The sequence below is a fragment of the Hyperoodon ampullatus genome (assembly GCF_949752795.1).
Source record: "Hyperoodon ampullatus genome assembly, chromosome: 10".
NCBI lineage: Eukaryota > Metazoa > Chordata > Mammalia > Artiodactyla > Ziphiidae > Hyperoodon > Hyperoodon ampullatus.
Genome location: NC_136923.1, coordinates 2,301,633 through 2,411,102, shown reverse-complemented (window position 1 = coordinate 2,411,102; position 109,470 = coordinate 2,301,633). Strand labels below are relative to the sequence as shown.

At 50.4% G+C, this 109,470-nt stretch overlaps 2 protein-coding genes across 3 annotated transcripts; both read right to left on the bottom strand.

Annotated features, from left to right (window-relative positions):
- Positions 1-8,142: 8,142 nt before the first annotated feature.
- Positions 8,143-9,368, bottom strand: H1-10 (H1.10 linker histone). Its single transcript, XM_079713772.1, has one exon. It carries the CDS (start codon positions 9,212-9,214, stop codon positions 8,573-8,575), a length of 642 nt encoding a protein of 213 aa, XP_079569898.1. The 5' UTR covers positions 9,215-9,368; the 3' UTR covers positions 8,143-8,572.
- Positions 9,369-31,717: 22,349 nt separating this feature from the next.
- Positions 31,718-101,353, bottom strand: RAB7A (RAB7A, member RAS oncogene family). 2 transcript variants are annotated; one of them, XM_079712356.1, is made up of 8 exons: positions 70,905-70,944; positions 49,281-49,434; positions 47,827-47,887; positions 44,960-45,086; positions 37,150-37,368; positions 35,588-35,716; positions 32,981-33,127; positions 31,718-32,044 (listed from the first exon to the last, which is right to left on the bottom strand). In XM_079712356.1, the coding sequence occupies exons 3-7, from the start codon at positions 47,877-47,879 to the stop codon at positions 33,032-33,034; spliced, it is 624 nt and encodes a 207-aa protein (XP_079568482.1). In that variant the 5' UTR covers positions 47,880-47,887; positions 49,281-49,434; positions 70,905-70,944; the 3' UTR covers positions 31,718-32,044; positions 32,981-33,031. The 2 variants fall into 2 exon arrangements, with proteins under 2 accessions (XP_079568482.1, XP_079568481.1); XM_079712355.1 differs by lacking the exons at positions 49,281-49,434; positions 70,905-70,944 and adding an exon at positions 101,202-101,353.
- Between the last annotated feature and the right edge of the window lie 8,117 nt (positions 101,354-109,470).

The following is a 109,470-nucleotide window of genomic DNA, read 5'->3' as shown; positions in this document are numbered from 1 at the left end:
CAGGGGACACGGGTTCGTGCCCCGGTCCGGGAAGATCCCACATGCCGCGGAGCGGCTGGGCCCGTGAGCCATGGCTGCTGAGCCCGCGCGTCCGGAGCCTGTGCTCCGCAGCAGGAGAGGCCGCAGCAGTGAGAGGCCCGCGTACCGCAAAAAAAAAAAAAAACACCAGCCAGAGTGCCTGCCAGACACGAGGGGTTGCAGAGGCCGAGACCCCTGCATGGGGAGCGCAGGATCTGGGTGCGAGCAGGGCACGGAGGGTGACACGGGTTTGGGGGGCCATCCGCCCCAGCCTGGTCAGCGCCCCCGCGGTTTGTTCTGCAGGCTCGTCCCAGGCACCAGTCACTCTGTAATGAGATGTTTGGGTGGTTGTGACCATACGCCTCCCCACCCAGATGACTGGGTCCGTGAAGGCACGGACCGCTTTCTGCCCACGTGAACAGGAGGCCTGCAAAGGCGCCTATAATGTAGCTGCGCACTAACTGCGCGCGCAGCCCTCCAGGCTTAACCGGATGCCACGCCTCGAGGGACGAGGAGCGGGCCGCCCACGGTCGGGGCGCCGAGGCCGAGGGGCCTTCACAGGGGTCCGGTGACAGCCTCCAGGAGGGCCGCGCCGGACGCGCCCCCTTTCGCCCCGCCCCCGCCGCCTCCGGGCGTCCGGGAGACGGAACCAGCTAAACGCGGCCCTGGCGCCGGGATGGATGTGGCGCCTCCGCGCACAGGCTGCCGCGCGCACGCCGCCGCCGGGCCTATGCAAATCAGGGATCGGAACCTCACCAATCAGAGCGGGGCCCCGGCGCTGTTCCTGCCAATGGGGGCGAGCGGCGCTGGCGGGCGGGATCCCCTCCCCAGACCCCGGGCCTCCAAATTCTTCTTCCGGGGGCGGTGGCAGCGGCGGTGGAGTGGCGGGTGGGGTTTGTAGACCAACCCTAGGCGGAGGGGCGCGTGGCGCTTTTCCGGGGCCTGCAGTTTTCTCGGAGCTCTTTGGCACGGGGTTGTAGTAAGAGATCTTAAAGATACAGATATCTTACTACCAGAATGTTGACTGTTAACGACTTTTGTCGTATTTGCTTCAAGTTTAATGAGCGACAAAAGTAAAATTCCCTTTGTTTCTCCTCGCTTTTCCCCACTCTTTTTCAGCGTTGTCAGTTTGGTGGGGTCTTTTACCAGGAAGAATAGAGTATCCTCAGGAGCCTGTGTCCTTTTCATTCAGGTTTTTATACTTTAACATAAATGTAATGTTAAAAGCACATTCTTGTATCAAAACATTGTTTTGTGATATTCAGGTTTACATAAATGGTATCATCTTGGGCATTTCTTTCGGCAGTTTTCTCCCCCTAGCTGACTTATCAGCTTTACTAGGTATTGCCAAGTTGCTCTCCAAATTTTCACTAGCTTCAGGGGCATGTGATTACCATTTTCCCACCTTTTGCCAATACTTACTCCTGCTTGTTAGAGCAGCATAGCATATTGTCCTGCCCTTCTTTTTTCTTTTTAATTTATTCATTTTTTATTTTATTTTTATTTTTGGCTGCGTTGGGTCTCCTTTCGTGGTGTGATCTAGTAGACCAGGACCCCAGCTGTTCTCAGGGCAGGAGGTACAGCTCTTGAATGAGGCTGTCTGGCCTCTCAGCTGGGCTCCCAGCTGGCAGGCCCTCCTCACCCCACCCTACCTGCACGATGACCAGGCTTGGCTCCAGGCCTTAGGGGACCCTTTCCTGCTCTGAAGTCTTCGAGCAGGCAGAGGGTCCCCTAGACTCTAGATTCTAGTAGACGGGTGTCTCCCCCGCTGCTGTCTGCGGTCCTTCTCGATCCATCTCTTCCTGCAAAGCTTGTGTACCTGAAGCACAGTCCTGCTTTGTATAGAAGCAAGCAGAACAGACGCAGGCAAGGGAGGGCCTTGGCCCACAGCGCACAGCTTGGCATAGGTAAGTTGAGGGCAAATCTGAGGGGCTCCTGGCCTGGGAACGGTGTCTCAGTTTGGAGAGTTTGGACGAGACCCTGCTTGCTGCCAGGAGAGCCCAGAGGGTAGGTCGGTGGTGGGAACCAGAGAGGGTAATGCGTGGATTCAGACTCTCTCCCTCTTCTCAACCAGAGTGAGGAGCGCTCCGTGATGGGAGGTGTGGAACCAACCTCATTCCTTGAGGAAAGGAGCTTTGGCTCGGGCTGTATGGAAGGGTCCCTAGTACATACAAAACTGACCAAGTCCTTGGCCCTCTCTGAGACTTGGTTTGCCCGTCTCTGAATCAGGAGAGTGGGTGCTCACAGTTGAACTGCCAGGATCCCACAGCCACAGGCGCTGCTTGTTGGAGACCGAGAACCTACCTCTTGTCATGGTGTCCCTCATGTGGTGATGGGTGAGGGTCCCCCTTGCGTCCCGGGGCTCCAGGGAAGAGAGGCATGCTGCAGGCTCCGCAGGCAACACTCCCAGTGGGCAGCGGAAGCTAAAGCACTGTTTGGAGGAGCTGGGGCTTCAGTGAAAGGGGTTGGATAATCACACTGAATAACACAAAAAGTTTTATAGGGCAGCCAGGCTGGGGCAGGGCCCCAGTGCCACAGCTTTTTGCCCCTGATGGAGGCAGCCAGAAGAAAGCCAGGAGCTGGGAGAGGCAAGAGGAGGTGAGTGAGAATAGGGAAGCACATATGTGAAGGGTGCACTGTGCAAGGCTCTGGGGTCGTCCCAGGAACAGCCCTGTGGGAGGAGGTGGTCACCCTGGTGCAGGCCCTCAGCAGGGGCAGCCTGGTCTCTGCTGTCACCACTGTGTGGCGTCCTTTGGCTCCGGCTCCATCAGGACACCACCATTCGAAGCTTCTTGTCTCGTGAAGCAGCCAGAACAGCCCACATAGAAGATCAAGCTGAGTGATCGCAAAGGTGGGGACCGAAGGCCACACTGAGTCACACGTGATTTTGCTTGGGCCATACAGTATTTATTTTTAGTTGTGGTAAAATACACAGGACGTAAGATTTACCATCTCAACCATTTTTAAGTGTACAGTTCAGTGGTATTAAATACAATATATTCACATTATTATGCAACCATCACCACCATCCATCCCCAGAACACTTTTCATCTTGCAAAACTGAAATTCTGATCCCATTAAACACTAACTCTCCATCCCCCGCCAGCCCCTGGCACCCACCGTCCTACTTTCTGTCTCTGTGAAGTTGACTCCTCTAGGGACCTCATATAAGTGGGATCATACAGTACTTGTCCCTTTGTGACTGGCTTATTTCACTGAGCACGCTGTCTTCCAGGTTCATCTGTGTTGTCTCAAGTGTCAGAACTTTCTTTTAAGACTGAATAATGTTCCATTGTGTGTAGAGACCACACTTTGTTCATCCATCATCCACTGATGGACACCTGGGTTGCTTCCACCTTTTGGCTGTTGTGAATAGCGTTGCTATGAACATGGGTGTGCGAATCTCTCTTTGAGTCACTGTTTTCAGTGCTTTTGGGTGTGTCCCCAGAAGTAAAATTGCTGGATCAATTCTACGTTTGACTGAGGAACCTCCATACCGTTTTCCAACAGCTGCAACATCTTACATTCCCACCAACAGGGCACAAAGTTCCAATTTCTCCACATCCTCACCAACACTTGTTATTATTATTTTTTTAATGGTAGCCATCCTAATGGTTGTGAGGTGGGGTATTTCTTTTTTTAAGCCCACATTTTAAAAGTGGGAGGTTTCACAAAAAAGTTTATAGTTTCCACATAAAATATTCTCAGGAGGGACTTCCCTGGTGGCGCAGTGGTTAAGAATCCGCCTGCCAATGCAGGGGACACGGGTTCAAGCCCTGGTCCAGGAAGATCCTACATGCCGCGGAGCAACTAAGCCCGTGTGCCACAACTACTGAGCCTGCGCTCTAGAGCCCTTGAGCCACAACTGCTGAGCCTGCACGCCACAACTACTGAAGCCTGCACACCTAGAGCCCGTGCTCTGCAACAAGAGAAGCCACCATAATGAGAAGCCCGCGCACGGCAGCAAGACCCAACGCAGCCAAAATAAATAAATAAATAAATAAAATTCTGAGGAGGTGGCTCTGATGACTGAGCCCCGTGTGGGACCACTGCCGACCGGGGCACCCTCGTGCCAGGCCTCCCTGGATGGCCCATGCCTCCATGCCTCGGGAGGGGAAATCAGAAACTTTCAGGAGGTGCTCCTAATAGGTCTGAGAAGGTGGGAAGCTCTGTCCACATTCTGCTGCCTTGCTGCCTGGAGACCATCAGCAGGACTGGGTGGTCACTGCCCCTCTTCAGGGGGGGTCTGTGTCCTCCAGTTGGGCAGGCTGTCCTGCCCGGCCTGGGGCCTGCACACCTCTGTGTCTGAGACCCTGGTGCAGTTCCCATGCACCCATTCTGTAGTGGGGAACCATGATGGCTTCGTACTGTTGTCAGTTTGGCTGCACTGCACTACCTTTCCCAGAGCGCCCTCGCTTCTAGGTTTCCTGGTAGGGTGGGCCACAGGCAGATTCTTGCCAGATTTGGAAGGAAGCAACCATTTCGGTTGGTGAGCTGCTGATTTACCTCCTTGTTGGGAAGTGGCACCTGGGCCTGCAATTACTCTACTTTCCCTGGACTCTCCAGTTTTTCTGACTACTGGGCCAGGTGTGGACATGTTGAGCTCTGGATGAAAGGTCTCAGCTTCTGCAGGATACCCTCATCGCCAAGGTCAGAGGCAACATGGACATGGGTTTCAGTCCTGTGCTCAGTCCCAGGCCCTGCCCTGGCAGAGGACAGCTTTAGCTGGGTTGGTCCCCAGCAGTTGAATGGGTGGAGACCCCATCCTTTGGGTCGCTCAGGCTGCTCGACCTGGAAAGGGGCCTTTGCAGTGTGTGCAGAGCTGTCCGGGGCCCAGGGAGAAGTAGGACCCAGGAGCGCAGAGCGTAGACCCGAGATCCTGAGGAGATTCAAGGGAGGCAGGGTCCCAGCCCTGTGAGAGGAAGGAGGTGGCTCCACAGGAGGAGAGGGCGCTACCCCAGGGGTGCGAGAGACCAAAACCTGAGACCCTGGCCAGGGGTAGTGTGTTCAGACCGCCCTGGTCAGCAGCTGAGTGAGTAAGAGAAATCTTTTTTGGCTCTGTTTATAGGTGAGGGCACTGAGGCTTGGAGAAAACAGTCTTGCCCCAGAGAAAAGACCATGGTGGACCCAGGCTCAGAACCGTGACCTCATCCTCTGCGGGCCCCCCACCCAAGTCCCCTCCATCAGTGGGTGTGGGCGTGGGCTGTTGCTGTGCCCTATCTTACAGACAAGAAAACCACCTAGTCCTTTGTCTCCTTTGCTGCACAATGGATACCTCCTCCAGGGCCTCACAGTGTCACGTGCCTTCAGTGTTCACCTGGAATTGAGGCCCCTTGAAGCCAAATCCAAGAGACACAGTAAGTAAATGGGCTCCCCCGCTCTGTGCAGGAGCTGAGTGTGGTGTCAGGGCAGAAAATACACCTTCAGCACCAGTCAGGTGAGTGTTGGAACACCTCCCTCGCTGGGCTGTCTTGAGGCTGAGGTCTCTACCCTTCCTTAGAGTGCCTGGCACACGCCGAGTGTTCATTCAACTTCAGGATGTGGGACCCGCCTACAGAGATGCAGCTCGACTGAAGGGTCTGAGTGAGCAAGATGGGAAGGTGGGGGACCTGTGGGTGGAGGACAGTGGGACCCTAGGAGAGTGGTTTTGAGGAAGAGCAATTTGAATAGATGACAAGGTCCAGGATGTGGGCATGGGAGGATAAAGTGAGTTAAAGGAATGAGAGACCAGATTGCAAGTGACGTAAACCCAATTTCAACTAGGTTATGTGAAAAGCATCAGCTCACAGAATAGCCAGGTCTATGTAGCTTCAGGCATGGCTGGATCCAGATGCTGCATTAATGTCCTTAGTTCTTGGCTCCACCTTTATGTCTTGGCTCTTTTTTCAGGTGGGTTTTCCCTATGTGTTGACAAAGATGGCCACTGGCAGCTCTGGCCCCAGTGTCCCTAACCTTAGTGATCCTGGGTGAGAGAGCACCTCTTTCTCACTAGTTCCAGGAAGTCTCAGGATTGACTCATTGAACTCACTGGGGTCAAGAACCAGTTTCTCCAATCATTGCGGCCAAGGAACAGACTAAACACTCAACAGCCAGGTCTTTGGTCGCGTGACCATCCCTGGGACTGGAAGAGTCAGACCCCCCAGAGCCATGTGGCCTGAGAGTAGGGGAGTGGTTTGTCCCCAGAAGAAAATTAAAGTGCTTTTTATTATCAGAAGAATGAGAGATGCTACCTGGAGAAGATAGGCCTTGGCGTGGACAACAAGCCAGAGGCTAAGTCTTCAAAGAATGGAGGGGGGCGGTGGTGACAAGAGAAGGGTGTGGGCTGCAGCATCAGAGCCAGAGGCTGCTGGGAGAGCCAGGTGGTGTGAGCAGTGAAGGGCGGATTTCAGTGGGAAACCTGGAAGGACAGTGTGGAATAAGGCCGACCTGAAGGGCACTTCGGGGCCTTGGAGCTCACGGGATGTCTTCAAAGGATAGAGAGTCAGCAGGGGTGGAGCTTTGGGCAGGGAGGACTCTGGGAAGGGCAGGTGGCTCAGTGTGAAGGGTTGGGCAGGAAGGAGCAGCGTCCACGTGCCCAGGTCCCTGCAGCCCTTCCCAACCCTCTCTGAACCTCAGGGCAACCTAGGAGAGGGTCAGAAACCCAAGCCCCAGGCCCCAGCCTCAGATGCTGACTTGGACAACTGGGGTGAGCCCAGGTGGCATCTGGGCTTGGGTTTCTGCTTTAGGGAAAGAGGGTGTGGGGTGGGAGGGCTCCCGTTTAGCTGGTCAGGAGCACCATCCCCCAGAACCCTGGGGAGGCTGCGGCCTCTCACTGCTGCTAGCTGCTGGTGGCCTATTGGTTGGCTCTGCAGGCAGCTTGGGACCGGCCAAGGCTAGCACGGTGGCGCTGCAGCAGGGCACTGGGCACACTGCCCCAAAATCAAAACTGCGAAGTAGATGAAGCTGTTACTGATCAGTAAGTGGCCAGGACATGGGCTGGCAAGGTGGGTGGAGTTCCCAGGAATTGAAAACAGCCTTTGCCCTAATGCCAGCCACATCAGGGCCCCATCTGGCTCCTAAGTGTCTCTCTCCGAGCTTCTGCCTTGAGGGCAATGATGTGGTACCCCTGTGACTTGTCTCCCTTCTCCCACACTGGAGGCTCGGGCAGGGCAGGCACCTGTGCTGGTTTGGCCCGCTGCTGTGTCCCCTGGGCCCAGGCCAGGGCAGGGCAATCACACACTGGCAGCTGGCCTTGCCGTTCCCTGCGGCAGGAAACAGTGGGGAGAGCCTGCAGCTGGGGGGAAAGAGACTTGAAGTGGGACTGGCTGGCCACTTGCCCAATCTGGGAAGGGTCTGCCCTGTTACCCAGCCTGTGTGCCGGAGGAGGGTAGTGGCTGCCAGGCCATGGTCAGGGTCACTTGCTGGCCAGGGCCTCTTCTCCAGCGGAGATCCCCTGAAGCTCTCTCACCTACTTGCTCAGCCTGGTCTGTGCACATGCACTGTCCTAGAATGTTGTCTGGCTTTCCACTGCTCCAGGGCTCTCCCTGCTTTGCAGGGTTGTCCCTTCATACGAGCATCTGTCAGAATAGGGCTCAAGTCTAGTGCCCAACTAGAGGCACAACTATTCCATATGATGGACACAAACTGTGTGGGAGGGTGCCCCAGGACTGAGGGTCATTCCTGCCAATTTGTCCATAACCCTCTGGGTCCCGTGTGCGCTCCAGATTAACTTACAAGCTCCGGGAGGGTCAGAGCCTTACTCAGACCCCACCTCAGTTAGTGGGGAGTGAACCAAAACCCGGCTCCACTGTCCCTGTCACAGTAACACGAAGCCTCACTGAATTCGGAGTCAGTAAGCTCTGTGAAGGCCCGGCGTACGGTGACCTTGTGAGACCTGAGGGTCTCTAACCCGCAGACCCCGCAAAGCCCCCGCTCCCCCACCCCCCCGGCGGTGGACCCAACTGCCCATCTACCAAGGTAAACTCCGCACCTCCTTCGGGGACCAACCGGCCCCCGCTCCTGCCGGGCTCCGGGCCTGCACCTCTAACGGATCCGGGGTGTTGGGGACCCGCCCCCCATCCAGCCCAAGCCCCGAGGCGGCGGCGCCCAACCCTCCTCCACTCGGAAGAAAACAAGAGCGGTTCAAAGGTTTAAACAATTTATTGTGTCCAATTTATTGTGCCCCAAAAAAGGCGACGAGAAAAAGGAGCGCCGCGCAGCCCCGCGCCCCGCGCGATTGCTCGGCGCGCGCCCGGAAACAGGGTGGGCGGGGGCGGGAAGGACGGAGCGGCCGTCGCGTCCTCGCGCGCAGGCGCGGCGCGGCCTTCGGGGCCCAGTAACCAAGGCGACACCCGTTGCCAAGGGCGAGAGCCAATAGGAGCATCGCCAGGGCCGTTTCAAAAATCTAAAGCAAACAAAAAAAAACGCTCCCACGCGGGGGATGGGCAGGCCGGCGCGGGCCCGGGTCCCCTGAAGTCGGAGCGCGCACGGCGGCCCGGGCCGGTGCCCGGGGCCGGTGCCCCGCGCAAAACCTACGTGCAGTCGGGGTGGGAAAGTGGGTGCCGGGGCGCCGCGTTCACTTGCGGCCCTTGGGCACTTTGGGCACGTTGGGCTTGGCCGCCTTCTTCACCTTTTTGCCGCCCGCGGCTGCCGCCTTCTTGGCCTTGCTGCCTTTGTCCTTCTTGGAGGCGGCACCCTTCTTGTGCGAGCGCTTCTCGGGCTGCGGGCCCTTGGCGGGCTTCTTGTCCGCGCGCCGCGCAGGGGCCGCGCTCGGGGCCGCCTTCTTGGCCTTGTGCGCAGCAGGCGCCGGGGCGGAGGCGGGCGCCGGGGCTCCGCGCCGCTCCACGCCGCCCTCCAGCTTCTTGCGGTTGAGCTTGAAGGAGCCGTTGGCGCCGGTGCCCTTCACCTGCAGCAGCGTATCGTTCTGCACCAGCGCCTTGATGGAGTACTTGAGGTAGGTGCGCCCGTTTTGCTGGTCGAACCATGCCACCTTCTTGGCCTCCGCGTAGATCTTGGCCAGCGACGAGCCGTTGCGCTCGCCCAGTCGGCGGATGGTCTCCACCACCAGCTGGCTGTATTTTCCTGGTTGGTTCTTCTTCTTGCTATTCTTCCTCTTTTTGGAAGGGGACAGCGAGGCCGAGCCGCCGGCCTTGGCCGCCTTCTTGGCCGCCCCCTCGGCGGTCGTCAGCGGTAGGGCCTCCTCCAGCTCCACAGACATGGTGGCGAGTGGATTGGTGGCGGGCGGGGCGCGGAAGCCCGGGGGCCGCGCCGGGAAGAGAAAGGCGAGGGGCCGCGGGGGCGCCGGGGGGCTGGGGGCGCGCGGCGGCTCCAGGCGGGAGCGGCCGCGGCCGTGCCTGGGGCCGGGCGGCAGGGCTGGGGTGGGGGCCGGGCCGGCCGGAGCGGGGGTCCCGAGCCGGGGCCGGCGCGGGGGCGGCCGGAGCGCAGGAGTCCGGCACGAGGTAGCCGGAGCGGGGACCGTCTCGGAGCGGATTTAGTGGGCCTCGCGAGCGTCGCCGCCTCCCCTAGAGCTCGCTGGGCGTGCGCGCTGGGTTCTGGCGAGGAGGGCGCCCCGCTCCGCTTTTATGGCTTTACGGCGGACCACGTTGAGAACAACAACAGCCTGGTCCGGGGCCAGCGCCAACTTGTGCTTCTTGGAGCCCCTTCCCCGGCCGCTGGCTTCCCAGACCGCGCCTCCCCGGCGCCGCCGCGCCCGCCGCCGTGCGCCCCGGACAGGGCCCGAGCCTGCGGCGCGGCAGAGAGGCGGCCCGCGCCCAGGGAGGGCTCGGCAGAGGGGAACGGAGGGGCGCACCCTAGGCTGCGGGAGCGCGAGAGGAGGGGGGCACCCCGTTTAGGGCTGAATAGCGCGGGCCCCCGGGGAGGCCCCGCGGCCCGGAGCTCGGCGGCAGTCAGCCAAGAGTGGTCCACAGGCCCCCAAGCCCAGACCGCGTCCGGGGGGGCCCGGGCCTGCCCGCTGGACGCGCTTTAATTTGTCCGAACTAACACAGGGCACGCCCTCACGCGGTCGGCTAGGGCAGTGTGGAGGGAGCCGGGACGGCTTCGAGGGGGGTCTCCGCCAGAGTGCAAGGGGAGAGCGGATGCTGGCGCCCTCCCCTGCGCGCCCGGGGTCTCCTTACGCCTCGGGGGCCTGGGCAGGACGCGGGAGGCGGCGGAGAAGAGCGCAGGTGCTTCTCTGGGGACATTTCCTAGCCGCCGTCCCCCCCGCCCCCGCCCCCGCCCCCGCCCCCGCCCCCGCCGCAGATGCTACAAGTGCCCCATTTTATGGTGGGTGAAGCAGCCTCCACCATTCCCCCCAAAGCCAAATGGCGGCTCCGGCGGGAGAGAGGGGAAGGCCGCGGACCCCGGACAGTTTCCCGGAGAGGATGGGGGAGGGGAGTTGCTCCTCGTTCCGGGCCACACCCCTCCCCCTCCCGTGTGGGGAGCGCAGTTGAGAGCGGGGGCTCCCTCTCCGGGTACCACGCGGAGGCTTGTGCAAATCTGGTGGCCCTGCCGCTGGGTCCAGTATTGGAGGTGCGGAGGAGGCGCTGGACAATCTTTCTCGAAGCCGAAGGAGCCCCCAGTTGGGGAGCTGAGGCCACGGGGAGACGCTCCGGGAGGAGGGCGGATCCCTTTGGGGTGAGTGATTTAGGCCCGGATCCTGCGGCCGTGGCCACGGCCACGGCAGGATAAACAGTTCCCTGAGGCGCCAGCATGGAGGAGAGGGGGTGGGACGGGGGGGTTGGACTGGAGCTCCAGGGGTGAGAAGAGCTGCAGGCCGTGAAAGCCAAAAAAGCGGGGTGCGTTTCGAGCCTTCTGACCGAGCAGGCCCCCTGAGCGGTCTGTGCTTCCCCCTGTCACAGCGCTTGTCCGGCCCCCATTTGCTTTCCGACAAGCTGGGGAATAAGCCCCAGGGGAGAAGGAAATTGAGGCTGGTGGGGTGTTTGCGGGGGTCAGCGGCTTGAGCCACAAAAGGGGGCAGAGAGTACATCCCGTAGGAGAGGGAAGATGGATCTCAGCCCGGGCTCCTGCAGAGGCCAAGCCCCTCTCCCAGGGAGGAGGGCCGCTTAGCGAGCCCAGCCCAGGTGACGAAAGACCATCCGAAGTTCCTAACGGGGGTGAGGTGGGGGGACACACGGGTCTGTGAGAGCTGAGCCCTGGGAGGAATGGGGAGCAGTGGCAAGGAGCTTGCAGATAATGCATGGCTTGAGCAAAGACCTCGGGTTCCGAAGACGCAGGGTGTGTGCAGGGTGAGAAGCAGCGAGGTGCAGACCCCGTGCCCCCGTGCCTGGGAGCAGAAGCCCCGGGAGTGAGCAGAGCGTGCGTGTGCTGGGGGTGGGCGTGGCGGCCCTCCCGGGAGGACCAGGGCGCATTGAGGTGGAGTGGGGGCAGGGGCGCCCACGAGAGAGCTGGCCCAGGGCACCCGGGTGACTGGCACGAGGGGCTCCAGCTTGGGTCTCTGAAAGGTCAGAGGGAGAGCAGAGGGTGGTAGCCCCGAAGGACCCCCGACTGAAACCTGCCCAGCCGTCGCTGGAAATGTGAATCTGGAGCTGGTTGCAGCAGCAGGCGGGGTGAGGGCTGTCTCCCCGGGTCATCAGAGGGGAAGGAAGGACGTGGGGTGGCCGGAGAGGGAGGCTGCCCACTGGAGACAGAGGAGGAGCGGTGAGAGAGGAAGGGAGGGCCCGGCGTGGCTGGTGTCCTGGAAGCCGAGGAGGAGAGAGTTTCCAGGAGGAAGGGCCGGTCTGTCCGGTGCAGCTCCCTCAGGAAGCTGCTTGACCCTCAGAGCCGGCTTCTGAGACCCTCTGCCTGGACCCTGCCTGTTTCGTCTGGTGTTTTACTAAGACCTAAATTAGTTCCAGGATTTAAAAATCAGGCGATTTCAGTAAAAATGCAGTCCAGATTTCAGACTTCCCTTTAAAAAATCTCAAGATTTGACCGGGGTGGGTTGGGGGGAGCGGGCATAGGGTGCAGGGCCTGAGTAACAGTTCAGTGAGGGGCGCTGGGAGGCCCTCTTGCCCTGGGGGAGGCCTGGCCGCACCGGGAGGAGAGAAGGAATCAAAGCAGGGAATGGACACACGCAGGCAGGGCAGTCCACAGGGAGGACACAGCAGACACGGCTCAAGAGTCCACACCGGCCCTGGTGGGCTCCTTGGCCTGCCCAGAGGGGGTTGCTGCCTGGGGCCCAGGGCTCAGGAAGACTAATTCTAGGCTTTGGGAGTGGGTAGGGAGGTCATTTCCTGCCAGTGACCTCATTATACAGGTGAGGACACTGAGGCCTGGGTGGCAGTGAGTAGCTTTATCCAGTTCTCCAGGACTCTAGGCCTTCGGGGATGCCTCTTGAACCGAACGCTCCTGGGTAGCCCCTGCCATCCTTCTAAGGACGTCACAGGTGGGGAAGGCCTCACGTGGCCAATGGAAAATGCCATAATACGGGAAAAGGAGCACTTGGAATTGGCCAGGGCCTGGCGGAGAGGGCCACCCCTTCCCCAGGGCCGGGGGTGCCTATTCTGGGCGGGTCCACTCTCCCTAGGCAGGCTTCTCCCGTCCTGGGGCTCCAAACACCATCCATACATTGGTGACGCCCATTTCTGTCTCTCTCCCGAGTAACAGACAGTCACGAACTGCCCGCCGCTTCCCCTGGGCTGTCTAAAAAATGTCTCTTCTGTGTCATCTCTGAAACAAAAACTCCCCATTTTCTCTTGCAATCCTGCTCCTCCCCAAACTCGCAGAAAGCAGGGGCCCCCCCTCATCTCTTCTCCCGTCTCCCCCAACCCGTAGGTGCCCGTGTGCACTCCTCCCCCAGCCGCCGCGCTTGCCACCCTCCCTCTCCAGGCTTTTTGTTCCTCCCACACACCAGGGGCTCCCACCTTGGGGCCTTCGCACCTGCTGTGTGCCAGCTCCTTTCACCCAGAACCCATTCGGTGCAGCCTCCAGGCCAGCCGGGCCAAGACGCTTCTCTGGGATTCCTGTCTCGTTACCCTGCTTTATTTTCTTCATAGCACTTATGATCATCTGACCCTGTTTGGCCTATTTCTGGGGGGGCTCCGAGAGTGTAGCTGGGTCTCCCTTGCTCCTTGCCGGCCCCCAGCCCCGGGCACACCCTGCTTGGCGACGCAGCAGCAGGAAGGTGGACTCTGGGAGTCAGGAACTCCCCTCCCCCAAACTCCCTGTGTGACCCACCTGCCTGGGCCCCGGGCGGGCTCAGTGTTGTCATCTGTATAAGGGGTACACGCACAAAAGGGCAGACAGAGGCACCTCCACCTCGCAGTGTTTCTGACAGCCTGGGCAGGGGCCCTGGGCGGGGAGGCCCAGAAGGCTGTGGGGTCGCCAGCCTGCTGTAGGAAAGGCCCAGTCGGCTCTGGCTGGGCTGCTGGGGTAACAGTTAAGAGGCCAAAGGGTCTGTCTCCCCAGAAGGTGTTTTAAACTGAGAGGTTGGCTCCAGCCTTAGCCTGGGCTGGACCCAGTTTGGGGTTTGAAATGTCAATAAGAGGCATTAAGTGCTTTTCAGTATTTATCGGGAGACAAAGGGGAATTCACCAGAAGAGACTGTGGGGAGGTTGCCTTTAAGATGCAAGTGTGTATTGTGAAGCCCTGAATGGGGACGTGGTGAAGGCCTCTGGCCCCTCACCCCCAGGGCCGGCGTTGGGGCGGGGGCGGGACCGCCAGGCGGGAGGCTGAGATCAAAGGAGCGGACAAGTAGATGCTGACGCTTAGAGGAGGTGGAACGGGGGACTGGGCTGCCACCGCGTCCTGTCGTGTCCCCGGGGCCCCGGCTGCCCACCACCTCTGCTTCCCCGCAGGGTCCCCTGCTGCAGACGCCCCCAAGGTGCTGCTGTCCTTAACGTGCGGGTTGTCAAGGAGGGACTTCGGTGCTACTCAGTGTGGAAGGAGCCAGACCTCGGCGGAACCCGCCACCGCCTCGCGCTGTGTGTCAGGGTCAGAGCGAGGGAAGCCCCCCACTCTGGGGGACTGAGGACCGTGGGTGCCGAGTAAGGACCCCAACCTAGAGACGGGCCTGCAGTGCTGATCAGAGGCTCAGCGTGCAGACTGGAGCCCGTACCCTGGGACGTGAACAGTGGCTCGGCTCCAGGAGGGGTCGTACCACCTCCCTCTTCCGCTTCTGCCCGAGCTGGGGACCTTCTCCAGGACTTTGACTTTTCTTTTCTTTCCTTTCTTTAAGTGCTGGGTAGTTTTCTCTTGGGGAAGTTATTTGTGGTATAAAACCCAACGGGAGTAGAAGGATGTGAAGTGAAAACAAAGCCCCCGCCCTTGGCCCCAGCTCGCGAGCTGTGCGCGCACAGGGCTGCGTGTCGCTGACTCTGGACACCGGGTCTGCGTCCAGGTGGCCTGTCCTGAACGGCTGCAGCGCCAGCCGTCTGGTCGTGTCCTCCTGCGGGGCAGGCGGGGCTGTTACTAAGGTGTTGCCGTGACTGTCCTTGTTCGCGAGCCCAGAACTAGCCGCCAGGTTCACTGTGACAAATCGAGTTCAGCCTTGGTGCCCCGCGACCGTGCAGCCCTCCGAGCGCCCCCTCCTCCCCGCACCCGCGTCCCCCATGAACGCCCGTCCCGGCTTCTGTGACTCCACCCAGCCTGGCCTGTGTGTGTCCCCACCTCCCGGCCCCATTTCAGGCACCGCCATCCCCCCGCCCCCGTGACCTGGCCGCCTCCTCTGGGCTTCCCGACCCCCCATCTCTTCCGGGCCGCGGCCACCAGCCTTTGGGGGCGTGAAGGGACGTGGCATCCCGCCCCCCTCACAGCCTGGCTCTGCCCTGCCCACCTTCCCCTGCCCTTCCTCCTTTCGGCCTCGGCCCACCCAGCCCAGCCTCCCCAGGGGCCTCCCCTGCGGGGGTCTCTGCCTGGCTGGGTCAGGCCTGCGGGGAGCAGTGGAATTGGGTGGCGTTTGGGCCCTTGTTTCAAGGACGGGGGAGCCGGCGACTCTCCTGGCCCAGGAGACGTGGGCTCCCGGCCCCCCTGTCTGCGAGGCAGGGGTCTCCTGGGACCCAGGCTGCCCGCTCCAGTGCCCCCGGGGAGGGAGCCGGCCCGGTGGGCGACGCCAGACTTGTCTTCCAGCCTTGGGCTGTGGTAGAGCTTGACACCTCTTCTCCAGAAGGCCCGGGGCTTGAGGCCCGAGGAGTCCGGGCGGGTTTGGAATGGAGAGACCATTTGGGGAGGGGCCCCGGCGACCAGGACAAAACCCGACAAAGAGAGAAACTATCTTCCAGCGTCGCCCTGCGGGGCAGAGGCGCCGACAAGGGAATCTTGGCTTTATCTCCTTTCTTACAAGCAGCCTCAGCTGTGGAGACGCTTCCGCGGGGGCCGGGGCGGGGGGACCCGCAAAGCCCTACAGGGGGCGAGAGCAGCCTGGGCCCAGGCGCCGGGCATCCACTCATCCCGTGCGGCCGGGGCTGCATTTCTGCCTGCGGTGGAAAACCGGGACCCAGGAGAGACTGGGTAAGGTCCCCGGTGACCCCTGGCCAGGAAGAGATGGCAGAGCGTTTGCTGTTTACCTCATTTCAAGGCGCCCCCCCGCCACTTTCTAGCACTTGGTCTTACACCACCTATTGCTTTCTCATGCCTGCCGCCCCCAGGAGAGCAGGGACCCGGTCAACCCGTGCTGCACGAGGCCTGGCACGTAGTAGGTCCTCAACAGATATTCGTTGAATGAATGAGATGGGAGTCAAACCCTGGCGGGCTTCCCGTCGCAGTGCGAACCTGCGCGGTTCCAGGGCCGAGCCGAGAGCCCGCGGGGCCTGCGAGGCTCACAGACGCTCATGTCAGTGTGACTGGCAATGCGGACATCCTCTCCTGGTCAAGAACAATTCACAGCTGCCCTGAGAGGCTGGGACTCTGCTTCCTAACTGCCGTTGTCCGGGGCGGCTGCCACCCACCAGCCCGGGCCCCCGACCTCCCCGCTCAGGACCCTCCAGGGCTCCCCGACCATCCTGCAGCACTCGGGGGGCCTGCTGACCTCTTCAGACTTTACGTCCTGGCGCCCCTGCCGTCCCCGCGGCCTCCCGCCCAGAGCCCACTTCCCACCCCTGGTTTGATTCCCATCGGCTCCTTCAGTCCTGTCATCCTGATTCCTTTTCTCAGAAGTTTTCTGTAGCTGAAGTATCTTTTATTTTAGCATCTGTCCCCCACCCCCAAGACCTTGTCTGTCTTGTGTAGCATTGAATGATGAGAATCTAGAAAGGAATCTAACTCCAAACTCAGGAGTTAGGTCCGTCAGGACTCAGAATTATATTTGTGAAAGGGGGAAACAAAAGCCACCAAACCAGCACCTAGTCTAGAGCTTGACATAAACGGCTCTCCAGAAATGAGTTCCCTTACTTTATTTCCCTCTAATCAGATCTTAATGCTTGAATGCTTTGGGACCGTCGATGGATCCAGTGGGAAGGACCCTCAGACCCTGTCTTGTCGTCCTGTCTGCCCTGTCCCCACCTTCCATGAAGAAGCTGAGGTCCAGAGAAGAGGCCGGGCTCACACGGTGCCGTGGGATTGCGCTCCCAGCCTGACTCCCAGTGCAGTGCTTTTGCCCTTTCTGACCCTTCACCTGTCCAGTCAGCCAGGGGCAGGGAGGGACGGCAAGGCCAAGGCTAGGTCCCAGGCTGAGGACAGGTGTTCGCCAAGCTCCAGCCTTGTCTGGGCGCAGAAGTCTTTCCATCCGGGCCGGGCCCCGGAGCCAGGGCACGGCGGAAAGGCAGCCGGAGGAGGCCCAAGCGCTCTTCAGACAGCTAAGCTCACTCTGGACCTGCCATTTAGGCACCATCTGCCCCAGAAGATTGAGAAAGCCTCGGAGTGGATCTCCCTGTTGCCAGATCTTCACAGAGGCCCAGGTTTTCTCAAAGCCCCCATTGGACCCCATCAGATCCCGCCCACCCCTCAGACACGCGGGAGGCTTCCCGTCACTCTTAAAACACAACACGCCTGATGCGGTTTGCCTTCCTGCCCTGCCCTGGACAGCCGGCCAGCCCACGCGGTGTCTTTGCGCTGCTGTCCTGTCCTCCGTGGACTCTCAGGCCCTGTTCCCTCTTGCCAGTCAGGTGAATAACATTTCAGGGCAGCCTTCCCTAAACACCCCGTCTGAAGTTGGGCCACGCCCCCGCCAATCTTTCACCATCACTTTGACAAGTTTTTCTTTAAAGCACTTACCACTACTAGAGCTTTTGCATTTATAGCCTAGTCTCTCCTCCCCACCTGGAGTCAGCTTGTCTGGTGTGTGGGTCACCGAATTCTCCGTACTTAGCATACAGTAGATGCTCAATAAACATTTGTTTGAATAAGTGACAGAGAAAGGGCCCTCACAGGGAGTACAGAGATTCGGCCCGTTTGTTCTGCCCAAGGTATTAAACTGCGCGTCTGGAGAGCCTGGGGGTTAGGGCCAAGATAGCAGCTTCCCCTGCCCTCCCCGAGCCCCTCGGCCTTCGACGAGTGAGCAGTTGGCTCCAGTGGAGGAACTAGCATTTCAGACGGGAGACAGGTTGGGGCCTTGGGGCAGCTTTCTGTGTGGGGAGCGGGGACAGTTCTTGGGAAGGACAGTCTTCACCCTTAGGGTGAGTAACGACCACGGCCGGGGTCAGTCGCTGTGGAGGGGACTGAACGGAAAGGGTCCCCGGGATGCACGGGAAGGATGCTTATCTCTGTGTCACGGGGAGCGGGGGCCGGCGCCCAGCCTCTGCGTCTTCGGCCGCCCGAGTCCCCTCCGGGCTTCAGGGGCGCACCGCGTGGTCTCACCCGCGTCCCCGGCCCTTCCGTGCCCGCCTCCCTCCCGCCCCGCCGGTGCGGCTAGACTGCCGGGCGGGTAACTGCGCTCGCTGGCGGCGGGCGTTGGGCGCGCGCCCCACCCCGTCTCCATGGAGACCACGCGCCCGCCTCCCAACAGCCCAACGGCTGCGCGGCTCCGGGGACCAGATGCGCGGATCCTAAAGCCCGGAGACGCATGTCAACACGCGGACCCCCAGACCCCCTTCTCGACAGGCCCAGGGAGGGGCGGGGGTGTGTGTGTCTCGTTTAACAAAGGGTCGATCCTGGGACAGGTTTGGGGAAAGGAATTGACCCAAAGCCTGGAGAGCTTGGACCCTTGGGTACTGTTGCTGGTCCAGGACCTGCACTGGAGCTTTCCTGCCACAGGTCCTCCTGAGGCCTTGCTAAGGTTTCCCTGGGGTGGCGCCGAGGCCAGACCCCAGGACTTCGTCCGCTGGGCACAGGTCCCTCTGGTCACTCCCCACGGGGCTGCACTGGAGGAGGCTCTGAGATGAGGTTCTGTGAAGGACGCTACAAGGCTCCCCCCGACGCCGCCGGGCAGCCACCAGGGAAGGTGTCCCGCTGTGGGGACGGCTTGCCCCCGTAGATCCCAGCCAGGCTATGGCAGAAGCTCTGCAAAGCTGACCTTGGTCTTTGACCTCTGCCTGGTAAGCTCAGAGAATAGCCCAGGCCACATCTACGCCCACCAAGGAGACCAACTGCTGGTTTCCTCCCAAGACCACCACCCTGCACAGATATATATGTATGTATGTATGTATATATATATATATATATATATTCGGGTAGGTAGGTAGGTAAGTAGGTATGTATGTATGTAGGTAGGTAGGTAGGTACGTGGGCCTCTCACTGTTGTGGTCTCTCCCCTTGCGGAGCACAGGCTCCGCACGCGTAGGCTCAGCGGCCATGGCTCACGGGCCCAGCCGCTCCACGGCATGTGGGATCTTCCCGGACCGGGGCACGAACCCGTGTGCCCTGCATCGGCAGGCGGACTCTCAACCACTGCGCCACCAGGGAAGCCCTGCACAGATTTTTAGATGTCCACAGCCCCAGTAGAGGACTGGCTAACCTGAAAGCTGACTTCTCCCGGGATATGGCCAAGTGACAGCTGGTGCACACCTGACCTGCCACTGCACTAATCACTAGAGCTGGCTTCCAGAGTGACCTTTTAACTTGTCCTCACTGGCCACTCCTGATGCTGCCTTCAAGGCCTGTACAGTCGGCACCTGCTGGCCTTTGTATGTCAGGAATCCACGCCACCAGCCCCTGTGGTGACACCGAACACTGGGGACCAGAGCTTCGCAGATTTGCCTGATGGTAAACCACCAGAGATCCATCCTCATATGGAACCACCACACTGCACAGCTCTGTGCCTTTCATGTCCACCTGTCTGGGATGCTTTTCTATTCAAATTTTGTCCCAGGAAACAAAAAAACAAAAGTCCAAACCAAAACAGAAGACAAAAGCATTAATTTTATCTGTCCCGGGGTTCACAGACTTACAGGCCTACCTGGCCAGGTAGAAAATATCAATGAATGAGATGGTTTGCAAGGGACTGGTGACCTGGGGGGCACGGTGGGCCCATAAGGGGGCAATGAGCCCAGCCCCCACTGCTATGCCAGGTAGAAGGCAGGCCCCGGGGTGCAGAATACTCTGAAGAGAAGTGGCAAAACGATATTTTTTAGTATATAATTTCTTGTTTTGTTCTTTAAACATTATTCAAAATTCAGATTAAAGGACTTCCCTGGTGGCACAGTGGTTAAGAATCCGCCTGCCAATGCAGGGGACACGGGTTCGAGCCCTGGCCCAGGAAGATCCCACATGCCGTGGAGCGGCTGGGCCCGTGAGCCATGGCCGCTGAGCCTGTGCGTCTGAAGCCTGTGCTCCGCAGCGGGAGAGGCCACAACAGTGAGAGGCCCACGTACTGCCAAAAAAAAAAAAAAAAAATTTAGATTAAAGAAAAAATTGTAAGAAGTAAAACAAGGCACGTCTGCAGCTCAGGGTTGGCCTGCCTGGCTTGCTAGCCTGGACTTCAGTGCAGATTCAGCCCTGTCTGCCCGTGATCTTATGAAAACTCCACTTAAGCCTGCTGTGTGCAGACCCCCTGGACACTCTTCTTTGCATGTGCCTGAGCCCCAGAGATCCCTCCGTGTTACTGGCCGGCTGGGGGCTCCTCGGGGGGGGGACCCTGCCTGGCCCAGCTCCCTCACCTGCTCCTCCCTGAGGAGCAAGGGCTGCCCGAAGATTCTTTACCAAACTGATCCTGCAACCAGTCTAGAAGGAGATGGAGAGGGAGGTGGAGGTCTCTGGGCCTCTCAGCACGAGGTGCCATGCCAGCCACAGGGTGCACTCTTCCTGCTTTGAGTTTGGCCCCAGACTTGTGAGCCGACTTTCTCAAAAGCCCCTCCCACCCCCTGAACCTAGAGGTCAGGGTGGAAAGAGCAGCACAACAGCTTGGCTTCCAAGGCGGCTTCTGGCAGCATCCGCCCAGTACTGAGATTCCCAAACTCAGCCCTGAAAATCTGCACCTCGTTCCTGGCCCCTTTCCGGATGGTTTATGTGCTAACCAGCAACATGCACTTGTGCATAAGCCAGCGCCCTGCTCTGGGGCCCCAGCGGTCAGCTCAGGAGCCCTGTTGCTCCGGGGAGCCCTGGGCTCCTCCAGGTCCAGGTGTGACTTCCCAGGGGGACGGTTCCTGCACACAGTGCGGGGCGCGTGACGGTAGTTCCTCGGGCTTCAGGCCTTGACTGAGAAGGGAAGGAGGTTTCTCTCTTCCCCTTTCCAGAAACGTACAAAACAGAAATAGAAACCAACTGCTCTGCCCTCTAATACTTGTCTGCTGCCAACCCGTCATCTTGCAGGACCACGGACACTGGAACACGATGACCACAGTGACGCCGGCTCCTCTCCTAGTTCCCTAAGGAGCCTTGGGCCACGGCCTCTGCTGACTGGTCACAATCCAGAAGAGTGGTTCTCAACCTGGCTGCACGCTCAGATCACCTGGTGAGCTTTAAAAACTACCAGCGCCTTCTCCCAGGACAGTGAAATCCAAAGTGCCAAAGGTGGAGCCCAGGCATGAGGATTTTTTCTTCCAGTTTTATTGGGATATAACTGACGGGCACTGGGATTTCCGGGGGGATGGGGTGGGTGTCTAGGGCATTACCAGAGAAAGAATGCCTGCTTTGGGGCAGTGGAAATGCTGCCCCGCTCCCAGTGGGAGGAGGTGAGCCCTGGGGCTCCCCGTGGTCCAGGGGCAGGCTTCCCAGCTTCCAGGATGCGGGGGGGGTGAGAGCCACTCCAGGGGTGGGGGGCAATCTGAGTCTGGGGCCTTTCTCGGGGGAGGGAGGGGTGCCTGAGGGGGTGTTCTTTGGCCCCCTCCGCTTCCACCTCCTTCAGGTAGTGAGGCTGGCAGGCCTTGCCCACTGACTCTTTTAGAGCTTGATGGCCAAAGAAATTAGCCCCACACCACTGCGCCCTCCCACACCTTGGAAGAAGGTTGTGTTCTCTACATACACCGGAGAGTGGCAGCAGAAGTCGAGCTGGCCGAGCTGTCCCGTGTGCGGTGTGGCTTTGCCCACGCACGGGCGTTCCTGTTGAAAGGGCACCCCGCGCAGGGACATCACAGAGGATGGAGGATGTTTGCGGGCAGAGGCAGCGGCACCTGGGGTTCTGTGAGGGTGAGCCCTCTTTTCAGGTTTCGTGAGCTGCAGACACTAACTGCCTTTGACTTCTTTAGCTCGGCAGTTTCCTTTTTTCCCTTTTTTTAAAAACAAAAATGAAATGCACGTAACAAACTTTTTACCATTTTAACCATTTTTAAGTATACAGTTCAGTGCCATGACATCTATTCACAATGTTGTGCAACCATCACCACTGTTTATTTCCAGAACGTTTCCATCATTCCTAACAGAAACTCTGTTACCAACTAAAGAGTAACTCTCCATTCCCCCACTGCCCACAACATCTATTCTATTTTCGGTTGATAGGATTTTTCCTATTCTAGCTCCTTCATCTAAGTGAAGTCATACAATATTTATTTTTCTATGTCAGGCTTATTTTACTTAGCAAAATGGCTTCAAGGTTCATCCATGTTGCAGCATTATTCAGAATTTGTTCCATTTTGTGGCTGAATAGTATTCCGTTATACATATATAAACCACATTTTGTTTACCCATTATCTGTTGATGGACACTTGGGTTGTTTCCACCTTATACCTATTGCAAATAATGCTCCTGTGAACTTGCTATACGACCATCTCTCTGAGTCCCAGCTTTCAATTCTTTTGGGTAAATACAACGGAGTGGAATTGCTGGCTCACATGGTAACTCTATGTTTAAATTTTTGAGGAATGACCAAACTATTTTCCACTCAGCCGCACCATTTTACATTACTTCCATGTGCACAAAGGTTCCAATTACTCCACATCCTTGGGAACACTTATTTTCTGTTTTTGGGGGGTTTGTTTCTTTGTTTTGTTTTGTTTTGGTTGCGTTGGGTCTTCGTTGCTGTGTGTGGGCTTTCTCTAGTTGTGGCGAGCGGAGGCTACTCTTCCTTGCGGTGCGCGGGCTTCTCATTGCGGTGGCTTCTCTTGTTGCAGAGCACGAGCTCTAGGCACGCGGGCTTCAGTAGTTGTGGCTCGCGGGCTCTAGAGCACAGGGTCAGTAGTTGTGGCGCACGGGCTTAGTTGCTCCAGGGCATGTGGGATCTTCCTGGACCAGGACTTGAACCCACGTCCCCTGCATTGGCCGGCCAATTCTTAACCACTGCACCACCAGGGAAGTCCCTTTTGTTTTGTTCTGAATAATAGCCGTACTACTGGGTGTAAAGTGGCTTTGATTTGCATTTCCCAAATGCCTAGTGACACTGAGCATCTTTTCATGTTCTTATTGGCCACCTGTGTATCTTCTTTGGACAGATATCCAAGTCTTTTGACCATTTTTAAATTGCACTGATTTTTGTTACTGATTGTAGAAGTTCTTTATATATTCGGATATTAACTTTTGCTGCACAAAAGTTCTTAATTTTGATGAAGTCCAACTTACCTATTTATTTCCTTTGTTTCCTGTGCTTTTGCGGTCATATCGAAGAAGTCATTGTCAAATCCAGTGTCATGAAACTTTCCCCTGTGTTGTCTTCTAAGGGTTTTATAGTTTTAGCTATGACAGTTAGACCTTCGATCCATTTCCAGTTAATTTTTGTATATGTGTTAAGGTAAGGGTCCAGCTTCATTCTTTTGTGTGGCTATCCAGTTTCCCCATTGAATGGTCTTGGCACCCTCGCTGAAAATTAATAGACCATATATATACTATTTCCAAGCGCTCTGTTCTATTCCATTGGTGTATATGTCTGTTCTTATGCCAGTGCCTCACTGTCTCGATTACAGTGGTTTTGTATTAAGTTTTAAATCAAGAAGTTATTTGTTATCTTAACAATTATTAAGCTTCCAATCCATGAACACAGTATCTTTCCACTTATTTAGGTCTTTTTTTTTTTTTTTTTTTTTTTTTTTGCGGTACACGGGCCTCTCACCGTTGTGGCCTCTCCCGTTACGGAGCACAGGCTCCGGACGCGCAGGCTCAGCGGCCATGGTTCACGGGCCCAGCCGCTCCGCAGCATGTGGGATCTTCCCGGACCGGGGCACGAACCCGTGTCCCCTGCATCGGCAGGCGGACTCTCAACCATTGCGTCACCAGGGAAGCCCTGTTTTATTATGTTTGATGCTATCGTAAATGGAATTATTTTCTTAATTTTTTTGGATTGTTTATTGTTAGCATATAGAAATGCAGCTGATTTTTGTGTGTTCATATTTGAATTTTGTGATGTTGCTGAAGTAGTTTATCATCTCTAATTATATTGTGGACTCTTCAGGGTTTTCTACATATAAGATTGTGCCATCTGTGAACAAAGATACTTTTACGTCTTCCTTTCCAATTTGGAGGCCTTTTATTTCTTTTTCTTCCCTGATTGTTCTGGATAGAACTGCCGGTGCTCTGTGGAATGTGGTGATGGAAGGGGGCACCCTTGTCTTGTTCCTGATCTTAGGGAAAAGGCTTTCAGTCTTTAACCGCCGAGTATGATGCTGACTGTGGGGTGTTCATATGTGGGTTTTATTGTGTTGAGGCAGGTTCCTCTATAGCTAGTTACCTGGTGTTTGTATCACAAAAAGGGGTTGAAGTTTTAAACACGGAGATATGACTGACACATACCATGCTAATCGTTTCAGGCGTACCGCTATTTGTATGTGCTGTGAAATGGTCACCACGGTAAGTGTAGTCAAATCCGTCACCATACATCGTTACAAAATTGTTTTTTCTTCTGATGAGCACTTTTAAGGTCTAGTCTTAGTGAAACTGCAGGGACCGCTTAGTTAAATCCACTTCACCTGTAACCTGCCCTGACTCATCAAGGCGGTTGTAGTCGTTGCTACAAAAAGATCTGCGTGGCCTCCGCGCAGCCTGACAGTGTCCGGAAGCCCAGAGTCAGCTGCACCCTGTTGGAGCTGAGCCGGTTGAAACCGGTTAGGACGGCCGGCCCTCCAACTGGGCCTGCGCCGCTGTCCCCGGGGCGGCCTTTTGAACCTGCAGAGGCCGGGGGCCTAGTTCCGCCTGCTCACACCTTCTTCCATCACTTTGCTCCACGGCCCCCACGCGCAGACCCCGCCCTGCTTCCTCCTTCCTTCTCCCGAGACCACCCGGGCCCCTTGCCTGCCGGCGCGTCCGTTCTCCTGCCTCCTCGCTCGGCTTGCCGACCTCGGCATCTCAGCTCGTGGCTTGCCGCGTTCCAGGTAAGACAGCTTGTTTCAGCAACTGTGAAATACGCACTCGAGTGTGATTAACCCTGGTCGCCACCCAGGACGTTACATTCCCAGGACCAACGTTGTCACCGGAAGCCTGGCCCTCTTGACCCATTTCATCCCCCCACCCCCTGCCAGCTCTGGCAACCTCCAGTCTGTTCTCTGTGTCCGTGGGTTTGGCTTATTTATTTATTTTTAGATTCCACATATCACGGAGATCATACAGTATTTGTCTTTCTCTGACTTTCTTCGCTTAGCCTGATGCCCTGAAGTCCATCCACGGTGTCGTAAATGTCGGGATTTCCTTCGTTTCTTATGGCTAAGAGTCCGTTGCGTCCGTGTACCACGTCTTCTTATCCGTTTATCTGTTGATGGACACTCAGGTTGTTTCCATGTCTTGACTGTTGTGAATAGTGCTGTGGTGAACGTGAGGGTGCAGCTGTCTTTCGAGTTGTGTTTTCACTTTCTTCATATAAATACTGAGCAGTGGAATCGCTGGATGGGTTGATAGTTCTATTTTTTTAATTTACTTGTTTGTTTTACCTTTTCACAAACCCCTGTGTCGAGGGCTGACTTTCAGTAGATCGGGGTTAGGGAGCCGCTCTGCTGCGTTTGAGGCCCGACCCAGAGGCAGCTCGTCTACAGACGGTTCAGCTCCAGGTTCCCCACAAACGTGCGGTGCATGATTCTGTTTTTAATTTCTTGAGGAACCTGCATACTCTCTTCCACTCCCACCAACAGTACACAAGGGCTCCCTTTTCTCCACATCATCACCAACACTTGTTTTTTCTTGTCTTTGATAAATAGCCATTCTGACAGGTGTGGGGTGTTATCTCATCGTGGTCTTGACTGCTTTCCCTGATGATTAGTGATGATGAACACCTTTTCATATACCCGTTGGCCATCCGTGTGTCTCCTCTGGAAAAATCTCTCTTCAGGTCCTTTGCCCGTTTTTCAATTGGATTGTTTGTTCTTTTGCTTTTGAGTTGTATGAGTTTTGTAATATATTTTGGATATTAAGCGCTTATCAGCTGTATGATTTGCAGATATTTTATCCCATTCAGCACGTAGTCTTTTCATTGTGTTCATGGCTTCCTTTGCAGAGACTTTCTAGTTGAATTTTTTCAAATGCCTTTTCTGCATCTGTTGAGATCATGTTTTTTGGTCTTCATCCTGTAAATGTCGTGTATCGATAGACTTTTGTATGTTGAATCATCCTTGAATTCTAGGAAGAAATTCCACTTGGACATAGTGTATAATCCTTTTAATATTCTTCAGCAGTTTCCTTTTTTACAGCGAGAATAGCCAGAGAGTCAGTGACCTGACAGGATTCTGATGATCCCCAGGGTAACCTGAGTTGATCTCAGAGTTGGAGGATCCTATCCCAGGGCCAGAAATGGGGGATGGCAGGCAGTTTCCCTGTCCTTCCACAACCCCTGAACAAGACAGCCCCCAGACAATCCTTTCCAGGCGTGGAGGGCTGACTGGAGAGACAGCCAGGGTCCTTTTTTTTTTTTTTTGATGTGAACCATTTTTTAAAAGTCTTTATTGAATCTGGTACAATACTGCTTCTGTTTTATGTTTTGGTTTTTGGGCTGTGTGGCATGTGGGATCTTAGCTCCCCCAGGAGGGATCGAACCCACACCCCCTGCATTGGAAGAGGAAGTCTTAACCACTGGACTGCCAGGGAAGGCCCCAGTGTGCTTCTCTGAACGGACAGCCATGCTGGCTTCTCCAAGTAGAAGGAACAGATACACATGCAGACCCCACTTCAGCCAATTGGCCTTTCCTCCCCTAAAGCAAGGGGTTTATTACAGCCCTTACCCTTCCTCCCCTCTGGCCTAAAGTAGGGACTCAAGGTTCCCCCGTGAGCTAGACTAGACCCTAAGTGGTGATGTACTTCCAGCACTGGCTCCTTTCCCTGGAGCTCCGGCAAAATGGCGAGTGCCCAGTGACAGGGGCGGCTGTAGCCCTGCAGCGCCAACTGAGGCAGGACTCCCGCCAGCGAGCTCGCTTCTCCCCAGACGTCAGGAAACTCGGGAGCCTGAGCCCGCCTGGCAGAGCAGCCCCGACAGCGCCTCGTTCCGCCACACGCCAGGGCTCCGGCAGCACCAGATGCCAGTCACACGCTTCTTGGCCAGCACGTGCAAGTGACACACACAGGGAGAAGGCAGGTGTGCAATGCGCTGGGTCCTCCGCAGCATGTGGGATCCTCCCAGACCAGGGCTCAAAGCCGCGTCCCCTGCATTGGCAGGCCACTTCTTAACCACTGCGCCACCAGGGGAGTCCCATCAGAGAATGTTTTGCCTACGATCTCTTCTAGGAGTTTTATGGTGTCATGTCTTATGTTTAAGTCTTTTAGCCATCTTGAGTTTATTTTTGTGTGTGGTGTGAGGGAGTGTTCTAACTTCATTGATTTACATGCAACTTTTTACATGCAACTGTCCAACTTTCCCAACACCACTTGCTGAAGAGACTGTCTTTTTTCCATTGTATATTTTTGCCTCCTTTGTCAGAGATTAATTGAGCATAGGTGTGTGGGTTTATTTCTGGCCTCTCTTTTCTGTTCCATTGATCCGTATGTCTGTTTTTGTACCAATACAACACTGTTTTTTTTGGGTTTTTTTGTTTTTTTTTGCGGTATGCGTGCCTCTCACTGTTGTGGCCTCTCCCGTTGCGGAGCACAGGCTCCGGACGCGCAGGCTCAGCGGCCATGGCTCACGGGCCCAGCCGCTCCGCAGCATGTGGGATCTTCCCAGACCGGGGCACGAACCCGTGTCCCCTGCATCGGCAGGCGGACTCTCAACCACTGCGCCACCAGGGAAGCCCTTTTGGTTCTATTTTAAAAGTGACTTGTTTTTTACATTCCCTTTCTGATATTTCATTATTAGTGTAAAGAAATGCAACCAACTTTTGTTTTGTTTTGGTTTTTTTGGCCTCACCTCATGGCATGCATAACTTCCCCAATCGGGGATGGAACCCATGCCCCCTGCAGTCGAAGGGTGGAGTCTTAACCACTGGACCACCAGGAAAGTCCCTGCAACTGATTTTTGAATGTTAATCTTGTATCTTGCTACTTTGCTGAATTCATTTACTAGATCTAGTAATTTTTGTGTGGAGTCTTCAGGGTTTTCTGTATATAGTATCATAGCATCTGTATATAATGACAGTTTTACCTCTTCCCTTCCAACTTGGATAACTTTTCTTTTCCTTGTCTGATTGCTGTGGCTAGGACTTCCAATACTATGTTGAATTGGAGTGGTGAGAGTGAGCATCCTTGTCTTGTTTCAGATTTTAGCGGGAAGCCTTTTAGGTTTTTACCATTATTATATTGGCTGCGGGTTTGTCATAAATGGCTTTTATTATGTTGAGATATGTTCCCTCTATTCTAATTTGGTAAGAGGTTTTATCATGAATGGATGCTGAATTTTGTCAAATGCTTTTTCTGCATCTATTGAGATGATCATTTGGTTTTTGACTTTTGTTAATGTGGTATATCACATTGATTTTGCAAATGTTGAACCATCCTTGTGAACTTGGGTTAAATCCCACTTGGATTCAAACTTGGGATCGTGGTGTATGATCTTTTTTTATGTGTTATTGGATTCGGTTTGCTAATATTTTGTTGAGAATTTTTGCATCTATATTCAAAGATACTGGCCTGTAATGTTCTTTTTTGGAGTGTTCTTTTTTATGGCTGAGTAGTATTCCAGTGTATTTATGTACCACATCTTCTTTATCTGTTTATCTGTCGATGGATATTTAGGTTGTTTCCATGTCTTGGCTATTGTAAACAGTGCTGGAGTGAACATACGGGTGCGTGTATCTTTTTGAATTAGTTTTCTCTGGACACACACCCATGAATGGGATTGCCAGCTCATATGGTAGTTCGATTTTCAGTTTTCTGAAGAACCTCCATACTGTTCTCCATAGTGGCTGTACCAACTTACATTCCCACGAACAGTGCAGGAGGGTCCCCTTTTCTCTGCACCCTCTCCAGCATTTGTTATCTGTACACTTTTTTTTTTTTTTAAAACAGCTTTTTAAATTTTTTAATTTTTTGCCCCCACACATGCAGGATCTTAGTTCCCCGACCAGGGATTGAACCCCCATTCCCCTTGCAGTTGAAGCATGGCGTCCTAACCAGTGGACCACCAGGGAATTCCCATGGACTTCTTAATGATGGCCATTCTGACTGGTATGAGGTGGTACCTCGTTTGTAGTTTTGACTTGCATTTCTCTAATAATTAGTGATATTGAGCATGTTTTCATGTGCTTGTAGGCCATCTGTATGTCTTCTTTGGAGAAATGTCTATTAAGGTCTTCTGCCCATTTTTCTACTGGGTTGTTTTTTTGTTGTTGAGTTGTACAGGGCCACTTTCAAATATGAGGTCAAGTTCTTGCTTATTTGAAATTCAAGGAGGGTTAAGGCCAGGTGATTTTCAGTGCACAGATTCAAGGTGAAGTTCAAGATCAAGCTGAAAAGAGGGAGGCACAGAACACTGGATCAAGGTCAGGTTCCAGGTTAATTTGAAAGCTTACCCAAGGGCAAGGGTGCTTCAAGGGGATTATGGTCAGGAACATCCCAGTATGAAGGACAAGGTTGGAGTTGAGAAGTTCAAGGTTAAAATCAGTTTCTCAATGTGAGACATTGGCAGCATGATCTGGATCGGGGTGAGGGTCAATTTCAAGGTCAACTTCAAGATGATCAAATTCAAGGACCAGTTCAGCACTGACTTTGGTTAACGTGCAGCATCAGGAGGGTCATTCCAAGGTTTTAACGTAAGGTGACACAGGGTCAGGTTCAGGAGAAGGTAAAAATTAGGGCAATTCACGAGGAACATATATCCATAGGGTGAGAGACTGGATCAGGGTCAGGCTCAAGGTCAGTTTCAAGGTAAACATCTGGTTTGAGGCGAAGTAGGAAGTCAACCTAAAATTAGGACATCATGTGGTCAGGTCATTTGGAAGGCAAAGAAGTGCCAACATCATTGTGAGGTCCAAGAAGATCTTTAGGGTCGTGACAAGGCAAGAGGTTCAACCTCAGAGTGTATCTGGCTGAGAATCAGGGTCTGGGTCAGGATTAATGAAACAAGATGAATATACTCAGCAATGTACTTTCACCTCAACAGCAAGCTCTTGCTGAGAGCTTGAGCCAGTTAGGATGAGTCTAATTAGTGGTAATGGGGAGAATCCGCATTAGTGTAAGCAAGCTTAGTCTCAGCCATTGCAGGTCAGCGTAAACCAGGATAGACCTACATTCAGCTCTAGGGCACGTTCATCTAACTAGTGCTACTCGAAAGCACTATGTGCAGACAAGCTCAGCCTCAGGCATTCTTCTCAGAGATAAAACCTTATTGCTAGTTGTGTTAACTAACATGAAGGGACGCAATGAGACACACCTTCATCTAAAGGCACCTTCTTGCTGAGACGCAGGAGAGATTAGGACCAATCTGAATAGAGGTTTTGATAAGAATTCCCATCAGTGCAACGACATCAGTCCCAGACTCCTTACAGCTTGTTGGAGTGAACTGAAGGCGATGCCCATTCACGGGCGACAGTGGGTCTGGATCAAGCTGAGGAGTACCACTGAGATGAATTTGTATCCACGCAGCGAATCATTCCCATTCTTCTCAGAAGTAACTTCCTCTTGTTAGAACTGAGATGAATGTAAACACAGCAGCACACATTCGTCTCAATTCACATTCTTACCGGGAGGCACAGCAAATTCAAAGGAACTTAACTGTGTTACTGAAAAGAATTTGCATTAGTACAAACACTCCAAATCCCACTCTCCTCAAAAGCAAATCTTACTGCTCGTTGGAGCAAACCTGTTTCTCTCAAAAGCACGTGCTGATGCTGACTCTTAGTAGGAATATGGGAAAAGATGCTGTATTAGTGCAGAGTTCGGTCTCAGTCTTACTTCTTACTGTGGAGAAACCTAGATAAGCGTAGCTGTACGTATAGAGTTTAGGTAAATAAGGTGAGATCAAGGTCAGCCAGACATTGGGCTGACGGGACATTACATGGACTAGTCTCAGGCTGGGGAGTAAGGTTGTCATGGGAGGTAGGGTTCAGTGTTAACTTCAAAGTTGGAGTATGACAGGGTCAGGAGGAGGGTCAGATTCAAGGTCATTTCAAGGGGGACCATGTTTAGGATGATTGTCAGTGACAAGACGAAGCTGAGAACAGAGTCAAGGTCAGTTGAAAGTCAAATTTTTAATCAGCTAGCTACGGTTCGGATCAGGGCCACGAGGTTATGTTCAAGCTCATTTGAGAATAAAGCAGGTCAGTGTAAGGATGATCATCAGTTTTAGGGCATGGTTGAGGTCAGAGGTCAAAGTCCATTTCCCCGTCCTGCTCAGGGTTAGGGCCAGAGGGACCCCGTCTGAGAACGGCAGCCTGGTCCACACAGCAAGGCCCAGCACTGGGCCGCCAGCTGGGAAGGACGCGGCCCCTCTAGAGGCCAAACAGCATAGCCACCAAGCCCAGCCCGGGTGCAGGGCCACGGCAGGCTGAGCTCCACCAGCCACGGCGGCACTGTGGCTGTGAGCGCCTGAGGACGCTGCTTTCACACGTGCAGTACGAGCCAGGAGCAGCGGGGAAAGACACCGACTGAGGGGCTTGAGACGTGGACCCAAGTAGAGTCCAAAGGCTAAGTCTGCAAAACCTACACTGTCCTGCTGCGGGAAACATGACTAGTTCATACGTTTGCTCTGAGCGGCATCTACTCAGTCCCGGCTGTTGCTTATCTATGTTGGAATATGGGGCCGGTGCTGCCACATCTTCCTGTCGTGTGAAAAATCAGAAATCCAGAACTATGTGATGGCCGACCATCACAGCATTAGCAACCACGCCAGTTAAAAAACAAGACAGCACCAAGGCCGAGTCACACTCACAGGCTGTGCGTGGTCCATGGGTCCCCAGCAGCTCGTGGTTGCTCCTCTAAAGGGACAATGCTCTCTCCATGCAGGGCACCCCCCCCCACTACTGTGATTAAAAATGCAAAACACAAAAGCCAGGGGCAGGTACTGCAGGGCTGGAGAGGAGAAGGCCTTCCTGCCTCAGAGGCCTGTGGGCCCAGAAAAAGCAGCGGCAGTGATTAGCTCACAGGGTCTCTCCTGAGCCCGAGTCTGGACGAGGGAGAAAAGACGGGGCGAAGACAGACGGTCTTTGTTCTTGTTACATTTTATTGGCATCACGTTCATCTCTTTACAGAAGAACTTGGCCCACACCCTAGAATGCAGGCCTCTGGAGAGAGGGAGGTGCTCTGAGAAGCAAGCTACAATGCAGGGCAGGTCCTGGGGCACAGCTGCCTGGCTCCACACCCAGGACACGGGGAAGGCGTGGTGCGCTGTACTGGGAAGAAGGAGGGAAGGTCTGCTCACCTAAGGATGCCACAGCCCCGAAAGGAGCACCTTCCAGAACAAAGGTAAAGTCACTAGGACAGGTCTGGTAGGATTTTCCTTTTCCTTTCCCTCTTGTACGTGGATGCTGATCTAATAGGAGAGTTTCAAAGTGTGGAGCAGAGGAAAAAAAAAAAAAATGAGAGTTTTATATTTCTGAAACAGCCGTTTCTCCATTGCACACACCATGGTATTATGCAAATCAACCTCTTGGAAAAATTTAGATACAGAAGGGAACTAGACAGTTTTCCCCCAGAGGGATGAAAAGCTTTTTGGCTCCTAAGTCTTTGATTAAAAGGCGTACATGATTCTCGTGTCTGCTGTACAGAATACTGCCTCCAGCTGGATTTCTGGAATCTGAGTGGCAGAACAACACTCTGTGATCCAGACAGGCTTCACCCTCCATCTCTACGCCTGCATCACGGGACTTAAACACGTAATCCAAGAATTTCTTACACTAATTTATACATTTTTAATTGGTTGCATATATTAACATGTACTATAAGATTCTTTTCTAAGAAGCATTACATAATAAATGGATACTGTAAAAAGATCTGATTAGTTAAAAGTAACAAGCATTAACAGATACATACAAAACTCAGCCTGATCAGACTGGGTGTGAGCCTGTAATGAAGCGCAGGGCACCAGCCTTCCCAAGTGGTAGCCTTCACGGGGGTGGGGTGGTGGTGGGGTAAAAAGACCACAAGACAGTTAAAAAAACCAGAACTAATTAGACACAGGTTGACTGTGAACAGTTCTCTCTCTCTCCAGTGGACAAAAAGAAGAAGCCTCCGAGGCCGACTCCAAACCGGAACGATTTCTACAGCCGGCCCATCCTGCTGCCATCTGAGGGCTGATGCAGGGACCCCGATGGAGCCGTCACAGGCCTGGGCTGTGGAGTCTGTCTGTGTCGGGGGGGGGGGGGGGTGTGTGCGCAGGGGAGACTGTGTTTGGGGGTTCTTTTGGCAGCTGGATGTGAGAGATGACTGTTTGTGTGGAGAGGAGAGGGGCTCGTGGTGGAAGGCCTACGTGTGTTCTCGGTTCGCGAAGGACTCTGTGCTCTGCGCTCTCTCTGCCACTTCAGCAGCTGCAGCTTTCTGCCGAGGCCTTGGCCCGGTCGTTCTTGTCCAGTTTGATGGGCTCAGGGAATTCATTGTACAGCTCCACCTCCGTCTCCTGGGCAGGGAGAGAGAGAGAGGCTGGTTAGTCCAGTCAGGGAGACTCCCGAGCTCAGCCCGGGCAGGCGGGGGGGCATGGGCACGGAGCAGGCCCAGCCCTGGCAGAAGGCGCTCGAAGCCAAGGGAGCGGAAGACGGGGCAAGGTGAGCGAGCAGGCAGGACAGGGCCCACACGCCCTCCGTGTGGCGTCAGCCTGGGGGCTCTGAGGCTTCTACCAACGCCTGACAAGAAGGCAGATGCTCCAGTGGCCTGGATTTGGCCGCTCTGAGCCAGCATTTCCACAGGGTTCCTGGGCACTCCTCCAGCCCCCTATCTGCTCTCATCTTTCTTTCTGGACTCAGGGTCTAGCTTCCTTTTCTTATCTCCAAATCTGCACACGCAGAGCCCAGCCGAGGACGGATCCCTCTGTCTGTGGGGATCACAGGATACAGACTGGGGTCAGTTCAGTGGGACTTGCGCTGATTAGCGTGTTTCCAGTGATCCAGCGAGGAGCAGCTTTCTACCTCCTGATGTAGAAAAGTAACTTGTCACTTAAACACTGAGCACCTGTGCAGCAGGAACTGTTCAAGGATTTGGGGAAGCAGGGAATCAGAAGTTCTCTAGGAAAAATCATTCCATTCACAAGTAACAACCTCTAGGATTGCTATAAAAGTAACAACCTCTAGGACTACATGTTTTTAAAAAAAGCTCTACTGAATACAGCGGTGTGTGTGTGCCATCTTGTTTAGTATATTCAACAGTTGCCAGCCGCCACCACGCCCTGATTCCAGGACACTTCTGTCATCCCCAAAAGAAAGTCTGCACCATCGGCAGCCACCCCGGACCCTATCTGATGCCCTCAGCCATTCACACACACTTAGCTACTTTCTGCCTTAACAGAGAGTCCTCACCGGAGATCGGATTTGCTGGCACCCTGAGTATGGACTTCTGGCTCCAGAACTGAGAGAAGATAAAAGTCTGTTGCTTTAGCCACCCAGTCTGTGGTATTAAGGCACCCAGAGAGACTCATACAACGGTTGTAATGCAATTCCAATCAGAATCTCAATAAGGTCTTATTTGGAAGGAGAGTGAGGAAAGAAAAAATCAATAAAATGAACCAAAAATAGCCAAGAAAAAAGATAAAAATAGTGAGGGGAGGCCTGCCTGGTCAGGGGCCAGATGCACAGGCAGCAAAATCAAGATGGTCCAGGCAAGGAGCAGGCAGACGGCCAGGACAGACCCCAACGTATGTGAATACTGGATACTCAACTAAGAAATTCTCTATGGAAAAAGCCCCTGCAGTAACAGGTGAAGTGAGGTTGACTTCAAAAGCGCCCTTGAGCCCTGTGGGGTCCCGCGAGAGGGCTGTGTATGGGCTCTGCCGCAGAGAGTGTCATCCAGGGCCGGCCTGCAGCGTGCTGGCGGGAACTGAAGGATTACCACTGTCCCTGGGAAAGCCAGGGGGCACTTGCCCGCAAAAGTACACACACCTTTCAATCTAACAATCTCACTCCCGAGATGCCAGCTCGTCACTGTAACGAGGCTCTAGGGACAGCAATATTCAGAGAGAAAAACTCCAACAGTGATGCCAGCCAACAGGGAACTGGTGAAAAACGACTCCTGTACAGCCTGCAGACCAGGTGCCCCAACTGCCGAGAAGCACACCTTCTGTAAACCCACTCCCAGGAGCTGCAGAACCACCCTGCCCTCTGCAGCTGCCACAGGCCCCTTGCCTCCGACCGCACCCCTCACCTGCCCACTACAGACGACTGACAATGCTGGGACCTGCCTCAACGCACCGGCCCCAACAGAGCTGCTGAGTCAAAAAGTCTTCAACTGGCACTTGCCAACAAGAAGCCACTATTATTTCAGGGGAACAGGTGAATAAACAAAGAAAAAATGTAGGAAAACTTTATCCAAGGAATATAATTCCTAGAGCTTTGGGTTAACCTTTCCGGGGATCATTTAGGAGAATTCCAAAAGTCAGTGTATCTCATTTAATCTTCACAAGTGCCCCGAAAGCCCACAGTCTCTTACAGCTCAGATATGATTTCAAAAAACAAACGGGGCTTCCCTGGTGGCGCAGTGGTTAAAAATCCACCTGCCAATGCAGCAGACACGGGTTCGAGCCCTGGTCTGGGAAGATCCCACATACTGCGGAGCAACTAAGCCCGTGCGCCACAACTACTGAGCCTGTGCTCTAGAGCCCGCACTCTGCAACAGAAGCTACTGCAGTGAGGGGCCCACGCACCATGGCAAAGAGTGGCCCCCACTCGCTGCAATTAGACAGGGCCTGAGTGCAGCAGCAAAGACCCAACACAGCCATACATACATAAATATATTTTTAAAAAACCCCAAAAACAAAAAAACTAGATCCAACGATGGGCAGCAGAGCTGGGTTTCAAATTCAAGTTTATCCCCTCCCCAAAGAGTCAGTGAGGAAAGAAGATTAAGGACAAGGCAGCCAGGCCACACCCACCTGCTTCAGCGCGTTCCGGGCAATCGTCTGGAAGGCCTGCTCCACGTTGATGGCCTCCTTGGCACTGGTCTCGAAGTAGGGAATGTTGTTTTTGCTGTAGCACCAGGCCTGTGCCCGCTTTGTGGCCACCTGGAAAAAGAGGCAGGGCATGTGTGTGCAGGGAACAGCGGGAATCCCACCCGGCAAGGACCGTCCCCCCTGCCGCCGCGGTCACCCCGCTGGCTACACACAGCAGAGCCAGGAGCCAAAGCACCCCGCCTGCCACCCACGGCTTCGGACCCTCTGCTGCACTAAGTAGAAGCAGCTTCTGAAGGGAGTAAGACGCCGTCCCAGGAAGGAGTAACCATCCCTCCTGGGACCACAGAGACCCTCAGGACAGGCCTGGCAGCTTCGTCTTAAGCTCCGCAGCCCCTTCTGTTACCACTCACGGCACCTCACCTGGCCGCACACCTAGGCACCAGAGCCCCGAGGCCCTCACCCTGCCTCCCATGTCCTGACCTCTCCCCACCCTAGCCCATTTTCAGGCATGATAAGGACTAAGTCACTTAGGAAAGGGAGAAAGAGACCCGTGGTCAGAAATACACCTAGCTACAATTAAGAGTCTACATTCCCCAGAGAAATGCTATTTGAAAGAAACCTAGAGCAATGTTGCTCAAAGCCCAAAGCATCTCCGGTACACACGGGGGTCAAGGGAGGCCCCTGAGGCGCTGAGAGAACCGTCACACTCGAATCCCCTCCTTCCCAGCGCAGAAAGGAACGAGGCTCAGAGGCAAAGGTAATAATGACCCAAAGTCACAGCTGCAGGGGCAGCGTGGGGATGTGAACTGGCCTCCTGGGCCCTGGGCCCCAAAGGCAGCTGGCCAGGAGTCAGTCTAGGCTCAGCACAGAACCCTCTAAATTCACACAGTACCCCAGAAGCAGGGGGCTCTCACAGGAGAGGAAAATGCTAGAAAGCTCCTCCTGGGCACCGCAGCCCCAGACGCACTGTCATCTGGCATCTGAGTGTCCTCGTCAGATGAACACAGCGTCAGACTCAGGAAGCATCCCCGATCTAAGAGTGCATGAGCCAGACTAAGTGCAAGTCTGCCTTTGCGTCCGAAAGACCAAAATGTCACACGGCCTCAAGACAAATCCCGTCACCTGGACCAGGAGGGCTGGCTGGTGCAGGTAGCCCCACACGATGGGCTTCCTGCTTTGTTGCTGTAATTCCCAAGGGAATACCAACCACTGCAGACTTTTCGCTGCCCGTCTCTCCACGGGGAAGCCAGGATGGTAGGTCTTTACAGGGAGCAAGGCCCCATTCCAAGGGCTGGGCAGGTGGCTAGTTAGTTGTCTCCCACACCCACCCCCGCATGGGGCGCACGCAGCCAGACATGGGGTGTAGATCCCTGCGGCATGGAGTTTTCTACCAGTCAAGTCTAAAAACGGCACGTGTCAGCCAAACCTTAGCTGCCCTTTCCGAGAAGGCCCTTCCTGTGCCTCAGCAGCCCTACCCCAAGCGAGGGCAGGCTCGCAGGTTCTCAAGCCCCACAGTGATGCTCCCCAGCGTCGCTGGCACTTACTTGTCTGTTTTCGAGGTCAATCTTGTTTCCCAGCACAACGAAGGGGAAGTTCTCAGGATCCCGGGGACTGGCCTGGATGAGGAACTCGTCTCTCCAGCTGTCGAGGGTTTTGAACGTGTTGGGGGCAGTCACGTCAAACACCAGGACGCAGCAGTCTGCGCCTCTGTAGAAGGCCACACCCAGAGACTGGAACCTCTCCTGTCCAGCCGTGTCCCAGATCTGCGAGAGACAAAACGGTCGTTCCTTGGGGCGGAGTGCCGGGGGTGGGGTGTGTGGAGGACGCCAGGGCCCCCCCCAGAGACAAGCACTTCAGGATTCATCAGGGAACAGAAGTCAGCACCCGAGTGTCCAGAGCGCCCTGACAGACAGCAGTGTGAGTGGACGTGTCCCATGACTGGCGGATGCTAGAGAAATGTTTATCTTGATCCAGGTGGTGGTCACATGGGTAGATGTTTATGTAAAATCTGCACTGTAAACCTAAGATTTATGTACCCTGGGAACTTTCTGGGGGTGATGGAAATCTAGGGAGGTGATTATTCATTGAATTGTACATTTATTTTTACTTTTGGCCGTGCCGTGCAGCTTGCGGGATCTCAGTTCCTCAACCAGAGACTGAACCCAGGCCACGGCAGTGTGAAAGCACCGAGTCCTAACCACTGCACCACCCAGGAACTCCCAAACTGTTCATTTAAATGTATGCATTTTACTGTATATAAAGTTGACCTAAAAAAACCTCAGTATGTTTTATTTATATTATACCTTAATTAAGAGACAAAGGAAACAAAGTACCAGAAAAGGGGGGGCGGGAAGGAGAGAGGGGGAGAGAAATAAAGGGACAAGCAACACGAGCACACACCATGGAGGACAGATCGAAGTCGCTTCTGATCAAGACCACCAGGCGCTCAGCTCAAAGAACGTCCCACCATTCACGCCACACCAGGTCCAAGAGCAAGGATGCATTTCCTCAACGCCCCAGATCCCAACAGGGCCCCCAGTCTGCCTGGAGAGGACTAGTGTTCTCCAGAATGGCCGCACACCCGCAGCGAGCCACGGTGCCGGGGTCCAAAGCGGTCTGCGGTTACTTCCAGCTGACCGGAGTCTTCACCTCTTGGCTCCACTGTCTTGTTTGCAGGAAACCACTTAGCTTCAGAGCAACATGAGAATCTGGACCATCCTCGCAACCCAAATAAATTTCAACCTTATATCCAAAGCACCAGCCAATGAGCCGAAGGCCTGCGACTTAGACCAACATGGAGTGTGGACTGAGCCACGACAGTTTCATCTCCAGAAGCAGCCTCTGCAGAAGGAGGGCTGAGCTCCTCCCCGAAGCTCCTCCCAGGCAGCCCACAGCACCCGGGGACACGCCAACTCTACCGTGGCCACAGACCACTTTCAGTTCAGGTCGGAAGAGCCTCACTGCACAGAAAGCGCACAGGATGCTTGCGCACAGTGAGTGAATACACACAAGGATAATCCAGCAGAACAGGGCAGTATCATGGGATTTGCATTTCTTTAATACTACCAAGCTCAGGATGTTCTAAACCCCAAAAAACCTCCCAGAATGTTCTCCAAAAGGAGCCCTGAAGCGTAACATGCAAATGCTGAAGGTTGCTTTTCCCACGGGGACGGGCTCACACAACATCACGGCAGACAGGAGCAAGGCCAGGACTTCAATACCGTCTGGAAATGCCTAAAGCTGGACACAGCAGCATCAGAACCCCTTAAAGAAGTTCCCATAAAGCAGTGCAACTACACAGGCTAAACTCTGGCTCACAGACGGGCCAAGGACAGTGCATGTGGAAGGGGGCTGTTGTGGTCGCCCGTCAGTGCGGGTCACAGAGTGCCCACCCAAGCCCAGAGGTTACCCTCCAAGGAGGGCAGCTCTGCAAGGCCCACGCAGCCCTCTCTTCCCAGGTATGGGGCCCTCCACAACCAGCACACGACGCCACAGGCGACCAGACTCCAGGTCACAGCTCTGGCCGCACGGGGCCCAAACCACGGCAGCCTACCCCCGCCCACCCCCTGGGAACCTCCGGCCCACGTGTGCTCCAGACACTCTGGGAAGAACCCTCCTGAAAAGGACACGTCCTAGTGGCCACGGGGGCTCAGCGTGCCTGCAGGCGTGGCGTCAGGAGGCTGTGGTAATGTCCACGCAGGGCCTAGCAGGGCTCACACCACGTGGAAGGAAGCAGCCACTGGAACCAGAAGAAGTGATGATAAGGCTGAAGAGCAGTGAAAGAAGCAAAGCCGAAGAGCCGGCTCTCAGCTCTCAGCGGGCTGGGAAGAGCCCCGCCCGCCCCACGTGAGCAGCGGAGCACACGTGCGGGCACACGGTCTCTGTGGACAGCGCGGCAGCAGCCGGACCCTGTGAGGGTCACCTCTGTGTTCGCCTGCTGTCCAACGTCCTACCCTGAATGCGTGTCCCTGAGTGGAGAAAAGAGCCTTTTCTCATAAAAGAAGACCAAGGTGGAGGGAGAATCAAGAACTCCGTCACAGCAGGTAAAAACTGACAACTACTTCTATAAGGAGAAACACAGGGGAAAAAAATATATATATAAGCTTGGACAACAACAACAAAATTCCCATTAGAGAAATAACACTGTCACTATGTAAATATCTGGATAAGTAAAGCAAAAGCCAAAAAATGCCCCGAAACTCTTGGCGTCCTCCCACCCAGAGGTCTTCACGAGCACACGTCTTTCTGTAGGTGCCCGCGTGGCAGGGTCACTCACGCAGCTGGAACCCCAGTGCACAGGCCACTCCTCTCCGCCCCACGAAACACGCAGCGCCCTCCCCGGCGAGAGCGCACATCCTTACCCTGCCCAACGGGCTCAGCAAACCACTTCGCTCGTTTTTAAAAAATATTGCTGCCTATTTTCCATAATTATAAGTAACTCAGTAATGAGCTTTAACACAGAGAGTCTTTCCTGTAGTTCAGATTGCTTCTTTAGGACAGGATCCCAAGAGCAGAATTACATAGGAACTTTATGACTCTTGGCGGAACCAAATGGGTATCTGGAACTCAGATACTGAGAAGGCAAAGTAAGGCATTGAAAAGAAAGGTTGGAAAATTGGGGGTTATTCTTAGCAAGTTTCCAAAATTAATTTAACACTTACAAAAGTACAGTCTTCTGGCTATGATCTTTCAAAATTTGTAATATTTTAACTGAAATACTTTATTTTCTACCTTCAAAATACACCCAATCTATCTCCCCACAACTCCAAGGTGACAACTATTAACACTGCCGTTTTGACATCAGTTCTTCAGGAAGAGAGTCAGCCCTTCCCCACAGCCTTCCTTCCATTCCCTCCCCACCCCCCAGAAGTAAGCGGCTCCTGAGACCTGTATCACAGAGACGGTGTATGTAACATAATTACATATGTTATGTACAAGATCCTCTGCATCTTTTTGCTGTTGTTTTCTCCAGATGTTAACAGCTGTACAGTATCCCGGTGCCGTGAAACAGCACCACTGACTCCCTGGATCCGCTACGTTATCCGTAGTTTTTCGTGACTGCACAGAGGCTGCAGTGAGCGTTCTTCCTCACTTCTCGTCGGGCCCACAGTTTCCAGATGCAGAGTGGCTGTTTGTCAGGGATGTGTGTGTGTGACGCTGGAGAGCCCACAGAAGTCTCCATTCGAAAGGCTGCACAGATATATTCCCACCGTCAGTTTGAGGATATTCTACTTCTAGCCAAAACTCGATTTTGTCAGCCTTTTAAATTTGCAATTCCCTGACGTCAGGCCACACACAGGACGTGGTTTCTTCTGAGAGTTGCCTGTCATCCACTAGGTCACTCTGCCGAATGGATACTATTAGGTATTATTAACAGTTTCTCCCAGTCTGTAGTTTGTTACTTAGAATCTTGTTATTCAGATGTTTACTGTGGTCTACTATCCATCTGTAACCTTTTATGATTTGTGCTTTCTCTATTTTAAACGCCTAAAGTTAAAAAAAACCAAAACTGTATTTCCATTTTACAGGTTTTCATTTTGTGCTTTTCCATTCAGGTCTTGAACACTCTGGCTACTCACCAAATGGAAAGCCACCGGCCCAGGCCTGTTTACAGTATGACTTGTCCTCTGACTTGTCCTTTCCCCATTCTGCAAAGCCACCTCTACCTACCCAGTGTCCAGCTAGGTGTGCCCTGTTTCTGTGCCCTCCGTCCCCTTGATCTGTGGATCTCTGTGACAATATCATACTGTTTAAATTACTATGGCTTCATAAGTTACCTTTAGGTCTGATGTTTAATACCGATTGATTTCTAGCTTCTTCCTGAACAATGTAAGAAAATTTAAAAACGCACAACGGTCACTCATCTTTCCCCACACATTAAATTACACAGTTCCAATCTCGGTTTCCTTGTACTAGTTTGAAGCTACATACTCTTATTATTAGGGTCATAATTCTAAAAACAGATGCATGCGTACAATTAAGTTTATCTCACTTTACCTTATCTCAGACCTTTCCACTTCTGCCTGAAGTGTGTCTCTTAGGATTTCTGCCCCTGAGCCTCAGGAGGCACTCGCTCTCCTTCTTGGAGGCGGGCATGTCCAGGGGCTCAGAACACCCTGCTGACAGCCCCCGGCTCCCACTCCACAGCCTGCCAGTCCCACTGGCAGCCTCACTGCTGCTCATCCAGGTCATTCTGTTTCCTCTGGCTGCCTTCAAGTTTGTCTTAAAAAAAAAGGAATTTTTTTCCTGTATGATTCTTCTAGACTTCTTTATTTCTCCTGACTCTGTGGATTTGGTGCCACATCAGTTCTGAAAAATCCTCAGCAAATACCTTTCACCTGTTTGCTCGTCTGAGACTAATTAAAATTAAGTCCGACCTACTCACTGAATCCTGTTTTTACCTCTTTTCCCCATTTCCCACCATTTTTCTTCCTTTCAGCCCTCTTGTGGTGTATCCTATCTGTTGCTAAAAACACTCTCTATATTTCCAAATTGTGGTTATTGCATTTCATTTTTAGAAGTTCTACTGACCTACACCACCTGCTTAGTTTCTTCTCCACAGATACACAAGATTGCCTGATTTCTTTAAATACAAAGACCACTCTAAACGGCCAGGGGGGTTTCCACTGGTTCTTGCCTTGTTGTCTTAATTGGAATTATCTTTTTTTGCAAGCTGCTAACGGCCGGTGAAAAATAGGTGAGGATTCCTCCCCGGAGATGATGGTTTTCATTTAATTCTAGTCTTTTAAACTGGCTGCAGGAGCACAAGGGCCAGCCTTTTGTTTCAACCTGAGGACCATGTTCTTTTTTTCCACCCTTTCCAGACTCTGCTTTGGTGCCCTGGGTTCTCCAGATGGGGTTGACTCCGGGAAACTCCAAGATCCGAGCTCAGGGTACCTGTGGGGCTCTATCAGAATGGCCCCTGAGCCAGGAGGGACTGGGCCTCGCTTCTCATCGGCCCACCTGGCTGTCAGAACCACAGCGTGGCTCTCCACCTGCTTCTCCTGCTACGGGACACGGGAAACCTTCAGGTGGCATTTGACCCCGGCACCCTGAATACATCCCATTTCCCTTCTGCTTTCTGTTGTAGCCGAGAACTTATCTAACTGCTGTTCCTTTATCTGGAACCTGTCTTCTCTCTCCAGCTGCTTTTAGGATTCTGATTTTTGGCACTCCGGTTTTGAGTTTACCCTTGAGGTAATTTGCTCAGCTTAATCTTGAAGTTTACTGTTTTCTTCAGCTATGTTTAATCTGAGGTTTAACTGTTCAGTTTATTTCAGTGACTATTTTTTCACTTCTTGAAGTTCTGCTAGGCTTCCCGTATCCTCATTTTTCATAGCGCCCCTTTTCATTTATGGTTCCCATTCCAAGAAATCTCCAGTCATTGTGAGCATTTTCTGCAGGACATTATTTCCCCTTGAGCTCATCCTCTGTCCCTGTAGGGTGGTCTCATCTTTGTTTTTGCCAGGAGTGACAGAGAGTTATGTCAGATCCTCCAGACTAAACTCTCTGTGCCTGGCAGAGCTGAAACTGAGAATCCACACACGGGCACAGTGGGACTGGGAGTCTCCAACCAGGAAGCAAGCAGCAAAGCCCCAGCCTGCACCCCACATGCCGGCTTTGCCACTTCTGTGGGCTGAGGTTTTGGGTCCTGTTTTCACATCTTTCCAAGGTCCTAGATGAGTGTGTGTCTATGTGTGCAGGGGGTTCTGAGTTCTGGGCCCACACCTTGTGCAGTTCACGCCTCTTGTCCTTGATGACAGAAATCAAGTCCCCACTATAAATTCACATATCACCATGGCAGGAGCCCCTGAGCTTATGATGGGCTTTCAGTCCTCTCTTCTTTCCTGTTATCTGGTCATTTCCTTTTCTCTCAAAAGCTTGGCTTATTCAAACTTTAGTTACACACACACACACTTACTATTAAAGTATAACTGACGTACAATATTATATTAGTTTCAGGTGTACGACACTGTGATTTTTATATATATATATATTTTTTTTTTTTCTTTTGCAGTGCGTGGGCCTCTCACTGTTGTGGCCTCTCCCAGAGCACAGGCTCCGGACGCGCAAGCTCAGCGGCCATGGCTCACGGGCCCAGCCGCTCCGCGGCATGTGGGATCCTCCCAGACCGGGGCATGAACCCGTGTCCCCTGCATCGGCAGGTGGACTCTCAACCACTGCGCCACCAGGGAAGCCCTGATTCTATATTTTTGTAAGTTACAAAAGGACCACCCCGATGTCTGGCTACCACCTGTCATCACACAAAGTTATTACAATACTGCCGACTATACATTACCTCCCCAGGACTTATGTATTGCGTGACTGGATGTTTGTGCCTCTTAATCCCCTTGACCTATTTTGCCCACCTCCAGCTGTACACTGAACACCTCTGTGTGTATGCTTGCGGTACGGGGGAGCCACATTAGCCTCATCCTGGAGGTTTGAGTTCCCCTGGGAGCATGTGACAGCTGTCACATGTAAAAACTATCTGCAACCCGTACCATCCAAACATTTCAGCGAGCCCGGTGCTCGCTAGGACCCCCGTGTCTTAGTCTCCCCAGGACATCATTTAGCAGAGAAAGTAAGGAACAACTGGTGTGGAAGCGGGAGCTTCCAAAGACAACATCTGGGCTGAAAGTTGGCGACTTCAGGATGGGTGCAGCTGTGACCAAAGGGCCGAGCAAGCAGAGACTCGTGCAGCTACAGCTTTGTAAGAGCAGCACATGATTCGGAAGGACTGGCAGGAGATGAAAAAGTGAAGAACAGTTTGCAGCCAGAATGTGAAGGCTTTTAAAGAGCCATGTGAAGAAATCTGTTTCTATCCTAACTGTTGAAAGGGAAGCCCTTGAAATCCGATTAAGCTGATAGGTGAAAAACCAGATTGGCTTAATAGAAACACAACTTTAAGGGCTACAGATAGGACAGGTTATAAGAAGCCAGAAAAACAGGAAAACTAATTTAACAGCTGCTGTAAGAACCTAGGAGAGACACAAAGACTTTCTTGGCCTAAAGAACTAGACGAGGGTACTAGGAAAGAGACAAGTTACACATTTTGGAGACATAAGACAGGAACCTGTGGGTTGCCAAATTTACAGCAAAAAAACAATGAAAACCAGGAAGTCCAGTTAAATTTGAACTCTGGAAAAAAACGAAAAATTTTTCGTGTGTCTCACACAGTATTTGGGACATACTTGATGTCTTGCATTTTATCTGGCAATCCTACCTATAAGCCAATTATCCATGAATATAATAGTGAGATCTAAGGAACAGGGAGGGGGAAATGCCCGGGTATGAAAAGGGGTATAGACGGAACGACCAGGCTTGGCTGGCAAAGGTGAGACATGCGCTTACCTGCATCGTAACCAGTCTGTCATCCACCATCACCTCCTTTGTCAGAAAGTCTGCTCCTATTGTGGCTTTGTACTGATTACTGAATTTCTTGTTCACATACTGGTTCATGAGTGATGTCTTACCGACTCTGAAATTGGAGAAAAACCACAAGTATAACTCAACTAGGAAGGCGCTGAAAACGGACTCTGACGCCTGCCGCTCGGAAGGAACCTGCCCATCCTGCAGGAGAACAAGGCCCTGCCCACCCCCAACAGAGGAGGACTTCCCAGTTCACTCGCCTGATGACATGCTTTCTCCTGGGACAACACAGGGTGCAGATGCGGCCAGACCCGGAAAGGCTGCTTCTAGGTTCTGGTATAGCTGGTGGAGCCTGGTATTATTTCTCTCCTTCCAGAAGCATGCCAACAAATACGCTCCTTCTAAAAGCAGCCCCAGCAATAAGATCGCTCCACTAGTCCAAAAATATCTCTGCCGCCTTGGGTGTGTCTCCATTTAGTGGTTGCTATTCAGTCCAAGCAAATAATAGCCAGAGGAAGCCACTGGCTCCGAGCAGACATTTACACCAGTTAACCAATCTGCTGCTTCAAAGTTTAAAATCTGAAGCAGAAAGAAGCACCAATATTCCACCAAACCAGAATCTACCTCAAAGTATGCTCCTCCAGAGGTATTTTCCAGTAAGAAAACTCAGCAAGAGACAGTGTGTGATTTTTTTTTTGGTGATGAGTTAGTTAGGACAGGCCGAAGACAACGCATCACGGCCAGTAGTACCTTCCTTTTCACAAAGGAACATTCATTTCACATGCAGAGGGGACCTGGAAATACAAACAGCCCAAGGCAGTGTTCTCCACCTGGTCCCGTGCACCAGAACTTCCAGGGGGAAAAGACAGGAAATCTGTAATCAAGCAAGTTTGGGTAACACAGGCTAAAAACAGTACTTTCAATCCTGACAGCATACCAGAGGCACCAGGAGAATGTACGTGAGTGGCAGGGGGGAGAGGGAGAGGAGGGGGAGGCGGGGAGAGATGAGTGCGCGTGTATTTAAGCACCGCCAACCAGGTCCCACCCAGTGGACTGGGCAAATGCTAATTGTTAAAAGGCCCCTTGGGTGATTAAAAAACCCAGCCACGGTAGAAAAATCACTGCCTTTTAAAAAGAACTTTGGAATAAGGACGTGCACCTGCATTTATTATCATATTGTTTTTAAAAATATGTAGCCTCCAGTCTAAGTTTTCATGGCTCACTTTAGATGCCAAGTCTGAAAAGCTCCCCCTGGAACCCCCTGAATCTTAACAGTGATGAAAGAACTAGTTAGTTACCCGGTTAGCGGCAGATCTAAGACCCGAACCCAGTTCTCCAGTCCCAGGCTCTACTGATGCAGGCACAGCAGGAGGAGGATGCAGGCATAGCCCACTTTAACGCGCTCTGTGCAAACTGCGCTTTTTACAGACTGAATGTCTGTGGCAGCCCTGTGTCGAGCGAGTCTATCGGTGCCACTTTTCCAATGGCATTTGCTCACTTCATGTCTGTGTCACATTTTGTTAGCTCTCGCAATAGTTCAAACTTCTTCATTGGTATATTTGTTACGACGATCAGTGATTTTGATGTTACTGCAAAAATATTACGACTCCCTGAAGGCTGAGACGATGGTTAGCATTTTCTAGCCATAAAAGCAGTTAAATTAAGGTGTGTACACTGTTTTCAGACATAAGCCTATTGTACCCTTACGAGACTACTGTATAGTGCAAACATAACTTTTATACGCCCTGGGAAACCAAAAAGTTCACGTGACTCCCCTTCACTGCGATACCCACTTCGTTGCAGCGGTCCAGAACCAAGCCCACGGTGTCTCTGGGGTCTGCGTGTGCTGCACAGTGCACCCCAAACCTCCATCTCGTGGACACGGCGCCAACGGCAACAAGCCTACATAAACAGCGCTCCCTAGTCTAACCAGCTTGGGAAAGGGATTCCATGATTTTTTTTTTTTTTAATATATTTTCTTTGTTTTTGGCTGTGTTGGGTCTTCGTTGCTGTGCGCGGGCCTTCTCCAGTTGCGGCGAGCAGAGGCTACTCTTCGTTGTGGTGCACGGGCTTCTCATTGCGGTGGCTTCTCTTGTTGTGGAGCACAGGCTCTAGGTACGTGGGCTTCAGTAGTTGTGGCTCACGGGCTCTAGAGCGCAGGATCAGTAGTTGTGACACACGGGCTTAGGTGCTCCACGGCATGTGGGATCCTCCCAGACTAGGGATCGAACCTGTGTCCCATACATTGGCAAGCGGATCCTCTTTTTTTTTTTTTTAATGAATTTGTTTGTTTGCTTGTTTATTTATTTATTTATGGCCACGTTGGGCCTTCATTGCTGCGCGCGGGCTTTCTCTAGTTGTGGCGAGCAGGGGCTACTCTTCCTCACGGTGCACAGGCTTCTCATTGCAGTGGCTTCTCTTGTTGCGGAGCACGGGCTCTAGGCATGCAGGCTTCAGCAGCTGTGGCTCGTGGGCTTAGTTGCTCCGCGGCATGTGGGATCTTCCCGGAGCCACGGGGAGGGCTCGAACCCGTGTCCCCTACATTGGCAGGCGGGCTCTTAACCACTGCGCCACCAGGGAAGTCAAATCCCCCATGAAACTATCATTAATTGACTTCAAAGAGCCACCCTTGTCCCTAAATCATGCCCCAAATTGGGGAACAAAGGACTACCTGACCAGGGGTCATTCAGATTTTTGCTGTGCTCCTAAGAGCACAGAAACATAGGGCCCTAATGCCATGGCTATTAGAGATGGAAGCAGCAAATGTCAGCACAGAGGGCATGAGCTCCAAGCGCGTGAAATGTAAACCCAGGCCAGCGTGCTGGCTCAGGTTTAGGAGGGGCACTTACCCAGAATCCCCCAGGATGATAACCTTCAGCAGCACTTTCTTCCTCGAGGTCATCCTTGAAGCTGGAAGAGAGGAGAACGCACGTTAGCAGGATGGGAGCACCAGGGGAACCACCTCCCCGGGCACTGGACATCTCGGCAGCCCCAAGAGCACTGAGCCTGGGCCCTCCTGCCGGCTGCTCCCCGCCGTCCAGGGCCTTCGACAGAACACAGCATCAGTACCGGAACTCTGGACCCAAGAGCTCGGCCACACAGCGTGCCAGGGCCATCCGCCCCTGGGAGGAGTCTGAAGGAAGGATTCTCCCACTTGGATGCGGGATCAGTGCTCCATTTACTCAACAGCTGGGTCCTGCTTCAGGCAGGTCCCTGCTCACACGTCACCCCTTGGAGGCGACCCCTCTACCTGAAGTAAAGCAGCCCACCCTGTCCCCGTCTGCTGTACCTGAAGTGAAGCGGCCCACCCTCTCCCCTTCTGCTGTCCATCCTTTACTCTGCCTTATTGTTTCTTCATAGTACTCACCACTACTGCTGACTCTTGAACATCTCAAGGGTTAGGGGCGCTGACCCTCCACTCAGCTGAAAATCGCTTAAAACTTAACAGTCGGCCCTCCGCATCCGCGGTGCCACATCTGCGGTCCTGCATCCACAGTATCAACCAAGCAGGGTCGCGTCATTCGTGCTGTTCAAGGGTCAACTGCACTTGATATTTTAATGTATTATATTCGTTTCTCTTCTCCCTTTCCTAATAATTTCTGTGAAAACAGTTTTATTCCCCACGGTTTTATTCTCCAGTACCAAGCAGAGCATTATCAAATATTGGGTTAGTGCACAAATTAATATTTGACTTCGCAGCTCTTGAGACCACCTTTCCCCAGAAAGCCTTTCAGGTAGCCTTCCACAGCCTCGACCAGACAATATGTCAGAGGCCTAATCTGCGCTCAACTCTCTGCCACCACGTGACCGCATGGTCAATTTACTTATCAAGACCGGCCTCCTGTCTTAATTGCCCCTCAGTCCTCAGGGCCTGACCCAGTCACTTTCAGAAGATGAACAACTTTCAAGAAAGCAGGAGTCCTAAATTCTGGACCCCAATGTCAGTGACTTAACTAAAAACTGCCAGAGCAGCACTACTCAGGCAGCTGATCCCCATGAGAGAGCTGCAACCTCCTCTAGAATCAGGAATTTATGATTGCATGTGAGCCTCAGAAATGGCACCTATGCCTTTTGAGAACCTCTAGCCTTGGCCATTATCCTCAGGAGACACTGAAATAGCCAGGGCAGGAGACTACCCCTAACAGTCACGGGGCAACAGCCGACTCCTACCTTCAGTGGAGCTGGGGGAAATTAAGTGTTTATACTTAAGCAAAGTAGGTAAGGATGTGGGTTAAATAAAGCCTGTTATTTTTCCATAGTTTGGGAAAACAAGACAGTCAGGACTGGTTCTGAAAAAAGCTACCTTTAGTTTCACCTTTATCCACCTGGCGTCCCGAAGGTGAGGATGACCGCACTGCCTACCTACGGTGGGGGTGACTTAAGCATGCAAATCCCGATCCCATGCTCCTCTGGCGTTGCCACTTTCCAGCTGTGTGACCCGGGGCAAGTCATTTAACCTGTTGGCATAGGGAAAATAGTTTTTATGTCCCATGGGTGATGTGAGGCCTGGATGAGAAAAATGCTCAGGACACTGACTAGGATATAATAAGTGGTTAGTAAATGTTGGTGCTATGATTTTAATGTGTGCCAAATACCGAGATGAATGAACAACAGAACAGAGTCCAGAAGGCAGTGAGAGAAGCGGTAAGTCACAGAGCCCAGGCAAGTAATTCAGCTACACGCCTCGGTCTCCAGATGCCTGGCCGTCAACTGTTCTCCTTCAGCTGGTGGTATCAAAAGGAATCTGAGAGAAAATATCAGAACCAGCTAGTGCGCCACAGGCCGGATTAGATGGCGAGCCCCACGCGCCTGAAAGCGGTGTCTTCCAGGCTTCAGCAGTGGGGTGGGAGCGGGAGTCAAAGCAGAGGCAGTCAGCAGGCACCACGACCCAGCCTGGGCAAGCTGTCTCAGAGCCCCGAGCCTCATGTCTGTGCGGTCTCTGCTGACACCAGCTTCTGTCTATGAAGTGCCCACCAGTGCCAGCTGGTGTGGCATAAGACAAGCCCGAGTTCTGCCTGTTTCCTTTACTCTTCCATCAGATCTAGGGTTGCTGTTGTTCTCTCTGCAGTTAGAGGTACACACCCCCAATCACCCATATCACCCACGAGATCCACAGCCCTACCTTCCTCCCTAGGGACCACCTTGACCAAAGTTTAAGAGTCTCACCCCAAGGTCTGGTACCAAATTTTGGGCTAGAGATCACATTATGACAGCTGGGACAAGTTTCAAATCCAAAGAGCAAATTAAGGAAAGGTATGAAAAGAGGGTGAGCTTTGCAAAGAAATTCTTAAAGAATGTTTAAGACACTGATTTTGAGAATGGGAAAAGGGATTTCCATGACCTGGTTTAGTAAGGCTCACGGTGCATCCAGTATTATTTCATAATATTAGAAGGAAATAAGAAACAAACTTCACCCATCCTGTTCCCACACGACAGACCTCACGTTTGTGTCCTCTCAGGTTTCTGCTCACAGCAGTGGCAGGTGGGCCCGTGCAGCCACCTTGACCCTCCTGGGCAGCAGAGCAGGACACCTGAGCGTCTTTCCTCACCTGCACACCCAGTCACAGAACCCCCAGAACCCAGCGGAGGGCGCAGCCGGTAAGTCCCGAGTCCCCATCAGAGCTCGCCCAGCCCCACACACAACCCGGTATTCTGTCTCTCCCATGTTACTATGTAGCCTTGTTTTCCAGTACTTGCTTCCATGACAGTCTCAGTGTCTAATATTTCTCTGAGTGAATTATGCATTTTAATAGCCATTCCTACCTTTTGTTTAATATATCAAAAATCTGGGAAAAACAACGCCATAAGAAACAGCTCTGAACTCCCATTTGTGGGGTCATTTTCCTGGGCCGCAGCAATGCCGCTGGGGAGGTCTCTTAGGCTCAAACTCACGCGACTATCGCAGGCCACGCCGGCCCTGAGGAACACGGATCGCTGGCTGACCTCGCAACGGCCCACGCCGCAGACAGCTCAGGCACAGGGAGGCGGCCTGGACTCACCACCCTGGCTCTGAGCCCTCATTCCTGGGGGGCTCCCCACGAGGGACACGTCCAGCGCGAGAGCCACTGTGCTCCAGAGGGGCCTGGGGCCCATCAGGTACTCACAGCCCCTCCCCATCTGTCACATGCAATCACCAACCAGGAGACATTTTATCACAAACCACACTGCCTTTAGTGGGGTTCCAGGGAAACAGCTAGAAAGTTAAACAAAGGGCAAATTCTCACTCACGGGAAAGGGTTTTGTCCACCTTAACCTATGGGTATTGTTTAGGAACGGGGGTAACTGAGTCAAAAGTATAAACATTTTCATAACTTTTGCTAATTCACTTTCCTGAAGGATTTTCCAAATTTACACTGCAACCACTGTTGCAGTGATTAACAGCATATAGCATCTAAATGAGAAAAATGACAATTTTACTGAGACAAAGAATACCTCCAATAGGAAGACTTCATATAAAGATATGAATTCTTCCCTATTTAAACAATTCCAAGGTTTTTCTGGAATCGGATTAAGTGATTATAACTTTACCCATAAAAATAAATGCACAAGAGCCCCTCCCACTCCTCTCAAAGAAAGAGTAATGACAGGGATTTGCCTGACAGTCTTGCAAAGTACGTTATGAAAATACAGTATGAACACCATGGGCCGGAATAAACAGAAGGGACTCCAGAAAGGAACAATTTCGGCATGTCCAGTGTCACAAAATTCAGCAGCAAAAGGACGAACGGTTCACCACGTGGTGAGAGCCAGAATTAATGTGCTTAAACCTCATCTCCCACAACAGATTCCCACAGGAGTAAAGGTGTAAATGTAAGGACGGCTATGTACGAAGCTGAAAGGAATACATACAAGATTAGCAGGTTTTTCCTGGGTGGTGGGATTCCGAATGATTTCGTTTTCTTTATATTCATGTGAAGAGTGCATTTCTTTTAAACTCAAAAAGCTACTTCCATTTTGGAGGAGTATGTTCACCTGTTGATTTTTCAGGTAAATTTTCTGCTTGCAAGAATATTCCTGTTCGCCATGAGGTGCACCTCAAGGCAGATTTTCCTCTTTGCTCGGTGCCTGTGAACAGTCGGGCTTTTGCAAACAGGACGCCGGCCCGGAGGAAACCCCCAGCTGGCTTCACCAGGACGCTGACGGCTTCAAACTGGCAGAAGCTAAGAGCTATGTTTTTGTACTTAATGTTCTCCAGGACCAAGAATGGGGCACTTGTTTCTAGAAAAGAGCTAAGAAAAAAACAAAACAAAACGAAACCTTGAACACAACCTTTGCCACAAGCAGCAGTGGCTTTAAAACCTTCACTGGCAGCTTCTGCTTTCTGTCACCCATTTCCATCACCACCTTCATGAATTTTCGGAGACTGAAATTACTTTTAAAAATCCTACCAAGTTAGAAATTTCTAAGTGGAAAACCATTCTTCAATGCACAGAGCACTTCCTTTTACACTTTTACAGGAGAAAGGGAAGCAGGCAGAGAGAAGGGAAGGAACTGTATGAGGTCCCTAACCCGTTGCCTGGAAATGAACATTTTAGATAGCATCCATTAATCCAGGAAGCTCTCTAAAAGTCATTCTAGAATAAGATATATTCAGAACACACTTCCTTTCTTCTGCTGTCAAACCAAACTTGATCAGCGTGCTCTGGGGTGCGTTCTTCTAGAACACTCACTATTCCACACGCTGAATCGATTCTTTCCCTCACGTATAGTGTTTCCCGTGGAATGAATCAAAAACCAGAACTTCCCCCCATCAGCTGGAGTTGCCGCTTTCCTCATTGCTGAAGCACAGCAGCCAGCTGGCCATAAAGGCAGACAAAATAAGGAAGCCCCAAGCAGGTAAAAACATCAGGAAAACACCGTTCCCAGCTCTGGGCTAGGCAGGGTCAGTGAGGACAGAAGGGGACTGACAGAGAGGGGTCAGCGGAGGGCGGTGAGGACACAGGGCTGGGGAGGGGAAGAGCAGGGCGCTGGGGGTCGGCGGGCCACCGCCAAGTCTGAGTTCCTGGAGGTAGATCGACTTGGCCTGGTGATCAGAAACACGCTGACTATGCTCAAGTGGAGGTGAGGCTCTATAGGGAGATGCAAGGCCAAGGAGGTGAGAGCAAAGTGTCTGCAAAGCCGTCAAGACAACGGTGTAAAACGCAGGGGATGAAACTGAACGAGGTGTCATCACGTCCAAGGTCACGCAGCAATCAAGTGGCAGAGCTGGAGTTAACAGGTGTGTAAGTCCAGACCCAACACCTGACGGCCCTGCCACTCAGCAGTACCAGCTTCCCCCTGGTTCGCCAGGAACCAGGCACTTAAAAAAGCTCCCTCTGGGGACTGAGGTGCACACATAAGGTTTGGAAAATCACTGACGTGAGGTCAAAAACTGGTGTTCTGGTTTACATGTGTGTCTGATACAAAACTAACGATGGCACGAAATATTTGAACAAGTGCTAAAGGTTCAACAAAGCTGGGACAGTTAAACCAATTGATTTTCTATAGTCCATTAACATTTTTACCTGGTCTGTGTTTCCAAGCTGCCTACCTTTAACAGCTACAGCCTAACCAGACACTTGACTTTTCTGCCCCCATTAAAGTACTGAATTGTACAACATTCAGAAAAGTACAAAAGAATGAAGCAAAGACAAAGGCCAAACACAGTTCCATCTCTTAGAAGCAAGCAATCACTATTAGCATCAGGGTATAAGTCTTTCCAGTTTTCCTTCAAACGGCTGAGATCATACTGTTCATAACTTCGCATCCCATTTTGTTCTATATTAAATATCTTCCCACATTATTAAGGCTGACAATACTTCAGCATATGGATAATCCCACTCCTTTGTTATTAAGTGGTTGCTTTTAGTTATAATGAGATGAACCCATGTATACAATCTGATCAGACTCACAAATGAGTTATTACTCAGCTAAATAGTGTAAGTATTTGAAAGGCCTTTGAAATACGCGGACAACTTAGTTTCCAGAATAACTTTATTTCCACCCATGCCAGCAATGAACTAGTATTTCAATGTCACCGCCCCCAGCTATCATTAGCACAAATCACTGCTAATCAGACAGACAGCTACAAACGAGGGTCAACGGGTCCTATTTGCACTCCTTACATTAGTAGAGTCAAACATTTCCACCACCTGTTTCTCAGTTGTCTGATGGTCTCTGCCTACTTTACCTACTAGAATGTGATTTACTGCACACACGGTCTAAATGTAACATCGCGAAGGAAGCAACACTGAGACACAGACTTCACCAGCTGTAGGCTTCTGAGCAGAATAAAAGTACCATCCTCAACTTTAACCAGCATCCCGCTGCCTTCCAAGAGTCTGCGCTCTGCTTCTGACCATTAGAGAAACCAGCAGTCTTCTTGCTCCCCAAAGTGATGGACTTCAAGGCTCGAGAGAGGGAGGCAAGCAATGTCTGCTGATCAACTTTTGAAGAAGGTTACGTGGAGAGACGGGGAAGGCATCTGAACTCACATAATATTACCGTGTTGGTCGTCAGGCTCAACAGTACTGTCTGTTGTAGGCAGACTCTTTTTTTTTAACTTTCCAAACTGAGGAAGCAGACTAGGACCTAAAGAGTGGAAGGGCACAGCCCATGAAACAGCAAGAAGCAAATTCCAGCTAGTGAACTGCACCCCAGGCCTCCGTGAGGTCGTCTACTTAATCCTCAGGACAAGCCCATAGGGTTGAATTCCCAGTTAACAGATGAGGAAACAGAAGCTCCTAAGTGATCACTGCATTTCTAAAAGTATTCAGACATAAGACTGGAGCCCAGGACTGATTACAAAGGCCTTCATCTCAGCCACTACACTGGGTTGATCACCAAGATCATAAAGGCATTTCATGCTTCAAATAACCTACAGTGTGAGACCATGTGCACAGCCAAAGACGGGGTGAGATGATAACTGAGGCTGAGTCACTGGTGGGAGGCAGGGAGGTTCATAACACTGGTCTCGTTACTTTTGTAACACCTGAGATTTCCTGTAGTAAATGCAATTCACACTTTTTTTTTTTTTTTCTTTTTGAGGTACGCAGGCCTCTCACTGTTGTGGCCTCTCCCGTTGCGGAGCACAGGCTCCGGACGCGCAGGCTCAGCGGCCATGGCTCACAGGCCCAGCCGCTCCGCGGCACGTGGGATCCTCCCAGACCGGGGCACAAACCCGTGTCCCCTGCATCGGCAGGCAGACTCTCAACCACTGCGCCACCAGGGAAGCCCGCAATTCACACTTTTAACACACAAGGAATATCTGGAAGAGAAATCAAGACTTTATACATTTGTTTTCATTAACAAAAATATCTGACGAACTTTTCTGGCAGATGTATCCCCGATTAAGGCTTGGTAATCATCTCTGGCCATCTGTGATAATCAGCCTCTGGTTGCGGCGCAAGCAGGAGTGTTAGTTTTGCCACCGCAGAAATCTGAGGTTAGAATTGTCTAGCAAGGGCTTCCCTGGTGGCGCAGTGGTTGAGGGTCCGCCTGCCGATGCAGGGGACACGGGTTCGTGCCCCGGTCCGGGAGGATCCCACATGCCGCGGAGCGGCTGGGCCCGTGAGCCATGGCCGCTGAGCCTGCGCGTCCGGAGCCTGTGCTCCGCAACGGGAGAGGCCACAACAGTGAGAGGCCCGCGTACCGGAAAAAAAAAAAAAAAAGAAATGTCTAGCAAAAAATTATGTTAGGGTTTTGATAAGAACAGGTAACTTTTTTTTTTTTAAGATTTATTATGTATTTATTTTATTTATTTTTGGCTGCACTGGGTCTTACTGGTGGCACACAGGATCTTTTGCTGTGGCATGTGGGCTCTTTGTTGTGGTGTGAGGACTTCTCTCTAGTTGTGTCATGTGGGTTTTCTCTTCTCTAGTTGTGGCGCGCAGGTTTTCTCTTTTCTCGTTGTGGTGCGCGGGTTTTCTCTTCTCTCGTTGTGGCGCACGGGTTTTCTCTTCTCTTGTTGTGGTGCGCAGGCTCTGTAGTTCGCAGCACGCGGGCTCTAGTTAGGCACAGGAGCTCAGTAGTTGTGGTGCACAGGCTTAGCTGCCCCGTGGCATGTGGGATCTTATTTCCCTGGCCAGGGATCAAACCTGCGTCCCCTGCATTCTAAGGCAGATTCTTTACCACTGGGCCACCAGGGAAGTCCCACAGGTAACTTCTTTTAATATCAGTTTGAGAAAGAAAAAGGTAACACAAATATGAATTTGGATTCCGATCCCAGAGGAGCTTAAGAAGAAAAGAGAAAAGTCAGAATGAGATCAGAATTTTCAGCCAATAATACCACCAAGACAACTTCCATTCCAGTGGCTAAAAGGCACTGTGCAAGGGTTTTAAAGTATCAGGAAACAGCCATAAAATGTTGTAAGGTGAATAAAAAACGTCTCTCACCAGCACCTCCCAGCCAGGAGGTGGAAGGGAGGAAGGAAGTCATGCTGGTTGCAGAAGGGAGGTCTGCTTGATGGGCCTGGGGAACACAGGTCACAAATCCATGCAGGAGGACTAGTTACCCAGAGGCCTGAGCTCAAACAGACCACTCTGATGTATGCAGTAAGCTCCCATCACCACCTGCTTCCCCTGCAAGCTCACTACTGACTGTCTCCAGGCTAATGAGCATTTTAACTGCTCATCTCACCTGGGGAAGCAGGAAGGTTGAGACAACTTAGTGTTGTTAAGGGTGGCCAGCGTGTCCTTGGGGATGAGAGTTGAAGCGTGGCCACTTTAACGACCCAAGGGTTAGCAAATCCAGGAAATATTCTACTACAAGAAAGAGGTAAAAGGACGGGGTGTGACAGACTGGCTTGGGTTAAAAATGAAAATGGCTTCCAAGTTCTAAGCCCAGGGGAGAGGCAAAAGAAAGCATCACTGAATAACATTTTAAAGGCTACAGAACTAAAACTGACGTCATAACTTCGAACAGCAGCAAAAACGTCCCACCAATAAAGGAAGATGGAAACTGGAGATGTTCTGAAACTCCACCATCAGGTGGTGCAGGGACCAAATGCAGGTGCAAGGAAGTGAAGGAGAGAAAAGTGTAGGAGGCCAAAAGCCACTTTTGTGGAATCATTCAGTCATTTCCAGGGCACTCAGGACAGTGCTGGTGTTCTAGGAATGGAGACATGATTAGACTGGAACACAGAACTTAGCAACTGGTCACGACGATCACTACCTCTGAAAGTACAACAGCCATTTAGGCAGTTAGGCGTCCTTTTTACTTGTGACTCGCCTTTGCCTTGTTTGCACCGTTCTCCTCTCCCCTAAGTCATCAGCCTGTCCTAGCACACCTTCTGGGCCCTTCCACTGTCCAGTTCCCAATTTCCCTTCATTCAACACAACTGTTTCAGAATAACCTTAAACCCTTAAATCTTGGTTATAAACCCCCAGGGCACCAGGTTTTGTCTGTGGTGAGCTGTTCCTCACTCCCTTAAGGTCAAATGCCACCTTCACTGAGAAGCTTCCTCTGATCTCCCCAGAGCCCAAGACAGACCCAAGCCTCCCTCCACTGTGTCCGCGACACTCTCCCGTGCTGCCAGGCGAGGATGGGGCTCTACAGGGCCCTCTGGGTGGAAGAGGTCAACCTTCAGGGCATGGCCCTCTGACCACGTGGAAGCCTGCGGGCAGTGCAGGACAGGACGACAGTCACCTGCAAGACCATCTTCACCTCTGCCGCCGTCCTCGAAAGGCTCTCTGCCCTGGACTGCGGTCCTCTAACCGAGCGCCGCTGCCATGCACGGGTGCCGTCTGTCCTGAGACACTGGGGTTATACAGCTTGAAATACGTGGTCTGCAGATAATGCATATCCTGTGTGCTCCAAGTAAGACTTCTACTGTAATGATATTAGCGAACAGGCTGCTGGTCTGAGGTTCCATTTAGAACCACCACCTCCACGCGGGAAACTCAGCCAGAAGATGTTACTAGAAGCCTTCAAAAGGACACTGTGAGGGCCCAAGGGGTAGGGAGAGACACTCTTTCATTACATAGCGCATTAAGGAGGTGACCAACTACTTTAAAACACCACCGTGATTGAGACATATTGAATTAATTTTAAGGGTAATTAACTTAGCTGGGAGAGTCAGGGAAGGATTCCTCCAGGAAGATCTGACTGAATCTGGATCGGAAGCAGGAAAAGCACGCCAAACTTTCCCTGGCAGGAAAACCAGCGCATGCAGCATGCAAAGGCCTTGTGGCAGGGAGAAACAAACACCTGGGGGTTGACGGCCAGATCACAGGGGCCCCAGCAGGCCACGGCGGGGCCCTGAAGCACTGAGCAGCCCCCCCTCTACGATTCTGACACAGCAGTGTTCACGCTGTGGAGCCATCAGCTTGCCTGCCGCGGGGTGGGGGCGGGCGGGCGGGCAGCGTTCAGCAGCGGGAGAGCCCACGGCGCATGTGAAGAGGCTGCGCAACCTCCGGGCAAGGGGGCTGCGCCAGAGCTGTGGGGAGACTGAGGGGAACGGAGGTGCTCCCGGGGCCAAGAAAAGAGGGTCAGCACCACGCGCTGAACTGGACTCAGAAGGCAGGACACGAGGGGCGCGCCGCGAAGCGCCCGGGTTCACACGCAACGCAACCCAAAGCATCCTCGGACAGGGAACCCTGAAAAAGAGCCAGGCGTTCTTTGGAAGGGAATTATGTTCGATTTAGACACATGCTAAGTTTGAAGTGACCCTGACATAAAGAAGAGAAGGTCTTTACTCAATTAAGCATATGGTTTGCTTGGTTAATGCTCAAAACGTCTTTAAGTGGCAAATATATAACTGAGTGGAGGACAGACATGGATCAAAATACAGATGTGATAAAGAATCTGAGTGACAGTTACCTTTCACTGTAGGAAAACCCCACTAAAAGCAGAGATGCTGCCAGTATCTCTGACCAACCTGGAATGGAATCTGCCCGAAGAGGGTGCCCACACCAGGGTCGTAAATGGCTGGGGGCAGTGCGCAGGACATGTGGCATTTCCTGCCTTGCTGAATCAGTCTGTACTCTGCAAAGTTCAAGAGGCACTGCTTTAACTGACTCAAGGATCTGGTAAGGAACAGGCATTCTGAGATTCACATTCACCTACTTCCATGTTATAGTTTACAGGGATTTCCAAGACTATGAAAACCATGAACTCATTTGAATTTCATCATATTCCCTTTTCCTCCAATACTAGAGGGCCTAGGGTCATCTTGCAATCAAATCTATTTTTAAAAGATACAGTTGTACATCTTACATCTTAAGTTTCACTGTTAACTGTGCTGGATTTATGACTTCAGTCTACACCCCTGTGCTAACACGGGGACATCAGCGCTCCCTGGACAGGAGTATGAAGAACAATGCTGGCGGGCCTTGCCTCCTAGAGGCTGCTGCCGGGTGGCAAGAAGACAAACGATACCCAGGGCAGGACAAACATGGACTTCAAGATGAGAGTGGTGTAGAAGAGAGAACCCAGCCGCCAGAAATACCGAACATCTTCCAAAGCAGGACTAAACAGCCGCACACACGATGCCTCAGAAGGAGCATTCAGTCTGTCCAAACTGTCAGGATGCTTTACTGTCTTCAACTCCTCGTAAGCTTCAGAGACAGTCCCAGGAGGCCCAGAGGAAACTGCTAGGGGACTGAGATGATAAAGAGCCGGACGGTGGAGCGTCAGGCCTGGGGCCAAGACGGGCGGGACACGGGAGTACAACGTCACCAAGGTGGGAGGCCTGAGCTGCACACGAAGCCCAAGCACAGCCACCTTGCTGCTCCAGGCAACCTTGCTCCAGGCAACCTTTCGAGGGAGCCGCCTCGTCTCCCATGGCAACACTGCTCCCAACAGGCCTCATCTCCCCGCCAAATGCTCCGTCTCAGGTGCGCCTGCCACTCCCCACGGGGCCCCGCACGTGAGGGCTTGGGGACAACTCGCACGGGGCCCCGCACGGGCCTGGAGAGCACAGCCTTCCCTGGTGGAGACACGGGTCCAGGGGCTGCCCCCGTGAGCGCCTTCTTCTAGGCTCGGCCCACACGGATGATGCTGAGCTTCCGAGCACAAGGCTAGCGCCCATTCACATGAAGACTTTAAGCCTCCTGCCCATCACTCAGCAGGAAAAGCCTGGCTGACCATTCTCACCGGGGCACATTCTCTGGATCCGCCACAGTATTAACTGTCATCTGTGCTCTCGCTTAAAAGATGGAGACATTACTTTCTTGTGTGCAGTGATCTGTGATCCTTTAGCAGTAAAGGTTTAAGGGAGTAGGCAAAAATCTAGACGGATTACACAAGACATAAAGAAATGCCTTGGCAGCTCCGTTTCCTCCCCAGGCCTGGATCATTTTCTTTTAAAAAAATATTTATTTATGGCTACGCCGGGTCTTAGTTGCAGAACGCTCAATCTTCGTTGTGGCATGCGGGATCTTTTTTTTTTTTTTAGTTGCAGCATGCGGACTCTTAGTTGTGGCATGTGGGTTTCTTAGATGCGGCATACGGGATCTACCTCCACGACCAGGGATCAAACCTGGGTCCCCTGCACTGGGAGCGCAGAGTCTTACCTCCTGGACCACCAGGGAAGTCCCAGGCCTGGATCATTTTTGCGGCGAGCCCCGCCTCTCACTAAGGTCTGCCTGGGCCAAGAGGGGACTTGGTGGCCGCTCGCGCACAGCGCTGCTCCGTTAGAGGCCTCCGCAGCCCTCGGTGCTGCTCCTCAGCTCTAGCCCGGGTAGATTATGTCCAACCATCAGGCAGGTAAAAGGAGGCACACAGCAAGCGTCCCCACCCCTCGGGCACCAGCCTCTGCCACAGGGAGAACTGTCCTGGCATTTGCAATGCTTTTCCATTCCGCTCGGGCTCAAATGGCAGCCTCTCCCTAGAACTCAAGATGTACACACACAGAAGAGTAAGGTAACTTGTCCAAGGCCACACAGCTAGTCATCCGGGAGCCAGGATTTTTTTTTTTTTTTTGTATTTATTTATCTATGTATCTGGCTGCGTCGGGTCTTAGTTGTGGCACACGGGATCTTCGTTGCAGCGTGCGGCATCTTTCGTTGTGGTGCGCAGGTTCTAGAGCGCAAGAGCTCAGCAGTTGCGGCGCATGGGCTTAGTTGCTCCGTGGCATGCGGGATCTCAGTTCCCCGACCAGGGATCAAACCCACGTCCCCTGCATTGGAAGGTGGACTCTTAACCACTGGACCACTAGGGAAGTCCCTGGAGCCAGGATTTGAAATGAGGCAGTCTGGCCCCATCGTTCTTCCAACAAGAATCACGGGCTTCTCCAACATTCAAATTTCCACTGTCTAAGTGCAAGGCACCAGGCCAGGTTCTATTTTACAGTTCTGCTCTGACTGTCCCATTCCAATTTGCTTAAGGAACTTGCGATCACAGCCCCACTGAATGATAACCAGAAGCAGGCGCTCCCAAACTCTCAGGGAGACAGATAAATGGTTACACTGAACACCAGGGAGAGAAGGATGCTTAGAAATGGACCAAGCAAGGCAGTTTAAAGGCTACCCCTCCACAGGGGAGGTGCAACAGCCATGGGAAGACTATGGGCTTTGGGTCACAACAATGGGATGAAATCCCATCTCGCACATCCAGCTGTGTGAACTTAAATGTGTTTTCATGTGAAAAATGAGCATCCCCTACAAATGAGATAGTGCAGAGAAAGCTCTATCTGGCTCATTAAATCTGCTCAGTAAGTGGCTATTATGACATGAGGGCTTTTCTCACAGTGAATAAAAACTTACATCTAGTCAATTAGTATTACTTCCCTTTCCAAATCTCACCACTACGGCCTCTCACACTACCTGTTTGACTTTTGCTATGTTCGCCTGTTAACCCACGTAACTGTGTCTGAGGTTCTAGTCACTCATCCAAGACAAATCGCACCTTCACTTACGTGCTTCCTAACACCACACTGTATACCAGCACTGAGGCCCTGCACCGTACATCAGCAAACACTGCAGTGGAGCCATGTCTGGCCTAAGACCTGTCACTGGAGGAAGATCCATGGCCAATGCCACGGAAGAAAGAGCCGAACTGAGCAGCGGGCACTGGGTCACCGGGTGCCGTACAGTTGGATCCCTAACTCTGCTCCTACTGCTGTGCGTTCACTGCACAGGCACTGGCGCCCGAGGGGGTGGCGCACTGCTCCCAAGACCCTGACCCACGTCGATCAGATGACCTCAGACTAAAACATCCCATGTCCTGCAGTCCCTCCTCCATGCTTCAGACTTAAACATGTCCAATCACGTATCCCCATTTTTTTCAGTAACAGTGGTCACTAACCATGACCTAAGGGTAAGCACACCTAGTTCAGTTCAAACACCTGCTGAGGGTCCAGTAAGGGTCAGTTACTGGGTTGGAGGCTGGGGTTTACCTACAGAAAACTACAAACACTTCTTATTTCAAAAGGAGGCCATCATAATTCTCTGTAAGCTGAACAAAGCATTCTGTTTTGTAGCTTTCAAGTGTTAAACTGAAAACTTCAGTGGCCAAATTCAGCTGGCTATTTCACAACTCCTTGCTGGACAAGGGGTTCTATGTGATTCTAAAAACAGTGAGGGGGCTTCCCTGGTGGCGCAGTGGTTAAGAATCCACCTGCCAACGCATGAGACATGGGTTCGAGCCCTGGTCCGGGAAGATCCCACATGCCGCAGAGCAACTGAGCCCGTGCGCCACAACTACTGAAGCCTGCATGCCTAGAGCCCGCAAGCCACAACTACGGAAGCCTGCGCCTAGAGCCCATGCTCCGCAACAAGAGAAGCCACTGCAATGAGAAGCCCGTGCACTGCAATGAAGAGCAGCCCCTGCTCGCCGCAACTAGAGAAAGCCCGCACGCAGCAACGGAGACCCAGTGCAGCCATAAATAAATAAACAGATTGATAGGGGAAAAAAAAACAGTGAGGTCAAGTGTAGAACAAAGCCAAATCACCTTAAACTCAGCCATAATCGGTTCTTAGAAGTCATTTTATCCTGAGCTTTTGTTAGCAGAGACACTTCTTCCGTGGCACCGACACCTCGCCCAGTTCCCGCCTGCACACTCAGTGACCATGAAGTACATCCTGTGCAGTGTTCCACTGTTGAAGGCTGCAGAGGGATTTAGAGACACTCGACACTCCATCACCAGTGCCAACATCTTTTCTCAACTCCTGTCCATGCAACGTGGCTTCCAGATCACTCAACTTCCCGGTTGCCCACCTCTGACTGAATCAGATTCAGTGTACTTCTTAAAATGCCTGCCTCTTTGTAAAAGTACCGTCCATTACTAACACACGGTGATGCCATAAGGATGTGGAGAATTTTACAAACCTCTAAAAACTCACTCAGCTGTGATGTTCTTAACTGCACTCACAGGTACCACCAGCCTCAGCAGTCATTCTAAGTGTTCAGGAAGTGCACTGCCGTTGGGCTAAGCTTCTTGATAATGCCAACCCTTGGTTAGTCCAGGCCACACATTCCCAGCGGGGGTGTTATTAACAATGGTTTGTGGCCCTCTAGAAGCCACAATATAAAAGCAGACAGACACAGTACATCCATGGTATTAAAACTTTACTGGGGTAGGGGAGACAATTAGGGGGAAAAATCTAAAAAGGCCTGTGGAGCAGAAGGGAGGTGTGATAATCAAACGTGGTTGAGAAAGTCCGGGCTAGGCCTGTGCTGTCCTACACAGCAGGCACTAGCCATTTAAATGAAATCAAATACAGCTCCTCAGCCACACCAGCCCCACTTTAAGTGCTCACAAGCCACAGAGCTAGCACCCACCGCACTGGCCAGCGCAGACAGAGAACATTTCCATCCTCACAGTAAGTTTTATGGTATGGTGCTGGTGTAACAACCCTGGAGGATTTCACTAGCATTAGTAGATAGTCCTCAGACATCTCAAATCTCGATTTACGGCCATTAATTACTGATTATCTAGCCCACCTTCTTTCACTCTTGAAAACACAGTAACGATACTCGCTCCTCAAGAGCCAACTTTAGAAAGTATTAGTTAACACGCGAGCTTTTCGTTAGAACACTACAGCTACAGCAAGATCTTGGCTGCATCACAACCACTTCTAAATATTTGGAGCCACCGGTCCTAGCAGCCTACGAGTGTCCAAACACTACCCGAGGTCCTTGGTAACCCACTGAGACCGAGGTTCAGTTAACTGCTTGAAAGCAAACCATACTGTGAACAGCACAGAAGCATCAAGGACCAGACACAGGTCACACTGGTCAACAGGAGCAGCTTGCCTGCGTAAGGTAAAATTACGAAAGTGTCAACCACATCTTGAAATCCTCCTCTGATTAGGTGTGAAAGTCTTCTCCTGACAGTGTAGAGAGTTTCATCAGAGCCTCTTAGCAGCTGGATGCGATTGTAGAAGGTGGTCACACGTATTTTGTTCTCAAGCACCCCTGGAAGAGCCATGGTGACTGAGGTGTCTCACACAGCTAGACTTACACTTCAAAACAGTTTCTTCCTGGCCACTTCCTAATCAAGAAGCCAAAATAAAAAAAAAAATTCCGTCAGGTAAGTGATAATCTGTCTCCACACTGGGCAATTTTTAAAGCTCCAAAACAAGTACAGCAAACAGTGCAGAATGTAATACTCCTGGTCAGGTTAGATGCCAACAAGTTAATGCCACCGCTCACGGGTCCATGTTCCAGAATCTCAGGCAAGGAAGCCCAGGTCACGTGATACAACATGCCACCAAGACAGAGGGAAAGAAGTCAGAGAGGCAGGCTGAGCTCTATCAGATTTAAAGCAAAGGTGTCCTTTACCCTCCTAGGAGAGGAAAGGTGGAAACCAACGGAAGACAGATCCAACCAGAGCCCACAGGAGGGCGAGGTGGAGAGCACCATTAAGCCAGCAGCCTTCCTCCCCAAGTCAACACAGCGGTGGCCAAAGGCCAGGCTACCAACGTGAAGGTTGCATTCGTGCTACCTCTCCTCCCCAGGGCTCCGGCTAGTCTCCAGTCAACAGACCCCAGACAGGACTCTCCCTGCAGGGCAGCCCACCACTGCTCACATGTAACTGAAGACCTAAGAAGGACTCTCAACGGCCGCTGGCTGTCCAGGGTATGCAAGAGCCCTTTAGTTCCAAAGATTGGTTTGTGTCTTCCGAACAGTGAACTTCAATTTCAACTTTTGCACCGTTGCACCACCAAAATCCCTCCACCTCTCCAAAGAATAAGGTCAAAGGAATACAAAACTGTGGCTACACGGCATTTACCTCTCCGACACTGAAGCGCACAGGTGGAGTTACCCCCACGGGAAATGCTAGTTAGAGCAGCAAACTCTTGCCCAAAGTATAAGGGTCTACAGGCTCGAAACCTTGGGTATTGCTTCCAAGTCAGATACTAGGAATACAGGAGTACCAGCAGTCCCATACCTTGTCACAAGGGCCATCATTCTCAGAACAGATACTTGAAGAAGAAACTGTTCCCAAGTACATCAGCTTTAAAATAAAGACCATATTTCATATCATGTCATCAAAGTACATTAAACCTAATATGTAACCACTGGGGCTTCAATTCACAAAGCCTCCCCAGCAAAAACACTTTTTTTTTTTTTGTGGTACGTGGGCCTCTCACTGTTGTGGCCTCTCCCATTGCGGAGCACAGGCTCCGGACGCGCAGGCTCAGTGGCCATGGCTCACGGGCCCAGCCGCTCCGCAGCATGTGGGATCTTCCCGGACCGGGGCACGAACCCGCGTCCCCTGCATCGGCAGGCGGACTCGCAACCACTGCGCCACCAGGGAAGCCCAGCAAAAACATTTTTAAAACAAGTGTTCAAAAATTTTAACACGAAAGGAAAGAAGTAGAGAGAATAGCATTATCAACTCATATGCTGTAAGGAAACTTGCAATTAAAAAGAGTATGGGGGGGCTTCCCTGGTGGACCAGTGGTTAAGACTCTGCGCTCCCAATGCAGGGAGCCCAAGTTCAATCCCTGGTCAGGGAACTAGATCCCGCATGCCGCAACTAAAGATCCCGCGTGCTGCAACTAAGACCCAGCACAGCCAAAAAAAACAAAAACAAAAAAAGTATGGGATGCCTCCAATGGGAAATGATGCACTACTTAGACTCTTGATTCTAGATCACTTCCTTGGGCTATTTCACTCTGGGGTCTCACTGCCCTTGACCAACTGTAGGTTGTAGGAATGATGGGAGAACAAATGGCTCTTATCTACACAAACGAATTCTATCTGGATAAACTTCCACCATGGAAAAGCCAGTTTTGTGTCCATCTGCAGGTTCCCTGCAACATTACCAACTTCCATGTATGTCTGCTCTTTGTTCATTTCATAATTAAATGACAGTCATGATCTTACATTTTCTTGAAAATTATCTTTTAACGGTACCCATCACCTAGAGGCTTCCCTGGTGGTCCAGTGGTTAAGACTCCGTGCTTCCACTGCAGCGGGCACAGGTTCGATCCCTGGTCGGGAAACTAATATCCTGCATTCCGCTCGCCCCCCAGCCCCCCAAAACCAAAAACAACAACAAAAGACCCATCACCTAGACTTAAACAGCCAGCATTTCCAAAAAAGTTTTAAGCATTTTGGTTCATCTTCAGAGGCAAAAACGCCATACTCTGAAGAGCACATGAAGAGCGACAAGATTCCTACTAGTCCACAGCGGTCACACAAAGGCCGGTCAGCACGCTGTGGCTCCAGGGGCACATTCCCAACTCCTTCCCCCCAAGGGGCTCAGACCTGCTCCTCACTCACATGCAGGAGGAACTTGGGGGGTGAGAGACCAACCAAGGGCTTGGGACCTGAAGGCTCTGCTTCAAAGCACGGCTCTGCAACTTACTAGCTGTGCAAGTTGAGGCAAGTCATTTGCTCTCCTGGGGCCTTACACTGAATTCCTAACCCTGTAACAGGCGCGTGTTCCTGAGAAGATACGAGAATGCAGAGGCAGACGAGCCAGAGACCAACGCGTCTCTACTTCTCAAAGTCCCGGAGCTACCGCTGGGTCCTGGTGAAAGTAATCCAGGACAACGTTCTCCAACTCAGTGCGCTGCGGGGCTCCTTGTCCTGTGACGGCTCAATTACAGAACCTATTTTAGTCTCCACCCATCTTCCTGAGATGAGCCCCATGACTTAGGGAATCTTCCACCAAATACAAAACTTAAAAGTAAGATATATCCTTTCTTAACATTTAAAGATACAAGAAACAGCAGCAAGAGTCTAATCAAGAACTAAGCATCTGCAACAAACACACACAGCCCTCAGGGACACCAATAAGCCCCAGCTAGTCCACCTGTGCTGAAGTACAACTCCAAATCACACATCCAAACGTGCATCAACCAATGAACAGAGAACAAACTACAAGTAAGCAAAATAATCTGCGCCCCCAGGACTAAAAAGTCAAAAACGGAGAAGGGATGAGAAATCACGAGACGTCTCACCGTCGCCATGCTGGGCGGGACATGGATTCCCCAGGTTCTCCTGGGAGGCTGCCAGGAACCCTCCACCCAGTCCACGGGAACCAGGAGCAGTGCAGTGATGGCCCTGACCGCACACCAGGCTCCTGCCCGCAGCTTCCCACTTCTCCAGATCCAGTCCCTTTCCAGCGCCCTCGACTCGTCTACCTCGGGCTCTGCCGTGACATGTGTTTAACTGGAATGACCTTCCTCCCCCTCCCCACCATCACTGCTTCTCACACCTACTCACCTATCCTGCCCAACCCAACCCAAATAACACCGGAACACCTTCTAACGTGAAGAAATCTCTAGGTTCTCAGCTGGCCCCTCTACCTATACAGACACAAACGCAAAACGTCACATGAACTCTGATGTGCTGCACTGAAAAAAGGGACTCAACCACTGGCAGCCTCAATACACAGCAAACGTGTGCCCAACTGCATTACCCCAGAGGACAGGATCCAGACCAGGGGTTTAACAAAAGACTTTGGAATCAAGGAAACTGAGTAACCACCAGTTGCTGAATAAAGTAGGATATACCAAGAAGCGCTGGGAAAACACTGTCATGGGAAGCAGAAGACAGGACACTCATCAGGACAGCAAGTGTAAGACTGAACTATATGTATCATATGATTCCTTTCTGCAGTCATGACTTTATAATCAGCTACCAAAAATGTTACAAAGTGTAAATTCTGATGAAAATTATTTCATATAATAATTCCTCACTCTGAAAGCCCATGATTAGAGAAAAACAATTAGTGCATCCTGCCTTTTTAATAGGAATTGTAGGACTTCCCTGGTGGCACAGTGGTTAAGAATCCGCCTGCCAATGCAGGGGACACGGGTTCAAGCCCTGGTCCGGGAAGATCCCACATGCCGTGGAGCAACTAAGCCCATGTGTCACAACTACTGAGCCTGCACTCTAGCGCCTGACAGCCACAAATACTGAGCTCACGCACCTAGAGCCTGTGCTCCGCAACGAGAAGCCTGTGCACCACAATGAAGAGCAGCCCCCGATCGCCGCCAACTAGAGACAGTCCGCGTACGGCAACGAAGACCCAACGCAGCCAAAAATAAATAAATAAAATAAATAAATTTATGGGGGAAAAAAGGAATTGTACAAGTGGAAAAAAGCTTGCCAGTTGACAAGTGGGAAAAAAATTTTAACACATGAATGCCAGTAGAAAGAATACATGATAAAAAAAAAAAGGACCTATTGTATAGTACAGGGAACTATATTCAGTATCTTGTAATAACCTATAATGGAAAACAATCTGAAATAGAATAGACAGATATATATCTGTATCATTTTGCTGTACACATGAAACTAATACAACATTGTAAGTCAACTACTTTAATTTTAAAAAGAGAGCAGGGCTTCCCTGGTGGCGCAGTGGTTGGGAGTCCGCCTGCCGATGCAGGGGACGTGGGTTCGTGCCCTGGTCCGGGGGGATCCCGCATGCCGCAGAGCGGCTGGGTCCGTGGGCCATGGCTGCTGGGCCTGCGCGTCCGGAGCCCGTGCTCCGCAACAGGAGAGGCTGCAGCAGTGAGAGGCCGCAGCAGTGAGAGGCCCACGTACCGCAAAATAAATAAGTAAGTAAGTAAATAAATAAATAAATAAGAGAGTAGAAGGAATACAGAAGGAATGACTGAAATAGAATTTTAAAAAATCATTTTGGACCTTCCCTGGTGGCGCAGTGGTAAAGAATCCGCCTGCCAATGCAGGGGACACGCGTTCGAGCGCTGGTCCGGGAAGATCCCACATCTCGCAGAGCAACTAAGCCCGTGTGCCACAATTACTGAGCCCGTGTGCTGCAACTACTGAGCCTGCGCTCTAGAGCCCATGCTCCATAACAAGAGAAGCCACCACAATGAGAGGCCTGCGCACCGCAACGAAGACCCAATGCAGCCCCAAATAAATAAATTTAAAAAAAAATCATTTTGTAATCCTCAATGAAAACAAGAAAAGTCAGGTCAAGATCATCAGTGATGCTAATACCGTACAGGTGAAGGTAGGTGGAAAACTAAAGATCCACATGGTGCCAAAATACTACCTCGCGGATCACTTAGTAGTCACAAACGTTAGGGAGGAAGAGCAGTAATATGGCAGCAACCATTGTAATACAGTGAGTAAACTCATCTTCACTAACAGTGGGACGATCAGACACTATGAAGTATTCTTGTCAAAAATGTATAACCAGGGCTTTCCTGGTGGCGCAGTGGTTGAGAGTCCGCCTGCCGATGCAGGGGACACGGGTTCGTGCCCCGGTCCGGGAGGATCCCAAATGCCGTGGAGCAGCTGGGCCCGTGAGCCATGCCCGCTGAGCCTGCGCGTCCGGAGCCTGTGCTCCGCAACGGGAGAGGCCACAGCAGTGAGAGGCCCGCGTACCGCAAAAAAAAAAAAAGCTTGTTGGCTTGGCGACTGCAATGAACTTTTTGCCAGTCAGAGTACATATGGCCATTCTCAAATCAGACTAGGTCCCTGAATTGTAAGAAGTACTTGTGAAGCAGAGGTATGGAAAAGATCAGCATAATGATGCTCTGGGGCCTGTCTCTAGGAAGAGTAACTCTATTAACGCCAGATGTACTAGTTAGGGTTCTCCAGAGAAACAGAAACATTAGGATGAAAGAACAGAGCCTAATGGTTCTGTTGACACCATATACAAGCCCACGTTTTACCAGTTACCTTTAAGTGATATTTAAAATCTGTTGTTAAAAATAAACTTCATTGGGCTTCCCTGGTGGCGCAGTGGTTGAGAATCTGCCTGCCGATACAGGGGACGGGTTCGTGCCCCGGTCCGGGAAGATCCCACATGCCGCGGAGTGGCTGGGCCCCTGAGCCATGGCCGCTGAGCCTGCGTGTCCGGAGCCTGTGCTCCGCAACGGGAGAGGCCACAGCAGTGAGAGGCCCGCGTACCACAAAAAAATAATAATAATAAAAAAATAATAAACTTCATTAAGTCAGAAAGAGATAAACAAATACCGTATGCTAACACATATATGTGGAATCTTAAAAAAAAAAAAAAGGTTCTGAAGAACCTAGGGGCAGGACCGGAATAAAGACACAGACATAGAGAATGGACTTGAGGACACGGGGAGGGGGAAGGGTAAGCTGGGACGAAGTGAGAGAGTAGCATTGACATATATACACTACCAAATGTAAAACAGATAGCTAGTGTGAAGCAGCTGTATAGCACAGGGAGATCAGCTCGGTGCTTTGTGACCACCTAGAGGGGTAGGATAGGGAGGGTGGGAGGGAGACACAAGAGGGAGGGGATATGGGGATATATGTATATGTATAGCTGATTCACTTTGTTGTACAGCAACAACTAACACAACACTGTAAAGCAATTATACTCCAAAAAAGATATTAAAAAAAAAAGAATGTATACATAAACGTATCACTGTCAGTTTGCTGTACAGCAGAAATTTACACAAAATTCAACTACAATAAAATTTTTTTGTTTGTAAAAAAAATAAACTTCATATATATGAGATTATGTTTATGTAACTCTGCATGAGATTATATAATACATACATGAGATTTAGTACTTAGATTTAGTAAGGAAGTTCTCACGTGATTATGGAGGCCGAGATGTCCCACGATCTGCAGTTTGAAGGCCTGAGAACCAGGCGAGCTGGTGGTGTCAGATCCAGTCTGAGATGGAAGACCAGAGAAAACCTGCAGACAAAGTGAATTCCCCTCCTCAGCCTCTCTTTCTAGTTGGGCCTCCCAGGATTGGATGAGGGCAGTCTGCTTTGCTCAGTCCACACATTCAACTGTGAATCTCATGCAGAAACACGACAAAGACACCCCCAGAATGATGCTTTAGGCAAATACCTGGGCATCCCTTGCCCGGTCAGGTTGACACACAAAATTAACCATCACACCAGGTAGATGTGAAAACCCAGCAGACTGCAGGGCTCAGGCAAAAGCCCAGCTCCTTAGGCTGAGGAGGAAATGCTAAAGAACAGGATGTCAGAAGTTTCCAAACACTCTGCTTCCATTTCAAAGGTTACTATCCACAGGTTATTACTGAAGTATAGGTTTAAAGGGACTCAAACTGTGCTGGCAAGATTCTGGCAAAACAAAGATCCACATGTCTCAGAAGATCACCGATGCACAGCCTGCTTCGGATAACATTTAGGAATATCACTGCCAAACACTAACTCAAGGTGGAAACACACCAGTACCACGCTGAAAAGGCAAAGGGCCGAACAGTCTGTAAGTAGGTCAGGTTTGTGTGCTTTTGAACAGGTCCAAGCAGTGCTGCTGGACACGCTACAAGGTGGTGACGCGTGGTCGACTTAGGACAGCAGCTTTAGAATAGAGGTTCTCAGTTTCCCTACTGCTGTTTACCAACCTTGACTAACTACAAAATCACATTTCAAGGTCAGAGATCTGTCAGTTAAGATGCTGTTTGGGTTTTATTTGGGAGAAAGAACTTATTTGAAGAGAAGATACTGATCTTAATTTCTGCGTGTGTTAAGAACATCACCCTGTGGTGCAACCATCACAACTACCTATTTCCAGAACTTTTTCATCAGGGCAAACAGAAACTCTATGCAGATTAAGCAATAACTCCCCATTTCCTGCTTCCCCGGCCTGTGGTAACCTCTATTCTACCTTCTGTCTCTGAATTGGCCTTATCTAAATAGCTTTTGTAAGCGGGGTCATACAGTATTTGTCCTTTCCTGTCTAGCTTATCTCACTTGGCATGCTTTCATTTCAAGATTCATCCACACTGCAGCCCACACCAGAACTTCATTCCTTTATATGGTGAATAATACACTGCTGTATCTAGATACCATATTTGACTTATCCATTTACCACTTGATGAGCACACGGGCACTCTCTACCTGTTGACTGTTGTGAATAATTCTGCCGTGAACAATAGTGTACAAGTATCTGTTTGAGATCCTGATTTCAAATCTTGTGGGTATATACACCTAAGTGCCAGGACATACAGTACTTTTGTTTAATCTTCTAAGGAACCACCACACTGCTTTCCACAACTCCAGCACCATATTACATTCCTACCAGCAATACACGAGGGTCCCAATTTCTCTACATCCTCACCAACACACTTTTTGCATTTTTAAAAATAAGAGCCATCATAATCCGTGTTTTGAATTTCCTAACGACTAGTGATGCTGTGTATTTTTTGTGTGTGCATCAGCCATTTCTATATCTTCTTTGGAGAAGTATCTATTTGGGTCCTGAACCCATTTTTTTTTTTTTTTTTTTTTTTGGTACATGGGCCTCTCACTGTTGTGGCCGCTCCCATTGTGGAGCACAGGCTCCGGACGCGCAGGCCCAGCGGCCATGGCTCACGGGCCCAGCTGCTCCGCGGCATGTGGGATCTTCCCGGACCGGGGCACGAACCCGTGTCCCCTGCATCGGCAGGTGGACTGTCAACCACTGCGCCACCAGGAAAGCCCCTGAACCCATTTTTAATCAAACTGCTTGTTTGTTGTTGACTTGTAGGAGCTTTAAATATGTATTCTGAATATTAAACCTTATCAGATGTATGATTTATAAACATCTTCTCCCATTCTGTAGGCTAACTTTTTACTCTCCTAATGCTGTCCTTGGAAACACAAAAGTTTTTAATTGTGATAAAGTCTAATTTACCTTTTTTTTTTCTATTGTTGCCTGTGCCTTTGGTATCATATCCACAAAATCACTGCTGAATCCATCTCTTGAAATATCCCCATTTTCAACTCTTTTTTTTTTTTTTTTTTTTTTGGCCACACCACGTGGCGTGTGGGATCTTAGTTCCCCAACCAGGGATCAAACCCACACCCCATGCAGTGGAAGTATGGAGTCTTAACACCACTGGACCACCACAGAAGTCCCTCAAAGTTTTCTTTGATATTTAATTATAAGACGTGACACCATAAAACTTCTAAAAGAGAACACAGGCAAAACATTCTCTGATGTAAATCATACCAATGTTTTCTTAGGTCAGTCTCCCAAAGCAACAGAAATAAAACCAAAAATAAACAGATGGGACCTAATCAAACTTACAAGCTTTTGGACAACAAAGGAAACCATAAACAAAACAAAAAGACAACCTATGGGAGAAAATATTTGCAAACAAAGCAACTGACAAAGGCTTAATTGCCAAAATATACAAACAGCTCACACTACTCAATAACAAAAAAACAACCCAATCAAAAAATGTGCAAAAGACCTAAACAGACATTTCTCCAAAGAAACACAAGTGGCCAACGGGCACATAAAAAGAGGCTCAACATTGCTAATTATTAGAGAAATGCAAGTCAAAATTACAATGAGGAGGATTTCTCTGGTGGTCCAGTGGCTAAGACTCCGCACTCTCAATGCAGGAGGCCTGGGTCCGATCCCCGGTCAGGGAACTAGATCCCACATGCTGCAACTAAAGGATCCTGCATGCCGCAACTAAAGATCCCACATGCTGCAATTAAAGATCTCACATGCCACAACTAAGACCTGGTGCAGCCAAATTAAAAAATAAAATAAAATAAAATACAATGAGGTACCACCTCACACAGGTCAGAATGGCCATCATTAAAAAGTCTACAAGGTGGGGCTTCCCTGGTGGCTTCCCTGGTGGCGCAGTGGTTGAGAGTCCGCCTGCCGATGCAGGGGACACGGGTTCGTGCCCTGGTCCGGGAAGATCCCACATGACACGGAGTGGCTGGGCCCGTGAGCCATGGCCGCTGAGCCTGCGCATCCAGAGCCTGTGCTCCGCAACGGGAGAGGCCACAACAGTGAGAGGCCCGCGTACCGCAAAAAAAAAAAAAAAAAAAAAGTCTACAAGGGGGACTTCCCTGGTGGCACAGTGATTAAGAATCCACCTGCCAATGCAGGGGACACGGGTTTGATCCGTGGTCTGGGAAGATCCCACATGTCGCAGAGCAACTAAGCCCATGCGCCACAACTACTGAGCCTGTGCTCTAGAGCCCATGAGCCACAACTACTGAGCCCACGTGCCACAACTACTGAAGCCCACGTGCTTACAGCCTGTGCTCTGCAACAAGAGAAGCCTGCACACCTCAACGAAGACCCAGTGCAGGCAAAAAAAAAAAAAAGGCTACAAGGGACTCCCTGGTGACCCAGTGGCTAAGAATCCGCCTTCCAATGCAGGGGACATAGGTTCAATCCCCGGTCGGGGAACTAAGATCCCACGTGCCGTGGGGCAACTAAGCCCACATGCCACAGCTAGAGGGCCTGCATGCCACAACTACTGAGCCTAAGCACTCTGGAGCACACATGCCACAACTAAGATCCTACATGCCGCAACTAAGACCTGACGCATCCATATAATTTTTTTAAAGTGTACAAATAATAAATATTGGACAGGGTGTGAAGAAAAGGGAACCCTCCTACACTGTTAGTGGGAATGTAAGTTGGTGCAACCATTATGGAAAACCGTATGGAGGTTCCTCAGAAAACTAAAAATAGAATTACCATATGATCCAGCAATCCCACTGCTGGGCACATACCCAGACAAAACTTTAATTCAAAAAGATACATTCCCCTATGTTCATCACAGCATTATTTACAATAGCCAAGATCTGGAAACAACCTAAATGTCCATCGACAGATGAATGGATAAAGAAGATGTGGGGTGTGTGTGTGTATCTGTATATATATATACATGTATATGTGTGTACACACACACACACACCCTGGAATATTACTCAGCCATAAAAAGGAATGAAATAATGCCATTTGCAGCAACACAGATGGATCTAGAGATTACCATACTAAGCAAAGTAAGTCAGAAAGACAAATACCATATGATATCACTTACATGTGGAATCTAAAATACAACATGAATGAACATATCTATGAAACAGAAACAGACTCACACACATAGAGAACAGATGTGTGGTTGCCAGGGGGGAGGGGGCGGGGTAGGGATGGATTGGGAGTTTGGGATTAGTAGATGCAAACTAGTATATATAGAATGGATAAACAACAAGGTCTTACTGTATAGCTCAAGGAACTATATTCAATATTCTGTGATACGCCATAATTGAAAATAACATGAAAAAGAATATGCATAACGAAGTCACTTTGCTGTACAACAAATATTAACACAACATGGTAAATCAACTATACTTCAATAAATTTTTTTTTTTTAAAGATTTAGGTCTGGGCTTCCCTGGTGGTACAGTGGTTAAGAATCCACCTGCCAATGCAGGGGACACAGGTTTGAGCCCTGGTCCAGGAAGATCCCACATGCCGCAGAGCAACTAAGCCCGTGCTCCACAACTACTGAGCCTGCACTCTAGAGCCTGTGTGCCACAACTACTGGGCCCGCGCGCCCAGAGCCCGTGCTCTGCAACAAGAGAAGCCACAACAATGAGAAGCCCATGCACTGGGACGAAGAGTAGCCCCCGCTCGCCACAACTAGAGAAAGCCTGAGCCACAGCAACGAAGACCCAAAGCAGCCAAAAATAAATAAATTAGTTAATTATAAAAGAAAAAGAAATGCAGCTGATTTTTGTGTGTTCACTTTGTATCCTGAAACTTTGTTGAACTAGTTTATAAGCTCTTAGCAGGTTTTAGTTTTTTAATTTTTTGGTATGAAATCTTAAGGTACTCCACGTATAATGCCATGTATCTCTTTGCTTTCCAATTGGATGTTTTATTTCTTTTTCTTGCCAAACTGCTCTGGCTAGAACTTCCAGTAGTGTTTGGAATAGAAGGGGTAAAAGTGGGCATCCTTGCCTTGTTCCTGATCTTAGAAGACAAAGTATTAGTCTTTCACCACTGAGTACAACATTCACTGTCGGTTTTTCATACATGGCTTTTATTATGTTGAAATAATTTCCTTCTATTCCCAATGTTTCGTTTTCATTGTGAAATGGTGTTGAATTTTGTCAAGGGCTTTTTCTGCATCAACTGAGATGACATGGTTTTTTTCCCTTTCATTCTGTTAGTGCAGTGTATTCATGCTCGCTGTTTGCTTGTGGAACCATCCTAGCATTCCAGGAATAAATCCCACTTGGTCATGGTATATAATCCTTTTAATATGCTGCTGAATTTGATTTGCTGGTATTTTGTTAAGAGCTTCTGCATCACTGTTCATAAGAGATACTACTCTGTGGTTTTCTCTTTTCTGTAATGTTTGTCTGGCTTTAGTATCAGAGCAATGCTGGCCTCATAGAATGAGTTAAGAAATCTTCCCCCCTCTTCAATTTTCGGGAAGAATTTGAGAAGAACTGGTGTTATCTTTAAATGTCTGTTAGAATTCACCAGTGAAGCCATTAGATCCAGGGCTTTTCTTTGTCAGGAGGTTTATGATAACTGATTCAATCTCCTAGCTTAACAAGTATGATTTTCTATTTTCTATTTAGTTCTGGCAGTTTGTGTGCTTCTAGGAAATTGTCAATTTCATCCAGGCTATCCAATTTGTTGGTGTGCAAGTGTTCCTAAGACTCTCTTATAATCCTTTTTATTCACAGAATGGGTAGTAACATCCCCACTTTCATTTCTGATTTTAGTAATATGAGCCTTTTTAAAATTCTTAGTCAATCTAAAGGGTTTTCTGCGCTAATCTTTGTTAGCATTTATAGTTATAAATTTCCCCCCTAGCACTTCTTTGCTGTGTCCCGTAAGTTTTATTTATTTTTAAAATTTTATTTATTTATTTCGGCCACACTACACAGCACTCGGGATCTTAGTTCCCGGACCAGGGATCGAACCCATGCCCCCTGCATTGGGAGCGCAGTGTGTTAACCACTAGATCGCCAGGGAAGTCCCATGGCCCATAAGCTCTAGTATGTTGTTTTTATTTTATCTGTCCCTAAAAAACTTTTTTTTTCCACATCGCACGTCTTGCAGGGTGTCTTTGTTCCCCAACCAGGGATTGAACCCGGGCCGTGGCAATGAAAGCACCAAGTCCTAACCACTGGACTGCCACTGAATTCCCTGTCCCTAAATATTTTTAAATTTCTCTTGTGATTTCTTCTTTGACCCATTAGTTCTTTAAGAATGTGTTATTTAACATCTACACATCTCTGGATTTTCTAGTTTTCCTCCTGTTACTGATTTCTAAACTTCATCTCTTTGTGGTCACAAAAGTACTTTGTATGACAATCTACTTTTTAAAACCTACTGAGACTTAAATTATGGACCAACATATATTCTATCATGGAGAATGACCCATGTCTTCTTGAGAATAATGCGTGCTCTGTTGGTGGTGGATAGGGTCGTGCGTGTGTCTGCTGGATCGAATTGGTTTACTGTGTCATTCACGTCCTCCACTTTCCTCACTTATCTTCTGTCTGGGTCACTCAGTATTATTGTCAAACTACTTCTCCCTTCAGTTCCGTTAATTTTTGCTTCATATATTTTGATGGCCTGTCAAATGGTGTGTAAACGTTTTTCACTGTTTTATCTTCTTGCTGTACTTAATCTACTTTACCTCAGATTAGTATAGTCGCTCTCTCTTTTGGTTACTATTTGCATGGATCTCTTCCGCACTCTTTCACATTAAACATTTTTATGGGGCTTCCCTGGTGGTGCAGTGGTTGAGAGTCCGCCTGCCGATGCAGGGGACACGGGTTCGTGCCCCGGTCCGGGAAGATCCACATGCCACGGAGCGGCTGGGCCCGTGAGCCATGGCCGCTGAGCCTGCGCGTCCGGAGCCTGTGCTCCGCAACGGGAGAGGCCACAACAGCGAGAGGCCCGCGTAACGCAAAAACAAACAAACAAAAAAACCCCACAACATTTTTATGTCTTTGACTCTGAAGTGAGTCTCTTGTGGACAGCAAGTAGGTAGATGTTTTTCTCTCCAATCTGCCAATCTGTCTTTTGACTGGAGAGTTTAATGCATTTACAGTTAAAGGAATTACTAATAACGAAGTACTTATTTCAGTCATTTTCCTGTTTGTGTTTCATATGCCTTATGGCTTTTTTCCCCTCATTTCCTGCATGGCTATCTTCTTTTGTCCTTAGCTGATTTTTTATAGTGAAACATTTTAATTCCCTTCTCATTTCCTTTTTTGCGTATATCCTATGGCTCTTCTTTTTTTCTGGTTATCGTGTAATTACATTTGACATCCTAGTAACAGTATAAGGCCAATTTATACCAGCTTAACTTCAAAAACATACAAGAGGGCTTCCCTGGTGGCGCAGTCGTTGGGAATCCGCCTGCCAATGCAGGGGACAGGGGTTCGAGCCCTGGTCCGGGAGGATCCCACATGCCACGGAGCAGCTAAGCCCATGCTCCACAACTACTGAAGCCTGCGCTTTGGAGCCCATGCTCCACAACAAGAGAGGCCACTGCAATGAGAAGCCCGCACACCACAGCGAAGAGTAGCCCCTGCTCGCTGCAGCTGGAGAAGGCCCGCGCGCAGCAACGAAGACCCAACACAGCCGAAAATAATAAATAAAATAAATTAATTTAAAAAGAAACATATTAGAACTGTTCCTATACAACTCTGACCCACCTCCCTTTCACTTACTGATGTTACAAAATTACATCTTTATGTTGTGTGCCCCCCCCACAAAGGATTAACAACTGGATTTTTAGGTAAGTTAGTCTCTTAACACCAGCTACAATAGCACCAGCTTTTGTAGGACGAGCCCCTCGCAGGCAGGTCTGGTGGTAAAGAACTGTCTCAGCTTTGGTTTATCTGGGAAGGTCTTAATTCCTTCCTCATTTTTGAAGGACAGTTTTACCAGATATAGGATTCTTAATTGACAGCTTTCCCCTTCAATACTTTGAATACATCAAAACCATGCCATCTGGCCTCCAAGGTTTCTGATGAGAAATCTACCGATAATCTTTATTTGATCTTTAGCTCATTTTTTCCCTCATTTTTTTCCTTGAAATAAAAAACTTTTATTTATTTAGTTAGTATCATTAGCATAGTTAGTCTTGTTAATATACTTAGTATTGTTACTGTAGTTGGTTAGCACAAGTAGTATGCAGGCAGCTCAGATATTGCAGGTTTGGTTCCACACCACCGCAACAAAGTGAATATAGCCACAAATGAAGTCTTTATATGCACACAAACTTTTAGGCATTTTATATGCACACAAACTTTTTGGCGCATATAAAAGTTATATTTACACTATACTGTAGTCTATTAACTGTGCAATAGTGTTACGTCTAAGAAAATGTACATGGCCTTAATTTCAAAATACTTAATTATTAAAACTACCAAACATCCTCTGAGTCTTCAGGGAGTTGTAATCTTTTTGCAACAGTAACATAAAAGATCACTGATCAAAGATCACTATAACAAATATAATAATAATGAAAAAGTCTGACGTATTTTGAGAATTATCAAAATGTGACAGAGACCTGAACTGAGCAAATGCTGTTAGAGAAATGGCACTGACAGACTTGCTCGACGCAGGGTTGCCACAAACCTTCAATTTGTAAAACATGCATATTTGCTGAGCTATTTGTAATGAGGTGGATGGACCTAGAGTCTGTCATACAGAGTGAAGTAAGTCAGAAAGAGAAAAATGAATACTATATACTAACGCACATATATGGAATCTAAAAAAACCCGGTACTGATGAACCTAGTTAGTGGCAGGGCAGGAATAAAGACGCAGACGTACAGAACGGACTTGAGGACACGGTGGGGAAGGGGAAGCTGGGACGAAATGAGAGAGTAGCACTGACATATATACTCTACCAAATGTAAAATAGATAGCTCGTGGAAACTGCTGCATAGCACAGGGAGATCAGCCCGGTGCTCTGTGACCACCTAGAGGGGTGGGATAGAGAGGGTGGGAGGGAGGCTCAAGAGGGAAAGGATATGGGGCTATATGTGTACATACAGCTGACTCACGTTGTTATACAGCAGAAACTAACACAACATTGTAAAGCAATTATACTCCAATAAAGATATTAAAAAATGCATGTTTGCTAAGCGCAATAAAGCAAACTGCAATAAAACGAGGTAGTTAGCAACGTTAGCATAGTTAGCATTGCTGGTTAATATTGTGAGTTAGTGTACTTAGCAGGTGACCATGGTGCAGGGCCTCACTGAAGCCTCCCTGCTGACAAGGCGGCTCGTATGGACTGTTCAAAGATCCTCAAAACCACTGGCCGGGTTCCCTGGTGGCGCAGTGGTTGAGAATCTGCCTGCCAATGCAGGGGACATGGGTTCGAGCCCTGGTCTGGGAAGATCCCACATGCCACGGAGCAACTAGCCCCGTGAGCCACAATTACTGAGCCTGCGCGTCTGGAGCCTGTGCTCCGCAACAAGAGAGGCCGCAATAGTGAGAGGCCCGCGCACCGCAATGAGGAGTGGCCCCCACTTGCCGCAACTACAGAAAGCCCTGGCACAAAAACGAAGAGCCAACACAGCCATAAATAAATAAATATAATTAAGAAAAAAAAAAAAAAAAAGGATGCTTTAAAAAAAAAAAAAAAAAAAACACTGGCCAAGGTAACTTCACTAAAGTGATGCTGGCCCAGCTGGCCATCAAGGTCCTTAAAAAAAAAAATCAACAGAGCTCCTCCAGCCTCCAGGCACTTTTCCATGAAGTCCACAGCATGAAGGTTTATTTTAAAAATTATTTTATTTCTTAAAGTACAGTTGATTTACAATGTTGTGTTAATTTCTGTTACACAGTAAAATAATTCAGTTATATATATATACCTTCTTTTTTATATTCTTTTCCATTATGGTTTATCACAGGATATTGAATATATAGTTCCCTGTGCTATACAGAACTTTGTTATTTATATATTTTACATATAGTAGTTTGTACAATATGTGTTAATCCCGAAGTCCTAATTTATCCCTCCCCCACTCCCTTTCCCCTTTGGTAACCATAAGTTTGTTTTCTATGTCTGTGAGTCTCTTTCTGTTTCATAGTTTCATTTGTGTCATATTTTAGATTCCACATGTAAGTGATATCACATGGTATTTTTCTTTCTCTTTCTGACTTCACTTAGTATGATAATCTCTAGTTCCATCCATGTTGCTGCAAATGGCATTATTTCATTCTTTTTTATGGCTGAGTAGTATTCCACTGTATATATGTACCACATCTTCTTTACCCATTCATCTGTCGATGGACATTTAGGTTGCTTCCATGTCCTGGTTATTGTAAATAGTGCTGCTATGAATACTTGGGGTGTACGTATCTTTTTCAATTAGAGTTTTGTCTGGATATATGCCCAGGAATGGGATTGCTAGATCATATGGCAATTCTATTTTTAGTTTTTTGAGGAACCTCCATACTGTTTTCCATAGTGGCTGCACCAATTTACATTCCCACAACAGTGTAGGAGGATTCCCTTTTCTCCACACCCTCTCCAAAATTAGTTATTTGTAAACTTTTTGATGATGGCCAATCTGACTGGTATAAGGAGATACTTCATTATAGTTCTGATTTACATTTCTCTAATAATTAGCGATGAGCATCTTTTCACGTGCCTATTGGCCATCTGTACGTCTTCTTTGGAGAAGCATCTATTTAGGTCTTTTGCCCACATTTTGATTGGGTTGTTTTTTTGTTATTGAGTTGTGTGAGCTATTTATTCATTTTGGAAATTAAGCCATTGTCAGTCACACTGTTTGCAAATATTTTGTCCCAGTCCGTAACTGTCTTTTCATCTTGTTTATGGTTTCCTTTGCTGTGCAAAAGCTTCTAAGTTTGATTAGGTCCCGTTTGTTTATTTTTGTTTTTATTTCTATTACCTTGAAAAAATGACCTAAGAAAACACTGGTATGCTTTATGTCAGAGGACGCAGCCTGTGTTCATTACAAGCAACAGATTCTTTATAGGATAACAAAGCACCATGAACCAGCCTGTGGGGGGAGTCAGAGAAGTGATAGGGGGTGTGCCCCCCCAAAGAGGCTTGGGGTCACTTTCCTGTAGAGTAGAGTTCCGTGACTATAATACGGGACTTGTATTCTACTGTGATTTCTCCTTTTTGTAACAGTGGCATGGAGCAGCCCCTCGAAGAGGCTTGACCAAAGCATGGCCTGTTCAGCAGCTTGAGGTTCTAGGGGAGCTCCGCACGAGCCAGACATCCTGGGGGGTCCACAGGGAGGAGGCTTGATAACACACAGCAGCCCAGAGGGATGGAGGCGATGATGGAAAGGTGCCTTTTAGAAAGCAAGTTCCAAATTCCCAGGAACCCAGTATTTCCATTTTAGGTGGTGAATCTGTGTGTCAGATGTCCATCTGGGAGCTCCCACGTGGGCTCCTGGGAAGCCCAAGGAACGTTGCTCGACCCAACCGGCGCTGTGTGTACAGCCTTTCAATGCTCAGTGACCCTGCCCGTGAGTCTGCATCTGACCATCAGAGAGGCTCTGCTTCGTGCCACACCCTGAGAGCACAGCTGGGTAAGCAAGAGGAGGACTGGGACGGGCTGGGGATCTTGCTGCACCCCTTAATCTCCCCAGTTTTGGTTTTTTTACGCTAAGCAGCCCAATGTGCGGTCAACCAGCGCTGCTCTCCTTGAAATCCATCGCCAGCTTTCATCCCCTCCCCGGCGAGTCCCAGTTCCTTACTGGGCTTTTCGGGACCCTGTGTGACTGGCCCCCTGAAGACCGTTCAGCACCACCCACGCCTTGCACTTTACTCACTGAACTGCTCGGTTTCCCACAGACACTGTGCATGTGCGGTTTTCTCCCTGGGGTGCCCACAACCCAGGCCAAGCACCACTGGGCTCCCCAAGAGGAATCCGACACAGATCCTGCCTGAAGAGCTCCCAGTCCAGCTGGAGATGAGACAGGGACCCAACTCCAGTGCAGTCACCTGTTTACAGGGACCAAGGAGAACACACAGCACAGCCCACGCTCCCCTGCGGTGGCAGGGGTCAGGGCAGCTTCGTGAAGGAGGTGACGTCCAGCTGGGCCCCGAGGCGAGGGTCTGAGCGCAGGAATCGGAGAGCAGGCATCCGGGCGGCGGGAAGCCGGGGTGTCAAGACACACGCAGGACAGAAATGGGGAGCGAGGCTGGGAGGCAGGGGCTGGGCCGGCCCCCCTTGCTTCCAGGACCACCCCCACTGGTGCACCGTGCTCAGCGGCTCCAGCTCAGGGCCTGGAAGCAGGCGGCTGCAAGGATGGAGCGCTCAGCTCTCCGCTCCCTTGAGCCTGGGGCCCGGGCTGGGCCGTGGCTGCCTCTTCTTTCCCTCATTAGTGCAGGTTAGAACAGGAGAGTTCAATCCACTTACACTCAGGCCGCGTTCCTTTCTCTCCATTCTTCTCTTTCTGTTCCTCACACTGAGTAACTTCAGTTGTCTTACCGTGCAGTTTGCTGGTTCATTGTGCTCACATCACTCTTAAACCCTTCTAGTAAGTTTCTCCTTTCAGTTACTATACTTTTCTGTTCCAGAACTGTTTGGTTCCTTTATACCCTCATTTTGTTCAGACACTGTATTCCCAATTTCCTTTACTTCTTTGCCCATGGTTTCCTTTGGTTCCTTGACCATATTTAAGACAGTTGACTTAATGTCTGACTAGTAATCCCAACATCTGTGCCTCCTCTGGGATGGTTTCTGTCAAATTCTTTTTTCTTTTTTTCCCCTGTGAAGGGGCCACACGTTCCTGTTTCTTTGTTATGTTCCGCAATATTTTTTGTTAAGAAATGGACACTCCGAGTATTTTATAGCGTGGAATTCTGGAAATCTGATTCTCCTACTCTCCAAGGATTGCTGACTGTTCAGGGCTAGAACTGTCCACTTGTGAGCCCACCACTCGCTCAGGAAAGACCAGCAGACCATCCCCTCAGGAAGGCTTCATCGAATCAGGTCCCAGAGCTCCAAAACAGCTGATCCCAACCACTCTTTCCAGCTCAACGGCTGACCTGGTAGAGGAACCGGCCACTAAAGCTTCCGACTCTGTCATTTTGTGTGACATCACTGTCGTCTACAGTCTTTTAATTTAAATATCAGTGACTCAGTCCAATTTTTAGACCTTGACCAAACTCATTCAAGCCCTTGAATCACTGCTAGTTCTCTCAGAAGAAAATGCCAGGTACCTGCATATTCTTTAAATATAAGGTATGGTTTGTTTTCCAGTTTTGGAAAAGGATCAGGATGCGTCACTCTTCCTTGAATGTAACTCCTTCCTTAAGCCTCTTGTGACCACAGAAGAGCACAGCGAGAGAGACTGTGTGTGGCAACAGGCAAAGATCATCTCATGTCACAGCGCAGACCCCCGCATCAACCTAGCTACTCCAGGGTTTAAGTACTGTTCAAAGCACTAGGGTGGAACGTAGTTATTAAGAGGCGGCTGACAAGGAGCATGACAAAGAATCTACTTCTGGAGTCTTTATTCCAGGGACAACTTCCGAGTACCTGCGGCTGCAGCTGAAGTTAATACTTCCAACTCCGTGCCCTAACCCTAACCACATTAGGAGCCTGGACATGTGCTAGAACATGTTTACCTTCTTTTATCTTAGCAGAAACATCTTTCTGGAAGCATACGTAAGAAAAAATACAAAGAATGCTCTGTGCAGGAGAACTACTTAGCTCTCACCCCAGGAACCTTCTCTAAAACATGCCTTTGGGCTTCCCTGGTGGCACAGTGGTTAAGAATCCGCCTGCCAATGCAGGGGACACGAGTTCAAGCCCTGGTCCAGAACATCCCACATGCCGCGGAGCAACTAAGCCCGTGCATCACAACTACTGAAGCCCGCGCACCTAGAGGCCGTGCTCCCCAACAAGAGAAGCCACCGCAGTGAGAAGCCCACACACCACAACGAAGACCCAAAACAGCCAAAAATAAATAAATAAAATAAAAATATTTTTAAAAATAAAAAATAAAACACACCATTTTTGAGGCAATTAATTTGTACCAGTGGGTAAGCCGGGGATACGACGTGAAAAACCCATGTGTTAACAGCCAGCAATTCCTACCAAACAAGTTCCTCCAACAGTAACAGGAAAACTGCACCGAGAGCTGGCCCTCGGGGGCCCTGAGCGTGACGTCATCACCGATTGGCAGCAAGGGGAAGCGGGGAACCTCTGCGCGTCCCTGGAAGCTGGTACAGACCAGGGCAGCGCAGCACGCAGCACTGCCTGGGCATCTGTGGTCCCTCCTTTCTTCGGGCGCACTTCGCCCTGCTCCCTGCCGTCACCGACTCCACTGCGCGTGCCCCGCCCCGCCCCCAGCTACCCAACACCTGCCCAACAAGCTCTCCTGCTTTCACAGCCACAGCCATCGTCAGGCGCTTCACGCCCCAGCTATTTCGGCTGCAAATCCTTTCACCCAGAATGATCTCCTCTGCGCTTTCTTGTCCTTCCCCTTTCGACATGTAAGTATGGATACGCTGCCATGACAAAATGTGATTAATGAGGAAATAAGAGAACCGCAAACCTGCTTTCAGCCCCATCACGTACCTGCTACCTGGGCTCTCGAATAACACGGCTGAAAAGCGCAAAGCCCACCGCCCCTGAAGTCACGTGCACAGTGCCGCACACCAGGCCCGCTCTCGCACTGCACGCGGTCCCGGTCCTCCCGCCTCGCGTTTGCAAGGCCTACCACCATCTCAGTCAATCAGGCCCGGAATCTCACAGCCTGCTTCCAGGTTCTGCCACGTCAACATGTTTGGAAGGTCACGGGTCCACTTCTCTCCTCCCCTCCGTGCACTTCTCTCGGCCAAAAAATGACCCAAGTAGGGAAAATACTCTGCCCCTACTTCAAAATACACATTCAGAATACGTTAAATACATACCAGGCAGACTTACATGTATTATTAGTGGACCTTCTAAAATGTAGTTAGATTTTTTTAAAAAGGGGTACAGAATAAATTATGCTTCCATTGTGTTTATTAGGTTGAAGCCTACGAAATGTCAGTTTTGAAAGTCAAAACCAAGCAATTAAAGGGTTCATGGTCATCTCTAGGTAGGAGGCACTGAGAGGAGACACAGACTGCTTTCCAGGTTTCCTTCTGGACTGATCAAGTGCATCATCGCCTGCTCACCTGTCCGGAAGCCTCCTATCAAATCGGTTTTCATATGACATCATCCCCTTTGTAGGTAGCTCGTCAAGTGTCACACAGCCAAAAGGAGGCCCCCCCCAGGACAGGAGCCGCCTCCCCATTGGGCACTTCCCTAGCGTGGCACCGGCCGGGCGCAGCCTTTGCAAGCTCAGGCGTCTACAGACCGCACTTCCACCCCCGCACCACGGGGACAGGAAGCCAAAAACCAACTTAGTTCTCAGATTCAGACACACAGCGTTTGATTCTGGCCTGTGAACAGCTACAGGCGAAGTTATTGGTTGACTGTGTGCCCAGAGAGGGGGTACGTGGCAGGACCGGCCCACAGGAGCTCCTCCTCTCCCGCCCCGACCTGCCCCCACCGCCAGAGCTCTTGATTACGCAGCCTCGCCTCTCCACTGGGCTAACAGGGGTCCTGGGCACCAGGCTTCACCCTCCTCCCCTCGCAGACCGTGGGTACCTGCAACACAGGACACCACGGACAGGACTTCATATCACAACATGCACAAATGACGAGCTACACCTTTAGAAGATAACAAGCAAGAGAAAAAAGAAAGAACTGGTTGACCCAGTGTACTTTTTCTGTCAAAAAGGTAATTGTTTTTCGCAATTCAGACGGCTAACATTTCCTCAAAAGCCGTGAAAATAAAGACTGGCCCAATGGTCTACTCTTTATCTGTGAAAATTAATTAGTAAAAAGAAACATTTTAATGCATGCCAAGCCTGGCACATTTTTATGGAATCTGCTACGAACAACCCTCCACTAAGAAAGACAGAGAAATCTAACTTGTCAAAGTTAGACAAGAACTGTTAACAAAAAAAACCCATCCAGGGGGCTGCCGGTCCTGTGGTTACAACTCCACACGTCCACTGCAGCGGGCACGGGTACTATCCCCGGTTGGGGAACTAAGATCCAGCACACCACGCGGTATGGCATGGCCAAAAAATAAATAACATTTAACAAAAAAATCCATCCAGAGTGCCGATTATGAAGTAACTGTGTATGCTTAAATACTGCAAGAAAAGACCAGAGATGGCAAAACATGACATGCTTAAAAGCATCATGAACACAGTTTAAAACCCAATACTTGCTTTCCAACCCATTCACAAGGCAACAGGGATACATACAAGGATGAACAGATACGTACATTGCCGCCCACACCCAAGGCTCTCCCGGGCTCAATGCAGGTTTTCTACTGTTTGTATAACTCCTGCTGTACGGGAGCTTGTGGCGTGGCAGGTGCTCCACAAAACCTGCTGACTGAACGAGCAAGTATATGGTGTTTGTCCCAGATACATGGCAGGTGGGTTGGAGGTAGCTCCTTCCCCCTACCAGGGCATCTTAGAAAAAGGCTTCCTCTAAATTTCCTGATAAATGAATCTGCCTGACAAACTGATCAAGAAAACAGGACAAGCGCAGGAGAAGCACCAATTTAATCAGAAGCAAACAGGTCTTTGAGCACAGCTTCAACAGAGTCTATGAAAGATGGAAAACTGCCTAATTTATGAAAACGTATCATGAAGCAGAGAAGCAAGCAAGACAGCGGCACCATCCCAGAAACAAAGAATGGAACAGAAGTATTCACAAAAGACACATGTAGGTGGGAAATTAGTGTGTGTGATAAAAAAAAAAATTCTAGTCAGTGAGGAAAGGGTGACAATACAATGAAACACTGAAGCTACTATGCATTTGGAAACAAAGAGTCTGACATCACATCATACAGAAGAATTCCAAACATGCTAAGTACTAGGAAAAAAATAACCATTGTTTTTATTGTCTTAGGAAAGGAGAAGGCCTAAGTATAATATGAAACCCAGAAAACAAAACAAATTGACAGATGTGACTACAGAAAAGTTTCTATACTATAAAAACACAGCAACAACCAAACCAAGCCAAAAAAACAAGCCAGGAACACTGAGACATGAAAAAGGGTTGATATTCTTCCTATATAAAAAATATTCTTGGGCTTCCCTGGTGGCGCAGTGGTTGAGCGTCCGCCTGCCGATGCAGGGGAAGCGGGTTCGTGCCCCGGTCTGGGAGGATCCCACGTGCCGCGGAGCGGCTGGGCCCGTGAGCCATGGCCGCTGGGCCTGTGCGTCCGGAGCCTGTGCTCTGCAATGGGAGAGGCCACAACAGTGAGAAGCCCACATACCGCAAAAAAAAAAAAAAAAAAAAAAAAATATATATATATTCTTACTATATAAGAAATATCCTTGATATATATATTTTTTTTTCTTTTTCTTTTTTTTTTGCGGTACTCGGGCCTCTCACTGTTCTGGCCTCTCCCGTTGCGGAGCACAGGCTCCAGACGCGCAGGCTCAGCGGCCATGGCTCATGGGCCCAGCCGCTCAGCGGCATGCGGGATCTTCCCGGACCGGAGCACGAACCCGTGTCCCCTGCATCGGCAGGCGGACTCTCAACCACTGTGCCACCAGGGAAGCCCTGTTTTTATTTTTAATAAATTTATTTATCTTTTATTTCTAGCTGCGTTGGGTCTTCGTTGCTGCACGCAGGCTTTCTCTACTTGCGGTGCGTGGGCTTCTCATTGCAGTGGCTTCTCTTGTTGCAGAGCACGGGCTTAGCTGCTCCTCGGCATGTGGGATCTTCCCGGACCAGGGCTCAAACCCGTGTCCGCCGCACTGGCAGGCAGATTCTTAACCACTGTGCCAACATGGAAGTCCATTGCTACATATTTTTTTAAAAAACCCTCACCTGAGCTTTCAAGAACAAAAGCCAATTCACAAAAGAAAAATAAATGGCTAATCTTTTTTTTTAAGTTTAATCCATTTATCAAAGAAATGGAAATGTTAAACAATGAGGCACCATTTAAATTTTCCCCACCAGTTAAACTGGCATACACTAAGAAAATTGACAATTGGCAACTATATAAATAGAATCCTCCAACTACAAATATTAAGTACGCAACCTTCCTGGGGGTACTACAGTAATGAGTACCAAATTTTAAGTATGTATAACCACTACATCTCAGGGAAACTATCAGGTAAGTGGACAAAGATAAACAGTGAATAACTCTGTGACAGAGAAAAGGCCGAAGTCACCAAGTGTCCACTGAGAGGACGGTTAGCCTATGGCAGCAGCAGCAGCACACAGCCGCGAGCGGCAGCAGGCGCTGACAAGGACGGGTGCTGAGTGAAGTCTTCAACAGGCAAGAGACACAGGGTGTGCACTGCATGACCCCCTTTAAACAGAAAAATGTAAGTCTGGAAGTACGGTCACCCAACTATCGGAAGGATGACAGAGAACCATTCACTTTAAGACTTCCACACTGCTTCTGTAATTTAGAAACAAGTCATTCTAGGAAAAATCTAGCCACCCAGCAGTGAGGTCCCCCTGCTCCTCTAAAGAAGTGAATGAGCAGGGCTCCGCATAGGTGACAGCTGCTCCGCAGCTGAAAGGGTTCTTTACGTTTCCATGACGTCACCATGCCAATTAGGATACTGCAACAGCCACTGCAGTATGAGCGAGAGCCAAAGACACTCAGAACAGGAAGGGTCCTGTGGGTACTGAGTCCCCCCTTACCCATGGGAGACACGGTCAAAGCCCAGGGGATGCCTGAAACCACAGGGAGCCCCCACCCCTGTACATCCTGCTCTTCCTGTACACACACACCTATGATAAAGTTCACCTTTCAGTCAGGCAGGCAAAGAGATGAACAGCAATAACTAACAACAAAACAGAACAATCGTAACAACACACTGCAATAACATATGAATGTGGTTTCTCTCACAATATCTCACTGTACTGTACTCACCCCACCTCTTCTCGTGACGTGAGAGGATAAAACGGCGCTGTGCCACCGCTGGCCTTCTGACTACACATCTGAAGGAGGACCATGGCTTGGAGCGACCCCAGATGGCGGGGCCATGACGGTGTCAAGGCCTGGATGTCTGGAGCGGAGAATGTGGATGGCTGGGGATTCCAGGTGGGAAGGAGCGAGATTTCAGAACCGCACGCAATTTAAAATTACGAACTGTTTACTTCTGGAATTCTCCATTTAATATTTTTGGACCATGGCTGACCGCAGGTAACCGAAACTGCAGAAAGTGAAACTGGGGATAAGGGGGGACCAGTGTACTCTCATTTTCCAGCAGTGGAAACTGAAGCCTAGCACCTCCCTTGAGATCCATCCCGGGTCCTGCTTAAGGAAGCCTCTACAATCCTCCGGTTTCTGGTCCACCAATTTCAAACAAGGTGAGGAATTTTCAGCAGGGAACACAACAGATGTGTGTGTATATGTATCTATCAAAAGCCACTCGGGGAACGTATTTTTAGTTCTTCCTTTCATACGGTTACCTTTGGAGGGAAAACATAAATTAGTCTAGGATCTAGGAGTTCCCTGGTTGCCTCGTGGTTAGGATTCAGGGCTCTCATTGCCGTGGCCTGGGTTCAATCCCTGGTCCGGGAACTGAGATCCCGCAAGCTGCACGGTGCCCGCCCACCGCAAAAGGCTTATTGGTTTAAATGAATAAGTCTGGGATTTGCCCTAAGACCCTCTCCCAGAGCAGGCAGAACACCGATAACACGTGTTTAAGACACACATATACATGTCCCAGGGATTCAGTGAAAGGTGGGAATATGATGGGAAAAACTTAGGAAATGAAGTTGGTGGTGCCTGAGAAAGGCAGGACGCCAACAGACAGAACACAGAGATGAAGGGGAGTGGCAGGAACCAAACTGTAGGAAGCAGGGAACAAAGTGTGGTCAGGAAAAGGTTAAAAATACAGCCAGTCAGGGCAACACAGGGTCTGCATCAAAAGGACAAAGCCAGGAAGACAAGCTGGAGACAGTTTGTGTAGAAAAACACAGGGTTCTGTGGCCAGGGAAGGAATGGGACCTAAGGACCACTTGAAGACTACCTGGTAGCACTTCACAAGAAGGATGGGGGTGCTGGGCAAAGGTACTGAAAATGTAGAAGGCAAGGGAGGGCTCACACTCAAACGTTCCTTTCACGCCTACTTCCTGCGAAGGATACTGCAAGGCTCTCGAATTGAGATTATCCCACTTCTCATTTAAAAGAAATAGATTTCTTACGATAGGAAGCTGATTTGTGAGAGAAGATTTATGGGCAATTTGGTATCCTTTTTTGCATTTAAATTACTAGCTAACGGAACAAGAATCTACAAATGAGGCACCTTCCCCCAAAAGCTAGTACCCACGGAAGCCAGCCACTGTAAAACCAGCACCATTTCTCCAACATTTCCAACTCTATGCTTTCCAACTCAAGTGCCTCTTGATCCCTTGTGCACTGTGACTCACTCTAACCAGTGAGCTGTGAGCAGAAGTGACGTGTCATCTCTGGGCTGGAACACTTAATCACGGGAGCAAGACCCTCCAACAGTTCTCCTTTACTTTGCCAAGACAGCCAACAGCGTCCCACACTGCTGTGGCTGCTTCTTCAGCTGGAGTAAGGATGACACAGAGCCCCTGGAAAATCCATACAGAACACACTGTCCTTTTTTTTTTTTTTTTTTTCGGTAAGCGGGCCTCTCACTGTTGTGGCCTCTCCCGTTGCGGAGCACAGGCTCCGGACGCGCAGGCTCAGTGGCCATGGCTCACGGGTCCAGCCGCTCCATGGTATGTGGGATCTTCCCGGACCCAGGCACGAACCCACGTCCCCTGCATCAGCAGGCGGACTCTCTACCACTGTGCCACCAGGAAAGCCCCCACGCTGGCCATTTTGAGATTATTTGTTACTACAGAAAAACCCAGCCAATTCAGTCAGATGCTGCTGGAAAACTCACTACCTGGAAATTTACATTTCAAAAGAAACAGAATAGTCAAAGCATCCCTCTTTTCAAAAACACTTTAAAAGAACACTTAAATAAAACCAATCCCTAAAGTTTACAAGGGCTATTCTCTTCCATAGAAGGTGCTATTCTGGGCTTCCCTGGTGGCGCAGTGGTTAAGAATACGTCTGCCAATGCAGGGGACACGAGTTTGAGTCCTGGTCTGGGAAGATCCCACAGGCCGCAGAGCAACTAAGCCCGTGAGCCACAACTACTGAAGCTCGTGCGCCTAGAGCCCGTGCTCCGCAAGAGAAGCCACGGCAATGAGAAGCCCACACACGGCGACGAAGAGTAGTCCCCGCTCACCACAACTAGAGAAAGCCGGCGCGCAGCAACAAAGATCCAACGCAGCTAAAAATAAATTAAAGAAAAAAAAGTACTTATCTTTAAAAAAAAAAAAAAAAAAAAAAAAAAAGAGGGCTTCCCTGGTGGCGCAGTGGTTGAGAGTCCGCCTGCCGATGCAGGGGACACGGGTTCGTGCTCCGGTCCGGGAAGATCCCACATGCCGCGAAGCGGCTAGGCCCGTGAGCCATGGCCGCTGGGCCTGCGCGTCCGGAGCCTGTGCTCCGCAACGGGAGAGGCCACAACAGTGAGAGGCCCGCGTAAGGCAAAAAAAAAAAAAAAAAAAAAAGAGGGCTTCCCTGGTGGCGCAGTGGTTGAGAGTCCGCCTGCCGATGCAGAGGACACGGGTTTGTGTCCAGTTCGTGTCCTCCCAGTCCGGGAGGATACCACATGCCGCGGAGCGGCTGGGCCCGTGAGCCATGGCTGCTGAGTCTGAGTGTCCGGAGCCTGTGCTCCGCAACGGGAGAGGCCACAACAGTGAGAGGCCCGAGTACCGCAAAAAAAAAAAGAAGGCGCTATTCTTCTCACCATTCTTGGGGTTAAAGACACATCTGCCAACCTGGAATATGGAGCGCTAGTCGGGATACTGACCATGTTCTTTCAGGCTGGTCTTGCATCTGAAAGAAGATTCTAACAAGGCAAATGCTGCTGCTTAGTTTGAACTTGGAAGTGAAGCATCAACAAGGTAACCATTAAGCTCTACAAAACGTAAAGAGATTATCTGTGTGTGTGTATATATATACTTTGTTCAAGGTATCACACTCATGTGTGGGGAGCGGAAAAACTAAACCCACTTTCTCAAAGAATCAAGTTCCTTGGAAAGCAATTCTTGTTACGAGGACTGTGCAGCCCCTGGATCAATAGATTCTTGACTGTGATGCTCCCACTGTTCTAAATGCAGGTGCCAAACCAAGAGCTAAGCATCTGTATTAACAGACCACGAGGACAGTGCCTTTTTTTTTTTTTTTACTTGTTGGTAAGACAGAATGGAAAACAAGAGAGAGTTACACACAACTATTTTTCAATAGTTTGAACGTCTGACATGAACCCTAGATTATCTCAGGCATTTAGCCAATAAAACATTGCCCATAAACTGGTAAGAAGTGTCCACATGGGCCGGCTGGCTCAAGAAGAAAACCAAGCTAACCGCTCTCCTTCTCCAGCCCATCCCCCCAAACCAGCTCTTACTTTTAACCTGTGTTAAAGGCATTTCTGAGCAAGTACCTCTCTGAAGGTTTAAGCATGCCACCTGTACTTCAGTCCTAGCCCCACTCATCCCTTAATGTGTGTTTCTTTAGGTAAACTATAAATCCATACCTGGGACAGCATCAGTCTTACCCAATAGGATTGTGAGGTTCAAGTGAAAGGATTGCGCCCTATCCTAGCACCGCCCAGTGAAGCACCACTTTGTTAAACATAAATCCTTCAACATGGCACTGGAGTTCGTCCCCTCCTCACCCCAGTCTGGCCCCCATATATGCTGCCATTCCCCAACCTGAGGTACCATAGTCCCTCCATCTGCCCTACGCTCCCCCACCTCCATTCGTTTGCTATGCCATTCCCTCCAACTACAGTGGCTTTCCCAGTCTCCCCTCCGTATCAATTCATCCAAAATCTACTCAGTACCACCTAACCAAGTCCTTGAACACTTCCAGCATTTTTGTGTCTCTCATCTGTCTTGTTTTCACAATTATTCCTGAACCTCCAGTGTTTTTTACTTGATACCCCCCACAGCTGTCAGCGGTATTTTCTTACAGTAGACAATAAAACTGTGTCAAATGAACACAGAACACACAATTTATCATTCAGGAAGGCTATCCATATTAATCACTGGCCCAGAAGCAAAACTTACATGCTACAAATAGTAAAATCGTGTCCAAAGTGAGAACTGGAAAAATATTTTTAAGTTTACTGAATAATATTTCAAGATCCATGCTAGAATAATGATTCATCCCTGCCCTCAAGGAGATCAGAGTGGGGGAAGGGCGGGGGCACGTAATATTATTCCAATCAAACCGAGGTCTACAGTGGATGCACAAAGCTCAAGATCACGCAGCCAGAAAGCAGCTGGTCAAACACCAACTAATATCTAAATGGTCAGTCAGAACATGCAAAAGAGACCTATTCCTAGCACGTGTATGAGGGAATCTAATATTTTAAGGATGCAAGTGTCAGACCAAAGAAGAACTTCAGTGAAAGCACTCTCTACCATGGCTAGATTTATACCCTACAGGTGACACTTTGAAGACATTGATCCCCAGGAATGAGTCCAGATTATAAATGCAAAAACTAACCCATAAGGGCAACTAAGGGGGGCTAACTGCTCACTAGACTTAAGTCATTCTGCTTTTCTATCCCCAACGGATTTAAAAAGCATTTACAAGACGCAGTCTCAAGTTATGACACACATGGCTCCAGAAACAACCTCCCCACCCCCTCAAGGATTGCCCATGCTGGTACTGGAGGGAGATACGATGTTAGCACCACAAGGGCACAATGAAAATAAGTGTCAGCAAAGATGTGGAATATATGGAACTCTCACATACCGCTGATGGGAGTGTAAAGCGGTATACAGCTTTGGAAAGCTGGCAGTGTCTACCGAGGTGCAGCACATACCGTTACGGACTGAATTTTTTCCCCCACCCCCCCCAGAATTTATGAAGTCCTACCCTCTGGTACCTCAAAATGTCAAAATGTGACTGTATTTGGAGACGGAGCTCTCAAAGGGGTGATTAAAGTTAAACGAGGTCGTGAGGGTGGGCCCTCATCAGACCGGTGTCCTTCTAAGAGGAGGTTAGGACACGGACTCCTACAGAGAAAAGACCATAGGAGGACACAAGGAGAAGACGTCCACCTACAAGCCAAGGAAAGAAGCCTCTAAAGAAACCAACCCTGCCAACACCTCGATCTCGGACTTCTAGGCTCCAGAATCATGAGAAGATAAATTTCTGTTGTTTAAGCCACCCAGTCTGTGATATCTGTTAGAGCAGCCCTAGCAACATACAGATACACACTCTAAGACTTTCCACTCTTCAGTATTAACTTATGGAAATGTGTGCATACAGTCAACAAAAGACAAACCCAATAATATTCATACAGCATTTTTTTTTGGCCTTACCGCATGGCATGTGGGACTTCCCTGACCAGGGGTTGAACCCGTGCCCCCTGCAGTGGAATTGTGGAATCTTAACCACTGAACCACCAGGGAAGTCCCGATACAGCATTATTTTTACCAGCCACAAACTACAAGCTACCCAAATGCCCAACAATAAATTAATAAAAACACTACGGTATATCATATAATCAAACACTACTGAGCAATGAAAATGGAGTTACCACTGCACCCAACAGAAAATCTCACAGGCAACAATGACTCAAAGAAACAGATACAAAAGGATACACTGTGTATGAATTACACAAGGTCTAAATCAGACAAAATTAAACTACAGTGTTAAAAATCAGCAGGAGGAGGGACTTCCCTGGTGGTACAGTGGGTAAGACTCCACGTTCCTGATGCAGGGGTCCAGGGTTCGATCCCTGGCTGGGGTACTAGATCCTGCATGCATGCCACGACTAAGACTGAGTGCAGCCTAAATAAATAAATGAATATTAAAAAAAAAAAGGTAAATGGAAAACTAGAACATTAAAAAAAAAAAAGCAGCAGGAGGGGATGACAATGACCTGAAGGAGGCACAAGGCAGCTTCTGAGTTTATGAAAACTCTCGAAGTTGTTCACTTACCTATACGCTTTTCATATGCCCTACTGCAAATTCACAGTTCACTAAAACGGAGAAATGACAAGTTGCAACAACTTACTGATCCATTGTCACCACGGCACAAAAACCTTATTATGGTACTGAACGCATCAGGTTCTTCACCTGTTGCCACTAAACATTTGAAAAATACAGCTAGTCTCCTGATCCCAGCTTCCCGCCACTGAGTGTTTATCTAGAGGGGTCCCACAGGTCAAAGGATCCAAAGAATATCCAGGGCCCTCCAAAGTTCATCTCTCATACCATACTTTAAAAATTCAATCTCATTAAAGGAAGGTATTAAAGTATACATTCATAAGAATAAAATAACCAGTTAACACTCCAGTCTGCCTCGGAGTAGTGAATTGAATTTTTCGTCTTTTTACTTCTGAATTTTCCTAGCTTTTTTTTTTTTTTAAAGAAATGATGTATTTAATAATCAGTAAAAGAGAAATGTCATTTTAAATAAAAAATAGTGGAAGAAAGATACGTTTTTATAAGGAGTCAAATGCTGAGTGCTTTACAGCAATCATGAATAATCAAAAAGCCAGGCTGGTGCATCAGAAAGAGCCTCAGCTGTGTTTCAGGAGACCCAGACTAGCATTAGCGTAGCAGGGCCACCTGAGCACCCAGGCTCGGCCACCCTCTTAAGCCTGCAGGGCTGCTGTGAACACCAGCTGAAATCTATGTGAACTGTTAAGCACTAGGCAAACGTTAAAAAAAATCACTGAAAGACAAATACCATGTAGGAAAAGTTTCTACAACACATGAATGCAGACTTCCCTGGTGGCACAGTGATTAACAATCCGCCTGCCAATGCAGGGGACATGGGTTCGAGCCCTGGGCCGGGAAGATCCCACATGCTGCGGAGCAACTAAGCCCGTGCGCCACAACTACTGAAGTCTGCGTGCCTAGAGCCCGTGCTCCGCAACAAGAGAAGCCACTGCAATGAGAAGCCCGTGCACTGCCACAAAGAGTAGCCCCGGCTCACCACAACTAGAGAAAGCCCGCGCACAGCAATGAAGACCCAACGCAGCCAAAAATTAATTAATTAATTAATTTAAAAAAAAAAAAAAAAGAATGCTCTTTAACAACCCTCAACTGAGCAGGACAGGCTGGAAGACTTCAACGTGGCTCCTAACCTGTGGGCTGCCCAAACGACCCAGAGTTACTTCTGGGGCCCCTGGCCTACAAGTACACAGAGAACTGTCGGTAGCCTGACTGAATGACACATGTAAGAGGCATTATTTTTCATAAAGTCTGTGCTGTTACAATCAGGTTTTTTAAAGGTTAATTCATAGTAGCTTTGTCGTGTACTCTCAAACAACTCAAATGGTAATAAATTTTTAAAATTCAAACTGCATACCAAGATTGGAAACCAATGATGTAACTTTTTACTTCACAATGGAAATTTTAAGGTATTCCCTAACTGAGCTGAGCTGAAGTCCAGGAAAGGCAGTAGGAAGAGCAAGCCCTCTAGCTGTGAGAGGGTGGGGAGACCAGAGCAGGCGCTTCCCTGCACCTGGGGGCGGGCACTTACGCAAGGCCACTTGAGAGCCAAGCAAGGTCCCTGCCTCCCTTGATGGGCTTGCTCAAACCTGCTCTGTCCGGACAGCAAGCAGTCCTAGACAACCAGGAAATGGACCACAGAATCAGTGAGACTGATCTCCACGGCAGTGACGACACCACCAAAACAGAGAGCCCCGGGCGAGGCCTGAGATCCCCTGCATTAAGCCCTGCATCTTCAGGGAGATGAACAAGGCCAATACTGCATGTCACCCCTGGAACCAACTCCCAAGCCCTCTTCCTCCCCCATGGAGACATTCTGCAAGCAGCTATTCTTAAATTGTTTTTGAAATCACAGCCTGGAGTACTAAAATTGAAACTCGTCGGAGACGGTGCTAAAAAGCCTGTTCTGATTTCCCGCACCGCATCACTTTTACTTTTGATTCACAAATCCCACTAACCACAACCTCCATTATCAAGTTTTAAAATATAAGCGCAAACTATTTTTCTGTGTTTAATGCCATATGCGGGAAGGAGAAAGCAGAACATACAGGGAAGGTGCGAGAGCAAATAACTGAAGAGATCCACACATTGCAGCAAACTGCAGACAGAAGCACACAGATCCAGCAGACGGCAGTCACAGACGCAGGTGTGATCACGCAGAGGAACAAATGCCAGGAATACAGCCGCCACCTTACAGGGGAGACAGGAAGCAGCAGAAAGCCAGGAGCAGCGAAGTGGGGGGAGCTAATTTCCCCAGCTCCAGCCTCCTTCAGGGATGACATCAGTGCCGGGTGAACCACCGTCTGAGCCTCACGCAGGAGGACTCCTCCTGACTTCCCCGGAACACCCGGACTCTAACTCCCAGACCAAGAGCCTGGTGAGTTCTCCTTAGCCATATGTGAATTACGGAGATGGAGAGCTAGACAACTCATGACAGTAATAATGGTAAATATTTACGTCAAATCTCAGAGAGAAATGGTGCATAAAACGGCTCTCCCACGTGTGTGGCCTGGGTTTGCTACACCTTTGCATAGAAAGACTAACGCCAAACCTAAGGGCAAGGATGTGCTCAGTGCAGGTCCCTTTGGAAATTTATTAAAAGCTAATCAAACAACCAAAACCTTCTGCTCGCTTGGTGGTAGGGTCAGGAATTGGATTCAAAGCCACACTGTACTATAAAGCAATGCTCTTTGATTTGGGGTTTGGGGCAGGGGGTTAGGCCTGGTCGGCACCAAGAAATATTTTTGTTCCATGAGGTTGCTAACAATTACCTGAAAAAATGTCCAAATAAAGCTGTTTTAGCTTATCTTCTACATTCCACTCTCCCTCTGTTTGTCTACCCCTGAAATTCTACCACAAATGCAAAACTCACGTCCCCTCTTAAAGAAGGGGAACCAGAGGACTTGTGGGACGTGGGGTGGCGGAGGGTTTTGTCTAGGATGACGCTGGTCCTGAGACTGGGAGGCGGCACATGAAACTTTCACTGTCGGCTGAAGCAGCAGCCCCAGCCTGCCAAGTGCACCTCTGCTCAGGCAGCCCCCGATATTCGCACTATAAGATGACAGTGACACCAACCCCCTCTTCGGTGAACAACAAAAGATGCTGGAGAGCAAAAGGTAAAAACAAGTTTAGAGATGAAAACTACCCTTCGAAAAACACGACCCATTTAGGAACTGTGATATTATCTTCTACGAACTCTCTTCAAAAGCAAACCAAATCAAATGCTGTTGTTAAAATGAACAAAGCTTTCAAGTTACCCACTCTGAATGCACCTGCTGAGATGAAAAATAACTCCTCTTTACAAAACATCTCAAATTCTACCACCAAGCCATTCCACAAGAGAATTCCTGGCCATGATCACTCACCATCTTTAAATTCCTTGAGGATAGGAACCAGGCCTATCTCCCTGAGTCAACAGGCAATGCCTGATACATGGTAGATACTCAAAACATCTGATGAACGGATGAAACGCTGCTCATCATTACACTCCTCTAAATGCAAACAATACTTAAGGCTACCACATTTAATACCCACTTAAGTATATCAGGCTGAGTAACAAAGTTTAAAAAAAAAAAAAATCAGACTACAACAGGGCTTGGACAGGATCTTCAGGAGAAGTACTCACAACTCACTTTCCAGTTCTTAGACTCAAATCTGAACAAACTCTCCTAAGTCTGAAGAGAGAAGCGCACCAATAGGAGACTTTATCAATCCATGGATGAGAAGTCATGCGGGTAATCAGCTGCTTCAGTCACAAGGAAGAGACAAGAGCCTGTTCTTTTGGAATCCAAAGAGAAGATACAGTATTTTCAACAGGAAAGAACCAGCTAGCTGGACACCCATGCACTAAGGCTTCAGGAAAGGTCCACATGGCAGGACTGCCAGCCCAACTCATTTGACAAAAGACGTAGGTAACAAAAACTTTCAAACCTTAATTGAGTATTCTGCTATGATACTAGAGCTCCCAGTTTACTGGCACTACACTATTTAAAAACAAAAAAGTGTGATAAAACTCACAACTGCAAATGGAATATGTTATGGTTTTAAGGCAGAACTAATGCCACCAGAAAAGGCTTCCGAAATGACATCACTAGAAAGAAAGGAGGCGGAGAGAGACAGATACCAGGTGGCAAAAGATACTTCACAAGCTTCAGGGGCATCAGAAAGTACAACTCAGAGGCCGAGCACAGTGCTCTGGAGTCTGGGTGCCTGGACCCGAATCTCCGCTCCATAACTTATTAGTTCTGCGACCCTGGGCAAATGACTTAACCTCTCCGATCTTCCATTTCCCTATCTATAAGTGGGCACAATAATAGTACTTGAGAAGTCTATTCTGAGAATTAAATACAATAATCGCTGCAGAAATATCGCCACGCTGCCTAACATGCAGTAACCGCTCCAATGTTTGCTACTGTTATTTTCAATTTTCCCAGTTTTGCGAACCATTCCTTCCGGGGAAGCCCGAACTGAACGCCCTAAGAAGGCCCCGCCGCGGTCCGAACCAAACGCAGCTCTGCACCCAGCCACCGTCTCTCCCCCAGCAAGTTTGGAAACTTCTTCCACGCCTCACCGTAACGTCTTTGTGACAGAAAGCTCCCAGTCGCGGGAGCCCGAGGCGCCCGAGGGAGCCCGGGGCACGTGACCCGGGTCTCCCCGGACTCGCGGCGTCTGGGACCCTCACCCGCGTCGGTAGGACCGGACGGCGGGCACGCGGCTCTGCCTAGCACCGGGGCAGGGTGGGCGGCGCCCCCGCCGCTGGTCGGTCGGCCCCCGCCCTCGGCCGCCGCCCCAGTGCCGGGCCGCCCAGCCCAGGTCGCCCTGGCCGTCTCGGACCGGACGCCCCGGGAAACGGGCGTGCGCGGCGCCAGCCGGGGTCACACCCGGCGACCTCTGACACCCCCGCGGACGCTCGGCCGGCCTGCCGCCGGGCCCGAAGACACGGAGCTCCCCAAGAGGCGGGGCCGGGCCTGCCCAAGACGCGGACGGCGCGCACCGGCGACCGAGGGCCGGGAGGGGGATGGGGCCGGGCCGCCACTTACCGCGGCCGCTCCGCTGGGCTCCGGGCGGGGCGCGTCGCGAGGGCTCCGCCGAGGAGGAGACGAGGGGACGACAGGAGCGAAGGAAAGTCCAAGCTCCGATTCCGGCGGGCTCCTCGGCCTGTCCAACCTTCCAACGCCGCCGCCGCCGCCGCCTCGGGCTTTATGGCCAAGACTCCGGCTCCGCTCCCACTTCCGCCACCGCCGCCGCCCCGAGCGGAAGTACCTGTCACGAGACGCTCGACGCCAGGGCTGCGGGGGGGAGCCCCGCCTCTAACGTGCGTCACGTTCAGCCGCCTCTGGCCCGGGCCTGGGTCACGTGGCCCAAACATGTCGGCCCCCATTGGCTGCGGCCATCTTTGAGGCCCGGCCGTGAGCAGGGTGGCGCCATGCTGGACCCACCCACCTGCCTCAGCCCCTGAACTTAGCACCTAAAGAGAAGCAAAGAAATTGAACCCACTAGAGCCCTGCGGTGGGCGGGGCACCCTACCCAGCTCCAGCTCCACCTGCACACATTAGAATCTACTCAGAACTTTGGCTCCATCTTCAAAAACATGCTCCTCTCATAGCCTTTTCTTACTGGTTCATGCAAACTTCATTCTTTTGGTTGCTGGGTACAAAAACTTTGGAATCATTCTTGATCCCCGTAGTGGGTTGAATAGTGACCCCCCACACACACATCCTGGAACCCGTGGGTGTGACCTGATTTGGAAAAAGGGTATTTGAAGGTGTAATTAAGGATCTGGAGATGAGACCATCCTAGATTACCATGGGGGGGCCCTAAATCCAATGACAAGTGTCCTTATAAGAGACACGGAGAAGAGAAGGCCACGTGGAGATGGAGTCAGAGGCTGGAGTGAGTAGCCACAACCCAAAGAATGCCAACAGCGGGGGGGGGGGGGAGAAACGGTGTTGAGTTTAGACTTTTGTATTTGAGAGAACATATTTCTGTTGTTTTAACTACCAAGCTTGTGATGATTTGTGACAGCAGTTCTAGGAAACTAACTCAACTCCCCTGTTTATCTCTCGGACCCCTCATCCACAAGCTTCAAAAGATATCCGGAATGTGACTCCTTACTATCTCTGCCACTACGCTGAGTGTATTTGGTGCGCTTCTCTCTTCAGACTTAGGAGAGTTTGTTCAGATTTGAGTCTAAGAACTGGAAAGTGAGTTGTGAGTACTTCTCCTGAAGATCCTGTCCAAGCCCTGTTGTAGTCTGATTTTTTTTTTTTTTAAACTTTGTTACTCAGCCTGATATACTTAAGTGGGTATTAAATGTGGTAGCCTTTGGTCTGAACCGCCATCATTTCTCACCTGGATTATGGCAACAACCTTGGTTTCCTGCTCGCACCTCATTCCCTATCCAGTCTTAACACAGTAGCCAGAGTAATTGTATAAAAATGTCAAACCATGTCATCCCCCTGCTCAAACTATTCCCATAGGTCAGAATAAAAACTAAAGGCTTTACAAACAAAAGGTCCTATCCTGGGAATTCCCTGGCAGTCCAGTGGTTAGGACTCCGCGCTTTCATTGCCAAGAGCCCATGTTGGATCCCTGGTTGGGGAATTAACATCCCGCAAGACGCCAAAAAAAAAAAAAAAAAAAAAAGTCCTGACCCCTTAGATACTTCTCGGACCTCATCTCCTTCTAACATCCCCTCTGATCAGTCTGCTCAAACTACACTAGTTTAAGAAAAGAGAAGGCACACATGTAACTAAAGCCTTTGCAGTTGTATTTCTTTCGATCTGGACAGTTCTTCCCTCAGATATCTGTATGGCCACTCCCTCACTTTCTTCATGTTTTGACTTAAATGTCATCTTTTCAGTGACAATGGCCTTCCCTAAATAAAACTGAAGTTCCCCTTCCTATCACACTAGACATAAAACATCCACTTGCTATCTGCCTTCCTGCTTTTTTGTTTCTTCATATTGCTTTCTTGTTTGTTTACTGTCCATCTCCCCCACTAGAATGGCAGTTACATAAGGGTATGGATTTTGTCTGTTTCATTCATTGCCATATCCTTGATTAGAACAGTGCTGGGGCACAGTAGATACTCAGTGAGTACCATTTATAGAGTATTCAGGGCAATGGAAGTTGGAAGTGGACTCAGAAGCCAAGAATTATGGTAATTCCACCCCACTCTGTAGCCATTCAAAATGCTAGGCTTAAAGAAACAACTAGAGAACACAGAAAAAGGCAGAGCACAAAAATAAAAAGAGACCTGTGAACCTCCAGCTTTCTAAGAAGCAGACCAAGATGGCTATTCAAATGCAAACATGGCTATTTCTCATGAAAAAGAAAGGACTACTCCGAAGAAACCCATCAGCCAAGAAGGTGGAGTCAGGAGCTGCAGAGAATTATTCCCAAGGAGCAGGATTGGACCCTTATCAGAAAACTGACAACATGTGCCTAACTGGATTTCAAAATTGCTGTGACCCAGTCGTAGCTATGTCACTCCTGTTTTTCCCCTTCTGAACAGAAGGGTCTGCTCTGGTTGTGATATGCTTGTCAACTCTATTTGTTGGCTCTGTGCTGTGGAGAGTAGAAAACATGTCCGTAGCTCACAGGTCTTCAGATCAAGAGAAACATATTCAAGAAGCTGTTCTTGAGGAATCACAGGAACTTCGTCTTCTGAGGAGCCTCATTTGCACCAGGACCTGATTTACACAAGATCCACTATGAGCAAGTGATGTACTGCGATGAGATTTTTAGGGCCTCTGGGAGGAGGTGAGCATATCTGGCACACAGGAGAACTAGACAAAATCTGTGTCCTGAAGGTAGACCACGGTAGATTTTAAAAGGTGGTAGGGCTTCCCTGGTGGCGCAGTGGTTGGGGGTCCGCCTGCCGATGCAGGGGACGCGGGTTCGTGCCCCGGGCCGGGAAGATCCCATGTGCCGTGGAGCGGCTGGACCTGTGAGCCATGGCCGTTGAGCCTGCACGTCCGGAGCCTGTGCTCCGCAACGGGAGAGGCCACAGCAGTGAGAGGCCCGCGTACCGCAAAAAAAAAAAAAAAAAAAAAAAAAGGTGGTAAATTCTTTGTTCCTCCTTCGAGTTGTGGAATCTACTTCCCTTCCTTTTGAATTTGGGTTGGCCTTACTTTTTTTTTTTTTTCCTAATAAAGTTATTTATATATTTATGTTTGGCTGTGTTGGGTCTTCGTTGCTGCGCGCAGGCTTTCTCTAGCTGTGGTGAGCAGGGGCTGCTCTTCGTTGCGGTGCACAGGCTTCTCACTGCGGTGGCTTCTCTTGTTGCGGAGCACGGGCTCTAGAGCGCAGGCTCAGTAGTTGTGGCTCACAGGCTTACTTGCTCCACGGCATGTGGGATCTTCCCGGACCAGGGCTCAAACCCATGTCCCCTGCATTGGCAGGCGGATTCTTAACCACTGTGCCACCAGGGAAGTCCCTATATTATCTTTAAGTTTTAACTATGGGACTGTATTAACTACCAAATATTTAAATTAGGGACTTCCCCGGTGGTCCAGTGGTTAAGACTCTGCGCTCCCAATGCAGGGAGCCCGCATTCGATCGATCCCTTGTCGGGGAACTAGATCCCTGCATGCCGCAACTGAAGATCCTGCACACGGCAACGAAGATGCCGCGTGCCGCAACTAAGACCCGGTGCAGCCAAATAAATAAATAAATTTTTTTAATTAAAAAATATTTAGATTAAAAAAAGAAATCCACAGAGTGATAATTGGGATGCAGGCGATAAGACGGGCTTCTCGGACAGTGAGGGAAGTTGGAGGAGAGGTGATATTCGACACAGGTGGTGAGAAAGTCTCCCTAAGGAGGTGACATTTGAGCAGAGAGACCTGTTGATGAGATGGAGCGACCCTGCTGAGATTACCTGAGCAGAAGGTGTTACGGGACAAGGGAACAGCAGAGGCAATAGCTTTGTGCAGAGACAAGGTGTCCTGTTCAAGTGTGGTTGCAGAATGAGGGAGGGAGAGAGGGAAGAGAGGGGGTGGGGAGACGGGCAGAGCTGGCGGGTCTGAAGCAGAGCGTGTGCGTGTCTATGTGTGAGGTGTGTCTCCCTTCACAGGCTGCTTCACTGCGGCCCTTCCCCTGTTCCCACGGCGATCCATGGCCCGTCCAGGCCTGCCGCAGCCCAAGGATACTGCTTGCTTGATGTCTGCTGATTCACTCCCTCCTCGTCCGGCCTGGGGACCAGCACCTGCCCTGGCCTGCCTCAATGGCCCAGCACCCGCTGGGTACATGTCTGACCAATTCAACGCAGGGTCACATGCTTAATTTTTCTATGTGACGCAGCCTTGCATAATTTATAAAGTTCTCTGAGATTTTCTATTCAAACATAGATGGCTTGGCTCAAGGGTTCCACCCTTGGCAATTTTCACTAGTCCAGGAGTTAGGCTGGCTGGCCCTCCACCCCTGCTCCAGTCTTCCCTTCTTGGTACTTCCCCTGACCCCAGCACTCAGCCTGAGCCCCTGTGCCTTTCAGGTACTCTCCTGAGCTCCGTGGGCCTCAGTGTCCTCGTTCTGAAATGGTGTGGATAAGCCTGCCTCTCTGGGTCATTGTGGGACTCAGATGTGAAAGTGACTTACAAAGTGCTCCATCACATGTGGGGGAGACCAGAGTTACATGTCGGTTTCTGGGTGGTGGCTTCAGGCACTTTTCTTTAAGATGTGATCACTCATCCATTCATCCAAAAGTAATTAGGGACTGCCACAACTACTGAGCCTGCGCTCTAGAGCCCGAGAGCCACTACTACTGAAGCCCACACGCCTAGAGCCCGTGCTCCGCAACAAGAGAAGCCACCAAAATGAGAAGCCTGTGCACCGCAACGAAGAGTATCCCCTGCTCACCGCAACTAGAGAAAGCCCGCGCGCAGCAATGAAGGCCCAACACAGCCAAAAATAAATATATATATTTAAAAAATGTAATTAGGGACTTCCCTGGCGGTCCAGTGATTAGGACTCTGCACTTCCACTGCAGGGGGTGCGGGTTCGATCCCTGGTCAGGGAACTAAGATCCCACATGCTGCACAGCACAGCCCCCCCCCAAAAAAAATCAGCTCCAGGTTGACCACAGGGACACAGAGATGAACCAGCCCAAGTCCCTGAGCGCCAGGAGGTGCCAGTGGGCTGTGTGTGTGTGTGTGGAACGCCCACAAAAAGACAACCACACATCACACTAGACCCTGCTCCTCCGACAACTAGCCACAGGCTGCTTTCCAGAGCCTTCCTGCCCACAAGGCTGCACTGCAGCCCTCTGCCCACAGTGACCCTTTCATGGACGGGCACTCGACCAGCTCCAGAGCATCACGGTCTTTTTTGGGGGGTGGAGGAAGCAGACCTGTTGGGAGAAAGACTTTTTTCCCAGGACAAAGAGTCAGCCAGGCCTAGACTTGCTGGGGGCTTCCTGTCACCTGGAGAGCAGAGCCCGTGTGAGGCGGCAGGGACGCGTCAGAGGGACACAACCAGGGGCGCTTCATCCAGAGACGCCCGAGTCCTCCCTGCCCCCCAGCCTCTGCCACGTGCTTACTGGGGAGCCCCAGCCGCTCTGGGGCTGGTCTCCATGGAGCCGAGCAGCTGCAGGGCCCAGGTCCTACCTGCCTGGAAGCTCAGAGGCTTCGGCTCCCCTAGTAACCGCAGCCCAGAAACGTAGGTCGTGGACATCCCCACCGGGAAACTGGCCAACAGGACGGACGCAGAAGGTAAGGAGCTCAGAGGAGAGTCTGCTCTCACCTTCCCACCTTCCCCAGTGGCTGCTCCTAACGGCCTTCCTGGAGACGGCGTATGCGAATAAGTTTGCCAGAATTAGCAAATAAAAATACTCGCACTAAAACATCGTTTGTGTTCATTGAATTCCCACGTGGCGGCCGGTCCTCGCTGAGCATCACAGCCAGCACAGTAACACTCACCTCGCATTTCCCTCCCGCTCCGTCCTTGCTCCTTCCCCGGCTGCCTGGTTTGCCAGGTCCTGAACCCAGGATAAAGTAGCAGCACGTGAAGCTGGGCCTCAGCCTCTGTCTTCCGGGGAGCTGAGGTAAGACAAGGCAGTTCAAGTAGATGTTCGTCGCTTGCATCCAAAAGAGCCCTGGTGACAACTCAGCCTCAGTTTCCTCTTCTGTGGCACGAGGATGACAGCTTCCGCCCCACTTACAGCCCAGGATGGACGATCACGTCAACGACCTTAGGAGGGGCAAGGTGGCCAGGCCGGAGCCAAGAAGTCACGGCAGCCACTGCTGGAGAGCTGCCCCACTACCCCAAGCCAACGGGCTGGGACGCAGGCGCCATGCCCACAGCAGCTGTGGCCCTCCCACGTTCTCTCCCATGGGCCGCGTCTCTGCGGGTGCCCCTTCTTGGGGTCACTGCGCCTGACTCTTTCAGACTCTGTGCTTCAGATTAAAAAGCACTGTGGGGACCAGGGGCGCCTGCCTCCACCCGTCGTTCTTCCTACGCTGTGCGTTGAAGCCCTCCTGGGGCTCCATCCTGACAAGCTGTGGGTGTCTCGTCCTGCCTTCACCTGACCAACACGGGCCCCCTGTGTGCACCTTCCATCCCCCAACGGCCTTCAAGGCCCTCCATCATCTGGCCTTTGTATCTTTCATCTATTTATTCATTCAACAAATGTAGCTTGAGCACTTACTGCGTGGCGGGCACTGGAGAGACAGCAGAGAACAAAACAGACAAAAATCCCTGCCTTCATGTAACCTATATTCTAGTGGCAGACACAGAACATAAACCATGTAAATAAGTGAGATAGTATATTAGGCACTTCCCTGGTGGTCCAGTGGCTAAGACTCTGCCCTCCCAATGCAGGGGGCCCAGGTTCGATCCCTGGTCAGGAAACTAGATCCCACATGCATGCCACAACTAAGAGTTCGCATGCCACAACTAAGGAGCCCTCCAGCCGCAACTAAGAACCAGCACAACCAAAGAAAGAAAGAAAGAAAATATTATGGTACATTACATGGTGATAAGTGTGGGGAAGAGAAACAAAGCAGAGCAGTGGGTGGCAAGTGACCCCGGCCCCCGGCCCCCGGCCTCCCTGTCTCCTGGGATCAGGCCCCTCTTGCCGCACCAGCTTCTTCCGGCTCCCAGATACACTGAGCTTGCCCCTGCCACTGCCCATCCAGCTCCGCTGGCCCAGACAGTCCCCCTGCCCCCGTTTCCAAGATCTTCTCGGGGTTGGATCCTTCTTACCACTTAACTCAAAGGACACTGCAGGGAGGCCCTCACGGGTCAATATAACCTTGTTACCCTGTTACATTGTCTCCAAAGCACCTCTCTGAGCAAGGATCCCCTGTAATTATTCGTTTCCTTGTTTTATGGGGAAACTCTCCCTCCTCCTAGAATTCCCCCTTCCTGAGAGCAGAGACCTTGTCTACCTGGTTTGATGCTGTGATTCCAATGCCTGGAATAGTGCCTGGCACATGACAGATACTCAGTGAATATTCACTGAATGACTGATAAATTCATTGCTCTCCCATCCCCCTACTCCTCTCCTTTCACATAAAGAATTCCCCCCTTTCCTTTAAGGCTAGTTCATCAAGAATATATTAGTAGACACTTCCCTGGTGGCGCAGTGGTTAAGAATCCACCTGCCAACGCAGGGGACACGGGTTTGAGCCCCGGTCTGGGAAGATCCCACACGCCGTGGAGCAACTAAGCCGGTGCACCACAACTACTGAGCCTGCGCTCTAGAGTCCACAAGCCACAACTACTGAGCCCACGTGCCGCAACTACTGAAGCCCGCCCACCTAGAGCCCGTGCTCCGCAACAAGAGAAGCCACTGCAATGAGAAGCCCGCGCACCGCAACGAAGGGTAGCCCCGGCTCTCTGCAACTAGAGAAAGCCTGCGTGCAGCAATGAAGACCTGATGTAGCCAAAGATAAATAAATAAATAAGATTTTTTAAAAAAAGAATATATTGGTAAACACACCGTCACAGTACTGTGTTACAGAAGGCAACCCTACCTGCTATAACAAATAGGTCTCCAAATGAGTCAGATATCAAACAAAACAGAAGCAGGCGGCTTTCCCCCACACACTGACGTGGGGACCGGGCTCATTCTCCCCTGTGGCCACACCATTCCCAAGGGGCTTGTCATTGTCTAGATAGAGCTGGTAGCAGGGGCAGACCTTTGTGGAGATGGCACATCTTCTTAATGCCTGGGTGTGCAAGGGACACATGCCACCTCTGCTCATGTTACTTTGGTAAGAGCTAGTCATGCTGCACACCTGGATGCAAGAGGACCTACGAAACAGGGGCCCAGGTGAGGCAACAGCTGTGCACTCCAGAAGAGGG

Coding starts and splice junctions, on each gene's coding strand:
- H1-10 (XM_079713772.1), bottom strand. CDS start 9,214: ATGTCTGTGGAGCTGGAGGAGGCCCTACCGCTGACGACCGCCGAGGGG.
- RAB7A (XM_079712355.1), bottom strand. CDS start 47,879: ATGACCTCGAGGAAGAAAGTGCTGCTGAAGGTTATCATCCTGGGGGAT. Junction 35,717..37,149: donor TTGACCTCGAAAACAGACAA/GTAAGTGCCAGC, acceptor CTCTTTTTCCAG/GTGGCCACAAAGCGGGCACA. Junction 33,128..35,587: donor CCCGGAACGCGCTGAAGCAG/GTGGGTGTGGCC, acceptor CTCCCTGCCCAG/GAGACGGAGGTGGAGCTGTA.